The 131,646-nt window shown below is 59.7% G+C and overlaps 2 protein-coding genes across 5 annotated transcripts; one reads left to right on the forward strand and one right to left on the reverse strand.

Moving 5' to 3' along the window:
- Positions 1–2,476: 2,476 nt before the first annotated feature.
- On the forward strand, positions 2,477–70,325 carry AP2A2 (adaptor related protein complex 2 subunit alpha 2). 4 transcript variants are annotated; one of them, XM_068978599.1, is made up of 22 exons: positions 2,477–2,652; positions 33,335–33,403; positions 41,452–41,594; positions 43,310–43,503; positions 44,142–44,271; positions 46,156–46,257; positions 52,700–52,808; positions 54,012–54,162; positions 54,911–55,079; positions 55,998–56,135; positions 57,038–57,220; positions 57,738–57,835; positions 58,209–58,440; positions 58,706–58,879; positions 62,905–63,065; positions 65,607–65,689; positions 67,077–67,166; positions 67,952–68,075; positions 68,732–68,848; positions 68,934–69,003; positions 69,137–69,271; positions 69,964–70,325. In XM_068978599.1, exons 1-22 carry the CDS (start codon positions 2,586–2,588, stop codon positions 70,039–70,041), a joined length of 2,817 nt encoding a protein of 938 aa, XP_068834700.1. In that variant the 5' UTR covers positions 2,477–2,585; the 3' UTR covers positions 70,042–70,325. The 4 variants fall into 4 exon arrangements, with proteins under 4 accessions (XP_068834700.1, XP_068834701.1, XP_068834703.1 ...); XM_068978600.1 differs by having other exon boundaries at positions 54,015–54,162; XM_068978601.1 differs by lacking the exon at positions 2,477–2,652 and adding an exon at positions 8,417–8,480.
- Positions 70,326–86,556: 16,231 nt separating this feature from the next.
- On the reverse strand, positions 86,557–95,829 carry LOC138082808 (mucin-6). The gene is made up of 27 exons (XM_068976187.1): positions 95,748–95,829; positions 95,060–95,303; positions 94,867–94,993; positions 94,551–94,641; positions 94,373–94,482; positions 93,987–94,194; positions 93,767–93,889; positions 93,340–93,460; positions 93,120–93,258; positions 92,928–93,032; positions 92,719–92,791; positions 92,495–92,632; positions 92,116–92,277; positions 91,944–92,038; positions 91,727–91,859; positions 91,288–91,537; positions 91,157–91,209; positions 90,958–91,067; positions 90,351–90,502; positions 90,054–90,195; positions 89,865–89,975; positions 89,355–89,540; positions 89,042–89,281; positions 88,545–88,701; positions 87,839–87,976; positions 87,576–87,662; positions 86,557–86,609 (listed from the first exon to the last, which is right to left on the reverse strand). Exons 1-27 carry the CDS (start codon positions 95,827–95,829, stop codon positions 86,557–86,559), a joined length of 3,630 nt encoding a protein of 1,209 aa, XP_068832288.1.
- Between the last annotated feature and the right edge of the window lie 35,817 nt (positions 95,830–131,646).

Consider the following 131,646-nt stretch of genomic DNA (forward strand, 5'->3'; position numbering starts at 1 on the left):
GCATCTCAACCCCGTTTAAACACGGGGCCACCGCGTCCAGCCTCCAGACTGTCAACTGCCCAGGCAGACTCAGGTGACCCAGATTGCCGAGTGCCCCTTGGGGTTGATCTGCTCTCTCAGAATCCATCCTGCACACATTCTACAGAGTTCTACTGACAGACACTCAGCTTCCTGCAGTTCTCCTGGCGGCCAAGCCTTCACATCCGGGTATGACTGGGTGTTGGGACCTCCCTGTCCCAGGTCTCGGTGGATGGGGTTGGGCCAGGAGGTTTGGGGGGGAACTGACTTTTCCCCTACAAAGTAACCTCTCCGAGGATGTCATGACTGGATCTTCAAGTATGGGGACAACGTTGTCTAATGAGGGCTGTGGAGGGTGACGGGGCTCCTGGAGAGTAGGGCTTGGCGACGCCCTTGCTGCCCCACCGCCCACTCACCTCTCTGGGCCCCAGCCGGGGAGGCCACAGGTTCACCTCCTGTGTCTCTTTCACAACAACCCGAATCTGCCGTGTGTGACTCTGGGCTCAGTTTAATGGCTACAAGAGAGGAGACGGGCCTCCACAGGCAGGTTCCCACCTCCCCAAGGTGAGCAGTCAGGGGCTTGAGCTCATCTCTGTCTTCCAGGTGGTCTGGCTTCCTTCAAAGGCCCCACCCATTACAGAGTTCTTGAATTCCTCATGCCCTGCCTGCTGGCCAAGACAGGGGATATGCTCAGTCCCTGGAGCCTGGCTGAGCACATCATTCCTGGTGAGCACAGGGGGCCACGGGGGCCCAGGACACCACATCCTGTCCCCGAACACACACGGCTGCTTGGACCTCCAGCCCCATCTGGGCCAGGATGCCAACCCCAATTTTCTGGAAGGTTATTGTCAACAACCCCCTCCAGACAATATGGGAAGGAAACTGGGTCACTCGTAAAGCTGACGGGCCCAGACACAAGCAGGACCACTCTGGGCACCATGGCCCCTGGTTCTGGGCACCATGGCCCCTGGTTCTGGGCTGCCCCGCCTTTGTTTCTTCTTCAGAATGCAAGTGTTGGGCCTTCCCTCCCATTGGCCACGGAAGGAGGAGGGCCTGGGAACCAGCACGGGCTGGTCCAGTTCACACAGTCCAAGAAAGGGAGCACTGCATGCTGCCGAAAGGTTGAGTGGCCTGAAGGGCAGATGAAGGCACGGCAGGGGGCAGGGGGCAGGGGGCAGGGGGCAGGGGTCTTTCTCACGGCCAGTGGCATGTCCCAGCAGTCTCTGGACACCAACTCCCCCACCCTGACCCCCCACCAACATACACACATATGTACAGGGATCCCAGGAGGTGTAGGAAGCCCAGGGTCAGCACTGAGACAGGTGTGATGGCTGTCCATCTCTAAGCCTGTCCTCCAAGAAGCCCCTCCACTGTGGGCTGAGTTTGCCATCTGTCCACGCCACGCATGAACCCCTGCACCCTCTTGGCACTGCCCTGCCCAGTGAGTGGCAGCCGGGGGTGGGTCATGGTCTCCTCACCTGAGTCCCCAGGCCTGGCTACGGTAGGGTTATCTCCTCCCCTGGGGAAACAGGCCCTAGCGGGTATCTCCTTCAGGAAGCCCTCGGCAGCCCGGCCCTTTGAAAGCTTTGGAAGGTGGTGAAATTGCTGCCTTATATGGATTCCACAGGTCTCCACAGGTTCTGGCTTCCCCCAGGGGTCCCAAAGGACCAGAGCTTGGGTCCTTGGTCCATGGAAGGGGACCTGTCCCTTTTTTCTCCTAGCCAGGGTCCATCAGGGGCCCAGCCTCTTACTGAGAAGGGAGCCGGGGTGGGTCTGGGCTGTGGCACTGGAACTTCTCTGGAGAGAGAGGCCATCCCACTTCGTGAAGGACAGCTTGGTGGGGCCACCTGCTCTCCAGACAAACTCCTGGGGTGTCTGCCTGCTAAGGCCCCTGCAGTGCACTGCGGGTGGGCCCCGGTCCTGCCTCCACCTCCCCAGGCTGCGGAGGTGGGTGGCGGCAACAGCGGCAAAGGGTGCGGTTGGTCACCACGGAGCTGGATTCAAGACTGAGCCCGGTCCCCCGGTGCTGTCAAGGGGTGGGGGGACGCTGTCTCTTCAGGGCTGTCTCCCCCTGGTAAAGAGACGGGCCGGCTCTGGACGGCCGGGTGATGGGCAGCTGGCCCCAGAGCTCTGGATGGGGACGGGTCCCCCGCGGGAGGCCGACGGCAGGCGGCCCCAGAGCCGGCCGGGGAGGGCGGTGGGAGGGTGGGCGGAGGCGCGGCTGGCGGTGCGGGTTCCCGCGTCGGGGGGGCCGGGCGCGGAGGATCCTGCGCGGCGCAGCCCGGCGCCCCCTCGCCTCCGCCGGGCCCCTCCCGCGGCGCGCGCCCCCCGGGGCCGCCGCCCGGCCGTGCGCGCCCGCCGCCGACGTGCTCGCCCCCGCGCCCCGGCCGCCGTCGGTCGCCGCGCGAGCGAGCGTGCGTGCGTGCGCGCGCGCGCGGCGGCCCCGAGAGCGGCGCTGGAGCCTGAGGCGACTGGGCTGAGGCGGCTCCTCCCGGCTCCCGCTCCTGCGGCCCGCTGCCCTCTCCTTCCCGGGGCCCGCCGGCCCAGGCCGCTCCCCAGGCCCGAAGATGCCGGCCGTGTCGAAGGGGGACGGGATGCGGGGCCTGGCGGTGTTCATCTCGGATATCCGCAACTGTGAGTGGCTGGGCGCCGGGCCGGCCTGCGGGGGGCGGGGGCGCCCGCCGGGGTGAGGGGCTGGCCGGCGCTGGCCTTCGGGGGCTGGGCTCCGGGCGCGGGCCTGGCGGGCGGGGGTCCGGGGCGCGGGCCTGGGGGCGGGGGTCCTGCGGCTGGGGGCGGGGGTCCGGGCGCGGACCTGGCGGGCGGGGGTCCTGGGGCTGGGGGCGGGGGTCCGGGCGCGGACTTGGAGGACAGGGGTCCTGGGGTTTGGGGCTGGGGTCCCGGGCGAGGACTTGGAGGGCGGGGGTCCTGAGGTTGGGGCTGGGCTCCCGGGCGCAGACCTGGCGGGCGGGGGTCCTCGGGTTGGGGCTGCAGTACGGGGCGCGGACTTGGAGGGCAGGGGACCTGGGGTTGGGGCTGGGTCCGGGGTGCGGGCAGCGTTCAGCACCCGCGCAGGGGGCCTGGCTCTGCTGAGGGGCTTCTAGCGAAGCCGCCCCTCCCCAGCATGATGTCACCCTGAGCAGTCGGCCGGTCTTTCTAGTAACGGAGCATCTAACCCAGCGTTTTCCAGAATAGCGTGCCTTTTCACTGGGAGTGGGAGTAGCGAAACCCGCGTCTTGCGGGGAAGCAGCTGCTTGACCCGGGTCCTGGCGGCCTGTTAGGCCCTGATTAAAGTGGTTTGCTCCCAGGGAATCGGCCCCAGGCGGTGGCGCGGGATGGCCTCCGGGAAATGCTGCTCTGCCCGCTGTCTTTGGTCAGGGACCGAGTTTTCAGCGACATGTGCCCCTCACAGAGTGGGAAACTCCATACGGACAGGTGGGCCCGGCTGGAGGCGGGGGCCACACCCTTCCCCCGCCGATACATTTGACTTTGGTGCGCAGAAACTCCTGTTGACTTTCAGGTAATGTTCCCTCTGGGCTTCCCCTGGTGGCTCAGGCGGTAAAGAGTCTGCTTGCAGGAGACCTGGGTTTGATCCCTTGGTCAGGAAGGTCCCCTGGAGAAGGAAATGGCAGCCCACTCCACTATTCTTGCCTGGAAAATCCCATGGGTGGAGGAGCCTGGGAGGCTATACAGTCCATGGGGGTCGCAAAGATTCGGACACGACTGAGCGACTTCACTTTTCCCTTTATTTAATTAAAAAAATAAAATACACAAAACCAGTTTCTTGTCTGGCTTTAATTCTCATTTTCTACCCACTAGACATCTGTGGGTCTCCGGGGCTGAGGTTCACTGTATGCTTTAAAGAATGCGTGGTATCACCTGCTGGTGCGTGCTGTTGTCCGGAGCCCTCCTGTGATCTCCTCACTTCCTTAGACTGGGGTGGAGGACCTCGACTGTGGAAGGTTCTAGCTTCTGTTCCTTCCCCTTTTCTGCAAGAAATCCATGTGGAAACACACCCTGAGGTCTGCACTTCTACACGTAGGGCAGTATCTTTTTGTCCTCTGCTGTGTAATGTGACTTTCTAGCTAATAAGATGCATAGTCGTAATGCTAAAGTGTGGGTGTGTTGCTGCTTCAGGAGACCCTTGGGCTAGGGCTCAGGTGCCTTAAATTAACCTTGACATCTGTCCTTTCCTTTTGGAAGAAAATTGCTTTGGGCAGGTCACTGAGCTTGAAATCCCTTTCCTCAGTTTTGTAGACTAGCTCTGCTAACCAAATGTGCTCTCTGCTGGGTCTGCCACAGCGTGCGGATTTGGCCTGTCGACTGGGTATCGACAGACTTCCTCCACGTCTGCCCTGTGGCATTTGGGGCTGATCACTTGTGTGACTCTCTGCTGTGGCCTCTACCTTCTAAATGCTTCAGTTGTGACAACCAGAAATGTTTCCAGCTGTTGCCTTGGTGGGCACCCCCACTCTGGGCCTTGAGTAGCTGGTGTGTAACAGTGAATTAGACAGTGTCTTCAGTGAAGGAGCTGCTGTAAGAAGAAGTGCCTAATCCTTCGGAGGGCCGGGGGTGCGCTCAGGCCTCTGTTTAACGTCGCCCCCTCCTCAAAACCAGCTTTCCCAACACACCTTCTTGCTACCCGGCAGCAGCCGTGAGGCTGTCCTCTCCTGTCAGGACAGCGTGGGCAGTTCGCGGCGCTCTGTCCCCTCCCCGCCCCACTCTGAAGCCCCACAGGGTGGGGGCCACACGCGGCGTGAGTTGCTCACCCTGTAGCTGAGTAGGCGAGTGCAGAGAAGCTCTACCCTGGGAGTGATCTGGGGCCTGTTCTGGCCAGGCCTGGCAGGTGGTGGGCACAGCAGGGAGGAGGAGGAGGTCTGACCTGAGAGCCTGCCGCCTGGTCAGAGCTTCTCTGAGCTTGAGCCCTCGGTGGCGGGTGGGGGTCCCCACTTCCTCTGCTCACGGCTCTGCTTTGCTGTCGTGGGAGTGACCCCTGTGCAGACAGGGCGCCTGGGCCCATGGCCACAGAGCTCCGTCTGCCCCACTGACACCGACGGAGTGTGGAGCTGAAGTATCACTGAAGTGTTTCAGCTCTAAAATTGTGGCTTCCTTTGCCTTTCCGCGTGATGTGGCCTCTTAAGTGTCCCCCTTAGCACCAGCCCTGCCTCAGGTGGCGGCTGGCTGCAAGCTACTGCCGGGCCTGAGAGGTGCCCGTGTCCTGGCGCTCCATGTAGCTTTGAGGCTCAGGGAGCAAGCCAGCTCCGTGCCTCGTACATTAACTTGGTCCTGTCTTACTGACTTCAGCCCGCTAAATTTGACTCAGTGAATTGGGTGTGTGGGAGTTCATGAACTGTTTCTCTCGATCGTTTTTAAATATGTTGTTAAAAACATTCTACTCCTTTTATTTAGTTCTAGTTGTAAAATAATTTTTTTATTCAGAAATAAATATGGAGTCATAGGAAGTTGCAAAGAAAAGGACAGGGAGGCCCCGGCATTCCTCAGCTGTCTCCTCTCTCTCATGACAGTGTAGCTCCAACACCAGGAAGCTGACACTGGTACAGTCGGCCAGGTGTAGTCACATTTCTCAAGTGTTGTACGCAGGATGTATGTGCGTGTGCATGAGTGTGTGTGTGTGCAGGTCTGTGAACTTTTTCTGGGCCGCACCACAAGGCTTGCGGAATCCTAGTCCCGACCAGGGCCTCTGCAGCGACAGCGAGGAGTCCTAACCGCTGGACTACGGAGAAGCCCCGAGGCCTTTGTGCTTCCCCAGGCGCAGCTTCACGCGACCCCACCGCAGAGAAGATGCAGGGCTGTTTCACCATCACACAGCCCTCTTGTGCCACCTCATGTAGTCAGCCTCTGCCCCGGCCACTCACGTGCGTTCTCCGTCTCTGTCGCCTCTCAAGGATGTCGTGTGAGTGAAACTGCGCAGTGCGTGACCTGCTGAGGGTGGCTTTTCTCACTGGCACAGTCCCTGGAGGGCCATCCATTCAAGCACTGAAGTCAAAATGAAGCATCTGGGCCTTCGTTGGTGGTCCAGTGGCTAAGACTCTGCCCTCCCAGTCCAAGGGGCACGAGTTCCATCCCTGGTCAGGGACTGAGATCCCGCACGCTGCATGGAGTGGCCAGAACAACAAACAGACAGAAAGCCAACAAAAGGGAAGAACTGCTGCAACTGGTAAAGTGATGGCGACTTGCTGTTTATTTGGTGGTTTGGGAAATTTGTTTGCTTTGCACATATTATAGTACCGGCAGAGGAGCTTTGCGTATTGACTTGCTGATGCTGGAACGTTGCTGCAGATGTGGAACCTGCTGAAAACGTCAGAACTGACTACAGAGCAGCGAGGGTCGCGCTGAGGGAGAGAAGTGACACGACTTCATTCTTGTGGAGCCCGTCTTGTTGCCAGTGGGCAGGAAAATGCCATTTGTTCCCTGCATGCACGCGGTGGTGGGAGCTGGGGCTGCACGGATGAGTCGAGACACTTCCATGGTGCTTGGAGGCTTTTTTTTTAATCCCTCCAGGCACTCACGCAAATGAAGGGATTCAAGTGGACAGATGTAATTAGCCCTTTGGCCAAAAACAATTTCCATGTTCTTGGAGAAAGCATGTGGTTTTGCTGCAGGCGCAGTGATTTAACTAGAGGATGCCTGGCAGTGCCCTGTCCTGTGGTCACCACGGAGCTCGATTGCCCCCCATTTCTGTTGTTAATAACTTCGCTGAAACTGGGCACTCCTTTGAATTGTATTTTAGCATGACTAAAGTGTAAAAAATTTTACTTGTTTGTAAAATTCCATTTGTTATGAGTCATAAATTGGACATGAAAATTTAAATTCGGCGTAAAACTTCAATGTTGAAATGAAATGTAGTTTGGCACTTGATTTTCCTGGGTAGCAGTAAAGATCAGAATCAGGGGTGGTCAGCCTGCATCTTAACTTTTTAAAGTTTTTTCTTAAGTAAGGTTCAGTTTAGTCTTGTCTGTACATTTAAAAAATGCTGACTTTTTGAAAAAAGTGCTCTGGTTGCATATTTCCTTTTGCACTCTTACGCATAATTTATATTCCTTAGAAACTGATTTAGGAAGTTCGTGCCGAGGCTCGGGGAAGGGCCGGATCTCCAGGCTGGAAGAGGAAGGAAGTCTTTGGTCTGACTGCACGTTGCGGCTTCCAGGGAGTCCCCATGTCCCCGCCGTGTCCTGGCTCCTCTCTGTGTCCTCTGTGAGATGTCTAGGTGCCCTGGTGAAGAGTGTATTCTCAGGCCAGATACTCAGCATTACCTCTCTTTCCTCTTAAAATGATTTTGACTCCATTTATTTATTTATTTATTTTTTGGCAGCAACACGTGTCAGGATTTTAGAGTTGTGAAGTTATTGGGAAGACCATCTTTTGGGGATTAAGTGGCGTTTCTTGGCTTTACAGAAGTCAGAGAGGGTCAGACCCGAGGGTAGGGTTCAGGAGTGCCGTGGGAAAAGACACTTCGCGTTGCTGTGCGCAGCCCGGGGGGCTCTGCCGGGAGCTCTGAGCAGCAGGGCTCTCGTTGCCCGAACGTCACTTGCAGATCTTGGGTGCGAGGTTGGCCTCCCTGAGTTCGGATTTCAAAGCTTCGGAGGCTCCAAGGAGGGAAAGTCCTGGTGAGTCTGTCGCAGACATGTCTGGTGCGGTGCTGCCGTGAAGCTCTAGGTGGTCCCCTCCCGGTGAACAGGGTGCGCGGGGGCCGTGGCCCCGGTCACATGCTGGGCTTCCTCCGAGAGGCTGAGCGGTTCTGAGTTCTGGACGGTGTGGGCCTCAGGTTTCGGATAAAGGGTAGTCTCTGGGCCTGTCGTGTGAAACACCGCTGGGGTTCTGAGCACCTGAGGATGAAGCTCCCGGCCCCAGAGGTGCTTGGAGACTGACACACGGGACGTGAGTTCCCGCTCTGCGTCCTCAGAGTAGGTTGACAGGGTGGCGGAGGCGGGTCCTTGCCCTGAGAGCGCCCCAGGTTGGAGAGCGCAGGCCCGGGGAGGGGGCAGAGCGAGGGGCAGAGGGGCACCGGCGCTGGGCGCCCGGGGGCGGGGGGGGGGGTGCGAGCCCGCCTGGGGGCCTCCGGGTTTGCTGAGGCCCTGTCCAGCCTCTTTCCCTCGAGGCCTGTCTGCTCCTCGCTCCCCACCCTGCTCCGTGTGAGGAAATGAAGGGGGGTGTGCAGGGACGCGTCCCTCCCTGTGGTCAGTGCTGGGCTTGGCGGACCCCACAGCGGGCGTTAGAGAGCCCCTGGCTTCTGTCAGCTCCCGGGGGTGCAGCGTGGAGTAAAGGGAAGTCACTTCACCATCAGCTTACCAAACGAATTGAGAGATACTCATTAGAAGACAAAACTGAGCGGTTTTCACTAGGTCACAAGATGTCTGAGGGGTCAGACCACAAAACGGAACTCACTGACTCTGGCCTTGGCCTTCTTCAGAGTCTTCTGGACTTTGGGATGAAAATCGACACAGGTGAGATGTCACGGAAAGCAACGCGCGTCGCTTGCCTAGGAGGAGAGTTTCAGGCTGGGTTGTGGAGGGTGTTCGCTCGTGCTGGGGAGCTGGGGTTGTGTGCTGAGGTCAGCCCTTGCCCTCTGTGGAGGGAGGCTTGTGAGGGACGCCAGGATGCGTAGAATGGAGAGCACGTCGGGAGGAAGCGCCCGACTTAAAGCAGTGCCTCGGAGGCAGGCGTGGGAAGAGGACCAGGAAGGGTGTGGGGCTGTGACGTGCGGTGCCAGAAAGCGAAGAGGCAGGCCCGGCCTTGCCCAGTGCATCGCGTGCCCTTGGGGTGCCGTCTCTGCGCTGCGAAGAGGAGGACGGCCGGGTGCACGGCGCCTGCCCGCGCACTCGAGGGCAGGGGGTTGGGGGCTGCCGGGGAGCCGCCCAGTGGGACCAGGGGAGGCGCGCAGGTGTGGGGCGGGCCAGTGGCCTGCCCCTCGGCGTCTGTGTGAGTGGGGGTGCTCCAGGTTTCAGGAGGGCAGTGCAGTGCCCGCACCAGCCTGTGTCCTGGAAAGAGAGGACGGTTTCTGCGGGGAGGCCAGCCCCTCTTCCTGGCTCACTCCTGGCCCTGGGCAGGGGGAGTGGCTGGCTGAGGGTTGGACGTGCTCGTTAAGGCAGGGGCGTCTGGCTAGTGCTTGGAGTCGGATCCTGATTCTGTCCCTTTTTCTTTCTCACTTTTGCAAATTGTGGCCCAAGACAGCTGGGAGCCTTCCTGTTTCCCCAAATTTGAACCGCATGAGGGCGTTCCCCAGCGGTCCCGCGGGTAGAGCTTGGTGCTTTCATGACCAGTGGCCTGTGTTGTGTCCCTGGTCCGGGAACTAAGACCCTCGAAGTCACACAGCATGGGCAAAACATTAAGAAAGGAAAACAGCTGCGCCTCCCTAACTCTGTGAGACTTGAAGCCGTGTTGTGTTGCCCTCCTTGCATTTGAGGGGTTTCCCTTGTGTGGTCCTTTCCACCTGCCCTCATCTGCAGGATTGCTTAAAAGTGTGAAGACCAAACCCAGATTGGGTTGCTTGGCTTCTGTTTTGCACTGCAGTGCCTGTTTTTCCCCTTTAAAAATCCCTTCTGATGGCAGCAGAAGGGTGTCGTGAGGATTAGGTGTTCAGTGTACTTAGAGCACCTTGAGCTCCTTAGGGTGGGATCAGGCGCTGTGTGGGGACCCCGCTTTGCTTTTCCTAAGGCCAGCCTTCCCTTGTGTGCTGGGGTTGGGAGGGCAATTATGTTTCTGTTGCAATTTAAACAGCACTGAAAAAGGGCACTACATTGATACTGAATAGTGTTTTAAAATAAAGCACAGTGGGAAAAATAGAGCAAGAAAATGAATATTTTGGAATACTTTTGGATTGTATTTGTTGCTATTGAAAACTAGCTTTTTCTGGCCAGTTACTGTGAGGGGTGTGTGTCTTGCACGGTACTACCAGAACAGAACCTTCTTCTGACCCTCGCTGTGCCTGCGAGAGCAGAGTCTCCGGTGATGAGGCGGGAGCGCGGGAGCTCGGGCGCTCCGGGGCCTGTGGGGATGGAGGCTCGTCTGCACCTGCTGGCACCTTCCGCGGGCCTCCTGCCCTGGACTGGCTCCGCACAGCCTCAGGGGCTCCTCTCAGGCAGCACGCGGCTCCCGTTCAGTCAGTTCCCCGTTCAGACTTCGCCTCTCATTGCTCACCTGCGGCCTGAGTCCTCGCCTGAGCAGCGCGCCAGCCTCCCCGGCACGGAGGGCGGCGCAGGGGTGGCGGGCTGTGGGTCTGTGGCGCGGAGTCGCCCAGTTCCCGAGGCCTGGCCTTTCTCAGGCTGCCTTCCATGGATGGGCTGTGGGTCCTCGTGCCCACAGCCTCCCAGACCGTCTCACGGGGAAGCTGGCCGCAGAGGGGCCGGAGGCGCTGTTCTGTTGGGGCTGATGTGTGTCTGCTGCGTGCTCTCCGACGCAGCATTTACTGTAGGTCTGACGTGAATCTGCTGAATAAGTAGCCCAGAAAATATGGTTTTTCATTTTCCGTTCTTGTTGTTTTGTAATAGTTTTGATACAACTCCAAGAGTGAAGGGTGTTTTGAAGATGTGTATTTAAAAATTTCTTTGTTTTTCTGGACTCTTTATTTTTTGACATAATTGTTCAATTCATTCGTTCATTTGAGAAACCCTTTGGTGCCCGTTGCGTGCCGGGCATTATCCTAGGCATCGGGCATTCAGTGCGTAACCGAAGGGACCCAGTCCCTGTTCTTTCAGAGACCTAGACTCTGTGAGAGTAGAGGGATCTCCGCGTTACTCGGCGTGCCCGCCCTCACAGGGCCTCGGGGCTCTGGGTCCCCCGGGAAGTGGTGCGGCCCCTCGCGTTGCTTTCTGCCTCTCAGTGACCGCTCTCTTCCACAGTCTGTGCTCCAGTGTCTGAAAACTGTTGTTTCCTATATTTCGCTCAGGTTTGTACTGCCTGAGGTGGGAGGGTAATCCTGACCCTGTTTAGTAGGTTTGGGAGCGATGCTGAGCGTGCGTTTGGACCCCAAGGCTGGAATTCGGAGGTGAGCAGACGGCGTTGCGTGTAGGTGGCGTGTGAGACTGCGAGACTGGAGTCCGAGCTGGAAGCTGACGGGGTGGCGATCGTCACAGAAGCTCTATCTCTGTCTACACAGCTGATACTTCACACCGGGTACTGAGGTGCTCCCTGTTTTATGGAGAAAGGGGTGGAGGCCAAGGAGGCCGAGGCAGTGCTCCTGAGATGGTCCACTGAGGACCCAGGCCCAGGCAACTGGGGCTCCAGACCTCTCCTCTGAAGCATGTTGCTGAGCCAGCTCTCCGGGAGGATGGCCAGAGCTCCAGATGTGCCTAAGGTGTCAGGCAGCCTGGGCCAGGGAGGAGGGCTGGCCAGGGGGTCGCAGGAGGGGACTGGGCGGGGGCCTGACGGGCGGCTCCCAGGAGAAGAACCGGGAAACGGGAGGGAGGAGCTGGAGACCCCAGGGCCGCTCTGACACGGGAGCGCCCTTTTCCCAGCACACAGCCGCGCTCCTGGGATCAGAGCGGGCACAGCCTGGCAGCAGGCGCTCGGCCTGCGCCTCCCAGAGCCTCAGTCCTCCTGGAGACCTCCCGCCTTTTTCTCCCGCTCCCCTGCCTGCGCCCCCAGCCAGTCCGTCTCCAGGCCTGCGTCTCCCTGACCGCTCCCTCAGGGCTCCCGGGGCCCCCCAGGTTCAGTGACATCTGCACACTCACGGGGCCCTGGGACTGGGCTGTAAGTGTCTGGGGGGCACGCTGCCTGTCACGATTGGGTCAAGAGTGCTTTTTTAAGGTTAATCCATTTGTTCAGCGAATTCCTGGGTCCCTACTTAACACATTGAACAGAAAACCCAACCAAGAGTGCCCTCATGTGGCTTATATCCCAGTGAGGCAGACACAAAATAAGTAAGGGTAACGTACACTGCATTGTATACAGTGCTGGGGCCTCCCAGGTGGCTCAGTGGTAAAGAATCCTCCCGCCAGAGCAGGAGACACAGGAGTTTCATCCCTGGGTCGGCAAGATCCCCTGGAGAGGGAAATGTCCGTCCACTCCACTGTTCTTGCCTGGGAAATCCCATGGACAGAGGAGCCTGGCGGGCCACAGTCCACGGGGCCGCAGAGTCAGACCCGATTCAGTGACTGAACACACCGCACATACGCTGTGTGGAGGGGAGCCTAAGGGGAAGGATAAAGGGGCTTGCGGTGTGGGTAGGGAGCTGGAGGTCAGGTGTCCTTGGGATGCTGGGGGTGGGCGGGTGGGGAGGCCACTGTGCCTGCTCTGCAGAGCCGGAGGAGGGTAGGGTGCGTGGCGGGCTCTGAGCTGAGCCAGGGCAGGTGAGCAGAGAAAGGACTTGGCTTTGGGGAGATAGGAGGGAAGCCGGTTAGGAGCCCCTGGACCAGGTGAGAAAGGTGAGGACCCCTGGGGGGTGGGGAGGTAGGCCGGCGTGCCAGGGCCAGGGCGGAAGGGGAGGGGTTTTGCCAGCGAGCGCCGCGATGGAGGAGGCGGGCCAGGCGGGGTTTTCGTGGTGGGGGGAGACTGGCTGGGCTGGGGTGAGGGCCGAGAGCGGCAGAGAGAGTGGGTCGTAGTGCTTGGGCGGGGCGGTGGGCTCAGAATTTGCTTGCCTGGTCTAGTGGCTCGCTAGAGCTGCAAGGATGGGGCCCTGGGGTCCCTGCTGTGGAGCGCGGGGACCGTGACCGTTGGCGCGGCGGCGGCTCTGGGGACCAGATCTTCTGAGGCGCCACGGTTAGGGCCAGCGGGTCTGGGGTCACCCATCCTGTATGGCGGGGAGGGAGCAGTGTCACAGTAAGTGGACAGGTCTTCCCAATTATGTGAATCCTTGCCACTTACTTGTTCCTAAATAAAGAAAGAAATGGAAACAGAGTCAGGAACATAGTTAAGAGAGGGTTAGACGCTCCTTTGTGTCTGACTCTGACTGACCCCAAGGACTGCAGCCCGCCAGGCTCCTCTGACCATGGAATTCTCCAGGCGCGCATACTGGAGTGGGCTGCCATCCCCCTAATTACAACACAGTTGGCCCTCACCCCATTCTCTCATTCCTAAACTTAAGTCAACTGTTTTCAGTTTGTATCCATCTCGTCTCATGTTTACTTTGAAATGTGGTTACTTATCTAAACTACATGTCAAGCTGCCTGTCAGTCGTGGGTGTCTTTCTCCATTTAACCGTTATTTACTGGCTTCTTACTGTGGAAGATGAGGACGTAACCTGCCTAAGCTCCCCTTTTCCCATGTTCTGATGTGCCAGTTTTTAATTTAATTGAACTGTAGCATTTAATTGCTGTCTGAAAATATTATTCTTAGCTGAGAATGACATGGTTTGACTTTTATTTGTTTGTTTTTGGCTCTGCGGGGCCTTTGTCGCTGCGCGCGGCGCTCTCGTCACAGGGGCGTCTCCTGCTGGGGACACAGGCTCGCGGTGCGGGCTCAGTAGTTGGGCTCGCAGACTGCAGCGCGGGCTCAGCAGCTTCGTAGCATCTGGAATCTTCCTGGACCAGGGACTGAACTCTTGTCCCCTGCTTTGGCAGGCAGGTTCTTACCCAGTGTGCCCCCAGAGAAGTTCTGGTTTTGTTTTAGCACTAAGCTCGTCTGTGTTACTTTAGATTCCCGTGTGAGTGATGCCCTGTGACAGTTCCTTTTCCTGTTTGACTTCACTCAGTGTGATGGTCTCTCAGTCTGTTCATGTCGCTGCAGATGGCGTTAGTTCACCCTTTCTCATGGCTGAGTGCCGTGTGTACATGTGTAAGTACTTACATAGCACCTCGTAAAGAATGCACCATGCGTGTGTGTGTACATGTGCATGGATGACAATAGACCGTGTTCGGGGCTTCCCCGGTAGCTCAGCGGGTGAAGATCCGCCTGCGACGCGGGAGACCTGGGTTCGATCTCTGGGTTGGGAAGATCCCCTGGAGGAGGGAAAGGCTCCCCACTCCAGTACTCTGGCCTGGAGAATTCCATGGACTGTGTAGTCCATGGGGTCACAAAGAGTCGACACGACTGAGCGACGTTCGCTTTGCTTCGCTTCCGTACCGTGTTTGTGAAGGGCATGTGCATTCTGCATCTCGCCGTCTGCCAGTGAACGCGTAGGCCGCTCCCATGCCTTGGCTGCTGTGAATGACGCTGCTGTGGACACGGGTGCCTGGACCTTTCTGAATTAGGGTTTTTTCTGGGTGTGCGTCCAGGAGTGGGATTGCCAGCTCATGTAGTAACTGCTTTCCATAGGAGCTGCCCCAGTTTCCTCTCCATCAACAGTGGACAAGAGTTCCCTTTTCTGCACGTTTTGAGGGCTTTCTCTCTCTCTCTCTTAAGTTGGAGTGTAGCTGACTTACAATATTGTGTTAGTTTCCGGTGTACAGCAAAGCGATCCCATCACACGGTGCATGCATGTCTGTCTTTTAAAGATTCTTTTTCCTTGCTGGCCGTTACAGAATACTGAGTCGAGTTTGCTGGGCTATCCAGTAGGTCCGCATCAGCTGTCCGCTTCATATATCGCAGTGCGCACGCATTGGCCCCAGACTCCCGGTGTCCCCTCCCCACCCCTCAAGGGCGTCGTCCTGTCAGCGTGCTCCTCTGTTGCTGGCCTCTGGTTCCTGAAGGTGCAACACTTCTATTTGTGTGAGGATGTCTGCTGTTCTGGGTTTCCTCCTCTGCGTTGCCCCTTTGGCCTGAATTCTTTTCCTGCAGGTCTGTGTCCGTCTCTGGCTTGTGCTGTGAGCTGGTCCGGGATGTCTTGTGGTGAGTGTCTGGCCATCCCATGGACCAGTGATGGCCAGCGTGGGTAGGGCTTCGGCAGAGGTCTCGCCGAGGGCCGAGGGGTGAGGGGTGAGGGTCTCTCTCTCATGAGGGAAGCCGTGTGTCAGCCATCTTCTCCGTCGTCTTCAGAGAAGCTGCAGGCTCCCTTCTTGCCGGGTGGGGAGGCGGGTGTGGGGAGCCTGGCTGCGGTTGCTCTGGGCGGGGGTCTCACTGCTCAGGGAGTCTGTCTCTCGGCTCTGCTTTCCTGAGCCTCCCTCCAGCACGTGGTGGCGTCACCAGGCCTGGAGCTGGGTGTTCCTGCTTTGTGGAGGGCAGCCTGTGGTCTTCTGCTGGGATTTAGGGCTGTGGCCAGGCTGGGGGAGTGGCTGCTGCTCCTTTTGAATCTTCCAGCCCGGCCCCGGGCCCCTCCTGAGGCACCTTCAGGTCCTCAGCCAGTCAGACTCTGACAAGACTTGCTTCTCACTGGCCCTTCCTCCTGTGGGCAGCTGGAGTCCAGCTTGCTCTGTTAGACTGAGTCCATGACCGTGGTCTCTTTCCAGTGTCCAGAGTTGTGGTGGTGTCCACTCTCATCATAGTTTCCTCCTTTTGAGTAAGTTTTGGGCCAATTTTGTATATTACACACATACCATGCAGACCTTCATCACCTTAATGGCCATTATTTCTGCCATGGATTAATTGCTCTCTGAGGGAAGGTCCTGGGAAAGAATAATGTGACTTTTTGTACTTTTACCTTCTGACTCGTGAGTGGAGTGATAGACCTCTTATTGTGAACTCAGTTTGCGTGGGTGGTTCTCACTAGACACGATTGACGTGAGTTTCTAGTAGAACGTCTGAGAGAACCTGGGATTCGGCGGCTCTTACTTCACTTCTTACTCGAGGCAGCAGGCGGTGGGCTTGTTCTCTGTTCACAGAACACCTGCTTCCTAGGGCCCAGTTCACAGTGCTCCAGGCCCCAGAGGTCAGGGCAGGGAGGCAGGCGTCTTGGGAGGGTTCATCTCACAGGTGTGACCTGTGGTAACCAGGCAGTTTCTTGCTGGTGATGGAATGTGGTAAATGGAAGTCTGTCTTTGTGGGGACGCCAGTGAATTCCATAATCGCTGATGATGAATCAGTCAGGAGAGTTTGAATTCCTAACTTTTCAAAGAGTTACTTTTAACCCTGAGCTCAAACTTTTAAACTGGCAATATTTTTAGAATATATGTCAACGTGGTGGAGCACGGAAGGGAGCCTGCGTCAAGTAGGGTGTTCACAGAGGGCCTCTCTGAGGACACAGCATGCGGGCTGGTCTGGAGCAAGCAGGGCTGGGCGGAGTCGCCGATGTGGCCCCTCTCCAGGGCCCGAGAGCCCTGGGCGCCGGAGCGTAGAGGGCGCGGCCCTTGCCTGCGGGCAGTCTGAGTTCTCTGAGGTGTCGTGGGGGAGGCTGCTGAAGAGTTGGGTGAGTGACAGGTCCACCTGTACGAGAAGGTCTCTGGGCCTCAGAGAAGTGGGTCAGAGGAGGCCTGCGTGGGAGCTGAGAGGTGTTGTAGCCGCGATCAGGCGTGCTGACGGCAGTGGAGAAGGTGAGAGTGTCCTGGAGGAGAGTGGGCCAGACCCCCGATAGGGTGGGCTCAGGGGCAGGGAACCTTGCGCAGAGCTCTGCGCTGGAGACGAGCGTGCCACCTGCTCTGGTGGCCCTTCCGGGCCCAGTGACGCTTGCTGTTCCCTGGCGCGGTCGCTTGAAAGCCCTGGGGACTGTTGCTAGTGCCGGACATCCGCTGCTCTCATGGGGCACACTCTGCTGGGTGTGCATTCCTCACCGGGCACCTGCTGGGCACCCGCTGAGTGCCAGGGGATATAGTGTGACTGAAACACACAGAACTGCCCACCCCTGTGGAGCTCACATTCTGGTGGGTGGAAATAGAAACTAAACAGTTGCATCATATGTCAGAAGACAGGACGTACAGGAGGGAAACATGCAGGTGAGGAGGTGGCAGGGACACGGGGCTGAGTTCTCCACTTCAGGCCAGGTGGCTGGGGCTGGTCTTGCTCGGAAGGTGGCAGTTGTGCAGACTGGAGGGCACTGGGTCATGCACTCGCTGGAGGGGACAGCAGGCCTGAAGGCCTTTGTGGGGGGCAATAGTCCACGTGTGGAAGAGACAGCAGGAGGCTGCGCGGCTGCCACGGAGCGAGCCCAGAGGAAGGCAGGTTGGAGGTGCGGTCGGGGTGCTGGACGTAGGTCACAGGGAGGGGGCCTCGTGCGGAGCCTGTTCCCCCTCGTGTGCCGGACGCTGAGGGACGAGACGTGGCGTCTCCCCAGAGGGGCCCAGCCCTCGTAGCCAGAGTGCTGAATGTGAGGCGAGCAGTGAAAACCAGGGCACTCAGCTCCTCAGGCAGGGCTGGCGATGGTCAGGAGAGGGTGGCCAGCTGTGGTGGTGCGGGCCACTCTCGGGTGGCCTTTCTGAGCTGCAGGTGCAGGAGGCGGGAGTGCACAGATGGGCGTGAGTGGCGGCGGGACACAGCGGGGGTTGTGGGGGTCCCGGAGACCGTGCCTGCAGGCGGGGGATGCGGCAGGAGCGCTCGGCGTGGCAGCTGGCTGTGCGCGCCTCCTCTGTGGCGTGGGGGCCGTTGGCTTGTCTTAAACAGCACAGTGATGCTTCACAGTTCATCTTCTGTTAGTAGGATAGTCATTTTGAACGCAGAGGATGATTTTAGATGAAGTTTGAGGCAGGGAAGCCAGTTAGGACAAGGTAGATTGCTCTGGTCTGGAGGAGATGGCTGGCATCTGAGTCCAGGCAGGAGGAGTGGAAAGGCAGGGTGGGTGTGGGGATCTGGGAGTCCGAGCTGCCAGGGCCATGGCTGGGAAAGCACTCTATGCATAGTGGCTGTGACTGCGCAGCAGAAATGCCACTCAGTGAGGATGGCAGAGTGAGGCCCTCATAAGCCCACTCCTCTGTAAAACCAGGGAAAACACTGGCAGAAATGGTCAAACTCAACTGTGCTGGAGCTCTGGAAATAAACTAAAAGTTGACATAGTCTCAGGGAGATTTATGCAAGAAAAACTGCTGAACCTCCAGCTTGACCTCTTGCCATTCTCCTCTGCTGTGACCTGGGTAGCTGAGAGCCTTGTCTTTCAGCCCTCACAGCGGCCTTGCAGCGCTTGGGAGGCCCGGATCAGATCTGGGGTCCCTCAGGAGTCCTCTGCTCAGAGCAGTGTTACTGACGGGCCTCGGCTCTCTGGAGAAGCCCATTTGCAGAGCTGACGGGGAGGAGCCCACCCTTGTGTCTGTTACTGTCACAGCTTGGGGTTGAAATAGTGGGAGTGTCTGTGGCCTGGGGCCCTGAGCAACTCTGACAGACTCCTGCGGATCTTGAAGGGCGTGCGGCAGGGCTGTGTGTGTGCCCAGGGGGACCTGAGAGGAGCCTGGCCTCACGCCGTCTAGACCTGAGTCTGCACAGAGGAGAAGTGAAGGCAGAGGATAACTGCCTGACGGCTGAAAGTGGGCCTCAGCGTGTCCACAGATCCTGGCGGCATCCAGGACACTCACTAGTCGACACATGTAAGGAAATCCCTGACTAGTCATTCACTGATGACTCAGCTAACTGAGCGGAGACTCACAGTAGCTGCAAACTATGGGGTCTTAAAGGCTTCCCAGCAAAGTCCCTGAGCAGCAGCAGCAGCAGCAGCGACAGCCCCTGAACAGGGAACAGCGGCAGCAGCAGCTCCCGAGCAGCAGCAGCAGCAGCGACAGTCTCTGGGGAAGGGGATAGTCTGAATTCCAGGGCTGCCACAGTGTGTTGTCTGAAATGCCAGCTTTCAGTAAGAACTGGTAAGATGTGCAAAGAAAGAGGAAAATATGGTCTTTACACAGGAAAACTGTAGTCAGTAGAAACTGTCCTTGAAAGGGCCCAGACATTAGGCTTAATAATACTCGATAAGGACTTTAAATTGGCTATTTAAAGAATTTTAAACTATGCCCAAGTAATTAATATATGAAAGTGATATCTCACCAAATAGAAGCTATCGGTAAAAAGGTAGATGCTATTTAAAAAAACATAAACTAGAAATTCTGGAGTTGAAAATACAATAACTGTGAAAAATGAAAAATTCACTAGAGGGGCTCGAGCAGATTTGGACTGGCGGAAGAAAGAAAGCAGTGAATTTGGGAATAGGATTTTTACTCTAATTAAATTAAGATCTAAATTAAGGTAGGCTCAGATCCAGTCGAGGAACAGAAAGCAAAAAGGAAGAAGAAGCGCGGACAGAGCCTTGGAGACCCGCGGGGCACCGTCAGGCGCACGGCTGTTCAGTCGCCAAGGCCTGTCTGACTCTGTGACCCACGGACTGCAGCACACCAGGCTCCTCCGTGCTTGCCGTCTCCTGGAGCTTGCTCAGGTTCATGTCTGCTGAGCCAGTGGTGCCATCCCGCCGGCTCGCCCTCTGCCCTCCCCTTCTCCTTTTGCTTTCAATCTTTCCCAGCGTCAGTCTTTCCCAGTGAGATGGTTCTTTGCATCAGGCGACCAGAGTATTGGAGCTTCAGCTTCAGCATCAGTCCTTCCAGTGAATATTCAGGGTTGATTCCCTTTAGGATGGACTGGTCTGATCTCCTTGCTCTCCGAAGGACTCTTAAGATCCAGCACCACAGTGTGAAGTCATCCATTCTGTTCTGAGCCTTCTTTATAGTCCAACTCTCATACTCATACGTGACTGCTGGAAAAACCATTGCTTTGACTATACGGACCTTTGTCGGCAAAGTGACATCTCTTTTGTGCTTTTTAACACAAAAAACCATTTTTCATAAATGAAGAAATTAAGATATTGCTAAATAAGAATGAGGAAATTTCTTGCAAGCAGACCTGTGCTGCAATAAGTATTCAAGGGAAAACTTCCTTGGTGGTCCAGTGGCTAAGAATCCACCTGCCACTGCAGGGGACACAGGCGTGATCCCTGGTCTGGGAGGATCCCACTTGCTGTGAAGCAGTTAAGCCCGTGCACCACTGCTGAGCTGGCGTGTCCCGCACTGCAACAAGAGAACCCGCAGCAAGAGACGCCTGCCCAGCGCAGCTGGAGAGCAGCCCCTGCTTGCTGCAGCTGGAGAAAGCGTGCGTGCAGCAGGAAGGACCCAGCACAGCCAAAAATAAGTAATCAATTGAGAAAACGCTGAAGCAAATGGTCGGGCAACGATGAAGGGACACTCGATGGTAGAATACACGCAGAAGTAGCAGTGGCGAAGGCGGCCGCCGGGCAGACCTGGACGGCAGTGTATTTTTGTAATGTTTGGTCTCCGACCTGATTTAAAAGAAAACTGCATAAAACAGTAGTTTTAAACTAATTTTAATATAGTTTAAATAAAATTCTCAGGTGCACAGGGGACATTCTTCACAATAGACTGTATGTTAAGCTATTAAAAAAAAAAGCCTCAAATTTTAAAGGATCAAAACCATACAAAGTGTGTTCACCAACCACAGTGGAGTGAAATTAGAAATCCATGGAATTCTCTAGGCGAAAACACGGGGTGGGGAGCCGTTCCCTCCTCCAGGGGATCCTCCCAACCCGGGATGGAACACAGGTCTCCCACATTGCAGGCGGATTTTTTACCAGCTGAGCCACAAGGGAAGCCCAATTAAATTATACTGACCATCTTGTAACGTTTACATGTAAAATTTGAATGACGAAACTGCCGCACAGGAGAGGGGGGCAGCACCACGTTGGAGCAAGGTCTCTCTCTCCTGTTGGAATGTTTCCTCTGGCTGCGCCGCATGGCTTGTGGGATCTTAGTTCCTTAACCAGGGCTTGAACCTGGGCCTTGGCAGTGAAAGTGCCAAGTCCTAGCCATGGGCTGCCAGGGAATTCCCTAAAATTAAAGTTATATTAATCAAACTAGATTGTTTTAGGTGTTAATTATGTTCCCCAGGCAGCTACTAGGAAAGGAAAGTAGCTAAAAAATAAATAGTGAAAAGAAACGGAATTGCACTGGTCTACTGAAAAGCACTTCTGCTTCCCAGATGGCACTGGTGGTGAAGAGCTTGCCTGCCAGGAGACATGGGCTCCATCCCTGCCTGGGGAAGACGCCCTGGGGGAGGCATGGCAGCCCACTCCAGTCTTCTTGCCTGGAGAACCCTATGGACAGAGGAGCCTGGAGGGCTGCAGTCCGCAGTGTTGCAAAGCTGGACGTGACTGAAGTGGCTCAGCGCGCGCGGAGTGAAAGGCAGGCAGTGGCGGGATGCCGGAACGCGGCACACGCTACAAACCGTAGCAGAGCCGCAGACGTGAGTCCCGCCTGATTAGTGACTGTCCTAGGTGGAAGTGACTTGAGCCCTTGAGTTAAAAGGCAGATTGGCAGAATGGGTTAAAAGAAACATGATCCAACTAACTGCTTTGTTCAAAAGACGCTGTAGATTAAAAGGTACAAACAAAAGATGCCAGTGACAGGAAGAAAGATGATATGCTTTGCAGACAGCAGCCAGAAGAGAGCTGGAGTGGGAAGACTGATTTCAGACGGAACAGACTTTCTAACAAAAAGTGTTATTAGAGACGTAGAAGAACATCTTGTGATGGTAGAGGGTCCGTGTGTCGACCGCGCCTCATGGGCTGCGGAACCTAAGTTCCCTGACCAGGGACTGGACCTGGGCCACGACAGGGAAAGTGCTGAGTCCTAACCACTGGATAGCCAGGGCATTTCCGGTTCCAAACCCAGTGCCAGAACCTCAAGATACACGAAGTAAAATGCACGAAGAAATGAAGGGAGAGATAGACACTTCAACAACAGTGTCGACAGTCGGGACTGTGGTACCCGGCGTTCAGTAACAGACACAGTGGGCGCGAGAGCAGCAGTGGATGGAAGACCCCTGCAAGGCGGCCGGGCCTCAGACCCCTGTAGCCTGTGCCGCCCGCAAGAGCAGGGCATGCGCGTCATTCTCGGGGGCGGGGACATTCCTCAGGATATGCTGTGTGTTAAGCCGTTTAAAAAAAGCCTCAAAGGATCGGAATCGTACAAAGTGTGTTCCCCAACCACAGTGGAGTGAGATTAGAAATCAGTAACTACTGTGGGCAGGAATCCCTCAGAAGTGTTGGAGTAGCCCTCATCAGCAACAGGAGAGTCTGAGATGCAGTGCTTGAGTGCAGTCTCAGAAATGACAGAATGATCTCTGTTTCCAGGGCAAATCATTCACTATCACAGTAATCCAAGTCTCTGCCCCAACCACTAATGCCGAAGAAGCTGAATTTGAACGGTTCTATGATGACCTACAAGACCTTCTAGAACTAACACCAGAAAAGATGACCTTTTCATCACAGGGGACTAGAATGCAAAAGTAGGAAGCCAAGAGATGCTTGGAGTAGCAGGCACGTTGGCCTTGGAGTACGAGATGAAGCAGGGCAAAGCTGACAGAGTTTTGCCAAGAGGACACACTGGTCATAGAAAACACCCTCTTCCAACACCACAAGAGATGACTACATCTGGACATCACCAGATGGTCAATAAAAATCATATTGATTATATTCTTTGCAGCTGAAGATGGAGAAGCTCTGTACAGTCAGCAAAAACAAGACCAGGAGCTGACTGTGGCTCAGATTATGAACTCCTTGTTGGAAAATTCAGACTTAAATTGAAAAAAGTAGGGAAAACCACTGGACCCATTCAGATATGACCTAAATCAAATCCCTTACGATTCTACAGTGAAAGTGACAAATAGATTCATGAGGTTAGATCTGATAGGCAGAGTGCCTGAAGATCTACGCACAGAGGTTTGTGACATTGTACAGGAGGCGGTGATCAAGACCATCCACAAGAAAAAGAAATGCAAAAAGGCCATATGGTTGTCTGAGGAGGCCTTACAGATAGCTGAGAAAAGAAGCGAAAGGCAAAGGAGAAAAGGAAAGAAATACCATCTGAGTGCAGAGTTCCAGAGAATAGCAAGGAGAGATAAGAAAGCCTTCCTCAGTGATCAATGAAAAGAAATAGAGGATAGTAATAGAATGGGAAAGACTAGTGATCTCTTCAAGAAAATTAGAGATACCAAGGGAACATTTCATGCAAAGATGGGCAGAATAAAGGACAGAAGCGGTATGGACCTAACAGAAGCAGAAGATATTAAGAAGAATTGTCAAGAATACAGAGAAAACCTTTACGAAAAGGAGCTTAATGACCCAGATAACCCATGATGATGTGATCACTCACCTAGAGCCAGACATCCTGGAATGTGAAGTCAAGTGAGCCTTAGGAAGCATCACTATGAACAAAGCTAGTGGAGGTGACGGAATTCCAGCTCAGCTGTTTCAAATCCTGAAAGATGATGCTGTGAAAGTGCTGCACTCAATATGCCAGCAAATTTGGAAAACTCAGCAGTGGCCACAGGACTGGAAAAGGTCAGTTGTCATTCCAATCCCAAAGAAAGGCAATGCCAAAGAATGCTCAAACTACTGCACAATTGCACTCATCTCACACGCCAGCAAAGTAATGCTCAAAATTCTCCAAGCCAGGCTTCAGCAATACATGAACCGTGAACTCCCTGATGTTCAAACTGGATTTGGAAAAGGCAGAGGAACCAGAGATTAAATTGTCAACACCTGTTAGATCATAGAAAAAGCAAGAGAGTTCCAGAAAAACATCTATTTCTGCTTCATTGGCTATGCTAAAACCTTTGACTGTGTGGATTACAACGAACTTTGGAAAATCCTTAAAGAGATGGGAGTGCCAGACCTCCTTACCAGCCTCCTGCGAAACCTGTATGCAGGTCAGGAAGCAACACTTAGAACTGGACATGGAACAGTGGACTGGTTCAAATTGGGAAAGGAATACATCAAGGCTGTATATTGTCACCCTGCTTATTAACTTCTATGCAGAGTACATCATGCGAAATGCTGGGCTGGACAAAGCACAAGCTGGAATCAAGATTGCCGGGAGAAATATCAGTAACCTCAGATATGCAGATGACACTACCCTTATGGCGGAAAGCGAAGAAGAACTGAAGAACCTCCTGGTGAAGGTGAAAGAGGAGAGCGAAAAAGCGGCTCAAAGCTCAACACTCAGAAAACTAGGGTCATGGCGTCTGGCCCCATCACTCCATGGCAGATAGATGGGCAACAATGCAAACAGGGAGAGACTCTGATTTTTGGCTCCAAAATCACTGCAGGTGGGGACCGCAGCCACGAAATCAAAAGACACTCCTTGGAAGAAAAGCTATGACAAGCCTAGACAGCATGTTGAAAAGCAGAGAGATTACTTTGCTGACAAAGGTCCATCTAGTCAAGGCTACGGTTCTTCCTGTGGTCATGTATGGATGTGAGAGTTGGACTGTGAAGAAAGCTGAGTGCCGAAGAGTTGATGCTTTTGAACTGTGGTGTTGGAGGAGACTCTTGAGAGTCCCTTGGACTGCAAGGAGATCCAACCAGTCCATTCTGAAGGAGATCGACCCTGGGATTTCTTTGGAAGGACTGATGCTGAAGCCGAAACTCCAGTACTTTGGCCACGTGATGTGAAGAACTGACTCATTGGAAAAGACCCTGATGTTTGGAAGGATTGAAGGCATGAGGAGAAGGGGACAACAGAGGATGAGATGGTTGGATGGCATCACCGACTTGGTGGACATGAATCTGAGCAAGCTCTAGGAGCTGGTGATGGACAGGGAGGCGTGCTGCCAGTCCATGGGATTGCAAAGAGTCCGACACTACTGAGCGACTGAACTGAACGGGAGGAAATTTGGGAAATTCACCAATCTGTGGAAATCAAACACCCTCCTAAATAGTGAGACAAAAGGACACAAGGGAGATTTAAAAAGTACTCTGAGATAAATGAAGATAAAATCACAGCACAGCAGGGCCTTCCCTGGCAGTTCAGGGGTTAGCACTCTGTATTGTCACTGCAGAGTGCCTGCCTTCAGTCTGTGGCATCCGGGGAACTAAGATCCCACAAGCTGTGTGGTGTGGCCCCCAAAAGAGAAAAGACAGATAGCCTAAGCAAAGATGGGTAAAGTAGATATGCAGACGTCCAGTTGATAACATAAGCCATTAGGGAACTGCAAATCAAAAACAGTGACAACCGCTTCTCACACACGAGGATGGCGAGAGTGAAAAGGATGGACAGTAACCGGTGTTGGCAAAATGGGGGGGAAATTGGAAGCCTGGCTCTTTTATAGTGGTGAGTGAGATGAGCTTTCCTGGTGGCCAGTGGTAAAGAATCCACCTGCCAGTGCAGGAGATGGGGTTTGATTCCTGGGTCGGGAAGATCCCTTGGAGAAGAAAATGGCAACCCACTCCAGCATTCTTGCCTGGGAACTCCCACGGACGAGGAGCTGGCGGGCTCCAGGCCATGAAGTCTGAAAGAGTGGGACAGGACCGAGTGCCTAAAGAGCAACAGCAACAGAGATGCTGCCTTTTGGGAAGACATCTTGTCAGTTCCGCCAAGTGTTAAAACGTGGAATTGTCATATGACCCAGCAGTTATAGAAATGTGTATTCACACAAAAACTTGTTCATAAATGTTCATAGCAACATATTTCCTAGTAACCAAAAAGTGGTGACAAGCCCTAAATCCATCGAGCGATGGACAGATGACCCGCTGTGGTGCAGCTGTGTAATGCAGGATCAGTCCGCAGTGAGGAGGGCTGAGGCCCTGACCCAGGCCGCCTTGACACGGTCGTGGCGGCTTTGGTAAGCGCTGAAGGAATCTGGCTGCAGAAGAGCGTGTACAGGCTGTGTGTGTGAAGCGCTTAGAGGCGAAGCCGGAGATGAAGAGTCTGGCCGAGGAGGGGGTGGGGGTGACTGCTAGAGGGTGTGGTGTTTCTTTTTGTGGCGATGAACGTTTTCCAGAATTAGACAGTAGTGACGGACGCACGCCTCTGAGTGTGCTCGAAGCCGTTGAGTTGTGTGCTTCAGGTGAGCGCCTGTGGGACGCGTGAGTTACGTCTCACTCCGTTGTTAAAGTAAGAAGCACTGTTAGCGTTTGTCTGGACCAAGCCGGTTTTATCTTCTGTGGCCCAGCAGCTCTCAGTGCTCCCTGAAATCTTTGGCTCCCGCCCACTGTTTGCAGGATTTCTGCTCTGAGGCCCAGCCTTCCTGTGCACTAGAGGCGACACGAAGAGAGAAGTCCAAGAATGGTCCTGACGGCCTGCGTGCGCTCAGGCGGTCCGTCGTGTGGCCCGAGCTCGAGCTCCCGCGCGAGGCTGGAGAGGCAGGGCCCGGCCGGAGGGGCGGTCCGCCCGCAGCACAGCCCGCTCTCTTGAGAAGCAGGCTTTTCTGTGGTCAGTTTTGGGCTTTGGGCTTCCTCAGTGGAGTCATTTTACACAGACTAAACTCCTTTGTTTTGATCAAATTTCATTGTAAATTTCAGACTTGCTGTTGTGAGATTTGTGCGCTTTGCTGTTTGAGTTCTCATGAGCTGTGAGAGGCCCCTGTGCTTTTTGTTTGAAATTAGGCTCTTCTGACAACACTGGCACTGTAAGCTGATGAGCTCAGCTAGCAGACAAGAAGGAGCAGTTACCCAGCACGTTGTTAAGCAGCGTGTAATTCCGGGAGAAAGACCCAGGCGGTGATCGTAGAACTCCAGGCTGTTTTTCAAAGCCCTGGCGTGCACTCTTTGCTCCTGACTGGGTGCACACTGTAGCTGGCTTAGGGGTGGTGGTTGTGGGCTGGTCTGGGCTTCTCATTAGTTCCCAGAGCCCCAACATCCACTGTGGGAACTGCCTGTTAGAAGCGTGGTGTTTTCCGTGGCCGACAGGCCTGCTGCGTTCTGCTGGGCTCTGCACGGGGGTCTTGCTGCAGGCCTTTGAGGCTCAGCCCCACATCCGGGTGCTCTGGCTGCGGCCAGCCCGTCAGGATGGGCTTCTGAGTCAGGGTGGGCAGCCACCTCTCCTTCTCCAGGGCTGCTGCTTTTTCTGGAGAAAGCAGACTCTGCTGCAGCTGCTCCCAGCAGTGTGGGCCGGCGGGGCTTGGTGGCGAGGCGCCCGGGCGTGAGGGCTGTTCACTCTCATGAGCCTGCGGGGTGCGCCGGGCTCGTGTGTCTCCCCGGCGGCCTCACCCCGTGAAGGAGGGTGGCAGTGTGGTGACTCTGGGACATAAGTGTGGATTTGGACGCGTTGTTCTGTCTGTGGTGTGTCTCCCTCGTGGCCTGTTCAGGAGAGTCAGAACCTGAGCAGTTCCTGGGTAGTGGGGGTGGGGAGGGGTGTCCCCAGGCCTGTGGGGTCCCCGGGGCCGTGGGTGTACTTTGGGCCTGTGGGGGTCCTCTGGGCCTGTGGGTGTCCCCTGGGCCTGTGGGGGTCCTTTGGGCCTGTGGGTATCCCTGGGCCTGTGGGGGTCCCCGGGGCTGTGGGGGTCCCCAGTGTTGTGGGGGTCCCCAGGGCCGTGGGTGTCCTCTAGGCCTGTGGGCATCCTCGGGCCTGTGGGGATCCCCGGGCCTGTGGGGGTCCCCGGGCCTGTGGGTGTCCTCTGGGCCTGTGGGGGTCCCTGGGGCCATGGGGGTCCCTGGGGCCGTGGGTGTCCTCTGGGCCTGTGGGGGTCCCCGGGGCCGTGGGTGTCCTCTGGGCCTGTGGGGATCCCCGGGGCCGTGGGGGTCCTCTGGGCCTGTGGGGGTCCCCGGGGCCATGGGGATCCTCTGGGCCTGTGGGGGTCCCCGGGGCCGTGAGGGTCCTCTGGGCCTGTGGGGGTCCCTGGGCCTGTGGGGGTCCCCGGGGCCGTGAGGGTCCTCTGGGCCTGTGGGAGTCCCCGGGCCTGTGGGGGTCCCTGGGCCTGTGGGGGTCCTCTGGGCCTGTGGGGGTCCCCGGGCCTGTGGGGGTCCTCTGGGCCTGTGGAGGTCCCCGGGCCTGTGGGGGTCCCCGGGGCCGTGGCTCAGGCACAGCCTCCCTCTGTGGAGCGGGAGCACTGCCAGCCCCCGAGGGCCACTCTTTGTGTCCTCGGTCCCCGAGGTGTCGTCTTCCCCGGGTGATGAGGGCGCCCAGGCACAGTCCAGCCAGTGGACCCGGCGGTGCAGTCCAGACCCGAGCCCCCTAGGGTCAGAGACATGAGGAAGTCTCATTTTCTTCCTTGTATCAGCTGCTTTTTTTCCCCCAGATGTTCAAAGGATTTTATTTTTTTTTCTTCTTTGGCCGTGCCTTGAGGCTTGCGGATGTTGCGTGGCCGGGGACGGGCCCTCAGCTGTCGGCCATGAGGGCTTGCGCGCTGTGGCTTGCGGGCCTGGAGCGCAGGCTCAGTGGCTGCGGCGCGCGGGCGTAGTCTCTCCGCGGCCTGCCGGGCCTCCTGAGCCAGGGACTGACGCACGCATCCTGCGTGAGCAGCTGCATTTTTGATCTCGGAGCCTCGGGGAGACGCTCCTGCTTCCCGTTTGCTCTGCAGGGTCCTGTCTCTCCACTCTTTGCATCTGCCCCTCTTCCGGCCTCTGTGTGTGTCCCCTGCTCTTTCTCTTCCTGGCGGTGCTGCACAGCTTACGGGATCTTAGTTCCCCGGGCAGGGATTGAACCCAGGTCCTTGGCAGTGAGCACACAGGGTCTTAACAGTTGGACTGCCAGAGAATTCCCTCTTTTTATCCGTTTTTGAAATGTTTTTTAAATGTCTATTTTACCTGATTTCTCTTACCTAGCATCTGAGCTGTTCTGTGAATTTCTTAGTCCCTTCTCCATTTTTCTTGCTGTTCACTAGCTTGTCTGGGGCTGGAGGTTCCAGTGCTGCTCTGTCTGTGGGGCCGTCTGCCTGCGGCGCGGCGTCACTGTGTGGGGTGTGACTCGGTCCCCTGTGGTGTTGCTTTAGGTGAGGTTAGTCCGTCAAGGCTGTATATTGTCACCCTGCTTATGTAACTTATATGCAGAGTACATCATGAGAAACGCTGGGCTGGAGGAAGCACAAGCTGGAATCAAGATTGCCAGGAGAAATACCAATAACCTCAGATATGCAGATGACACCACCCTTATGGCAGAAAGTGAAGAGGAGCTAAAAAGCCTCTTGATGAGAGTGAAAGAGGAGAGTGAAAAAGTTGGCTTAAAGCTCAACATTCAGAAAATGAGGATCATGGCATCTGGTCCCATCACTTCATGGGAAATAGATGGGGAAACAGTGTCAGATTTTATCTTTTTGGGCTCCAAAATCACTGCAGATGGTGACTGCAGCCATGAAATTAAAAGATGCTTACTCCTTGGAAGGAAAGTTATGACCAACCTAGATAGCATATTCAAAAGCAGAGACATTACTTTGCCGACTAAGGTCCATCTAGTCAAGGCTATGGTTTTTCCTGTGGTCATGTATGGATATGAGAGTTGGACTGTGAAGAAGGCTGAGCACCGAAGAATTGATGCTTTTGAACTGTGGTGTTGGAGAAGACTCTTGAGAGTGCCTTGGACTGCAAGGAGATCCAACCAGTCCATTCTGAAGATCAACCCTGGGATTTCTTTGGAAGGAACGATGCTAAAGCTGAAGCTCCAGTACTTTGGCCACCTCATGCGAAGAGTTGACTCGTTGGAAAAGACTCTGATGCTGGGAGGGATTGGGGGCAGGAGGAGAAGGGGACGACCGAGGATGAGATGGCTGGATGGCATCACGGACTCGATGGACGTGAGTTTGGGTGAACTCTGGGAGTTGGTGACGGACGGGGAGGCCTGGAGTGCTGCGATTCATGGGGTCGCAAAGAGTCGGACACGACTGAGCGACTGAACTGAACTGAGCTGAGTCCTCTGGACTGTGGGGGGGGTGGGGGCATGGCCCAGGGTGGCTCTCCTGTCGCACATACGCCCTCCTCTGCTGTCTCCGCCAGGCATTGCTCTTGGCATCTCTGAGCCAGGAGCGTTGCCCATGCTCTGCCCCGGTCCCCACACTCTGCCCTGTGGGGTCCCCTGGGTCTGTTTGGGGCTGTCCCTTCTGCCTTTTCATGCTGCTCATGGGCTTCTCAAGGCAAGAGTGCTGAAGTGGTTTGCCATTCGCTTCTCCAGTGGACCATGTTTTGTCGGAACTCTCCACTGTGACCATCCGTCTTGGGTGGCCCTGTATGGCATGGCTCCTAGTTTCACTGAGTTAGGCAAGGCTGTGGTCCGTGAGATCAGATTGGTTAGTTTTCTGTGATTGTGGTTTTCATTCTGTTGCCCTCTGATGGAGAAGGATAAGAGGCTTATGGAAGCTTCCTGATGGGAGAGACTGACAGAGGGAACCTGGGTCTTGTTCTGATGGGCGGGGCCGAGCTCAGTAAAGCTTTAATCCAATTTTCTGCTGATGGGCGGGGCTGTGGTCCCTCCCTGTTGTTTGACCTGAGACCAAACCATGGTGGAGGCGATGAGGATAACGGTGGCCTCCTTCAGAAGGTCCCATGATGCACCGCTGCACTCAGCGCCCCCAGCCCTGCAGCAGGCCCCCGCCGACCCACGCCTCCCCAGAGACCCCTGGGCACTCCCAGGAAAGTCTGGGTCAGTCTCCTGTGGGGTCAGTGCCCCTTTCCCTTGGGCCCTGGTGCCCACAAGGCTCTGTCTGTGCCCTCCAAGAGTCGGTTTCCCCAGTCCGGTGTAAGATCTGTAATCAAATCCCACTGGCCTCCAAAGTCAGACTCTGGGAGTTCTCAGCGCCCTTGCCAGATCTCCAGGTTGGGAAATCTGTTACGGCTCCTGGTGGTGGATTAGTTGCTGAGTCTTGTGACCCCAGGGACTGTCGCCTGCCAGGCTCCTCTGTCCGTGGGATTCTCCAGGCAAGGGTACTGGAGTGGGTTTGCCATTTCCTCCTCCAGGGGACCGTCCCGACTCCAGAATTGAACTTGGGTCTCCTGCACTCCAGGCAGATTCTTCACCAACGAAGCTACGGGGGAAACCCTGTGGGGTTTTGGGTCCTAGAACTTTCTTAATAGCCAGACTTTCTTTGGTATAATTGTTCTGCAGTTTGTGGGTCGTCTGCTCGGTGGCGCTGTGGTGGGGTTAATGGCGACCTCCTCCACAAGAGTTTAGGTCATAGGCTGTGTGACCCAGGGAGCCGCACCCGGAGCCTCTGCCCTGCGGCAGGCCGCTGCTGAGCCGTCCCTCGCAGGAGGCTCAGAGGTCTGGCTCAGTCTCTGGGCCCTGGTGCTCACAAGGTGTTTGTTTGAGCCCTCTGAGTGTCTCTGGTGGGTATGGGGTTTGATTCTGAACGTGATTTTACCCCTGCTGCCGTTTTGGTGGAGCTTCTTTGCCCTTGGGCGTGTGGCACCTTTTTTCGGTGGGATACGACGCCCTCCTGTCGATGGTTGCTCAGCAGCGAGTTGTCATTTTGGAGTTCTTGGAGAAGAAGATGAGTGTGGGTCCAGGTGGGCACAACTGAGCGTCGCTGAAGGCACGCAGCTTGGAGTCTACGGGGAAGCACAGGAGCAGGAGGAACCGCGGGGACCCAGCCGTGTTGGCCTTTGGCCACCTGGAGGGAAGGGCTGACTCGTTGGAAAAGACCCTGATGCTGGGAAAGGTTGGAGGCGGGAGGAGAAGGGGATGACAGAGATGGTTGGATGGCATCACCGACTCGGTGGACATGAGTTTAAGCAAGCTCCGGGAGTTGGTGATGGCCAAGCCAGCCTACGTGCTGCAGTCCACGGGTCGCAAAGAGTCGGACACGACCGAGCGACTGAACTGAAGTGAACTTCAGCCTCCCCGCCGTGATGTGTTGCCGTGAGGCCTTGTGACTCTCAGTGGTTTCCTTGTCGAGGGAGCTGTGCTCAGAGATGCGAAGTCATTGCCCCTTGGTTGCAGAGCAAACCAGAGGCAGTGCCTGGACCCATCCTTAGTGTCCCGCTCCAGGGCCTGCCCTTGTCCTTGGGAGATCCTGCCCGCCGCTCATTAAAATGAATGTGTGTGTGTGCGTTGCGAATCGGCCAGGCTTTGGCTAAGAGGCCCCAGCTTCGTGCCCCTGCCGCAGAGGCAGGGCAGCGCCCCGTGGCCCCCACGCCCCTGTGCTTCCTCCCCCTGAGCGCCAGGCCTCGTGCCTTCGGTTGTGTGGTGTGCCCTCCCTGCCGCGGGCAGCAGCTGGCGACCCCCCGTCCTTCATGTGCCCTCTGCGCTCCTAGCCCTGTGTCATTTCTGCTCAGCTATGTTCCTGCCACGTGGGCCCGGTTCCCTCGGGCGGTGGATAGAGCAGAGTCCACCCACTGGGAGCAGCACGGACCAGTTCCTGCACCCTTGCGAGCAGCGCACGCACACAGGTGCACGCTAGCGTGGGCACACGCGGGCACGTGGAGTGGCGCGTGCCCGCGGCCTCCTGCCCATGCTCAGGCTGGGCTGTGTGGCGCCCCTGCAGGTCCTGTGGGTGGAAGGTGCCACGGCCTTGTTCCGTAGCCCTTTCACCCAGTCGGTAAAGCCTGCTCCTGCAGGCAGTACTTTCTCAGGAAAACTTCAAAAAGGTTTGTGCTTGACCCACCGCCCCATCTGCAGCTTTGTAGGGTGCCCTTGGGTCCTGGGCGGCTCTTCCGGAGGAAGTAGCCGGCACTCGGGGCTGGGAAGGAGAGTCTAGTCCCCTTGGCCTGCCCCTTGCTCACCAGAGCTGACCACTGCTCGTGTTAAAGACCCTCAGCCTCTACTCACCCCTCAACTGCCACGTGGAGCATCATCTCCCTGAGGGCAGAAGTGTTGTTTTAACCTGAGTCTGGGCACTTTGAGCAGTGCCTGGTTGGGGAGCTTGCCTCTCCGCCCGGCCGGGGCCTTGCTAGAGTAGAAGGGGCTCGAAGGAGGGTTCTTCTGTTTCGGAGACGTGCAGCCCTGTTTGTTAGCAAGTTAGTGGTGAAAGGTAGCTGGTGCTGGGAGTGCCCTGGGAGGGGGTTGCCTCTTCAGCAGCGGTGGAAGCTGGGCGGTGGGCGACGTGTCTTCCGGGCATCTGTGAGCGCCCGTGAACGCCCAGCCTGTCGGTGGTCCCAGGGCAGTTGCTGTGGAAACCTCTCCTCCCTCTGGGGTAGGGGCTGACTTGCCTGCATCCCTGCTTTGAAGAGGCAGTGGGCCCTTGCAGAGGGAGCGCGGCCCCGCCTGCCCGTGTGAGGCGCAGCTTCCCCTGTGCAGTGTTGTTGAGGCCTGCGGCCCTGGGAACGGCGTCTGCTCCTCAGGCCTGTGTGCACAGCTGTCGGTGGACTGAGATGAGCACACAGGCAGACGTGGGGAGGAGGGTGGGGGCGCAGAGCAGGAGGGGGCTGACTCTTGTGCAGTTAATATGTCTTCCTTCCTTATGTAATAGACGGTTCCCAGACTTCACTGCTTACTATAGAAGGGCACCTATCAGATTTTGTGGGTTGGTGAATTTCATAAAGAAAATTAGAAGCCTACAGTAGTTAAAACTTGACACTTTAAAAAATGATCTCGAAGTAAAAGTCCCCTTTTGGAGCAATCGCGTAGCTGACAGTGGTGTATTATGGAGCATGCTCAGCAGCGCTGTGAGCACGCCCAGGTCCAGGACCGTGGCGAGAAGGCGAACAGAGCTAACCGTGCGCCGTTGGCGGGCTCCCCTCCACCGACTCGCTGGCCCTGACGAGGGGCCTCACCCGACTGACGGCCTCAGGCGGAGGCTGGTGCCCTCTCCTCTCGGGCGCCTGTGAGCCTGATTCTGCCCTTAGCTCTGATGTGCCACTGTTGTCAGGGAATAGGTGTTTGTTTAGAAATCAGTTAAAGTAAGATGCCTTTGTGTTTTCTCTTTTCAGGCAAAAGTAAAGAAGCAGAAATAAAGAGAATAAACAAAGAGCTGGCAAACATTAGATCCAAATTTAAAGGTAAGGCTCACCCGCTGGCCACACACACAGCATTCTTTCGTAAATTTTGCAAGAGGGACTTAATCTCTTAATCTCAGCTTTATTTTTTTCATTTCAAATCAGAGTGAAGGTCTCAGCACAGACGCTGTCCTGGCTCTGTTGATGTTTAAAGTAAAGCCGGTGGTTATTCTGGAGTAGTTTGATGGTTTGTGTAGAGTTGATCCTGGATAACAGGGCTCCTCCCGGGTCCAGCCTCTTCGTGGAGCTGGGAGGACACTGGCCTGGAGCAGTCCCCGCCCCCGACTCTGCCCCACAGGGTGCAGGAGCTCCAGCCAGCTCCCTGACAGTGTGGGCCTGCTCTGCGTGGGGCCCGCTCACCAAGCGCTTCCCGCTGCCGGCCCCTCCAGCTGTGTCTTCGCTGCGACCTCGCCGGCCAGCTGGGGGATGGGCGCTCCCTGAGCCGCCTCATTTGGAAGAATCGTCAGGTGTAGATTTTCATTCTTGGGACATATTTATGAGTCCCGTAGACTTTAAATTTTCGGTTAATTTTTACAAATTTGAGACCTGGTTCAAATCTCTGAGCAGACGTTAGCCGGAAGAGTGGCTGAAGCTGCCTAGAAAAAGTGCGTAGAGGAGAGCACGGGGCGAGCCCACAGAGCCGGAGGGACCGTGGGCGGCGGGGCTGCGCGGGCGAGCGCGGGCATCCGGTGCGGGCAGGACGCAGGCCCTCGAGGGGCCAGGACTGCTCCAGCCGGACTCGGGGTGGTGTTCCATCTTGCTGTTGACCAGTCCAAGGATCCTCTGGGAGGCCTGAGAAAGTCTTGGAATTTTGTGTGGAGTGCTTTACTTATATAAATGTTTCTTGTGTGTGTCTGTGTGTGTATGGGCGGATGTCTATAACTTTCATTGCTTAAATTTTTTAAAAATTGACTGTTTTGTAGAGCAGGTTTATTTATTTTTAAATTTTTATTGGAGTGTAGTTGCTTTACAATGCAGTTTTTCTTTTTTTAAGCTTAGTTACTTTCGGCTGCTGCTGGCCTCCTCACTGTGGCGGGCTTTTCCTGTTGAGCGCTGCCGCAGGCCGGGCGCCTCTCTGGTGGCGCACAGGCCCCGGTGTGCTGGCTGCGGAGGCCGTGGCGCGGGGCTGAGTTGCTCTGCAGCACGTGGGCTCTTCCTGCACAAGGGTCGAGCCCGCCTCCCCTGCACCGGCCCGCGGGCTCTTGCCCCTGTACCATCGGGGGGTCAGTGTGGGTCTCGTACACTAGAGTGAGTCAGCGCTGCGTGCTCACGCGTCCCCTTCCTCCTGGATGTCCTTCGTGTCGCCACAGGTCCCTGAGAGTCCCCGGACTGTGCAGTGGGTCTTCACCAGTTACCTGGCTTCTACATGGGTGCTCACTCACTTCAGAAGTGTCTTGACTTTTTGTGACCTTGTGGACTGTAGCCGGCCAGGCTCCTCGGTCCATGGGGCTCTTCCCCAGGCTTGAGTACTGGAGTGGGCTGCCATGCTCTCCTCCAGGGGCCCGTGGGGCCCGTGACCCCAGGAGCCGGCCCTCCCGCATTGGCCCGTGACCACTAGCGCCACTTGGAGGCCTCCGTGTGTACACGGCGACTGCAGTCTACCCGGTGTTCTTGTCTAGCAGGTTTACCTTCCCAGCACGAGGGGAGGTGCGGAGATGCCTCCGGCCCCCGCTGTCCCCACGCGTCCCGGCGCACGCCTTTCGTCACAGCTGCACACCACGTGGCTCCCGTCGGGGACGCCCTCGCTGTGTGCTCCCTCACCCCTCCCGCCGCAGCCCCGTGCCCGCTGACCTCTGCACCCTCTCCATGGCTCCGCCTTTTCTGGAACGTCGCAGCGCTGGGCCGCACGGCGCGTGCTTCTCTCGTGGGCTCCGCTCACTGGGCTTGTGCATCTGAGGGTCCCTTGTGTTTCACTGTGGCCCGACAGCTCATTTCCTTTCACACGGCTGATGCTCCGTGGTTCGGTGTGCCTTAGTTCAGTCATCCGTTCACCTACTGAAGGGCGTCTTGGTTGTTTCCAGGTGTGGGCACTTATGAATGAAGCTGCTATAAACATCACTGTGCAGCTTTCACTGTGGTGGTGTTTTCAAGGAGCGTGACTGCTGATCACGTGGTGAGAGAGTGTGCACGTTTGTGAGAAGCTGCCCAGCTGTCTCCACGGTGGCTGCACGTTCGCACCCCATGCCATGGACCGCGGCACACCAGGCCTCCCTGCCCTTCACCATCTCCCAGAGCTTGCTCAGACTCCTGTCTATCAAGTCAGTGATGCCATCCAACCATCTCATCCTGCCTTCAGTCTTTCCCAGCATTAGCGTCTTTTCCAATGAGTCAGTTCTTTGCATCAGGTGGCTGAAGTATTGGAGCTTCAGAATCAGCATCAGTCCTTCCAATGGATATTCAGGACTGATTTCCTTTAGGATGGACTGGTTTGATCTCCTTGCAGTCCAAGGGACTCTCGAGAGTCTTCTCCAGAATCACAGTTCAAAAGCATCAATTCTTCGGGACTCAGCCTTCTTTATAGTCCAACTCTCACATTTGTACATGACTGCTGGAAAAACCATAGCTTTGACTAGACAAACCTTTGTTGGCAAAGTGATGTCTCTGCTTTTTAATACACTGTCTAGGTTTGTCTTAGCTTTCCTTCCAAACAAGTATCTTTTAATTTCATGGCTGCAGTCACCATCTGCAGTGATGTTGGAGTCTAAGGAAAGGAAGTCTCTCACTGTTTTTCTTTCTTCCCACGTCTGTTTGCCGTGGAGTGGTGGGACCAGACGCCATGATCTGAGTTTTGTGTTTTTTATGTTGAGTGTCAGGCCAGCTTTCTCACTCTCCTCTTTCACCCTCATCAAGAGGCTCTTTAGTTCCTCTTCACTTTCTGCCATTAGAGTCGTATCATCTACATATTTGAGGTTGTTGATAGCTCCCAGAAATCTTGATTCCAGCGTGTGATTCATCCATCCCAGCATTTCTCATGATGTACTCTGCATATAAGTTAAATAAGCAGGGTGACAATATACAGCCTTGTTGTACTGCTTTCCCAATTTTGAACCATTCCATTGTTCCACGTCTGGTTCTAACTGTTGCTTCTTTCCTGCATACAGGTTTCTCTGGAGACAGGTAAGGTAGTCTGGTATTCTGGTCTCTTAAGAATTTTCCACAATTCGTTGTGATCCACACAGTCAAAGGCTTTAGTGTAGTCACTGAAGCAGAAGTAGGTGTTTATCTGGGTTTCCCTTGCTTTCTCTATGATCCAATGGATGTTGGCAATTTGACCTCTGATGCCTTTTCTAAGTCCAGCTTGTACATCTGGAAGTTCTCAGTTCACGTACTGCTGAAGCCTGGCTTGAAGGATTTTGAACATAACCTTACTAGCATGCAAAATGAGCAAAAATATGTGGTAGTGTGAATATTCTTTGGCTTTGCTTTTCTTTGGGATTGGAACGAAAACTGACCTTTTCCAGTCCTGTGGCCACTGCTGAGTTTTCCAAATTTGCTGGCATATTGAGAACAGTACGTTTGTAGCATCATCTTTCAGGATCTGAAATAGTTTCACTTGGAATTCGGTCACCTCCACTAGCTTTGTTCCTAGCAACGCTTCCTGATAAGGCGCACTTGACTTCACACTCTGATGCCTGGTTGCAGGTGGGTGAGCACACTGCCTCGGTTTTCTGGGTCATTAAGACCTTTTGCATCCAGTTCTGTGTGTTGTTGCCACCTCTTCCTAATCTTCTGCTCTGCTCGGTCCTTGACATTTGTCCTTTATTGTGCTCATCGTTGCATGAAATGTTCCTTTGATATCTCTGATATTCTTGAAGAGGTTTCTAGTCTTTTCCATTCTTCAAAGTCTTTGGGGGTGGTTATATGGCAACCCACTCCAGTACTCTTGCCTGGAAAATCCCATGGATGGAGGAACCTGGTAGGCTATAGTTCATGGGGTCGCAAAGAGTCGGACATGACTGAGCGACTTCACTACTATCAGTCAGGATGACTTTTGTCCCCAGGGACAGAGGCTGGCCCAGCAGGGTTTGGTGAGCTGCTGCCACCTACTGGGTGGAGGCCAGGCAGGCCACCAGAGACCCCAGCACCACCGGGCCCGAGGAGGCCCAGTGCCGAGGCTGAGCAGCTGGGGTCTAGGAGGAAGTCAGCCCAGAGCTCACCATGGAGAGGCCTCTTTCCACTTGAAGCTGAGCCCTGAGAGGCAGTGCCCTTGGGGTGGGAGTGGCCGGGGAGCCAGCCGCCCCGTCCCAGTCCTCTGGAGGAGGAGGTGGCTGTCGCAGATGGAGCCCCGTGCTAGGCGTCACCTACCAGCTGCAGCTGACTTTTCAAGGGTGTCGTCCCAGCACCGTCGCAGAGGAGCCCGATGGCTCGGCAGGAGCCAGAGGGGCGACCGCAGGGGACTCGCAGGGGCCGCCGAGACTGGACGCGGGTGGCAGGGAGCTGGGCCGCTGTCTGTAAAGCAGTAAAAGACAGACCAGAACATTGCAGTGGGGACCTTAGGCAGCATAAAAAGAGTCACCTGGCAGATTCTGAAATGAGACCAGATGGAAGTTCTAGGAGCAAAGCATGGAGTAACGGAAGTAAAGAGCTTGTGTGGATGTAACGACAGGCTTATTAAAGAGAGGCAGTGTCCTGGAAGGCGGGTGGGGGGGCAGCCTGTCCTGGGTGTGGTAGTGGGCGAGAGACGGGGGTGGGGGGCGAAGTCTGGACGGCTGGCTGGCCTCCTGGGAGGAGAGAGAGCTGGTGTGACAGAGGCCGCGTGAAGATCCGTGACGCTCAAACCTCAGATGCCGTGTCCACAGTTACAGTGAATAATGAACTCTACACCTAGAGACACCGACGTGGAAACGCCGAGCCCGAGACGGGAGACGTTCGGTCTCCAGAGAGGAGGAGACGGGCCGTCCGCACAGGAGCCGTCCCTGCCAGCTCGTCCCAGGGCCGAGGGGCGGGGGCTGCGGTCAGCACGCTGCAAGGGGCGGCCCCAGCGGTCTGCATCCAGCTGCCGGCTCCACGAGAACGGCGCTAAAAGAGGCCTCTCCAGACGCAAACGGAGTTTCCCACCAGGGAGCCTGTGCTAACGGACAGTCTAAATGGCCTCCTTCAGGCAGAAGCAGACAGTCCTGGACGCCAACGAGGACCGACGGAGGACGCCCGTGGTGGGCGTGTGGGCGGCACACGGGCCGCTGGGGGTGAGACGTGCACGGGGCGTGGGGTCCTGGGCGACAGACAGCTGGAGTGGGAGGCGTGGACGGGGCCTGGCGCCAGGGCAGCGTCCATGTGAGACCTGGCCCACGACGGAAGCGGTGGGCACAGCCTCGTGTGCAGTCTCCCCGTCGAAGCCTGAAGGCGGCCGCTGGTCTTCCCTGGGCCGCCCTGCACCCCTGCCCTGGCTGCCTGGCTGGCCTGGAAACTCAAGAGTGAGGCTCGGGCTGCTTGTGGACGCTGCGGGCCTGCCCTCAGTCTTGGGGCCTCCAGAGACGGCCGCTGTGCTGTCCGGTCGGGGGGCAGGCGTGTCGTCTTGGTGCTGGGCTTCAGGGCATGTCTTCACGAGCTCACTCACTGTTGGGTGCTCCCGTGTCCCAGGTGCTGGGGCAGAAAGACGAATGACGGGAGTTTCTGTAAGGAATGTACGTTCTTACAGCTATAGGAAGACTTGGAAAACACTTCTCCTCGGGGCGTGAGTGCGTGCGTCGCGGGCTCACTCGCCTGTCCTCCCTCCTGGCGGCCTTCACGGCTTCAGTGCTGGCCATCGCTTTGCCTGTGTGCTTTAATCTTTCGCTTTTTTTCCTGGGAGATTCTGACAGTAATTTGTTTTAAACTGGCTTTCTGAGATATGAGGGCGCTGTGGGTTTAGCAAGTGCAGGCGTTCATGCAGCCACCCCTGCAGCCAACCAAGGCGGAGCGCAGCCCCGCGAGCGGCCCCCGCGTCCCCAGCAGCACGTCCTGCTGCCTGTCTCGTGGCCGCCGTGTCTGCTGTCTGACTTCAAGTGTGCCTTCGCGGCCGCCCGCATCTGGGTGGGCCGCGTGTGGTGCTGGCTCCCCGTGGGCGGCGTGGAGCTGCTGCGAGTCCCGCGTGCGCGGCTGGTGTAGGCGCGTGGTGTCCTTCCCTTCAGGAAGGCGCCTGAGGGTGGAGCCACTGGCTCGCTTGACGGGTGCATGTTTGACCTTTTAAGAACCTGTCCCGTATTTTCCAGAGTGGCTGCCCCGTTTTGTGCCTGCTCAGCTGAGTGTGAGTTCCCAGCTCCTCCACGTTCTTGCCCGCATGTGGTACGGCTAACGGTTAGGCCTTGGTTTTCCCAGTGGGTGTGCGGTGGTCCTTACGTGGGGGAACAGTTGAGTGCAGTTGGGCCTGTGGGGTCCTGGGTGGACGCGCTGGTACCACAGCCCCGCAGCAGCTCACAGCCCAGGCCACGCAGACTGGGCTCAGGGGCCGTGGGGCTCCCTCTTGGTCCACGCTCGGCCTATTGCTGCCCTCCGCCTGAACGTAGGCAGGTGCTCGCTGAGGGCCAGGGCCAGGGTGGACGGGTCTCTGTGAGAGAAGGCGAGCAGGCAGCCCAGGTGGGAGTCACGCAGCAGCATGTGGTCGCCGGGCTCAGACGCCTCGCCCTGGAGACACTGGCTCTTGCCCTGCATCACGGCAGCACCAGGGCCAAGACTCCTGACTGCTGTGGCCGTGATTGCCCTTTCGGGGTGCTCGGCGTCTAGTGCGTCTGTGAGTCTCTGTGTCCCGCTCGCAGCCTGGCGCTGTTCCTGCGGCCGGGGCCGCTCTCCAGGGGTGAGGGGCGGGCAGCACTTTGGGCTGCTCATCGGAGGCTTCCAGAGGTGGTGGCGAGCGGGCTCGTGCTTGAGGGGCAGCCATGTGGGGTGAGGCGCGGTCGCCTGGGCCCCGTGCCCTCAGCTCAGATGCTCTCCTGCGGGGACGGGGCGGGGGTCCCGTCGGGAAGCAGTGAGCTGGCTTCCCGCAGTGGGAGGCCAGGGAGCCAGGTCCGCTCTGACTTGATGTTGCTCGATCATTAAGTAGCATGCAGCTTGCTGCTGAGAAGGACGGGGGTCTCAGAGCTCCCCAGGGAAGGTGTCCCGCTGGCTGGCTGAAAGGACGGGGGTCTCAGAGCCCCCCAAGGCCGGCGTCCCACTGGCTGGCTGGAAGGACAGGGGTCTCAGAGCTCCCCAGGGAAGGTGTCCCGCTGGCTGGCTGAAAGGACGGGGGTCTCAGAGCCCCCCAAGGCCGGCGTCCCGCTGGCTGGCTGGAAGGACGGGGGTCTCAGAGCTCCCCAGGGAAGGTGTCCCGCTGGCTGGCTGGCTGGCTGGCCTGTGGTCTACTGTCCCTCAGGAGTCCTGGGGTCCTTCTTCTTAGTGCCCTTGGAGGTCAGCCGGAGCTCGTCCCGGGACACAGGTGACTCGCCCTCGCAGTGAGGGCTGTGGCTGCTCTCACCTTCCCGGCTCCCACGTGCTGCTTGGCCCTCGACCCTGCAGTCAGGGTCACTGTAGTGCCTCGCTCGAGGTGGGCGTTCTTCCTGCGCTCACCTCTGCAGGCTGCACAGGGATGCTGTGCAGTTCTCGGGTGAAATGAGAACCTCTGCTTTTAAAACGGCACTGTCTGGTGGTCCTTTTTAAAGCAGCACTTTCTGTGCTGACAGAGACCTGTTGTGAACCTGCCTTGCCGTGGTCTCCCAGGAGAGGCCGAGTCGCGCTGCCATCAGGGTGGGGAAACAAGCCCTTCTGGTGGTTTGTGTGACTTTTCGGGTGGGTGATTTGTCCTGCCACTGGGTGAAATGAGAGATTATTTAGAGTGTGTTGTCCTGCCTAAATGATAAACATCTCTGAAAGGTTAAGTTGCTGGTGAGGTCAGGGTGGCGCCGCAGGGCTGTGCTGGCGGGGTTGTGCTTCTGCTGCTGGCCGGCAGGCTGCTTTGGGGTCTGCGAGGGACCCAGACACTCGGCTCTCACGTGCCGACCAGCTCAGCAGCGCTGGGTGCGAGCCTGACAGTGTGGCGGTCTGGCCGGCTTCCTGGAGGTGGGCCCAGCGCCCTATTCCTGTGCTGCCCCTTCCCGCAGGCGACAAAGCCCTGGACGGCTACAGCAAGAAGAAGTACGTGTGCAAGCTGCTGTTCATCTTCCTGCTGGGCCATGACATCGACTTCGGGCACATGGAGGCCGTGAACCTGCTCAGCTCCAACAGATACACCGAGAAGCAGATCGTGAGTGTGCGGCGGGGCGCCTGGCGCCTGGCTCTTGCTCTGCACCTCCGTCTGTCTGGGGATTTCCCCAGGTTTAGGTGGGAGCTGACGCGAGGGCACCGTGTCCCGGGGGCCCATCCCAGAGGGCGGGGAGGCACGCTCCCTCCCCTCAGTGCCCACGCACGTGTGCCCCCCCGCCCCCCACTGTTCCTAATCTGGGCGCAGGTGCGCTGGTTTAAGAGCAGAGGGCGGGTGTCTGCGCCTCGCCCAGCCCCAGTGTCTGCCTCAGTGTCTGCCGGGGTGAGTGCCCGTGTCTAGGCCCTGAGGGCCCCCAGCTTGACGCCTCCAGCCCTGCGCCCGCCTGGAGCAACATGAGTTACAAAAATTTAACTTCCAGAAAGTGAAAAAACACACTTGATGCCCCAGGGACTTTGTTAAGTTTTGGTGTTTACTCACCAAGCAATGGGCTTCCCAAGTGCTAGTGGTGAAGAATGGGCGCTCGTGGCAAAGCCTCTGCCTGCCAATGCAGGAGACGCGGGCTCGATCCCTGGGTTGGGGAGACCCTCTGCAGTAGGGAATGGCAGCCAGTTCTAGCATTCTTGCCTGGGAAATCCCATGGACAGAGGAGCCTGCCAGTCTGCTGTCTGTGGGGTTGCTGAATCAGACACGACTGAGCAACTAAGTGCATGTGTGGGTACGCGCACACACATACACTCACACTCACACAGACACACACACGGGCACACACACAAACACGTGCACACACACACTCATGTACACACACGTGCGCACACACACAACGCACACACACACACACAAACTCGCACACGTACACATTCAGACATGCACGCATGCACACGCACGCACTCACGCACACACACAAACTCGCGCGCACACACGCACACACACACACATACTCACACACTCACTTACACAGTCAAACTCACTCCCACCAAGAAATTGCCGAGCGCCTTCCATAGGCCCGGCAGTGTGCTGGGGGCCCTGGGGACACAGTGACCGTAAGCAGGGGTGGACCCGGCTCTTCTCCAGGGGTGAGGCCGTCAGACAGCTCCCTACAGAGAGCGAGCAGAGCTGTGGCTGACGCCAGGAACCGTGGCGGGTGGGGCCCTCTGGACTCTGAGCAGTGGGCAGCTAGTAGGCAGGGCTCTGAGGGGCAGGAAGACCTGAGCTGAGGCTGAGGCTGAGGCCAAGAAGTGGATGGGGCGGTAGGGGCAGACAGGGCACCCGTCAAGGCCCATGTCTGGGAGGGCAGGGTGGCCAGAGCCCAGAGCAGAAGGCGAGCTCCTCCTGAGACGGACAGGGCTGAGAGGTGCTGCTTCTGAGTGGGGAGGGCGTGGACAGTGGGGACAGCAGGAGGCTGAAGTTGGCCCGGCGGTGAGGGGACTCTGGGACCTTGAGACGGCTGAGAGAGGGAAGGTGGTCCGCAGTGTTCCCATCACAGCCGAGGCAGGCCCTTCATCCTGTTCAGGTCCCCGTGGACCAGTGACTGGGTTGGGGAATGGGGCTCCAAGGTGTCTAATGCCCGTGGGGACAGTGCCTCAGGTTTGTCCTGCAGAACTGTCCGAGGAGGGATCTGGGGACAAGACTCGTGTTCTCAGGAGAAGGCAGGTGGGCCCTCTGTGGCCTGACCGCAGCAGTGTGCCGAGCACACTGGGGTGGGGCTGGGGGCCGGCCTAGTGTGTCCAGCGGGGGTCTCTCTGCTCTCTGGAACCCAGGGCTATCTCTTCATCTCCGTGCTGGTGAACTCCAACAGTGAGCTCATCCGCCTGATCAACAACGCCATCAAGAACGACCTGGCCAGCCGCAACCCCACCTTCATGGGCCTGGCCCTGCACTGCATTGCCAACGTGGGCAGCCGGGAGATGGCCGAGGCGTTCGCGGGGGAGATTCCCAGAATCCTCGTCGCCGGGTACGTGTCTGGTGGCCTGCTGAGGGCACGGTCACCTCCCGCATGCATAAGTCAAGTGTGTGAGTCCTGCAGGCGCTATGGGTCTCTTAGCCTCCCATCTCGGTCACAGCCGTGGGGAGGAGGCGGGTCGGGATTGCCGAGTTAGTCGTCAGGAGGTCCGTACAGGCCTCTGTCCTGGGCCAGAGCCTCACCCGCCTCTTCTTGGTCCCCGTGGGCTGTGGCGGCCCGAGCTTGATTGCGTGGAGAACCCGAAGCAACCTTTTCCCGTGTGTCCCTCCAGGCCCCTCATGGGTGCAACTCTGTCCCCTGGGGGCCGCGGGGTGTCGTCCGTGGGCTCCGGTCCCCTGGGGGCCGCGGGGTGTCGTCCGTGGGCTCCGGTCCCCTGGGGGCCGCGGGGTGTCGTCCGTGGGCTCCGGTCCCCTGGGGGCCGCGGGGTGTCGTCCGTGGGCTCCGGTCCCCTGGGGGCCGCGGGGTGTTGTCTGTGGGCTCTGGTTCCTTTAGGACTGTGGGGTGTCGTCCGTGGGCTCTGTCCCCTGGGGGCCGCGGGGTGTCGTCCGTGGGCTCTGGTTCCTTTAGGACCGCGGGGTGTCGTCTGTGGGCTCTGGGCTGTGCTGGCCTCACTCTTGCTTGTCTTTCAGAGACACCATGGACAGCGTGAAGCAGAGCGCCGCCCTGTGCCTGCTGCGCTTGTACAGGACGTCCCCGGACCTGGTCCCCATGGGCGACTGGACGTCCCGTGTGGTGCACCTCCTCAACGACCAGCATCTGGTGGGTGCCTCTGGGTCACGCCCACCCTCCCCTGTGGGGCAGCCTCTTCCCGGCCAGGGCCACGTGAACAGCCTCGTGTGACTTCCAGGATGGTGAGGAGGACACCCCTGGCCCGGCCGTCGAGCTGGGAGGGCCTGCAGGGGGAGGCTGGGAGCCCCTCCCTGGGGTCAGGGCAGGGGAGCCAGGGCCTCTGACGCACCCTGTCCAGGTGTGGAGGGGCTCCTGCTGGTGGGGCAGAGGCAGCACAGCCCAGCACGTTGCAGGGGCGCTACGTCCACTGGGGGCCTGCAGAGACGTGTCTTTCTGCACTCCGTTCAGGGCTGCCGTGGGGCTGTCCTATGGCCCCGGGGGCTCTGACACACAGGCCGCCTAATCCACACGGCCGGACGTGAGCCAGGCCCGAGCCTGCTCTGTGTCGTCGGCCAGAGCAGCGGGATGTGCAGTGAGGTAGTGTCTGGGTTGGCCATGAGTCACAGGCCCTTGTCCACGCTGGCGCTGGGAGGTGGGGTCAGGTAGGAGCTGATGCCAGACAGGTGGCCTTGTCTTGCTGGAATCCTGTCTACAAATGGGAGAGTCAAGTTTCCACATGGAGTTTCCCATTGAGCACAGAGGCGTTAGCATGTTAGCTGGCTACCGTGTGTTTTCCCAGAAGAGACATCTGCCTTAAAGATGAAGTGAGGACTGAACGGTCCACACAGGGGGACCCACGGGGCGAGGGCGGGTGGCCGTGCGGGCTCGCCTGCCGTGGGGCAGCCTGCAGCATCCCTCCATGTCCCCACACTCATGGGGGACGTGGGGTCCGCGCAGGCGACCTCTCCTTGGGGCGGGTGTCTCGGCCAGGAGGCCCCGCTCCTGGGCCGTCCGTGTGCCCGGCTGTCTCTCCTCCCTGTGTTCTCATGTGCGTGGCTCTGCAGCTGGTGGACGCATTGGTGCCTGCGTGGGTCCAGGCCGCAGGAGCCCAGTGGTGGTGGGCAGGGTGGGGTGCGTCGCAGCCCAGGGTGGACTGGCGTCTGTCTGCTGTGGGCTCTGTGTCGCGCATCTCCCAGCTTTGCCACCAGAGGCCTGGGGTCGGCTTCTTTGGTCTCAAGGTCGGGGATCCCCCGGAAGAGGACCCCTTGTCCACCCAGAAGAAGCAAGCAGGCCCTTCTGGGAGCAGTAGGATAAGTGGGGGGCCGTGAGGCGCAGAAATCTCCGCGTGCATCCGGCCCCTCCTGAGTCCGGCATGGCCCAGGCATCGCCCAGGAGGAGGAGGAGGAGGAGGAGGCAGCCTGGGCGTGGGGGCCCCTGGCCCTCTCTCCTCACAGCTTCTTTCTGCACAGACCACTGCAAGCGTGCAGGGAACATGGGGCACCGCGCTGGGGAGCTGACCAGCTCCCTTGACCTCACTGAGGGGATCAGGTCTCATCCAGGCCCAGTGGAGCTCCCCAGTCAGGGGGCAGAGACATGGCTTGGACCACATTTGAAAATGGGGAAGAATGGGCTTTCCTGTTTTCCACTATCTCAAATTTGGGTTGGAAAGATTCCTGTGAGTCTGAACGTAATGTGTCCATCCCTTTGCAGTCCACACGGAGTGACCTAGGTCAGGGGCACCGAGGGGGTGGGGGGGCGGACACGGGGCCTGGGGCTGCTGCCCCGTGCAACCTCCCTGAGGCAGGGCTCCAGGCTGAAGCATGCCGAGTCTCCACGTTTTCAGAGAGAAGGGTAAGCAAGGCAACAAGCGACGTGTGCATCTCGCTTTCTTGAAGCATCGAGGACTGATGGGGGTGGCCTCGGGGTGGCCAGCTGTTGCTGAGTTTAACATTTTGTTTAGAAGACTAGTTTCAGATGAGAGGCCATCTGCAGGTCCTCTGGCGGGCGTCTGAACGTGTGTGTGTGTCTTCTCAGGGTGTGGTAACTGCCGCCACCAGCCTCATCACCACCTTGGCGCAGAAGAACCCGGAAGAGTTCAAGACCTCTGTGTCTCTGGCTGTCTCCAGGCTAAGCAGGGTGAGTCTGCTGACGGGGCGGAGCTCGGGGTGGGCTTGTTGCTTGTCACGTCATCTTGCTGGCGCGTCCCTCTCGGAAGCAAGGCCTCTGGGCGGTCTGCGGTTCGCGGGTGGACGTGTGTCTTGGTCAGTGACTGGCAGGCTTTCCTCTGACCCCGTATCAGGGGTGTCCTGCGGGCGCAGGAAGCGTGCCGGGCAGAGCCCCGCCCCCGGCGGCCGCTGCGCGCTGTGCGGCGCCTCCTGCTGACGAGGGCTCGCGGCCCCTGTCGCTCTGTGACCGGCTCGCTCTGATCATCAGGGTCGTGAAGTCATGGAGTTGTTTCTCCTGCTGATGGTTGAGGCGTGTTGCCGGGCAGCGTGTTCACCTCTCTGTGCCCTGTCTTGCCCACCTCTTGGCTGTCCCCTCTGAAGGCCACTGTGAGGAGCCTGCGGCCCCCTCCCCGGCCTGCGGCCTCTTGGCCTTAACCCTTCTGGGCACTTTATCCTGTTGCTTTCTCACCTACATTTTCTTGATCACCCATGAGCTAGGGCAGCTCAGTGTGTTTGCTTGCTTTAAAAAACTTTTTCTCAAGATAATGTCCCTTTGTTTTATCTGTTTTGGCCACACCATACAGTAAGTGGGATCTTAGTTCCCCGACCAGGGGTTGAACCTGTGTCCCCTTCTCTAGGACCATGTCCTCTGAACTACGGGACCACCAGCGAAATTCCTTTATTGGCATCTTGAATCCCTTCTTTTGTGAAGAGCCTCATCAGTCTTTCACTCCTTTTTCCACGATGTGTCTTTTTTGTTGTTTTGTGAAAACTCTTGTTTACTTTTTTGGCAGTACCTCTCGGCATGGAGAAGGGAATGGCAGCCCACTGCAGTGTTCTTGCCTGGGAAGCACAGTGGAGCCTGGCGGGCTGTAGTCCATCGGGCCCCGAAGTCAGACACGACTGAGCAGCTAAACCACCTCCCGGCGAGTGGGGCCTCGGTTCCCGACCAAGGCGGAACCCCCTCGCCCTGCAGTGGAAGTGTGGGCTGCCACGGAAACCTCCTCTTTGTGTTTTTCAGATACGAACACTTTGTTGGTTAGACTGGGTTAAACCAGACAAAATTTCCAACATTTAACCATTCAGTTCAGTTCAGTTCAGTCGCTCAGTCGTGTCTGACTCTTTGTGACCCCATGAATCAAAGCACGCCAGGCCTCCCTGTCCATCACCAACTCCCGGAGTTTACTCAAACTCATGTCCATCGAGTTGGTGATGCCATCCAGCCATCTCATCCTCTGTCGTCCCCTTCTCCTCCTGCCCCCAATCCCTCTCAGGATCAGGGTCTTTCCCAATGAGTTAGCTGTTCGCATGAGGTGGCCAAAGTATTGGAGTTTCAGCTTCAGCATCTGTCCTTCCAGTGAACACCCAGGACTGATCTCCTTTAGAATGGGCTGGTTGGATCTCCTTGCAGTCCAAGGCACTCTCAAGAGTCTTCTCCAACACCACAGTTCAAAAGCATCAATTCTTTGGCACTCAGCTTTCTTCACAGTCCAGCTCTCACGTCCATACATGACCACAGGAAAAACCATAGCCTTGACTAGACGGACCTTTGCTGGCAAAGTAACGTCTCTGCTTTTTAATATGCTCTCTAGGTTGGTCATAACTTTTCTTCCAAGGAATAAGTGTCTTTTAATTTCATGGCTGCAGTCACCATTTGCAGTGATTTTGGAGCCCAAAAAATAAAGTCTGACACTGTTTCCACTGTTTCCCCATCTATTTCCCATGAAGTGATGGGACTGGATGCCATGATCTTCGTTTTCTTGCCAGTATTCTTGCCTGGAGAATCCCATGGACGGAGGAGCCTGGTGGGCTATGTCCATGGGGTCGCAAAGAGTCGGACACGACTGAGCAACTTCACTCACTTAGTTTTCTGAATATTGAGCTTTAAGTCAACCTTTTTACTCTCCTCTTTCACTTTCATCAAGAGGCTCTTTAGCTCCTCTTCCCTTTCTGCCATAAGGGTGGTGTCAATCTGCATATCTGAGGTGATTGATATTTCTCCCGGCAATCTTGATTCCAGCTTGTGCTTCTTCCAGCCCAGCGTTTCTCATGATGTACTCTGCATATAAGTTAAATAACCAGGTTGACAATATACAGCCTTGACGTACTCCTTTTCCTATTTGGAACCAGTTTGTTGTTCCATGTCCAGTTCTAACTGGGGGACTGGAATGCAAAAGTAGGAAGTCAAGAAACACCTGGAGTAACAGGCAAATTTGGCCTTGGAATACAGAATGAAGCAGGGCAAAGGCTAATAGAGTTTTGTCAAGAGAACACACTGGTCATAGCAAACACCCTCTTCCAACAACACAAGAGAAGACTGTACACATGGACATCACCAGATGGTCATACCGAAATCAGATTGATTACATTCTTTACAGCCAAAGATGGAGAAGCTCTATACAGTCAGCAAAAACAAGACCAGCAGCTGACTGTTGAAGAAAATAGGGAAAACCGCTATACCATTCAAGTATGACCTAAATCAAATCCCTTATGATTATACAGTGGAAGTGAGAAATGGATTTAAGGGCCTAGATCTGATAGATAGAGTGCCTGATGAACTATGGAATGAGGTTCATGACATTGTACAGGAGACAGGGATCAAGACCATCCCCATGGAAAAGAAATGCAAAAAAGCAAAATGGCTGTCTGGGGAGGCCTTACAAATAGCTGTGAAAAGAAGAGAGGCAAAAAGCAAAGGAGAAAGGGAAAGATATAAGCATCTGAATGCAGAGTTCCAAAGAATAGCAAGGAGAGATAAGAAAGCCTTCAGCGATCAATGCAAAGAAATAGAGGAAAACAACAGAATGGGAAAGACTTAAGATCTCTTCAAGAAAATTAGAGATACCAAGGGAACATTTCATGCAAAGATCGGCTTGATAAAGGACAGAAATAGTATGGACCTAACAGAAGCAGAAGATATTAAGAAGAGGTGATAAGAATACACAGAAGAACTGTACCAAAAATATCTTCACGACCCAGGTAATCATAATGGTTTGATCACTCACCTAGAGTCAGACATCCTGTAATGTGAAGTCAAGTGGGCCTTAGGAAGCATCACTACAAACAAAGCTAGTGGAGGTGATGGAATTCCAGTTGAGCTATTTCAGATCCTGAAAGATGATGCTGTGAAAGTGCTGCACTCAATATGCCAGCAAATTTGGAAAACTCAGCAGTGGCCGCAGGACTGGAAAAGGTCAGTTTTCATTCCAATCCCAAAGAAAGGCAATGCCAAAGAGTGCTCAAACTACCGCACAGTTGCACTCATCTCACATGCTAGTAAAGTAATGCTCAAAATTCTCCAGGCCAAGCTTCAGCAATACGTGAACCGTGAACTCCCTGATGTTCAACCTGGTTTTAGAAAAGGCAGAAGAACCAGAGATCAAATTGCCAACATCCGCTGGATCATGGAAAAAGCAAGAGAGTTCTAGAAAAACATCTATTTCTGCTTTATTGACTATGCCAAAGCCTTTGACTGTGTGGGTCACAATAAACTGTGGAAAATTTAACCATTCAGTTCAGTTCAGTCGCTCAGTCGTGTCCAACTCTTTGAGACCCCATGAATCGCAGCACGCCAGGCCTCCCTGTTCATCACCATCTCCCGGAGTTCACTCAGACTCACGTCCATCGAGTCTGTGATGCCATCCAGCCATCTCATCCTCGGTCGTCCCCTTCTCCTCCTGCCCCCAATCCCTTCCCAGCATCAGAGTCTTTTCCAATGAGTCAACTCTTCGCATCAGGTGGCCAAAGTACTGGAGCTTCAGCTTTAGCATCATTCCTTCCAAAGAACACCCAGGGCTGATCTCCTTCAGAATGGACTGGTTGGATCTCCTTGCAGTCCAAGGCACTCTCAAGAGTCTTCTCCAACACCACAGTTCAAAAGCATCAATTCTTCGGCGCTCAGCCTTCTTCACAGTCCAACTCTCACATCCATACATGACCACGGGAAAAACCATAGCCTTGACTAGACGGACCTTAGTCGGCAAAGTAACGTCTCTGCTTTTGAATATACTATCTAGGTTGGTCATAACTTTTCTTTCAAGGAGTAAGCGTCTTTTAATTTCATGGCTGCAGTCACAATCTGCAGTGATTTTGGAGCCCCCCAAAATAAAGTCTGACACTGTTTCCACTGTTTCCCCATCTATTTCCCATGAAGTGATGGGACCGGATGCCATGATCTTTGTTTTCTGAATGTTGAGCTTTAGGCCAACTTTTTCGCTGTCCTCTTTCACTTTCATCAAGAGGCTTTTTAGCTCCTCTTCACTGTAACCGTTACTGATCTACAAATATGACAGCAACTTTATGTGGCTCAGCCTGCTCTGCGTTTAAACATCTCGTCGTGCTCTGTACCTTGCCATCTCACTCTGGTGAAGTCTTCTCTGATCAGAAGCCCCATGTGTTAATATATTCAGGCTTCCTGATCCTTTCCCCTGGGGTTAACGCCTTTGTGTCCCCAGACGTGTGGTCTGTCCCTATTCTGAGGGCTCACTGTAGGTCGCCAGTCCAGCTGACCCGGCATCACTGTGTGGTGAGGCTTTTTCTTGAGTCCTGTCGTCCCAGCACCGCTGCGAAGGCCCCTCCCTCCACGCAGACCCTGGTTTCACTGTGAAGTAACCTGCCGTTGCGCAGACACCGCTGTCTGTGCTGAGCGTCTCTGGTTCTCTGTGTGTCTTGGCGCCAGTGACTTGACTTTGGGTTAATTTGATGTCCAGTGACACCAGTGACCCCCGCCCCCAGAGTCCCATGGGGGCCAGCTGTGCCTGTAGGTCGGTTTCGGGAGAATCCACGTCTTCGCAGCCTTAAGGTGCTGGCGCCTGTGGCCGTGGTGGGTCTCTCCAGTCACTTAGTCTTTAATTCCTGTCAAATACGCGTCATAGCTTTTCAAGGAGAGGTTCTGTTATTTTTGTTTAACTTATCTTTATATACTTTATTTTAAAAATGCTCAGTGATACCTTAAAAATGTTCTCATAAAATTCTGTGCTGGTTTGTGCTGGTGGACTTTGTATACTGATCTTGATGTTGGCAACTTTGCCAGACTCACCCGTGAGAGCTGGCAGTGTGTCTGTAGACTGCTTTGCGTCTTTCTGTTCCGTCGCGTGTTCCGTGGACAAGGGCAGTTCTTTTCCTTTCTGCTTTATTGCTCCAACTCAGACCTTCCCTGCAGTGTTGAAGTGAAAGGTGATTGGTGTGTTTTTCTACTTTGAAGGGAAAGCCTTTGATGTTTCGCTGTTAAGTATGACATTGGCAGGTTTTAACCATGTCCATGTCCTTTGCCACATTAAGGAAATTCCTTTTTATATCTTTGCTAACAATTTTATTAATTAACTGGTGAAGCCATGTGAACTTAGGGTTTTCTTTGTGGGGCAACCTCTAATTATGGATTCAATTTATTTAGTAAGTAACAAGGCTTCAGATTTTCTTTTATCAGCTTTGTCAAGTGGCACTTTCTTAACCGTTTGCTGACGTAGGTAAACGCTCAGGGGTGTGGGCAGAAGCCCCTCTCTTGGCCCGTCTTCAGTTTGCTGTTGGATGTTTGCCCTTTCGTTTTGCTTGGTTTATCTTGTCAAGTATCTAAGAATTTCTTTGACTTTGTTGGTCCTGTTTTGATTTTTGTACCTTATCACTTTCTGCTTCTATCTTTATTGTTTTCTTTTCTCCACTATCTTTGGGCTACTTTGCTAGTCTCTTCCAAACCCTTGAGAGTAATTCTTCAATACTTCTGTTTTTGTATTTGTTTCAAATATGTGCATTTAATGCTCTGAGTTTAACTCTGAGCCTGGTTCAGCTGCCTGAGGGACATTGGAAAGGCGGCCCTGGGTGGCGGCTGTGTCCCCGTGGTGGCGTGGTCTGGCGTGGCCGGGTTCGCTCCATGTGCCTGCACCCCGGCTGCTCTGCCCGGCCTGGAGCTGCTCTGCCCGGCCTGGAGCTCACCTGTTTCAGGTGATCTGGCGTCACGGCTGAGCTCTGTGAGGGGAGCCGCTCCGAGCCCCTGCCGTGGGGTGTGGGGAGGCGTGTGCAGCGGGTTTGCGGGTGTGCGGGTGTGTGCCGTCCCCGTGTGCGCGGGGGCGCCGTGTGTCATGTGCCCTGACCCTGTGGTGCAGGTGGTGGGGGTGAGAGTGGAGGCCCTGTGCCCGCGGGGCCTGCCCTGAGGGCGGCGGGGCGTGGGGCCAGGCGGGAAGGGTGGGGCTCCCACCCAGGTTCTGGGGGCCTGGGTCCTGAGGGCGGGGTTGCTGGCGGGCTGGGTGCCGCAGGCCCGTGTCCCTGGGGGCGGGGCTGTCCTTGTGTGGCGGCTCCTCTGGGGCTGGGGGCTGTGCTCCTGCCCCTCAGACCGGGCCGAGCGTGTCTGTCCTTAGCGCGCGGCGCGGGGCTCTCGGGGACGCCAGCCCCGAGTCCCCCCTCGCTGTGCTTCCTCGCAGATCGTGACATCGGCCTCCACGGACCTCCAGGACTACACCTACTACTTTGTCCCGGCCCCCTGGCTGTCGGTCAAGCTCCTGCGGCTCCTGCAGTGCTACCCGCCCCCAGGTAACAGCCGCGCAGAGCCTGGCGAGGGCTTGCTGCGGCCTGTTAACACGCCACCCTCCGCTCTCCCGGCGCCGGCTCTCTGGGCCTCTGATGCTCTCACAGCCCTTGGCCTTCCCGGAGCAGCTGGTCGAGGACGCTCACTCCAGTGCGACTGGGCTGAGCTCTGCTTCTGTGCATTCTGCACGTGCGGGGTCAGTTCCCTGTGGGTTTTTGAAACAGTCTTTTAAAATAATTCTTGAAACCGGTTGAAACTTCACATCCAAAACTGTGTGTGTTACTTTAAAGTGCATGTCATGGATATTGTTATGTTTGCTTTATTTTAAACGATGGCAAGTAACTAGAATCACTGGTTTGAGAACGCTCATGAGTTCCTGTTCCATACTTCCAGATTGCCTCCTACCAAGATGGCTTTCTTGTTGTAACCTCCGCACTTTAGCTTTCATTTGTTTTTGTACAGGGTATGTCTGTTAAATTCAAGTCACTCTGTGTCCTGAGTGTTTTTTATACTAAGTGTGAGGTGCTCGCCCTGCAGCAGAGCTGAGCAGGTGTGGGGCTCCATGAGGCCTCACCCCTCCTGCTGGCGGGCTTCCACCCCGCAGCAGGGCAGTGGTTCTCTTGGTGGAACTGGCCGCTGCCTTCTTCCTCCCAGGCTGGGGCGGCTCGGAGCCCCTGGGGGTGAGTCTCACTGTCGCCTCCTCCTTTCAGCCCCGCCCCGCCCCGGGCGGCCTCAGGGACCCTGCCGGCCCCCTGCCCAGGCGCCTGGGGGCCGCCCCGCCTTGAGTGGCGCTGAACAGCTGCTCTGGAGGCAGGCGGTGGTTGTTCCTGGAGTTCTCGTGTTTTTATTACTTTCTTAGTCCTTCTTGGTCTGCTTTGACTAGAAGCTAAACTTCCTTCTGTTCTCGCTGCTCTTTGCGTGTCTCTGCTTCTCCTGGTGGCAGGCAGTGGGAGGCCCTTCGTCCCTCCCCGCCCCCGCCAGGCTGTCATGCCGGGCGTTCTGTCACTGGGATTTTATTTTCCTCAGCTTATATGATCTGTATTTCAGCAAAGACTTGGGTCTCTGGCCGTCAAAGCCTCTTGACTTAGGCAGCCTAAGGGTTTGAGTCGGGATCCTCGCCTTCTGTCGACAGGCGGGAGGCAAGGGTTACCGGGGCTGGGGCAGGGCGGGCTGCGGGGAGTTGGCCAACGGCTGTCTGTTTTGCCCAGAAGACCCTGCCGTGCGCGGCCGCCTGACCGAGTGCCTGGAGGCGATTCTCAACAAAGCCCAGGAGCCGCCCAAGTCCAAGAAGGTGCAGCACTCCAACGCCAAGAACGCCGTGCTCTTCGAGGCCATCAGCCTGGTCATCCACCACGACAGGTGGGCCTGCGCGCGCTCTGCCCCTGCCCTCCACACGCAGCTGGGCGCCACGCTCTCGCCTCTCCTGGGGGCTCCCCTTCTCCTGGGCGTCCCACCGGGCCATCCGCTCCCCGGGCCACCCAGGCACCAGCGTGTGTGTCCTGCGGGCTGCGTGGGTCGAGGTTGTGGCAGGGAGGTGTGTGGAGGCCACGCAGGGTGGGGTGGAGGTGTTTCCAGGTCCCAGCAGGTGCACCCACCAGAGTGCCGTGGTTCCACGGACTGGGCACTGTTAGCAAGCTCCCCCGCCGGGGGGTGTGCCAGTCTTGGCCGTGTCTGAAGGGCACAGATGTCACGAGGACAGAGTGAAAAGCGAGCAAAGACCCCCCCCTCCAAATCCCCGTGGTGCATGGAGCTGGCGCTTGACACCAGTGACCTCTGTGCACCGTCCCCACCTGCGCTCGCCTTCTCCACGTTGGGGCTTTCATCCCGTCGGCCAGGCGGGCTCTCTGGCTGAGCGTGTCACCTCTGGTTGAGGCATGATGAAAACTCGGGTCTCTTGGCCAGTTTGGTGTGGGGGCTCAGGCTCCTGGCCGCCCTTGGCCCTTTGGAGGCGGGTCCCGTGGATGCACTCGGAAGCGCTCTGGGGGTCCTCATGTGGTATTGGCCAAAGTGAGCATCAGGCCTCGCGTCCTGGGAGGCCGTGGTGGCTCAGACGGCAGCCCTGGCCAAGCGGGGACTCCCTGCCCACCCGCCTCTCCCGTCTGTGCAGCGAGCCGAACCTGCTGGTGCGGGCCTGCAACCAGCTGGGCCAGTTCCTGCAGCACCGGGAGACGAACCTGCGCTACCTGGCCCTGGAGAGCATGTGCACGCTGGCCAGCTCCGAGTTCTCCCACGAGGCGGTCAAGACGCACATCGAGACGGTCATCAACGCCCTGAAGGCAAGCGCCCTCTTTCCCCTGTCTCTCAGGCCGGGTAGGAGCTACCGGTGGGCTCCGGGATCCTACACGCTCGGCCCCTGGGTGGTTCTGCACTCTGCCCCGGAGAGGCTGTGCGCACGTGGGCACCTCCCACTGGGTCTGGCACGTGAGCAGACCTGAGATCGGCGAGTCTGGTCTTCCTGGTGGAAGGATAAGATACTTTGTCCGTGTCTGCAAGAAAACTCACTCTTAGCGAAAGGATATTTGCTTTCCCAGGGAATTCAGATTCCAGAGCAGGAGCTCCTGCTTCGTGAGGTTTGTTCCTCAGGGTCAGACACAGCTGGTCGTGCACGTCAGAAAGCTGAAGGCGGGCAGGGGAGTTACAAGCTGCCGCCCGGCTCCTGCGCTAGAGCTGAGAACAGGTCTGACCCTGTTCCTTTGGGTTTACGTGTATTTAATAGACATTTTTGGTGTGAGTTTTGAACGCAAGGGCTTACAAGCGTTTGGAATTTGCTTTCTGGTGTTTTGAATTACGCCTAGGTGGTTGTGGTGTTTCTTCTAGTCGCTGCCTGGGTCAGAAAGACGCCCGTGTGGGCTGTGGCGGCTCCTGGCAGCACCTCTCCTGCTCTCCAGAGCCGCGGAGCGGCTGCGCCCTCACTTCTCAGGGTCTGGGGTGGGGTCGGGAGTTGGCACAGGTGACGCAGAAGGGTCCGGTCTGTGACCACACAGTGGGTGGCCTTTGACCCGCGCCCCCCCCCCCCCCACTCTGGGGACAGAGCAGGAGCCGGGGCAGTGGTTAGCGCGTGGCGGTTAGGGCTCCGCAGGACGCTGGACTGGGATGGTGAGGGGGCCGAGCTCCAAGGGGGGCACTGGGACGGAGGGAGCCCCCCCGCACCCGCCCAGCAGCCCTCATGCTGCTGCTCCTGTGCTCACCCCCAGACGGAGCGGGATGTGAGCGTGCGGCAGCGGGCCGTGGACCTCCTCTACGCCATGTGCGACCGCAGCAACGCCCAGCAGATCGTGGCTGAGATGCTGAGCTACCTGGAGACGGCGGACTACTCCATCCGAGAAGAGATTGTGAGTCTTGCGGCCTCTGTCGTTGTGGCCTCCGCGCTCGCATCTGGGCTGAGGCGCTTCTTCACGGGGTCTGCTGCGGGCTGGAGGAGAGTGCTGTGCTGTGTTCAGCGTTTTTGTCAGCGTTCTCAGTAGAGCTCCAGTTTCTTGGAGTCACTCTGCGGAGGCCCTGATCCTCACTCTCCACCTCCCCTGCAGAGGCCCCGGAGGCAGGGGGCTCAGCCCCAAGGGAGCGGGCGTGTGGGCACTGGGGCCAGCGTGCGGTGAGGGGCCTCCAGTGTCCAGCTTTTAGGGGCAGCTCTGGGCTTGGAGGACTTGAAGCCGAGGGCACTGACAAGGCGGGTGCTCCAGGATGGCCTCGGGGCTCGTTATGCAGGGTCGATGTGGAGGCCAGAGGAGGCGCACAGCGGGTAGACCGGGCTCTGGGGCGTGGTCAGGAGGTCAGGCCAGGGGCAAGGTGGGTGTGAGGGCCTCCGCCGCCAGAGGGCTGGGCTCTGGGTCCGCCGTCGATGCTGCCCAGGGCGGCTCCGTGCAAGCGGAGGCTGTGCCTGGGGAGGCGAGGGGCCTGCTTCCCACAGCCTGGAGCAGGCACCCCCGGGCAGCAGAGAATAGGCAGCAAGTGAGAAGGGCTGGTTGGAGCACAAGGCCGGCGAGGTACCTGTTCCAGCGGGGCTCACTGGCGTGGGTGTGGGCGTGGCTTCCTGGGCGGCTAAGTGCGGGTGGGGTGGGACGGGCCCACTGTGCCTCTTGCAGAATCCATTTCACTTACTCTCTGTTCTGCTTTGCGTGTCCTCTGCATCTGTCCTGGAACCTTAAACTTTCGGGATTCCTTGGAGAAACCGGGGGGCGCTCTGGTGCGGGTTCAGATCCTCCTGAGTCCCTTCCTGGGTGGCCATACCCTGCAGGTGCTGAAGGTGGCCATTCTGGCAGAGAAGTACGCGGTGGACTACACGTGGTACGTGGACACCATCCTGAACCTGATCCGCATTGCCGGCGACTACGTGAGTGAAGAGGTGTGGTACCGCGTTATACAGATCGTCATCAACCGGGACGACGTGCAGGGTTACGCCGCCAAGACTGTGTTCGAGGTGCGCCGGCCCTCCCTGCTTCCCTGCCAGCTCTGGGCCCGCGTCCACCTCCACGGGCGTCTCAGTGCCACGTCTCCCTGATTTCCACATGGCTGCCCCGGGTGAGGTGCTCTTGGTCGGCCAGAGGCTGCCTGAGCAAGCTGCCCAGGGCAGGGGGCTCCCACTGGCCTCCATGTGCCCCTGCCCCTGTCCAGGGTCTGAACCGTAATTTTTGGGAGCAGCTCCTGTTGAAGGGGTGGGATCAACCACGGACCTGTCCCCGGGCTCCCTTGCTACTGACTCTTCTGCTGAAGTGGCCGGGAGCAGGGAACGGGGTGGGCAGTGTGGTTGGAGGGGGGGCAGAGGGCTCAGGAGGCTCTGGGGACTGTGGCCACGTGCGCAGGCTCCCTGGGAAGGCCCCTGGGCCGCCCTCCTGGTTCCTCACGCAGCTCGGCCGCTTTCTCCGGAGGCCGAGCCCGTGCCGCCTCCACCTGTGCGTGAGCTCTGGGCGCTGGGTTCACGGCGTGCTCCTCCACAGGCGCTGCAGGCCTCGGCCTGCCACGAGAACCTGGTCAAAGTTGGCGGCTACATCCTCGGGGAGTTCGGGAACCTGATAGCAGGGGACCCGAGGTCCAGGTGAGGCTCTCGCCTGATGCCTGGTCGAGGCCAGCTGATGTCTGGAAGTCCTCGGACAGCCCGGAGCGAGGGCATGTCCGTTGAGGACGACTGTGCGGAACATGGGGATTCTGGGGGAAAGGAGGTGTGGCCAGTGGCCGACGCTGTTTCGGGGGAGCCTGTACTCGGCCTGGAGCTGGAAACGTGCAGGTCCTGGCGAGGGTGGGGCTCCTCTTCACTCCCGGCCCCCCCGTCCCGGGGGCTCAGGCAGGGTGGGCGTGGCGCGGCATGAGACCGAGAGGCGGTGACTCTGTGCCCGTGTGCCCCCCGCCCCGCAGCCCCCTGACCCAGGGAGAGGCGGTGACTCTGTGCCCGTGTGCCCCCCGCCCCGCAGCCCCCTGACCCAGTTCCACCTGCTGCATTCCAAGTTCCACCTGTGCAGCGTGCCCACCAGGGCGCTCCTCCTGTCCACCTACATCAAGTTTGTGAACCTCTTCCCGGAGGTGAAGGGCACCATCCAGGACGTGCTGCGCAGCGACAGCCAGCTGAAGAACGCCGACGTGGAGCTGCAGCAGCGTGCGGTCGAGTACCTGCGGCTCAGCACCGTCGCCAGCACCGATATCCTGGTGCGACCCCCCTGTCCCCCCATCCCCTCATCCCTGGGCCGCCCTCTTCCCCCCATCCCCCCTCATTATCCCCGTCCCCCCGCCCCCGTCCCCCCGCCCCCCCCATTCCACCCCATCCCCGGGCCACCTGGTCCCTGTCGTCCCCCACCGTTTCCCCCTGTCCCCCCACCCCTGCCGTCCCGCTGCCCCGTCCCCAGGCCGCCCTGGGTGGGGGCTGGAGGCCATGGGGCTTTGTGCCCTGCCGACCTGGGCTCCTTTCCCCCAGGCGACTGTCTTGGAGGAGATGCCCCCCTTTCCAGAGCGTGAGTCCTCCATCCTGGCCAAGCTCAAGAAAAAGAAGGGCCCGGGCACTGTGACCGACCTGGAGGAGGCCAAGCGGGAGAGGAGCGCCGATGTCAACGGGGGCCCCGAGCCTGCCCCGGCCAGCACCAGCGCTGTGGTGGGTCCCTCCCGAGGGCCCTGCCTGCACAAGCTCCGGGGCGCCTGGTGCCCGAGGTTCAGGACTCCGGATGGTGTCCTGGGTGGGCTGACCCAGACGCAGTCTTTGTTGTTAGACTGTCAGACGGTCATCTGGGGTCCTCTCTGCTTTGGATTTGGAAAATGTGGTCATTCTTGCGTGACGGCTGCATGGGGGCCTCTCCTGCCACTCCGGGCTGGTTTCTAGGACTTCCACCTCCTGGGGTCCAGTAGTGGGTTAGAGCAAGCTCCCTGTTCACACAAGTGCCCTGAGAACGTGCCCTCTGATGTCTGTCAAGGAAGACGCCGTTTTCAGAGTTGTGTTTCCTCTCTCGTCCCCGCTTGGGGGGCTTCCAACCACCGCGGGCTTTGTGGCTGCCGCGTTGGGAGGCAGTCTGGAGAGCAGGCCCCACCCTGGATGCTGGTCTGGCGATGTGGCCAGCTGCTCACACTGTCCGGCAGCCCCAGTGAGGATGCGCCCGAGATAGAGGTGCCACGTGCCTGTGCGTGGACAGCCTGGGGCCAGGATGGTTTGCTTATGTATGGTGCCAGGATGCTTGTGTGTGAGCCCTGGCGCTCTACATGTGGGGGCACTCGCCTGACCCCAGGCCCGCCGTGAAGCCTGTGCTCACGCCTGGCCCTGGGCTTGGGGCCTGTCACAGTCAGGACCTCCCACCCAAGCCCTGGCGCCAGCTCTGCAGAGGAGCCTGGGGTGGTGCTGGGGATGGAGTTCTTGTGTGTCCCCAGGGTTCAGGTGGTCTGATGGGGGCGGGGTAGATGAGGCAGGAGGGCAGAGAAGGGCCAGGGTCCCTCCTGCGTGGGAGTCTCGTCCTAGGGCTTCTGCCTCCAAACTCAGAGGGGAGGCTCCACCTTGAAGTGGCGCTGAGATATCTGGGCTTTATTGGGGAACCTGTTACGCCTTTCACTTCTGTGTAGCATCAGCTGGAACCCCTTTTGCTTAGGGTTGCACATCCCCCCGGAGGTGGTTTTGTTTGGGACTGTCGGGGGGGCTCAGCCCCTGTGGCTCCAGGATGCTTGTCCGTGCATCTGTGGGGTGTCTGCAGGCTGCCTGTGCCCTGGGCTTTGGGCTGGAGGGGGAGGGGGGCCCGGAGCTGCCCCCCACCCCATGGGCTGCAGCCCCCTGGGCAGGCGTAACCTGTGCAGACCGTGCACCAGGCCAGCTCCGTGGGGAGGGTCTCCCCGCGTCCTGAGAAGAGGGCCAGGTGGTTAGAGGGGTGACTTCCAGCGTTGCCAGGCAGAGGTCCTGCAAGGAGTCTGGGGAGGGAGCTGGCGGCCTGGGGGATCTCCCAAGGAACCGCCTAGCGTTTGTGTGTTCACATTTGACTTAGTGGGACAAAAGGGTTTTTCTACCTTAGAAAGCATTTGAACTGTTCTTCAGGAACCAGTGATAGACGTCTTGCAGCAGGTGGCGGGGTCCTGAGCCGGTGGGCAGGCTCCCAGCAACCACAGAGACCTGGCTGGTGGGCGGGGCTGCCTGTGACTTGTCCCCCAGACTCCCCAGCCGCACCAAAGCTTCTGCTGATCCTTCCCCACCGGCCCTCTGGCTCTGGGCCCTCCCTTCTCCTGGGGATTCCAGCCTGGCCTGTTCTGTGTCTGGCGCCACCCTGCCTGCCCACCAGCCCGCTTCCTGCCATGGCTGGGCCTTAGTGCATTGCTGCCCTCGAGTCCTCAGGCCTCCCAGACCCACAGCCTCTCTGCACACGTGTGTTCTGTGACGCTTCCTTGTCTTCATGTGGAATCCATGTGTGAGGTCATCTGCCTACACATGGAGTTGTTTAAGAAATGCGGTGCAGCCCCAGATATTAAAGGGAGAGGGGCAGTCACTCGTGCCGAGGCCGTGGTTCCATCCAGGATGTCACCTAGAGCGGGACATCCTGGGGTGTGAAGTCAAGTGGGCTTCAGGAAGCGCTTCTGTGAACAAAGCTAGTGGAGGTCATGGAGTTGCTGCTGAGCTGTTTTGAATCCTGAAAGATGATGCTATTAAAGCACTGTACTCAGTACGCCAGCAAGCGTGGAAAATTCAGCAGTGGCCGTAGGACTGGAAAAGGTGAGTTTTTATTCCAGTCTCTAAGAAGGTCTATGCCAAAGAATGTCCAAACTGCCTCACAATTGTCCTCATTTCACATGCTAGCAAGGTAATGCTCAGAATCCTTCAAGCTTGGATTCAGCAGAACGTGAACCGAGAACTTCGAGATGTTGAAGCTGGATTTAGAAAAGGCAGAGGAACCAGAGATCAGATTGCCAACATTTGATCATGGAGGAAGCAAGGGGGTTCCAGGAAAACATTTGCTGCTGCACCGTCGACCGCACTGAAGCTTCTGTGTGGATCACAGCAAACTGGAAAGCTTCTTACGGAGACGGGCCTACCAGACCACCGAACCTGTCTTCTGAGAAACCTGTACACAGGTCAAGAAGCAGTGGTTAGAACTGGACATGGAACAGCTAAGTGGGTCCGAATTGGGAAAGGCTGTATATTGTCCCCTTGCTTATTTAACTTCTACGCAGAGTACATCATGTGAAATGCTGGGCTGGTTGAATCGCAAACTAGAATCAAGGTTGCTGAGAGAAATATCAACCACCTCAGATAAGCAGATGGCACCACTCTAATGGCAGAAAGTGAAGGGGACTAAAGAGCGAGCCTCTTGAGGAGGGTTACGGAGGAGAGAGGAGCGTGCCGGCTCACGGCTCCACAGCCGTAAGCTCAGCGGCGCCGGCCCCGCCCTGGGCGCCGGGCTGCCCCTGCTGCACCCAGCTCTGTGGCCCTGTGGCCTGTCGCCCGTCAGGTTCCTCTGTCGACAGCAGTCTCTGGTCCCATCACTTGTCAGCAAGGAGAAGGGGAGAGAGTGGAGGCACTGGCCGATTTTATTTTCTTGGGCTCTCAGATCACTGCGGATGGTGACTGCAGCCATGAAATTAAGACACTTGCTCCTTGGAAGAAAAGCTCTGACAAACCTAGACAGTATATTAAAAAACAGAGACATTAGTTTGCCAACAAAGTTCTGTACAGTCAAGGCTATGGTTTTTCCAGCAGTCATGTACAGATGTGAGAGTTGGACCATAAAGAAAGAAGGCTGAGCTTCGAAGAATTGATGCTTTTGAACTGTGGTTCTGGAGAAGACTCTTGAGCATCCCTTGGACTGCAAGGAGATCCAACCAGTCCATCCTAAAGGAAATCAGTCCTGAATATTCATTGGAAGGACTGATGCTGAAGCTGAAGCTCCAATACTTTGGCCACCTGATGGGAAGAACTCACTCGTTGGAAAAGACCCTGATGCTGGGAAAGATTGAAGGCAGGAGGAGAAGGGGATGGCAGGAGGAGAAGGGGATGGCAGGAGGAGGTGGCTGGATGGCATCACCGACTCGATGGACAAGAGTCTGAGTGAACTCCGGGAGCTGGTGACGGACGGGGAGGCCTGGTGTGCCGCGGTCTGTGCGGTCTTACAGTCAGACACGACTGAGCGACTGAACACCTACTGCGAGTGGCCCCCGGGTTCTTGCTTCGACGTGATCCGCAGGATCATAAGAACCCTGCGGGCTTCTGGAACTTGTGTGCCTGGGCGGGGGCAGTGCCACCTCTATGCAGCCGGCGAGGGGACATGTGAGTGACTGATGAGCTGCACGTTGCGTCTCCTGTGGTTTGAGAGGGGTGTTGGAAGGACTTTGTTCTTTGTCATCTGCCTCGTGTCAAAACTTAAAAAAAAACAACAAAGCAGTTAGAAAAAATCTGTTCTGCAGAACTTTGATCCACTTTTTCTCTGTAACACAGTAGGACTTAGAGATGTCTGCGGGTGCATGCTCGTATGGTACCCGCTTAGTCATTTCGCCTCTTCCGACATTTTTAGATGCTTGACAGTAACGTGCACAGCTGTGTCTCTGAAACCAGACATTTCTTTTCAGTGCTGTGGGCGGTGAGGGTGCAGGCACTTGTGTTGCGTGAAGCCATGCCTGGCAGCGTCTGCACTGACCTGCTCTTTCCCTGTTTTCCAGTCCACGCCGTCTCCATCGGCAGACCTCCTGGGTTTGGGGGCTGCGCCCCCTGTCCCCGCAGGCCCCCCGCCCTCTTCCGGCGGGCTGCTCGTGGATGTCTTCTCAGACTCGCCCTCCGCGGCTGCGCCCCTGGCTCCCGGCTCCGAGGACAACTTCGCCAGGTAGCCTACCTCCCGACCCGAGGGGGGCCTCCCTCTCTCCTGAGTGTGTCCCAGCCCGGCGGCAGGCGGCACCCGGCGTCCATCCCCGTAGCCCCTCACCCTGCCGGGCCTGCGCCCTGGACTCCGCGTCTCCAGTTATTGAGGGAACTGGGACTCCAGGCGGGCAAGGGAGCGGGCCGCCCCAGGGCTCTCGCCGCAGCTCATGCCGTCCTCTGCACTGTGCCCCTGGGCCTCCAGTTGTGCCTGCGGCTGCCCTCCAGGGGCCCAGCTGGTGTTTCAGAAGCGCTCTGCAGTTGCACAGTCGCTGCTTTGGCCTGGGGGGGGGTCTGTAACAGACCCCCAGGCCCTTCCTGCGCCGCCTCTGGCCGCTCCCCCCTCGTCGCCTGCGTGACCGCTGTCCCGCGTTGGTGTGCCCGCTGTGGGCTGGCGGAGTGCTGCCTGGGCTTGCCTTCGCTGTGTCCCCTGAGGCTTCCCTCCCTCCCTGCCTTCAGTGCTTGGTGGGTCCTGTCCCTTCTCGGCTTGCTCTTTGTGCTTCTGTCTCTTGAATCTTACGTCTGGATGAGAGGTGGGCACCCCCCACCAAGAGCAGAGCGGCTGCCCGGCCTCGGTCCTGGGCCGTGGCGGCTGTGGTCTGCAGCCTCCGCCCTCTGCCCGCCCCGCACGCCGACCGGCTTCCTATGCTGCGGGAGTGACTGGGCGGGCAGCTGGGCAGGGCTCCTCCTTGTCTGGCTGTGGCTGAAAACAGACTTTGTTTAGATTGAGATGTAGTTGGTTGATATCAGTGACTCGCGGCTTCTGTAGACACCAGAACAGCGGCTGTCTTTGCCTGAGCGTGGGGCGCGTCCGTGTCGCTTCCTGTGTGGCGCACGGCCGGCTGCGCCTCCCCATCCCCGCCCCGGCTTCCCTCTCCCGCTTCCTTCTCCCCGCTGGTCACCGCTGGTTTGCCCTCTGTCTGTGAGTCTGCTTCTGTTTTGATATATGCGTTTAGTTCGAGTCCATGTGTGAATGGTGACACACAGTCTCTGTCTTTCTCTGATTCATTTCCTTAGCATAACGCCCTCCGGCCCGTCCATGTGTCACACCTGACAGAATTTCACTCTTTTCTATGGCTGAGTAGTATTGTGTCATACATATGTGTGTGCGTGTGTATGTATGTGTGTGTGTATACACACCCCCCGCGTCGTTATCCACTCATCTGCTGCTGGACATCTGGGTGGTGTCCGCATCTTGCTGCTGTAAACAGCTCTGCGCTGAACGTGGGGGCACATGTATCTTTCTGAACGGTGTCTCTGCCCTTTCTGGATATATACCCTGCACTGGAATTGCTGAGTCAGGTGGTTGCCCTGGGTGGGGAAGATCCTCTGGAGAAGGGAATGGCAACCCACTCCAGTGTTCTTGCTGGAGAATCCCATGGACACAGGAGCCTGGCGGGCTAGAGCCCATGGGGTCACAGAGAGTCAGGCACGACTCAGCGACTGGCCTTTCCCCTTTCACGGCAGCTCTAGTGTTCTCTGAGGACCCTGGGTGCCCTGCCCGCGTCTGCAGCAGCTCACCCGCCAGCAGCGTGCGCGCCCCCCCCACCCGCCAGCAGCGTGCGCAGGCCCTCCCCCGCCGTGTGCTCACTGACACGTGTCTCTGTCCGTGGTGGCGGCTGTTCTGGCCTGGGTGAGGTGACATCTCACCGTTGTCGTGGCCCCCGTCTCCCTGCTGGTGCGTGATGTGGAGCACCTCCTCACCTCCCTGTGGCCATCTGGGTGTCTTTTTTGGGAAACTGGCCGCGCAGGCCTTCCGCCCGGTGTCTGATTGGGCGGCTCGGTTCCTGGGACCGGAGCTGCGTGAGCGTCTGTGTGTTTGGAGGTTGGCCCCGCGCTGGCTCTGCCGTTCGGAGGCGTGTTCTCCCGCTCAGGGGGTTTTTGCTGGTGGTGTCTTCTATCGTGCGGAAGCTTCTAATTAGACCCCGCTTGCTTTTGCATTTGTTCCGTTTGCCTTAGGAGCTGATCCAGGAAAATGTTTCCTGTGGTTTATGTGAAAGAGTGTTCCGCCCATGTTCTCTTCTAGGAGTTCAGTGGTTTCAGGTCTCATGTTTAGGTCTTTAATCCACTTTGGGTTTATTTTTGTGTATGGCGTGAGAAGGTGTTCTGGTTTCATTGTTTTCCACGGAGCTGTCCAGCTTTCCCAGCGCCAGGGGCCGGGGGAGCAGGGGAGGGGCCGGGCGGGCGTGTGTGCGCGCGCACGTGTGTGTGTGTGTGTGTGCGCGTGTGTGTTGGGGGGGGTGCCTGTGTTCTGCCTGTGTCAGTGGGAAGCCAGGGGCAGGTGAGCAGCGCTTTCACGGACAGCAGGCTGACCCGCCCCGGGGGCCGCGCTCGGCTCACCTGTCTCCGGGGGCGCTTGCAGCGGAGCTCACTGGAATGTCCCCTGCCTTTCCCATTCTGTCCCGGAGAAGGCTTCCAGCCTTCGTGCCCCTTAAGCCCCTTTTCAGAACTGGTCTTGTATTTTCAGTGGGTGACTCTGAGTGACTCACACGCTGTCCCTTGTCCCCAGGTTTGTCTGTAAAAATAACGGTGTGTTGTTTGAAAACCAGCTGCTTCAGATTGGACTGAAGTCTGAGTTTCGGCAGAATTTAGGTATGTGTTTTACTTCTTGAGTGAAAACGTCTCTCATAAGGGTCTGGTTTCCAGAATATATAAAGGACTCCAAGTCAGAAACAGAAAGAACCCAAGTGGGAAAATGGGCAGAAGTCTTGAATAGACATTTCTTTGAGGAAGACATTCAGGTGTCCAGAAGCGCTAGACAAGGTGCCTAGCATCACTAACAACCTGGGAAGTGCGGTGAGGCCACACTGAGGCGCGTTCACATCCGCAGTGTCTACTGTGAGCAAGGAGCCAGCGCCGGAGGACAGGAGGGACCAGAGCCCCGTGCGCTGCTGGTGGGCCTGTCAGTGAGGCGGCTGTTGTGGAAACACTGGAGGTTTCTTACGAGATTAAAAGTAGGGCCATCATGTACATGACCTAGCCGTTCCGCTTCTGGGTGTTTACCCAATTACGTGACAAGAGGGAAGGGCTGAGCAGACACCCGCACACCCACGTTGGCAGCAGCATCAGGCACAGCCGCCAAAAGGCGGAGACAGCCCCAGTGCCCACCCCTGAGGAGTGCACGCACCGGGCGTGGTGTGAACCCACCGCGGTGCGGCTCAGCCTTAAAGGGGAGGAAACCCTGACACAGGCTGCAGCGTGGATGCCCCTCGAGGATGCGACGCTCAGGGAAGCAAGCCAGCTGCAGAGGAGGTCCCTGGAGGGGTCTCACCCGCAGACACAGGGAGTGGGCGGGGCCGGGGCTGGGGCCGTGGGGGGAGGGCAGTGAGCGTCCAGTGGGGACGGAGTGTCCGTTGGGGAAGATGGACAGATTTCTGGGGATGATGGTGGGGAAGGTAACACGGCCAGGGGAATGTTCTAGTGTCCCGAGCTGTGCGCCTGGAAATGGTTAGATGGTAAATTGCAGATTATATATATTTTACCACACTTTTTAAAAAAGCTGTTTTTGCTCCCGCCATATCCCCCGCAAATTATGCACGCTGACTGTTGGGACTGCCCCCTCCCTGTACCCTCGTGGAGCCTGTCCTGGAAGCGAGTGGGGAGTAAGCAGGGAGGAGGCAGTGTGTCTGCCCTGCAGGGACCCTGACCCTTCTCAGTGAAACTCAGAACTTTGCATTGAGTTTAGGAATTAACTCCGGGCTATCGTGGAGTCAGCCAGGCGCTCGGTGTTTCTTACACTGTAGGGGAGCCATGCATGCCTGTGTGTGCTTTCTAGGAGCGATGAGGTCCCGTTCCATCCGGGACTCCACGGGTGCAGACGTCCACGGAGGCCTGCGCCTTCTCCTCTGATGGCACAGGGCTCCCCGTGCTGCGCCCGAGGGGTCGGGGTGCGGTCGGGGTGGGGCGGGGGCTCTGTTCTACCCCTGCCGCTCAGGGGCTGCGATGTGCGCTGTGAACAGGCTGCTCTGCTCACTTCCAGGCCGCATGTTCATATTTTATGGCAACAAGACCTCCACACAGTTCCTGAATTTTACCCCGACACTTATCTGTTCGGACGACCTCCAGGCCAATATCCTTGGTCCTGTTGCCACTCGGGCCACAGGCAGAGTGGGTGGGAGGATGGACTGGGAGGACGCTCCCGGGGCTGGTCCTGCAGCTTCAGGGTCTCTGACTGCTCTCAGGCTGCGTGTCCATAACCCTGAAAACTGCCTGCAGGCGCGCTCTAGCCTCCCGTCACTAGAGAAGTCCCCAGGCAGGGCCAGGGCCGGGGCACCGGGACCAACTGCAGCCGCAGACAGCCCTGGCGGACAGCAGGGCTGGATGTGAGCGCCTCCCGTCCGTCAGCCTCACCATCCGGGGGCCTGTCAGGGAGGATGGACTCCCAGATAGTGAGGGGCGGACAGCCGAACTTGACCGCCCAGGGCGCCACCTTTTTTGGAGAAACTGTGAAGTAGGAACCTCCTCACCTCAGACCAGATCTGTTTTTCAGTGAGTTCATTCGTTCAGTTGTGTCTGACTCTCTGCGACCCCGTGGACTGCAGCACGCCAGGCTTCCTTGTCCAGCACCACTCCCAGAGCTTGTTCAGACTCATGTCCCTTGAGTTGGTGATGCCACCCAACTATCTCGTTTTCTGTTGTGCCCTTCTTCTCCTAAGATCTGTCTTTATTTAAGATAAACACCTTTCAAATGTAGACTGTTGACGCTCAGTTTCTGTGGCTACCCATTAAAGACAGCTTGCAGGTTTTTTCTGTGGGCAGGATGAGTGCTCTGCCCTGCTGAGCCCTCCTGGCCCCCCTTGGCCGCGGGGCTCAGCTGCGTTCCCCTCATTGCCTCGGCCTCCTTGACTCCCGCACATCTGAGCCTGCAGACGAAGCCCGTGGACCCAGCCGTGGATGGGGGCGCACAGGTGCAGCAGGCGGTCAACATTGAGTGCGTGTCTGACTTCACGGAGGCGCCGGTCCTCAACATCCAGTTCAGGTGGGTGCGTGGGCGTAGCCGTCACTGCCGTGGCGCGGGGCCTGCTGCTCGGAGGCCGGCTGCGCAGGAGCGCCTGGTGAGGGTCCTCCCCAGGTGCATGCTCGGTGTCACGCCCCACACGCAGGCTGGCTATCTCTGGCATGTCTATGTTGCTGCCTTGCTCGTTCCTGCTGTTTTTCAGCAGCCAGTAGAGTGAGTGAGCAGGCTGCCCTGTTGGGTGTCTGTAAGGTTAGATTCTGGAAAAGCATGCTCTGAAACGTGAACTGCATAGGGACTTGGAGACAGTGTACCGTGTAGAATCGAGGGAAATAGACGTGCAGAATTTTGTTTCATTCTGTAGGCGCTCTTTTCTTTAGTCGTTTTATGGAAGGAAGGAATGACCTGCACAATTTAAACTCACTTGGACTGCTGGGGAACGGGAAGAGGTGGCAACTGTCCCTGCTCGTTGTGACCAACCTGGCAGCGTTGGCTGAGGGTGTGTTTCCCAGCATCCCCGGCTCTCGATGACTGTGTGCTGGAGATGGACAGTCTTCCTGGGGCCCCGGGCCGCCCTTCTGTGCCTCAGGGGTCTCGCACTCAGGACCTGGTCCTGGCTGAGTCTCGGGTTTTCTGCGCATTCGTGGACTCCTCCCAGGGGACCTCTGTGTTGCTCACAGGTATGGGGGAACCTTTCAGAACGTGTCTGTGAAGCTGCCTATCACACTCAACAAGTTTTTCCAGCCCACGGAAATGGCTTCTCAGGATTTCTTCCAGCGCTGGAAACAGCTGAGCAAGTGAGTGGCAACTTGTCCATAGGTGGACAGGTGGGCGGGGGCCGGGCTGCAGCCAGCTGACAGGGCGGCTGCTCTGTCCCCACAGCCCTCAGCAGGAGGTGCAGAGCATCTTCAAGGCCAAGCACCCGATGGACACAGAGGTCACCAAGGCCAAGGTACTGGTCTTGCGATGGACGTTCCCAGGGTCGGGGCGTGGCCTGGCGCTCTGAGGAGACTGCTGGGCTCTCCTCTCGGAGGACTCCCCTCTGCCCGGCGCCACGGGCTCCTGCTTCTCCCCTTTCTCCCCAGATTATCGGCTTTGGCTCTGCGCTCCTGGAGGAAGTCGACCCTAACCCTGCCAACTTTGTGGGCGCTGGCATCATACACACCAGGACCGCCCAGATTGGGTGCTTGCTGCGCCTGGAGCCCAACCTGCAAGCCCAGGTGCAGCCCTTGGTGTCGCTGAGCACGCTTGGGTGGCGGTCACCGCAGTGGAGTGTGTGCACAGGGAGGTGGCGGGTCCCACGGGTGGCCATCTGGTGCGCTGCACAGAGGCGCACACCTGCCTCACCACCACCACCGCCCACTGGTGCCCGCGACATTCCCATCACCCCATGGAGCTCCTGGGCACCCCCCGGGAGGCCGCGCTCTGCGGCGTGGGGCCCCCAGCTTCAGCAGGCGCTTGTTGCTGCTGCGCCCGTGGCAGGCCCTGGTGGAACATGTGGGGAGGTGCACTGTTGGCTCGTCCGGCACGCCTGTCCGTGGACGTGGGGCTGCTGCAAACATCGGGTGTCCTTTGTGTGCACGTGACTTCATTTCTTGTGGGTGCCACCCGGGTGGGCTGGCAGGCTCACGGCATCCAGGCACCGTCAGCGCTGCTGCCCCGCCGCAGTGCAGTCCTGCTGCCCAGCAGCTGTGCTTGAAGGCTCCAGTTGGTCCCCATGTACACAAGCGCTTGTTATGTCAAGCTTTTATTTTAGCTGAAAGCGCCTTTGATGCTTGAGTCTGTCAAACTGGCTGCCTCAGGGAAGGGCTGAGCAGGGCCTTTGGGGGCTGCTGGGCGGGGCCTGGCCCCAGGGTGGCTGCTGCCCGGAGTGCCCCCGCCCCACCACTACCTGCTGTGTCCTCTGTTCCAGATGTACCGACTGACACTGCGGACCAGCAGGGAGACCGTCTCTCAGAGGTTGTGTGAATTGCTGTCAGAACAGTTTTAAAGCAGCAAGGGCGGAGCGTCACGCTCCCGCCTGTGCATCTCTCCTGTCTCCACCGCTCTTTGTTGCTGAGCTGCAGGTCCTCGCCCTGCCCGGTGTCACAGCCCCCAGCGCCTCCCAGCCCCGCCTCTCGGCCTCGTCCCTCCTGGGGATGGATGGGGAGCCTGTGTGCCCTTGAGGAAGGGGAGGCTCAGCCTGGACCCAGCCAGCCTGCCGAGTCAGGTGGAAGGGCATGGCTCCCGGGATCAGTTCTTACAGAAATCAAGACAGTTCTGTGGTTAAGTCTGCACATTAAAGGGAAATTAGAAGTTCAAATGAACGTGGAGTTTTTTTTTGAAACTCTCGCAGGATGCCGTGTTCTCTTACTGGTGGTTCAGCTCTGACGCCCTCAGAGGAGAGGCCGTGTTCTGTCTGCAGAACTAGGTCTCGGCTGCTTGGATGGGCGATGGGGAGGCTGTGGGTGTATTTGCTGGGGGCCTGGGGGCCTGTGGGCACTGAGTTCTGCATCTGCAAGTTAGACGGGGCTGTGTTCTCAGTGGCTGTCAGGGAAAACTTGTCCTGCCCAGACTGAGTTCGGCTCCCTTCCCCAGGGCTGTGCTGTTAAAGGGGGGCTTGTAAGGCCCTCCCACTGAGTCCTGGTGTGCACAGGGGAGGAGGGTCCCTGGTGGCCCTGGAGAGTGTGTTCCTGGCCTCACGCGTCTTTGAATTCATTTGGGTCACGGGGCCCAGGGCTGGGTCCCGGTTGTGATCGCAGGGTGTGGCATGGTTTCTAGAGAAGATTCTGGAAGGTGGGCCATCTCTTCCCTGTGCAGTGGTCCTAACCTGTTGGGGTCACGACTGCAGGCTGAGGTGTCATGGACCCTGGCCTGTGGGTGGGAGCAGGGAGGCCTGCGTGTGGCCGGGGAGCGGGGAGCCGGGCGGGGCTGAGGTGGCAACAGCCCCCCCCGTGCGTGGCTCTCCGCGCTTCACCTGTACCTTGAGATGCCCAGGCGGGGCCTGTGTCATTCCCTGGGTTTCCAGGGGAGACCAGGCTCCTTGCCACCCCATGGGGGGCACCACATGGGTCAGGGGAACGTGGTGGCCCTCTGCCAGGTGCAGGTCCTTGGGGAGGCGACTTCTGGGAGTTGCCCTGTGGGTGCTGGGGTCCCACCATGCTGCTGATGCCCCACTAGAGGTTCCCACACCTGGCACCCTGCACAGTCCTCCACGTGCGGCCTGGGGGCCTGAGGCTACGTGGGAGAGGCAGCTGGCGGCGCCGCTTGGCACTGCAGGTGGGTGGTGCGGCCGTCCTGCTTTTCCTTCAGGCCCCAGTGTGTGGGCTGCCCAGCTCTGGGCTGGTTTCCTGTTAGCCGATGCCCTCCCACCACCCACCATTCTAGCTGAGCGTCCCATCTGCAAACCAAAAGCAATGCCGGGGTAGTTATGGGAACGTGTGGTTTCTAGAGAGAAAGGCCCTGTGGGGCCGTAAGCGCCGATGACCCGGGCTGTCGTCTGGCCCCAGTTCCCAGTCGCAGGGCAGAAGCCTCGGTGCGTCCAGGTGACGTCCCTTCTGCTCTGCAGTTGGGCTCAGAACATGCGTGGAGCCTGCAGGACTCACCGTACATGTTGGGGGCCCGCCTTCTAGAGGCCGGGGGTCTAGGGGACGCGGGGGCCCACGAGTTCCTTTCTGGAGAGTAAGCCTGCTGAGCTCAGGCGGGGTGACTCCAGCCACCGGTGGGGTGCAGGGCCCCTCAAGACGGAGGGTGTCACGGGAGAGTAGTCCTGAGCTAGGAGGGGGGCAAGGGCCTGCAGGGGAGGGGAGGGGAGGGCCTGGGGCCACAGCAGTGTCCCTTCTGGGCCCAGACTGGTGTTGGGCCAGTGCCGTGGACCTGGAGTGGGTCTGGGAACTTAGGAGTGCACGGGCGCGGGAGCCAACAGGAGTCTGCGAGCCTTTGTGCTTTGACCAGGGCCAGTTTATTGCCGTCTGTTCGCCAGGGTGTGGCGCCTGGGTGCCCCCTCGCCAGGGTGAGCCCTGTCGGCAGGCCGGTGGGGTGCCCCCGCCTCGCTTCCCTCTGCGTGCTGTGACCTGTGTCTCTCCCCGACCCTCTGCCCGGGGGCCCGGCTCCCCAGGAGCCCCTTCTGGACAGCCTTCCGTGCTGCTCCCCCCCCGGTCTTGGTCCCAGCGGGACTGGAGGCTGTGCACGAGCACTGGGCATGGCAGGCAGCGCCCTGTGTGGCCCCGGAGGCCAGCCAGTCCCGTGCAGCCCGCTGGGGCCAGTCGGGGTCTGCAGGCCCCCCACCCGCACCCCCTTTCTCTCCGGGAGCCCGGATGAGCCACCTCCGAGGGCTCTCGGAGGCCACGGCTGTGCCTCGGAAGGGGCTGCGGGGCCCAGCGTGTCGGGCGGTTTTGTGGATGGAGCTCTAGTCTCCGCAGCGCCGGCGGCAGCACGCACAGCTGCTGAACACTTGCACTGTGAGTACCAGCTGCTGCCCCCACGCCGCAGGGTCCATGCAGGGCAGCACGAGCTCCGCTTCGTAGGAGCTGACAGGGTGGCAGCAGCTGCAGGTGGTGGCTACTTGCATGGTGTCCGTGTCGAAGCTGCAGAGGAGCGGTGGGGGGAGCATGCGTCAGGGCAGCCACCTCAGCGTGCCCCTCCCCGGCCTGTGGGGAGGTGGGCGCCAGGGTCCCAGCCTGGGCCTGCAGGGAGGGGCTGGCTCCCGTTTCGGAGCTCCCCCACTCCAGCAGGTGTGGCGCAGACAGGTGTGTGTTGGGGGGCCGGGGTGCCGGCAGCACACTGCTGGGGCTGGGAGCTCTCGGCGGGTCTTCCCTAGCTTCTGTGAGAAGAGTCTCTGTCAGGCAGGGTGGGCTCCCAGCCCAGGACCCGGACAGACACTGCCCGGGGCCGATGGCTCACCTGGCCGAGGAGGTGCACACACCCTCGCAGCGGGTCACCGTGATGTTGGCCGTGCACCCCTGGAAAGTGACTTCTTCCTCCGACTCCTTCACGCTGCAGGCCCCTGGGCGTGGAGAGGCGGGCGTCAGGCAGCGGCCCCGGGGCGTGGCCTCTGGGGGCTCCGCACCTGCCCCCTCGAGAGCAGGAGCTGACATACCTGGCCCTAGGGCGTGGGTTTTGAACCCCTTGTTGTGCGGCACAGTGGGTGGTGCTGGCTCCGCCGAGGGAAGGCTGCCAGCTGCCCGACTGCTTAGATGATCTGAACGGGGCCACGTGGGCACCTGCCCACAGTGGTGTCTCCCCTGGGCCCCCACCCTGGGTCCCGGACCTTCTCCCCTTGTCTGAGCCCCACCGAGGTCAGACCTCACAGCTTTGCGTAGAAACAAAGCCTGACGTTAAGTCTCTCGTTGTGTGTTTTCTTACTGAAAACTGGCTGCGTTGGGAGTCCCTCAAGGTCGAGGGTTTCTCAGAGGGTGAGGCAGATTGCAGCCCTGGCCCTGGTGGAGCCCTGCTCAGCCCCGGCCTCCCTCGCCACCTTCCTCCCCGGCCCAGCACCAACCTGTGGACGGAGGTGTCTCTGGTCTGCCTGTCTCAGTACCTGTGAGAGGGATGGGGTAGGTGTCAGTGTACCCACGGGGGCAGATGGTGTCGCGTGAGCTCCCTGCAGCGGTCTGTGCTACTGGGGCCGGGCGGGGTGTGGACCCGGCTGTGAGCTCTGCCCTGCATCCATCCCAGTGGACAGGCTTGGGTGCCCGTCAGAGAACTGGCAGTGTGGCACTCGAGTGAAAAGGGAAGACTGGACGGCGTCTCTCGCCTGCCCACCTGCCCCCTCGCGAGGCCTCCCTGTGGCTTCAAGCCCTGCCTGCCTTGCTTTTCCACCGGAGGTGAGGTGAGAGGCTTGGTGGGGACGGAGCTCGGGATGCGTCCTGTGGCTCCCAGTGCCCCAGCCCTCTTCCACTTGACCTGCTCCTGCTCCCGCCCCACATTCTGGCCTCCTCCTCGACAGGCAGCCTCTCCGCAGTGCTCGTCCCGCAAGAGCGCAGGCTGCCTTTCAGTGCCACCCACAGTGGTGGGAGTCCCCGCTGCGGGAGGCCAGGGACGCATGCCATGCCAGGGGGAGGCACCCTGGAGGGCAGGGGGCTCGGGCAGGGCTCGGGCAGGAAGGCAGAGCAGAGCTGGAGGCACCTGCAGCACTGAGGCCTGGGCGGCGCTGACCCTGCAGCACGGGCACCCCAGCCCCTAGCTCCAGTCCAGCCCCTGGCAGGCACCTGAAGTGAGGGGTGTGTGTGCTTTCTGTAACCTGGGCGAGGCTGGCCAGGCTGGAGCTCACTGACCTAGCCGAGAAAGGCTGAGGAGAGGCCCAGAGGACGTGTGAGCAGCAGACAGCAAAGGCCAGGGTGGAGAGGCAGGGGAGGTGTGGCCCTGTCCTCCTAGACACCCCCAGGACACGGCTGAGGCCCCAGAGCCCGGAGACCTGGGGTGGCATGCCAGGGGCTGGCCCGGGGCTGCAGCTGCGGCTCCAGCTGGTTGAGCGTGACCCCAAGTCTGCTCGTTGTCCTGCGCTGCCTGACCATCCCTAGGGCAGGGCGAGCGAGAGCTTCAGGGGGAAGAGAGACACACTTGCTGTGAGAGCTGGACCAGCCTCTGTGGGTGTGGGCAAGGCGTGATGGGGCGCAGCAGAGGTTAGGGGAGAGGCAGCACCCACAGGGTCATCAGGAGGTGTGAGGGGAAAAGAAAACGTGGGGGTCCAGTGGGAGTGACCCAGAGTGTTGTCCAGAGCGCAGAGAAGAGGCTGGGAAGTGTGCCCGTGGGTCATGAGGTGGCTGCAGGGATGTCACTCACCTGCAGAGCTGGGAAGAGATGTAGCAGAGGAGGAGAGGGACTGGCTCTCTGCGGACACAGGCCCGGCGGTGGGGAGGAAGGAGCTTCCATGTGCAGTGATGGAGCTGGCCAGGAACACGGTAGTCTGCAGCCTGGTGGTACTCGGCTGTCTGGTGGTGAGGTTGGTGGCTGGAGAACTTGGGACGGCTGTCACGCCCAGCGTAGAAGGCAGGAGGCCGTGGGTGGGGGTTTGGGTGGTGAGAGAGGTGGCCTGTGCGGTGGTGGACTGAGAGGACGGGACGGAGGAGGTGGGGCTGCTGACTGTGGTCCGGGGTGTAGACAGGATGGCGGCACTAACGGTGGGGGCAGGGGACAGCGTGGGAGCGGATGGAGGTGAGAGGGAGGGCCTGCTGGGTGTGGAGGCGGCGGGGGACGGGGGGCTGGTCGGCAGGGATGCTGTCTGTGACTCGGTCAGAGGCGCGGAGGGCGAGGGACGGTGTGGAGCTGAGCTGACACTTGGGATGCTGTGTGAAGTGGAGGCTGCAGAAGGGGAGGCGGAAGATGATGGAGGAGGGGCGTTCGAGGACCCGTGAGGAGGAGGAGAGGAAGCAGTGAGCGAGAAGGAGGGGGTCGAGACAGTGGAAGAAGGGGGGTGATGGGGCGGAGTCGGCACGGAAACAGGAGTGGTTAGAGGACTTCGGCTTGGGTTCAGGGAGGCCGGAGAAGATGATGGAGAGGGGAAGCTAGAGCTTTGTGCTGGTGCCGTGCTGACCGGGCTCTGGGCTTGAGTGGCCCCTGTGGTGGTCTTTGTGAGTGGCAGGGTTGTGGATGTGGTGCTCTCTGTTGTTGTTGTCAACAGTGAGGACATGGATGTGGGTGCCGTGGATGTGACCAGGATGTGTGTCAGTGGCGTTGGGGTGCCAGTAGGCTTTGTGGTGGAGGAGGTAGTGTGGGACTCAGTTGGGGTGATGACTGGGTGAGAGGTGGAAGTCACAGATGTTGACACGTGGACGGGAAGGGTCTCTGGATGTGATGGGGTGGAATGGGTGGTGGTGGTCCGGAAGGATGTTCCTGCTGGCAGAGCTGTTGGGTGAGAGGTGGTATGGACAGAAACGGTGGCACTGGAGTAAGTGGTGAATGGCGTGTGTGGCCCAGTGGGGGAGGCTGTTGTAGTGCGTGTCACAGGTGTCCAAGCGCCTCTACTGGTGGAGGTACGGGAGACAGTGCTGAGTGCTGGAGAAGTGGTCACAGGGAGGATGGCGGAAGTAGAGTGTGATATTGGGGCTGTGAAGGTTACTGTGCTGACCGAGTTTCGGGCTTGAGTGGTCCCTGTGGTGGTCTTTGTCAGTGGTGGGACTGTGGGTGTGGTGGTCTCTGTCAGTGGTATGACTGTGGGTGTAGTGGTTTTTCTGGTGGTCTCTGTCAGTATTGGGGCTGTGGATATGGTAGTCTCTCTGGTTGTTTCTGTCAGTGGAGTGGCTGTGACTGTGGTGGTTTCTCTTGTAGTCTTTGTCAGTGGTGTGACTGTGCGTGTGGCGGTTTCTGTGGTGGTCTCTGTCAGTGGTGTGACTGTGGGTGTGGTGGTCTCTGTCAGTGGTATGACTGTGGGTGTAGTGGTTTTTCTGGTGGTCTCTGTCAGTGGTGTGGCTCTGGGTGTGGTGGTCCCTGTGGTGGTGGTTGTCAGTAGTGTGGGTGTGGTGGTCTCTGTCAGTGGTGGGGCTGTGGGTGTGGTGGTCTCTGTCAGTGGTATGACTGTGGGTGTAGTGGTTTTTCTGGTGGTCTCTGTCAGTGGCGTGGCTCTGGGTGTGGTGGTCCCTGTGGTGGTGGTTGTCAGTAGTATGGGTGTGGTGGTCTCTGTCAGTGGTGGGGCTGTGGGTGTGGTGGTCTCTGTCAGTATTGGGGCTGTGGATATGGTAGTCTCTCTGGTTGTCTCTGTCAGTGGAGTGACTGTGACTGTGGTGGTTTCTGTTGTGGTCTTTGTCAGTGGTGAGACTGTGCGTGTGGCGGTTTCTGTGGTGGTCTCTGTCAGTGGTATGACTGTGGGTGTAGTGGTTTTCCTGGTGGTCTCTGTCAGTGGTGTGGCTCTGGGTGTGGTGGTCCCTGTGGTGGTGGTTGTCAGTAGTGTGGGTGTGGTGGTCTCTGTCAGTGGTGGGGCTGTGGCTGTGGTGGTCTCTGTCAGTGGTATGACTGTGGGTGTAGTGGTTTTTCTGGTGGTCTCTGTCAGTGGCGTGGCTCTGGGTGTGGTGGTCCCTGTGGTGGTGGTTGTCAGTAGTGTGGGTGTGGTGGTCTGTGTCAGTGGTGGGGCTGTGGGTGTGGTGGTCTCTGTCAGTGGTATGACTGAGGGTGTAGTGGTTTTTCTGGTGGTCTCTGTCAGTGGCGTGGCTCTGGGTGTGGTGGTCCCTGTGGTGGTGGTTGTCAGTAGTGTGGGTGTGGTGGTCTCTGTCAGTGGCGGGGCTGTAGGAGTGGTGGTCTCTGTCAGTGGTGGGGCTGTGGGTGTGGTGGTCTCTGTCAGTATTGGGGCTGTGGATATGGTAGTCTCTCTGGTTGTCTCTGTCAGTGGAGTGGCTGTGACTGTGGTGGTTTCTGTTGTGGTCTTTGTCAGTGGTGAGACTGTGCGTGTGGCGGTTTCTGTGGTGGTCTCTGTCAGTGGTATGACTGTGGGTGTAGTGGTTTTCCTGGTGGTCTCTGTCAGTGGTGTGGCTCTGGGTGTGGTGGTCCCTGTGGTGGTGGTTGTCAGTAGTGTGGGTGTGGTGGTCTCTGTCAGTGGTGGGGCTGTGGGTGTGGTGGTCTCTGTGGTGGTGGTTGTCAGTGGTGTGGCTGTGGTGGTCTCTTTCAGTGGTGGGGCTGTGCGTGTGGTGGTCTCTGTCAGTATTGGGGCTGTGGATATGGTAGTCTCTCTGGTTGTCTCTGTCAGTGGAGTGGCTGTGACTGTGGTGGTTTCTGTGGTCTCTGTCAGTGGTGTGACTGTGCGTGTGGCGGTTTCTGTGGTGGTCTCTGTCAGTGGTGTGACTGTGGGTGTGGTGGTCTCTGTAGGTGGTATGACTGTGGGTGTAGTGGTTTTCCTGGTGGTCTCTGTCAGTGGCGTGGCTCTGGGTGTGGTGGTCCCTGTGGTGGTGGTTGTCAGTGGTGGGGCTGTGGGTGTGGTGGTCTCTGTCAGTGGCGGGGCTGTAGGAGTGGTGGTCTCTGTCAGTGGTGGGGCTGTGGGTGTGGTGGTCTCTGTCAGTATTGGGGCTGTGGATATGGTAGTCTCTCTGGTTGTCTCTGTCAGTGGAGTGGCTGTGACTGTGGTGCTTTCTGTTGTAGTCTTTGTCAGTGGTGTGACTGTGCGTGTGGCGGTTTCTGTGCTGGTCTCTGTCAGTGGTATGACTGTGGATGTGGTGGTTTTTCTGGTGGTCTCTGTCAGTGGTGGGGCTGTGGGTGTGGTGGTCTCTGTCAGTGGCGGGGCTGTGGTTGTGGTAGTCTCTGTCAGTGGTGTGGCTGTGGATATGGTAGTCTCTATGGTTGTCTCTGTCAGTGGAGTGGCTGTGACTGTGGTGGTTTCTGTTGTAGTCTTTGTCAGTGGTGTGACTGTGCGTGTGGCGGTTTCTGTGCTGGTCTCTGTCAGTGGTATGACTGTGGGTGTGGTGGTTTTTCTGGTTGTCTCTGTCAGTGGTGGGGCTGTGGGTGTGGTGGTCTCTGTGATAGTGGTTGTCAGTGGTGTGACTGTGCGTGTGGCAGTTTCTGTGGTGGTCTCTGTCAGGGGTGTGACTGTGGGTGTGGTGGTCTCTGTCAGTGGTATGACTGTGGGTGTAGTGGGTTTTCTGGTGGTCTCTGTCAGTGGCATGGCTCTGGGTGTGGTGGTCCCTGTGGTGTTGGTTGTCAGTAGTGTGGGTGTGGTGGTCTCTGTCAGTGGTGGGGCTGTGGGTGTGGTGGTCTCTGTGGTGGTGGTTGTCAATGGTGTGGCTGTGGTGGTCTCTGTCAGTGGTGGGGCTGTGGGTGTGGTGGTCTCTGTCAGTGGTGGGGCTGTGGGTGTGGTGGTCTCTGTGGTGGTGGTTGTCAGTGGTGTGGCTGTGGTGGTCTCTGTCAGTGGTGGGGCTGTGGGTGTGGTGGTCTCTGTCAGTGATGGGGCTGTGGGTGTGGTGGTCTCTGTCAGTGGTGGGGCTGTGGGTGTGGTGGTCTTTGTCAGTGGTGTGGCTGTGGATATGGTAGTCTCTCTGGTTGTCTCCGTCAGTGGAGTGGCTGTGACTGTGGTGGTTTCTCTTGTAGTCTTTGTCAGTGGTGAGACTGTGCGTGTGGCGGTTTCTGTGGTGGTCTCTGTCAGTGGTGTGATTGTGGGTGTGGTGGTCTCTGTAGGTGGTATGACTGTGGGTGTAGTGGTTTTTCTGGTGGTCTCTGTCAGTGGCGTGGCTCTGGGTGTGGTGGTCCCTGTGGTGTTGGTTGTCAGTAGTGTGGGTGTGGTGGTCTCTGTCAGTGGTGGGGCAGTGAGTGTGGTGGTCTCTGTGGTGGTGGTTGTCAATGGTGTGGCTGTGGTGGTCTCTGTCAGTGGTGGGGCTGTGGGTGTGGTGGTCTCTGTCAGTGGTGGGGCTGTGGGTGTGGTGGTCTCTGTGGTGGTGGTTGTCAGTGGTGTGGCTGTGGTGGTCTCTGTCAGTGGTGGGGCTGTGGGTGTGGTGGTCTCTGTCAGTGATGGCGCTGTGGGTGTGGAGGTCTCTGTCAGTGGTGGGGCTGTGGGTGTGGTGGTCTTTGTCAGTGGTGTGGCTGTGGATATGGTAGTCTCTCTGGTTGTCTCCGTCAGTGGAGTGGCTGTGACTGTGGTGGTTTCTCTTGTAGTCTTTGTCAGTGGTGTGAATGTGCGTGTGGTGGTTTCTGTGGTGGTCTCTGTCAGTGGTATTACTGTGGGTGTGGTAGTTTTTCTGGTGGTCTCTGTCAGTGGTGGGGCTGTGGTGGTGGTTGTCAGTGGTGTGGCTGTGGTGGTCTCTGTCAGTGGTGGGGCTGTGGGTGTGGTGGTCTCTGTGATAGTGGTTGTCAGTGGTGTGACTGTGCGTGTGGCAGTTTCTGTGGTGGTCTCTGTCAGTGGTATGACTGTGGGTGTGGTGGTTTTTCTGGTGGTCTCTGTCAGTGGTGGGGCTGTGGGTGTGGTGGTCTCTGTCAGTGGCGGGGATGTGGGTGTGGTGGTCCCTGTGGTGGTAGTTGTCAGTGGTGGGGCTGTGGGTATAGTGGTCTTTGTCAGTGGTGTGGCTGTGGGTATAGTGGTTTTTGTAGTGGTCTCTGTCAGTGATGGGGCTGTGGGTATTGTGGTCTCTGTCAGTGGCGTGGCTATGGGTGTGGTGGTTCCTGTGGTGGTAGTGGTCAGTGGTGTGGCTGTGGGTGTGGTGGTGGTTGTCAGTGGTGTGACTGTGGGTGTGGTGGTCTCTGTCAGTGGTGGGGCTGTGCGTGTGGTGGTCTCTGTCAGTATTGGGGCTGTGGGTATGGTGGTCTCTGTCAGTGGTGGGGCTGTGGGTGTGGTGGTCTCTGTCAGTGGCGGGGCTGTGAGAATGGTGGTCTCTGTCAGTAGTGTGGCTGTGCGTGTGGTGGTCTCTGTCAGTACTGGGGCTGTGGATATGGTAGTCTCTCTGGTTTCTGTCAGTGGAGTGGCTGTGACTGTGGTGGTTTCTCTTGTAGTCTTTGTCAGTGGTGTGACTGTGTGTGTGGCGGTTTCTGTGGTGGTCTCTGTCAGTGGTGTGATTGTGGGTGTGGTGGTCTCTGTCAGTGGTATGACTGTGGGTGTAGTGGTTTTTCTGGTGGTCTCTGTCAGTGGCGTGGCTCTGGGTGTGGTGGTCCCTGTGGTGGTGGTTGTCAGTAGTGTGGGGGTGGTGGTCTCTGTCAGTGGTGGGGCTGTGGGTGTGGTGATCTCTGTCAGTGGTGTGGCTGTGGTGGTCTCTGTCAGTGGTGGGGCTGTGGGTGTGGTGGTCTCTGTGGTGGTGGTTGTCAGTGGTGTGGCTGTGGTGGTCTCTGTCAGTGGTGGGGCTGTGGGTGTGGTGGTCTCTGTCAGTATTGGGGCTGTGGATATGGTAGTCTCTCTGGTTGTCTCTGTCAGTGGAGTGGCTGTGACTGTGGTGGTTTCTGTTGTAGTCTTTATCAGTGGTGTGACTGTGCGTGTGGCGGTTTCTGTGGTGGTCTCTGTCAGTGGTATGACCGTGGGTTTGGTGGTTTTTCTGGTTGTCTCTGTCAGTGGTGGGGCTGTGGGTGTGGTGGTCTCTGTGATAGTAGTTGTCAGTGGTGTGACTGTGCGTGTGGCGGTTTCTGTGGTGGTCTCTGTCAGTGGTGTGACTGTGGGTGTGGTGGTCTCTGTCAGTGGTATGACTGTTGGTGTAGTGGTTTTTCTGGTGGTCACTGTCAGTGGCGTGGCTCTCGGTGTGGTGGTCTCTCTGGTGGTGGTTGTCAGTGGTGTGGCTGTGGGTGTGGTAGTCTCTGTCAGTGGTATGACTGTGGGTGTAGTGGTTTTTCTGGTGGTCTCTGTCAGTGGTGGGGCTGTGGGTGTGGTGGTTTCTGTGGTGGTGGTTGTCAGTGGTGTGGCTGTGGGTGTGGTGGTCTCTGTCAGTGGTATGACTGTGGGTGTAGTGGTTTTTCTGGTGGTCTCTGTCAGTGGTGGGGCTGTGGGTGTGGTGGTCGTTGTCAGTGGTCGGGCTGTGCGTGTGGTGGTCTCTGTCAGTATTGGGGCTGTGGGTATGGTGGTCTCTGTCGGTGGGGCTGTGGGTATGGTGGTCTCTGTCAGAGGTGGGGCTGTGCGTGTGGTGGTCTCTGTCAGTGGTGGGGCTGTGGGTGGGGTGGTCTCTGTCAGTGGTGGGGCTGTGGGTGTGGTGGTGGTTTTCAGTGGTGGGGCTGTGCGTGTGGTGATCTTTGTCAGTGATGGCACTGTGGGTGTGGTGATCTCTGTCAGTGGTGGAGCTGTGGGTGTGGTGGTCCCTGTGGTGCTTGTTGTCAGTGGTGTGGCTGTGGGTGTGGTGGTCTCTGTCAGTGGTATGACTGTGGGTGTAGTGGTTTTTCTGGTGGTCTCTGTCAGTGGTGGGGCTGTGGGTGTGGTGGTCTCTGTCAGTGGTGGGGCTGTGCGTGTGGTGGTCGTTGTCAGTGGTGGGGCTGTGCGTGTGGTGGTCTCTGTCAGTGGTGGGGCTCTGGGTGTGGTGGTTTCTGTGGTGGTGGTTGTCAATGGTGTGGCTGTGGTGGTCTCTGTCAGTGGTGGGGCTGTGGGTGTGGTGGTTTCTGTGGTGGTGGTTGTCAATGGTGTGGCTGTGGTGGTCTCTGTCAGTGGTGGGGCTGTGGGTGTGGTGGTTTCTGTGGTGGTGGTTGTCAGTGGTGGGGCTGTGGGTGTGGTGGTCTCTGTGGTGGTGGTCAGTGGTGTGGCTGTGGGTGTGGTGGTCTCTGTCAGTGGTGGGGCTGTGGGTGTGGTGGTTTCTGTGGTGGTGGTTGTCAATGGTGTGGCTGTGGGTGTGGTGGTCCCTGTCAGTGGTGGTGCTGTGGGTGTGGTGGTCTCTGTCAGTGGTGGGGCTGTGGGTGTGGTGGTTTCTGTGGTGGTGGTTGTCAGTGGTGTGGCTGTGGTGGTCTCTGTCAGTGGTGGGGGTGTGGGTGTGGTGGTTTCTGTGGTGGTGGTTGTCAGTGGTGTCGCTGTGCTTGTGGTGGTCTCTGTCAGTGGTGGGGCTCTGGGTGTGGTGGTTTCTGTGGTGGTGGTTGTCAGTGGTGTGGCTGGGGGTGTGGTGGTCTCTGTCAGTGGTGGGGCTGTGGGTGTGGTGGTCTCTGTGGTGGTGGTCTCTGTCAGTGGTGGGGCTGTGGGTGTGGTGGTTTCTGTGGTGGTGGTTGTCAATGGTGTGGCTGTGGTGGTCTCTGTCAGTGGTGGGGCTGTGGGTTTGGTGGTTTCTGTGGTGGTGGTTGTCAGTGGTGTGGCTGGGGGTGTGGTGGTCTGTGTCAGTGGTGGGGCTCTGGGTGTAGTGGTTTCTGTGATGGTGGTTGTCAGTGGTGTGGCTGTGGTGGTGTCTGTCAGTGGTGGGGCTGTGGGTGTGGTGGTTTCTGTGGTGGTGGTTGTCAGTGGTGGGCCTGTGGGTGTGGTGGTCCCTGTCAGTGGTGGTGCTGTGGGTGTGGTGGTCTCTGTCAGTGGTGGGGCTCTGGGTGTGGTGGTTTCTGTGGTGGTGGTTGTCAGTGGTGTGGCTGTGGTGGTCTCTGTCAGTGGTGGGGGTGTGGGTGTGGTGGTTTCTGTGGTGGTGGTTGTCAGTGGTGTGGCTGTGGTGGTCTCTGTCAGTGGTGGGGGTGTGGGTGTGGTGGTTTCTGTGGTGGTGGTTGTCAGTGGTGTGGCTGTGCTTGTGGTGGTCTCTGTCAGTGGTGGGGCTCTGGGTGTGGTGGTTTCTGTGGTGGTGGTTGTCAGTGGTGTGGCTGGGGGTGTGGTGGTCTCTGTCAGTGGTGGGGCTCTGGGTGTGGTGGTTTCTGTGGTGGTGGTTGTCAGTGGTGTGGCTGGGGGTGTGGTGGTCTCTGTCAGTGGTGGGGCTGTCGGTGTGGTGGTCTCTGTGGTGGTGGTCTCTGTCAGTGGTGGGGCTGTGGGTGTGGTGGTTTCTGTGGTGGTGGTTGTCAATGGTGTGGCTGTGGTGGTCTCTGTCAGTGGTGGGGCTGTGGGTGTGGTGGTTTCTGTGGTGGTGGTTGTCAATGGTGTGGCTGGGGGTGTGGTGGTCTGTGTCAGTGGTGGGGCTCTGGGTGTAGTGGTTTCTGTGATGGTGGTTGTCAGTGGTGTGGCTGTGGTGGTGTCTGTCAGTGGTGGGGCTGTGGGTGTGGTGGTTTCTGTGGTGGTGGTTGTCAGTGGTGGGGCTGTGGGTGTGGTGGTCTCTGTGGTAGTGGTCAGTGGTGTGGCTGTGGGTGTGGTGGTCTCTGTCAGTGGTGGGGCTGTGGATGTGGTGGTTTCTGTGGTGGTGGCTGTCAATGGTGTGGCTGTGGGTGTGGTGGTCCTTGTCAGTGGTGGTGCTGTGGGTGTGGTGGTCTCTGTCAGTGGTGGGGGTGTGGGTGTGGTGGTTTCTGTGGTGGTGGTTGTCAGTGGTGTGGCTGTGCTTGTGGTGGTCTCTGTCAGTGGTGGGGCTCTGGGTGTGGTGGTTTCTGTGGTGATGGTTGTCAGTGGTGTGGCTGGGGGTGTGGTGGTCTCTGTCAGTGGTTGGGCTGTGGGTGTGGTGTTGGTTGTCAGTGGTGTGGCTGTGGGTGTGGTGGTCTCTGTCAGTGGTGGGGCTGTGGGTGTGGTGGTTTCTGTGGTGGTGGTTGTCAGTGGTGTGGCTGTGGTGGTGTCTGTCAGTGGTGGGGCTGTGGGTGTGGTGGTTTCTGTGGTGGTGGTTGTCAATGGTGTGGCTGTGGGTGTGGTGGTCCCTGTCAGTGGTGGTGCTGTGGGTGTGGTGGTCTCTGTCAGTGGTGGGGCTGTGGGTGTGGTGGTTTCTGTGGTGGTGGTTGTCAATGGTGTGGCTGTGGGTGTGGTGGTCCCTGTCAGTGGTGGTGCTGTGGGTGTGGTGGTCTCTGTCAGTGGTGGGGCTCTGGGTGTGGTGGTTTCTGTGGTGGTGGTTGTCAGTGGTGTGGCTGTGGGTGTGGTGGTCTCTGTCAGTGGTGGGGGTGTGGGTGTGGTGGTTTCTGTGGTGGTGGTTGTCAGTGGTGTGGCTGTGGGTGTGGTGGTCTCTGTCAGTGGTGGGGCTCTGGGTGTAGTGGTTTCTGTCGTGGTGGTTGTCAGTGGTGTGGCTGGGGGTGTGGTGGTCTCTGTCAGTGGTGGGGCTGTGGGTGTGGTGGTCTCTGTGGTGGTGGTCTCTGTCAGTGGTGGGGCTGTGGGTGTGGTGGTTTCTGTGGTGGTGGTTGTCAATGGTGTGGCTGTGGTGGTCTCTGTCAGTGGTGGGGCTGTGGGTGTGGTGGTTTCTGTGGTGGTGGTTGTCAGTGGTGTGGCTCGGGGTGTGGTGGTCTGTGTCAGTGGTGGGGCTCTGGGTGTAGTGGTTTCTGTGATGGTGGTTGTCAGTGGTGTGGCTGTGGTGGTGTCTGTCAGTGGTGGGGCTGTGGGTGTGGTGGTTTCTGTGGTGGTGGTTGTCAGTGGTGGGCCTGTGGGTGTGGTGGTCTCTGTGGTGGTGGTCAGTGGTGTGGCTGTGGGTGTGGTGGTCTCTGTCAGTGGTGGGGCTGTGGGTGTGGTGGTTTCTGTGGTGGTGGTTGTCAATGGTGTGGCTGTGGGTGTGGTGGTCCTTGTCAGTGGTGGTGCTGTGGGTGTGGTGGTCTCTGTCAGTGGTGGGGCTCTGGGTGTGGTGGTTTCTGTGGTGGTGGTTGTCTGTGGTGTGGCTGTGGTGGTCTCTGTCAGTGGTGGGGGTGTGGGTGTGGTGGTTTCTGTGGTGGTGGTTGTCAGTGGTGTGGCTGTGCTTGTGGTGGTCTCTGTCAGTGGTGGGGCTCTGGGTGTGGTGGTTTCTGTGGTGGTGGTTGTCAGTGGTGTGGCTGGGGGTGTGGTGGTCTCTGTCAGTCGTGGGGCTGTGGGTCTGGTGGTTTCTGTGGTGGTGGTTGTCAGTGGTGGGGCTGTGGGTGGGGCTGTGGGTGGGGCTGTGGTGGGTGTGGCAGGGGCTGTGGGTGGGGCTGTGCTGGGCGTGGCTGGAGCTGCTGTCTGGGCTGTGGTGTTGACAGAGAGGGGAAGGGTGGTGCTGGAGTGGGTGGTGGGTGTGGCAGTGGAGGGGGCCGCCTGCGTGCTCGGGCTGGCGCTGCCCTGGGCCCCGGCGGTGGGCTCGGTTGGCCGCAGGCCAGTGTGTCCCGTGCTGGGCCCTGTGGTGCCCGCTGGCGGTTGTGAGGGCTCCGTGCGCACTGTCTCCTCGCTGGCGGGGGTTTCGGGGCTCCATCGGTGTGTTGAGGATGCTGTTGGAAGCAGGGGCGTCATTTCACACCCGCCCCCTCGCTGCCCTGCTCTGGGGTCGCCCATGCCTTCCACACTGGCCTCCGCACCTGTGACTCTGGTGTACCTGCCAGCAGCTTTCTGGGTGACTCTGGTTCCTCTCCCAGCCCCCTGTCCCGGCATTGTCTGTGGGCCCTTGTTGCCTCCTGAATGCCTGCGGTGGGTTTTGGGGTCCCTTCCTAGCAGTCCTACTCTCAGGGTGGGCTCCTCTGCCCTCGTCTCAGGCAAGTGCTTCCTCTTCCCCCTTGCTCTCAGGGAAATGGGAAGTTGGTGGCCCTGCCCCCAAGCTGGGGCCTGTGGTTGGCTCAGGGGCCTTTTGGATCTGTGGCACCGAGGCCTGTGGATCCCTCGGTGAAGGTGGCCGTGGGGGAAGGCTGCTTGGGTCCAGTGGTCTGGGAGATGTGCGGAGAGGAGCGTAATGAGCTGGGCGGGCTGCCCCCACCTGAGGCCCATGGTCACAGGGGCCGCCCAAGGCCACTCTCTTCCCTGTGGCCCAGAGGCTCAGGCTGGGTGCTGGGGCTGCCCCGTGGAGGCCCCTCTGCAGGGACAGGCTGTGGTGGCATGCTTACTTGTGGGGTGCTCTGTGGAGGTCCCTGGCGTTGCCAGGCTTGGCGAGGCTGCTGTCGTGTGCGCCGTGGCCCGAGCTGTGGACTGCGTGGCGGTGCTGAAGGAGGGCCCCGTGGGCCACGTGGTGGCCCAGGTCACGGGAGGGCCTGTGGCTGTGGACCTCTGAGTGGCCGTGGGGGCCAGTGCGGATGTGGCCCGGGTGGTGACAGCAGAGGTGCTCTGAGGTGACCCTGCAGGGACGGTGCCTGGTGTCCCCTTCAGCCCCACCCACACGCCCCTGGGTGCTTCCTTGCCCACCGCCGGGCCCCTGCCTGGGCCTTACCCTCCGAGGAGACCGCTGGTTGTGTCCGGGTGGTTGGGGCTGTCCCTGCCTGTGTGGATGAAGAGGCTGTGGCTGAGAGGCTAGGCATCTGCGTGGGGGCCGTGGGTGTCGTTGGGGAGCCGAGCCCAGTGCTGGGGGTCAGTGTGGTGCTGGCCGTGGCCGGCGTGGTTTCTGTGGCAGGCGAGCCTGTGGGGGACACGCGTGCTGCTGTTGTGGGGTCAGCAGCTGCCCCCGCATGCCCTTGGGGAGGAACTCTCTTCCCTGCTGGGCCCCTGAGCCCCCTGGGCTGGGGAGGAGGCCCCGCGGTGCTCAGTGGCCGGGCGTCGGGGCCTGCCTGCCCTTCCGTCTGACTCCTTCCCCCAGAGCCGGCCCAGGTGCACCTGCCCCCCACACCTGCATGCCCGGCTGCTGCCCCGGAGGACAGACACAGGCCAGCCGCCTGGGCCGTCCCACGGAGTAGAGCCGGGAGAGCCCGGGGAAGAGCCTGCATCACCGCAACCCCTCGTGTGTGTGCAATCACCTGTTGGAGCCGGCGTGGTGGGCAGCAGCCCTGCAAGAGGGGAGCCAGTCAGGAGCGCTGCCCCCTGCCCCCCCACTCCCCACCCAGGGAGGCCCTGCAAAGCCTTCGGCTGTGTCCCTAGGGCCTGAGTCAGGAACCCGGGGGTTGGAGCTGCCGCGGAAGTGTTGGGACCCCTGCTCCCCATCCTTCCCGCACCCCCCACGTCGGCATGGATGGGCCTGGCGGGAACTGGTGCGGCCGGCCGGATGCTGCCCCAGGGTCACTGCAGCTGATGGTCAGTACCCCCCAGCTGCCTGTTGCTGAACCCAGAGGAGGTCCCTGCCCTGCACCCACACTCCTCAGCAGGCCTGGGTATGCCCTGCGACCAGAGGCTGGGAGAGTGGATGTTTGGTGCAGGGAGGCAAGGGCTGACCCTTTTCCCTGTGTGTCTGGCTGTGTCCCAGGGAGCAGCAGGGGGCACAGGGGCTCGCCGGGAGCTCTGTGAGGGGTGGGGGCTTGCGGGCAGTGGGCTGGGCTTACTGCATGGCACGCACGTCCCCTTGTCGTGATCGAAGTACTCATCCTGGGAGCAGTTGTAGCAGCCTGAGAGGAGCACACAGAATGACCAGACCTCAGTGCCTGAGCCGGAAGCCCCTCTTCCCCTGGCCTCGGCCCTCCCGGAAGGCCTGTCAGGCTCCCCGCCATTCGGCTCCCCGTCCCGCCTGTCAGTGGTCCTGATGCTGCAGGCTGCCCTCCTCCCGTCTCTCCCACGCCCCGACCTTCGATGTTGTCCGGGACGCTCTGTGGCCACGCGGGGCAGAGGCACGGCTGGTAGTGCCATGTGCAGTTGGCCTGCTGGGTGTACTGGAACTCGCTGCCCAGCTGCATGTGCGTGTTGTAGAAGTCACAGTACACGGCTGGGGGGAGGGGCTCCATCAGTGTCAGAGCCGGGCTCAGGGTCCCCCGGGCTCACGGTCCCCCCAACCCTGGGCTCAGGGTCCCTCAGGGCTCAGGGTCCCCTGGGCTCAGGGTCCCCCGGGCTCAGGGCCCCCCCCCGGGCTCAGGGTTCCCCCACCCCGGGCTCAGGGTCCCTCAGGGCTCAGGGTCCCCCGGGCTCAGGGTCCCCCCGACCCTGGGCTCAGGGTCCCTCAGGGCTCAGGGTCCCCCGGGCTCAGCATCCCCTGGGCTCAGGGTCCCCCCCCGGGCTCAGGGTCCCCCCCGGGCTCAGGGTTCCCCCACCCCGGGCTCAGGGTCCCTCAGGCTCAGGGTCCCCCCCGGGCTCAGCGTACCCCCAACCCCGGGCTCAGGGTCCCTCAGGGCTCAGCATCCCCCCACCCCCACCCCCCGGCTCAGGGTCCCTCAGGGTTCAGGGTCCCTCCGCAAGGCCTCCCTGGGCATGGCCTGCTGCCCATCCTGGAGAAGCGCCAGCAGCCTGGCAGCTCAGCCACGGCCCCGCAGAGGCTGGAGGGTGGGAGCAGGACTTACGGCAGAAGTCGGGGGACCGCCAGTCCACACACACGCCCTTGTCCACGCAGGCCTTGGCGTAGGCGGCCACAGCGTCACATAGGCACTCGCAGTCCCCCCCAGTGTCGCACGCACACGTGTCCTGCACGCAGGCCTCGTAGTAGGGCAGGCGGTAGACCTGTGGGCACCTCTCAGGGTCAGGCGAGGGCTGGGCTTGCCCCGCTGACCCACCTCGACCGCCTGGCGCTGGCGGGGCGGGGCAGGGCACGGTGGGGCAAGTTGGGGCGGGGCAGGGCCCACCTGGCCTTCGCTGGCGGGGCGGGGCGGGGCGGGGCGGGAAGGGGCGGGGCCCACTTGGCAGGGGGCGGGGAGGGGCGGGGGCGGGGCCCACTTGGCGGGGGGTGGGGTGGGGCGGGGGCGGGGCCCACTTGGCGGGGGGTGGGGATGGGGTGGGGCGGGGGCGGGGCCCGGCGGGGGGGCGGGGCCTGGCGGGGGGGGCGGGACCCGGCCCGGCCCACCTGGCCGTGGCAGGCGGCGAAGGTCTGGCTGTTGATGATGCTGCACTTGCGCTCGGCCCAGGAGCGGCGGAAGGCGTTGAGGCTACAAGGGTCCAGCGCGAAGGTGGTGTCGCCGCACAGCGGGCTCTCCTTCCAGGAGTTCACGAACTCCAGCTCGCTGGACGCCAAGTACTTGCTGCGTGTCTGGAAGTCGTCCTTCATATTCCCATTGTAGTTGCCACACAGGCCGCAGAGGGGATCCTGCGGGGGCTGGTGTCAGGTGCCGGCGGGCCGGGCTCCCCACGACCCCGGGCCGCAGGGCGGGCAGCGGTACCTGGGAGGCGCGGGCGACCTTGATGAAGACGGCCATGTGCTTGTTCCAGGTGAGAGTCAGGTTGTACGCGCTGCCGATGGTGACGTCCAGCACCAGGTGCAGGGAGCCAGCCTTGACCCGGAAGTGCACGCCAGGGTCCTCCCCGCTCACCGTGTAGTTGGCGTCTGCCAGCACGATGGACAGGCCCTGGGGGGGCGCAGCTGTCACCGGCTGCCTGGCCCTGGGCAGCAGCTTAGTGCTGTGGGGCTCCCCCTCCCGGCCCGAGCTCTCCTGGCCTGGGGGCTTGCTGTCTAGAGCCTTCTTGGGAGAAGGTCCCAGGGCACCCTGGAATCTGCTGAGGGCTAAGGATCAGGCTAGGGGGAGACCCCTCCCCGCTGCACTGTTGTCCAGTTCTGGGGGACACTGCTGGCATGGTGTGGACGTGGAGGTCAGGGGCAGAGGGCGGCAAGGATCCTGAGTGGCTAGGCTTTGGGGCTCCGGGGCAGTTGGGGAGGCCACCCGCTTGCTCACCCCCAGGAGGATCTTTATGGCCCGCGAGCAGGTGGCGCCTGACTTCGCACACATGACGTTCTCTGTCAGGATCTTGAAGGTGGGCTGCGAGTCACTGGCATTGCAGCCGTCCTGTGGGGACGGGGTGTTGAGGAGCCGGCCCCGTGGGCCCCAGCCCCACGTTGACCCTGTGGCCTGGCGCACACTCACCGTGACCAGGATGTACTCGCAGTTGCCGTCGAACACGAAGCGCTGCCCGTCAAAGGTGACCACGTGGCCCTCCCCATAGAGGCTGCAGGTGGACGGGCAGTGGGCGCTCTGCTGGCAGGACCACGTCCCGTTCGAGCAGGTGCTGTGGGAGGAGCAGGGTGTCCTGGAGTTCGAGGGACGACCTGGGCACATGCGCCCCACAGGACCCTTGACCCTTTCGGGGGGGGGGCTCCTGCCCGCCCCAAGCACTTGAGGACAGTTGGGCCCCCAGGGTCTGCGGGTGGGGCTGCAGCTCACCAGCTCTTGCAGTCAGTGTGGAGCTCAGCGCCCCGGGGGTAGGAGATGCCCGCAAACTCGCATGGGCACTCCTCGGGGGGCACGCACTGCCCGCTGGCGTTCTCGTAGAGCCCCTTGGCACAGACACAGCCGGGCTCACACTTCGTGGGCACCTGTGGGAGGAGGGTCAGTGGCCCGTGGAGGGTGGCCCCGCTTGCTGCTGCTACAGCCCTGGGCCCTTCTGAGACCCCCCACTGCGTTCTTCCCAGACCCCTCCCTGCGTGCACCCTGCTCTGGGCCTTTCTCTTATCAAAGCTGCCCCAGCCCGCCCCTAGGGGCGTCACAGCTGGGCTGCTCTGGCCCCTTCCCAAGTACCAGGGCCCTCAGTCCTCAGGGAGCCCACAGAGGAGCACGCTCGGCGGCCAGGCTGTTGGTCACTCATCATGGGATGGGTGGGATGGAGCATGGCCTGCCGTCCCTGAAGGGCCTGTGGGAATCCTCTCATGGACCAAGAAGCTGTGGGACGTCCACTGTGGGCACATCCACCCCAGGGCATCCCTGGCTTCCTTAGGCAGTGGGGTCTGCTCTACCAAGGAGCGCCCTTGCCCCTCGTTCCCCCCAGCCTTACGCAGGGGGTGCCAGTGGCCAGCATCTGACAGGTGGGGGCGCAGGCTGCCCCAAACTTGTCCTCCGAGGACTGACTGCAGGACTGGAAGGTCTTCGGCGCGGAGCAGGTCGCTGCAGAGACAAGGGGCCCGGGGTGAGGTGGGCACAGAGGAGCCGAGGCAGCCAGCCCAGCTCCACCAGCCTTGGCCACAGCCACGTACCCAGAAGCATCTGAGGCCGCGCCCGACAGCTCAGCCGCCCGTTGACGCAGTGGCTGTGGGAGAGAGGCCGGGTGAGCACTGCCTTGGCAGGGCTGCAGGCTGGGCAGCTGCCCTCCGGAGCCCTTGCTCACCAGACGACCCCGTTGACCATGGTGGACTGGTCGGCCAGGATGAACCCGTGGCTGTCCAGGAGGCAGGGGCACTGGGCCTTGCGCACACACTCGCTCTTGTGGTTCAGGTAGGTGCCCTCAGGGCAGTTGCAGCCGTCCACTGGCACAGCGCTGGGGTGGCACTCGGCCTCGCGGTCCGTCAGCGACAGGCACGTGTGGTCACAGGCCTGGCTGTTGTAGCTGAACGTCTGGTTGCCTGTGCAGGGAATGCCTACGGGGGCCCGGGGGACAGGAGTCAGATCCTGGGGAGGCGCCCTCTGTATCTGCCCCGCAGGCCCCGCCCACCCGCTGTGTCCGCCCCCATAGGCCTCGCCCACCCGCCAGCCCCGCAGACTCCGCCAGCCCCACTGTGCCCGCCGCCACAAGCCCCGCCCACCACAAGGCCCCGCCCCCCACGCACTGCAGTTGTCCACGCTGTTCCTCCAGCCCTGCAGCAGGACGCCCCGGGAGGCGCACGCGAGCGCGTAGTCGCCGAGGGCGGCGCAGATGTGCGGGAATGTCTCCTCGTAGTTGCAAGCCTGGTACACGCACCTCTGCGGGCAGACAGTGGCCATGAGCGTCCGCTCGAACCCCGAGAGTCTCCCCTGAGGCCCTTCCATGCCCGCGCCCCCACCCACCTTGTAGAAGGGCTTGGGGTCCACGGTGGCATGGCAGTTCTCGAACACCGTGCCCTTCTGCACCAGCACCGCGCAGTGGGTCTCCGCACACACCTCTGGGGGGGCAGGCCGGCGTGGATGAGCTGCCCGCTGCGGTCTCCCGCCCACCCCACCCCTCCTGGGCAGCACTCACTGTTGAGCTGGCTCATGGAGCAGGGGTCGGTCTCTCGCTCCAGCGCAGCGGGGCAGTTCCCCGCCCGCCAGGAGTCCACAAAGAGCGAGGCAGTGCCCTCGGCGATGCCCATGCTCGTGGTGAAATCGTCCGTCGTGTCCCCGTTGAAGTTGCCGCAGAGCCCTGGGCCAGTGGTGAGGGTGGGTGGCCTGTGCTGCTCCGGTCCTGCCCTGTGCTCCCTGAGGCCCTCTCCTCCCCTAACCACACTGGGAGGGCCAGCTGTGGTGCTGCACGGGCCGGGTCAGCGCCAGGCTCTGCGGGGCACTCCTCCTCTGGGGTGGTCAGGCCGGGCAGGGAGGGGCATCTGGGCCAGCCCTGGGCAGACTGGGGTGGGACTCACCTCTGGTCTGGCCTCTGAACTGGGGCCCGACGGTGATGTACAGCTGGAACACGGGCCAGAGCTGGATCACGAGCTCCAGCCCGAAGGTGGTGACCATCTGAAGGTGGGTGGATGTCTGCCTGAAGACCGTGATGTTTCCTGAGGGGACAGGAGCCTTAGCGAGTGGCCTGCTTTGGGACTCAGCTCGGTGAGGCCCCGGGTGCTAGGTAGGGCTGGGGACATACGAGTCTTGTACGGCAGCCATTTGGTGTCGCCGTTGTTGGTGACCACCTCATCCTGAGAAATCACGATTTTGTCCTGGGGGAAGGAGGCCGGAGTTACAGGGGGCCGGGAGCAGGGGAAACCCCCACCTCGTGTGGGCCAGGCAGGGTGAAGCGGGAGCTGGGGTGCGTCTGCCTGGGGCCCCGGGTGGGCACAGGTGGGGTGGCCTCACCTGGCTGGACTTGTAGATGACAGCAACCAGGGAGGTCTCCGAGTGTGAATACCCAGACTTGTCGAACGCAGCCATGAGCGAGCCGCCGCCAGGGAGCTGGGGGCTCTGGGGGAGGGTGGCTCGGGTCAGGCCCCAGGGCACTCACGGTGTCCCCCCGCCTGTGGCGGGGCCCCTGGCGGAGGTGTGTCCTACCTGGACAAGGACGTAGGTGCAGGTGCCATGGAAGCGGTAGGGCCTGGCGTCGAACGTGGTGACGAAGGAGCCGCCCTCCAGGGCGCAGCGCCGCGGGCAGGGCCGCTCCTCACACTCCCAGTGGCCCCCCGAGCACCGGCTGGGGGTGACAGGCGTGACCCAGCGTCCCCCCGCGTCCCCCCGCTGGCCTGCACGCCCTTTCCCACGGCCCGGCACTCACCAGGTCTGGCAGGCGGCTGTTGTGACCTCCCCGGGGGCGTAGACCACCCCACTGAGCATGCAGGGGCACTGCGGCTCGGGAACACAGCTGTGGTTTTTCGAGATGTCGTCCAGAACCGTCCCTGCAGGAGAGGGGCTTCCTGGGGCTGCGGCTGGGGGGCCCCTCCCCCGCCTGTGGGGGCCTGGGAGAGCCCTGCTCTCGGCTCTCCCCCTTCCCTGGGTGCTGCCCCATGGGCGGCAGGCCCTGCCCGCCACCGCCCTGCTCCCTGCAGGAGGGGACCGGCGCGTGCACAGGGCAGGGAGAGCCTTCGCTGCGGCAAGTCCCAGTGGAGCGTCTGGAGCCGCGGGTCCCGGCTCCCACCCTGGGGTGGGGGGGCGGAGGCCCGGCTCTGCTCTGCTAGGGCGTCCTGGGAGGGTGATGCCCTCACCTTCTGGGCAGAAGCAGCCGAAGGTGCAGAAGCTGGAGCAGCTGTGCCGCGGGTTGGAGCAGGTCCGCACGCAGGTCTCGCCGCACTCCCAGTACACCTGGTTGGCCGGGCACTGGCCCACAGCTGCAGGTCGAGCTGCCCTGTGAGAGGGGCCTGCGGCCCCCGGCCTGACCACCCCTCCACCCGCCCTGGTCCTCTCTCCTCGCTCCCCGGGACTCACAGCAGAGGTCGGGGCCCCGCCAGCTGCTGACGGGCTGGCCGGCCACGCTGCACTGGCGTGAGTACTCGGACAGCGTGGCGCAGCTGCAGTTGGGCCGGCCGGGCTCCGCGCATGCGGCCATGTCCGCCTGGCAGCTCAGCTGGAAGGGCTCCTGGGGCACGGTGCACTCGGGCGCCACCAGGGTCAGCAGCCGCAGGCAGGCCTGGGCCTGGGTACAGGGCCACGCAGGGTCACGGGGGCCAAGGCATGTCCCCCACCACACACGTGCCCTGCAAGGCTGGGGTGTTGCTGGCCTGGGTCCCAGTAAGACCCCGTGGGCCGGCCCCACCCTGGCGATAGGACCCCCACCTCCGACCCTGGGAGCCCAGCCCCGCCGCCTCACACACGTGCTCTGCCTGCAGGAGCCGGGGGCTGGGGATGGCCTCGTAGGCGCAGATCTCGTTGGGGTCGTCCAGCTTCTGGAGGGCGGCATACTTGTGGGGCTCCAGCAGTTGGCCTGAGGGGGCAGGGTGGGGTCAGCACCCCGGTTGCCGGGCCACATGGGGGGCACCAGCCCTCACCTACCGTCCTCGCTCAGAAACTCGTTGGTCTTCTCGCCGTCAAAGTTCCCACACAGCCCGCACATCTTGCCCATGTACTTCCTCTCCACCAGTACCTGCAGGGGTGGGCACTGCTGTTGGGTGGGCAGGGAGGGGCACAGGGCCCCGGGGCCCCCCCAGGAGCTACTCACACCCGCTCCAGGGGCGCAGAGCCCCATCACAGGGCAGGACCCAGGCCTGCTGGCTTCTCACTGGGGACCCCCGTTCTCATTGGCTTGTCCTCAAGCCTCTTGAAAGCCCAGGCTCCCCGCCCGGCCCCCAACCCCTGCTGACGCCCTCACCATGAGATGGGCACCAGGACCCCACATGACCACCAGCTCCATCTCCAGCTGCTTGGCCAGCAGGCGCACGCTCTGTCCGAAGGGTGTGATCTGGAGCCCGTTGCTGGTGTGGGGCAGGCTGACCACCCTGCAAGGCAACTGTGGTCAGCGCCGAGCCCGGGCCCCCAGCGGCCCCTCCCAGCTCTCGGCCTACCCCACATCCTTGACGGTGATGACTGCGTCCTGCACGGTGACTACAGAGGCCCCCAGCTCCACGATGATCCGGGACATGTTCCCACCAGGCCCTCGCCGTAGCTGGACGCTGAAGGTGGATGGGGCATCCTTGCAGACGGCCGCAAAGACGTAGTTGCAGGTCCCCGAGAAGTCGTATGTGTGGCCATCAAAGGTGGAGAAGTGGCCGGCCCCCCATGTGGAGCACCGGCCCCTGTTGTCTGGAGCTGCAGAGAGGGTGGGGTCTTGGAGTCCTGCGTCCTCCCAGCCGGCAGAGGGGGTCTGGGGCCCCTCCCAGTCTCCAGGCGCCCCCGGGGGTGGGTGGGGAAAGAGGCCCACGTCTCCATGCCCACCCAGCTCTGGGCTGGGGTCTGCCTCACGGGAGTGTGGGCCTCTGTCGGGGCTGGGCTCTGGGACGTGAAGCGGCAGCTTAGCCCACGTTCAGCAGGACCCCTGCCCCCTCTGCAGGACGAGGTCATCTCCCCCGGGGAAGGGGTGGGCTGGGGTCTCCCCTCGCAGAGACTCCAGGCCACACTCGCCCTATAGCCAGGCCGTGGCCCTGTGCCCTGGGCAGTTCCTCAGAACGGGGGGCTGCCCGTGAGCCTCATCTGGCTGTGGGGGGTCCTTCGCCCTGTGGAGCCGTGGGGGCACCGAGGAGCTGTCCTCCAGACCTGCGAGGACAGGGCCCCCCGTCAGCGTGCGGCCGCCCACGTCTGGGGCTGAGGTCCCAGTGCTGGTGGGTGGCAGGGTCATCTGAGTGCGCCCCGGCGTCCCATCCCTGCCCCCGCCCGCTGTGCCCCCTGCCTCGGGGTGCGTGGGTTGCTGGCTACGCCGACTCCTGAGTCCCAGCGTGGTGGCTGCCCACGTCGTCCCTCTGGGTGGCACCAGGAAGGGGCCCGCCTGACATGGCCGTGGGGTCCCCAGCCGGCCGAAGGGGTGGTGACCCGGCCTCCTCCCCTACAGCCCCCACCACGCGGGTGTGCCCCGGCACCTCTTCTCGGCTCACCACCAGCCCCCACAACGCCTGGAGTCACGTCGGCTGTGCCACCCTGGACGGGCCCTGTGGGGCTGGCACACACGCTGTTCCTTCTGCACGCTTGGCGGCCCTTCCTGCACTGCCCGTTCTGGTCGGCCCAGGCCCTGCTCGGAGGCCTCCATCCCGGAGTCCCCAGCCCCCAGCCCCCGAGGTCGGAGCCTCTGGTCCAGGAAGGCAGGGCTGGCCTCTCGCCTCCCCCGGGGCCAGCGAGGGGCCAGCACTTAGAGACCCTGTCTTGCCCCCAACCCCACCGCGTCTGCAGTCCGAACCCCCACAGCTCCAAAGCCACGCCCCTTGCCACCCCTGCGTCCTACACCCACCCTGGCTGGCTCCTGGCGTCTCCCCCGCCCTGGTTCTGGGACCAGGTCTGAGGGTCCCCAGGGCCTGGAATGGGCCCAGGGAGGTGGTGTTGGCTGGGCAGGGGTCCTGGGTGCTCGGAGCCACCCCTGGTGAGAAAGCTGGTGCCTGGGGGGTGGGGAAGGGTCTTCGTGGGAGGTAAGGGGTGGAATGGGCCCAGGGCTGCCCACTGGCCTTGAGGCCTGCCCCCGGGCCGGGCACCTCTCCTTGGCCCCACGCTGAGGTTAGAGGGGCCCTGGGGCTGCCAAGGGGCACAGTGGGGCAGGAGCTACGGAGGTAGGCTTCCTCCTGGCTCGAGACCGGGCTCTGGGTCAGGCCTGGGGCCTGCGGTCAGCCAGCAGGAAGGGCTGCCCCTGGCCATGGGGTGACCCCTCTTGGCTGGCCCCTTCTGAGGGGTGCTTGGCCGAGGGGCCTGGGGGAGGAGGAGGGGGACCTGTGTCCCCATGGCCTGATGGGTGAGGCTGGGTGGGGTGGCCCTTCCAGCCCGTTTCTTTGATCCTCACATCGTCACACAGGGGAGTGTCGCCCCACTTTACAGACCGGGAAACTGAGGCCCAGAACCAACCTCGGGCTTGCTGTTAGTAGCCAGGACTCCCCGGAGTCAGCTCTCTCCCTGAGTCTTTGGACTTCAGTGCCCACAAGGCCCCCTGCACGCCCTCTGTCTGCCCCTGGGGACCCCAGAGGCCTCTCAGGACCCAGGGCCCGGTGGGGGCTGCCAGTGTCAGGCTTCAGGCACTGAGGCCCGACCTCTGTGCCCCGCCCAGCACGCTTGCGTCCCGAGGGACCCCGTCCCCCTGCTCGCGTGCGCGCGTGGGCCTTTGCCAGCGGGGCGGCCGTGGAACAGGGACAGGCCGCCCTGGCCCGTCGTCCATCTCCTCGTCATCAGCGTCCACATGGCCCGCCTGCCTCTCGCCAAGTCTCTGAGGCGAGAAGGCCTGGAGACGTTCGCACGCGGAGGGGCCCTGAGGGGCCTGGCACCCCGGTGCCCGCGGCTCCCCACTCACCGGCGCCGAGCAGGGCCCCCCCGCAGGAGAGCAGCAGCAGCAAAGGCCCGAGCATGGTGCGAGGCGGGGGCGGCCGCTGCTGGACCCGTGCCTCCATGGGGCGCACCGCGGCCGGCTGCACCTGTGCGGCCCAAGCCGGCGCCCGGCGCCTTATGTAGGGTGAGGCTTGCCCGCCACGCCCGCCGAGCCCCGCGCTCCGTCCCCCAACACCACGGCCGGCCGGGCGCCGCGGCAGCCAAACAGGATCTCCGGCGCTGCTTTATCAGGACGTGGCCTTTAGAAAATTCTAGAGCAGGCAGCAGCCCCATAGCTGCTCCCCTCTGGGCAGGGGGCTGGCACACGCCCTCTGGGGCCCCGCAAGCATCTCCGGTGTTTACTCGAGCTGCGGTTGCCAGGAGTCTCCCGGGATCACTGCAGGGAGTCAGTCCGGCACCTTCAGCCACACTGAGAGGGGCGTGTCTGGGGCATGCTGGGGGAGATGCTGGGCTCCCCACTGGGGTGCTGCTGTGGGGAGGGCTCCTGGGGGGCTTCATTCTCACCTGGACCCTTGTCCCTGAAATGGCGCCAGCCTGCCAGGCCCACCCCAACCTGGGAGGATTGACTGCTCTTGGAGGGACCTCCAGAGGTCAACCCCCGCCCTTGGGGGTCCCGTGTGGGGGGTTATCATGCAGCCAGCCTGGGGCTCAGATAAACGCCTCCCTGGAGGTCCCAGGAACTTGTGGGGCCACCTCAGCTCCCCAGTGTGGGGACCCTGGTTGACCAGCTCACCCCTGGAAACTGCCTTCTTGGCTGGCCTCCCAGGACCCTGGTTGTGCAGTGCGCACACGCTCTGAGCTGCTGACCTCAGGCGCAGCGGGGGTGAGGTGGGCTCAGGGCTGCCCATCTGGGCGCATCTCTGAGGGGCGCCCAAGGCCAGCCCCGGGTGCTTGGCCCCTTCAGGCAAAGGAGCAGAGGCTCTGCCCACACCCCCTGTGTGGGGCGAAGGACGTGGCTCCTGGGGCAGCATCTGGAGGAGCAGGAAGCGGGGCGGGGAGTTGCTGGTAGGCCCTTGTCCACGGGCAGTTGGCACGCCAGCCCTGCAAGGGCTCAGGGCAAGGGTCAGCTGAGGGTCATGATCAGGCGAGGGGAGGGTTGGGGCACAGGTGTTCAGAATCCTCCAGCTTCTCCAGGGTACCTGGCTCTGAGCAGTGGCTGGCATGGAGGGGGCGCCCCGCTTCCTAAGGGGGTTCTGCCTGCAGAGACTTGGGGTGCTGAGGCCTGGCTCCTTCCACAGAGGATCTGTGTCTGGGGCCTCCTCACACCTCACAGACCACAGCCTGGCCGCCTGTTCCCGGCTCACAAGTACAGAAGCTGCTGTGTGCTCGCCTAAAGAAGTTCCAGCTTTGTGGAACGGTGTTTGAAGGCCGGGGGGCGGGCAGGCGGGGCGTTCTCTATCGTCTCTCCCCACTGCTCTCCGCACCCCGTCGGGGGTCCTGGGACTAGGGGTGCGTGGGCACAGGTGGGCGGGGGCCTCCTGCCCTGGAAACTCCATGGCTGTCCCTGCAGGCGGGGTGGTGCTGAGAGCCGCCTTTGTTCTGGGGGTGACTGGCCTTTGGCCATCGGTCACGCTTTGCCGGGGGCCTCGGTAGGGGGCTGCCCCAGGGCTCCTCCGATTGAAGGCTTAGGGCAGGCTGACAGGTGGGGGCTGGGGTCCCTCAGGGGCCGGGGAGTGGGCCTGCGCTCAGGCCTCCGCCTAGCAGGGGCTCCAGGAGGGCCCGTGCACCCGGATGAGGGGCTGCAGGGAAGCAGGGCTCTGACGGCCACCGGACCACCTCCCACCAGTTGGCCTGGGGCCTGGGTGCCGCCCAGGTGGGCAGCGTGATGCTCCAGAAGGGGCTGGGGGTGCTGCGGTGGAATCGAGCCCCAAGCCCTTCTCTCTCCCAGCCCGTGTTCCCTCCCCCTGCCTGGACCCTCCTGGGGCCCCCGAACTCCTCCATCGGGGCATGTGCCCACCTGCCGCTCCACCCCAGCAGGCGCCCAGCCACAGGGCCTTGGCACTGGCTGCCTGAGCTTCCCACGCGTGGCCCCGGGCGCCCCTCCCCATCCAGTCCCCCCAGTCCAGACTGCGCCCTGCGTGTTGGGTGCAGCTGCGTCTCCCGTGGACCCCTCGCCCCGGGCCATCGCACGTTCTGTGTGTCCCAGTGCCTGGGGGGGTGGCCCGCACCTCGGGACACCTCGGGTAGACCGTGGTCTCGGGCCGGGGACGGGGCGGTGCTCGTGGCAGGCAAGGGGTCCACTTGTTGGGGTCCGGGGTCACCTCCCAGCAGCCCGAGGGGGCAGACGTCGCCAGCCGGATGTCCGGTTGGATGTCAGCGGGTTGCAGTCGGCTGCGCCCGGCCTGGACCACAGAGGCCTGTGTGTGTGCGCTTGTGACTCGGCCTGAGTTTCCTGGAAAAGTCGCGCGTGTGGTCCAGGCCCTGAGTGAGTGAGCGGTTCTGGCCTTTCAGCACGGCTGGCGCCCAGGTCCTGCTTCATCCCAGAGAGGCGGGAGTGGTGGGCTTGGGAGGGGTTTCCCTCTCTACGCACGGGAAACCACAAAGCAGGACATTGTTGTCGCTGCTCTGGGGCCGCGGGAATGTGCTGAGCAAACAGCGCGGAGATAAGCCTGTGTGTGGCCGTCTCGCTACTGTCCCGTCGGCCGGCCAGCCAGCCTCGGGGACAGAGCTCCAGACAAGCGGGCGATTGTCCGCTGTGGAGCCCTGCCTCACAGCTGCCACCCCAGCCTCCCGGCTCAGTTGGGAGGGTGGGCACCGACCCCTAGGCCGCGGCTCCCCGGGGCTGGGGCTGAGGGCCGGGGTGAGGACTCTGCACTCACGGCCCGTGGCGAGGCCACAGGTGGCTATGGGACCAGGACCCTCCGTGGCCTGAGAGCAGACGCTGGGGAGACGTGCTGACCTGGAGACCCTGGGCCCAGAGTGGCGCGAGCAGAGGCTCCCTGAGGGACCTCTGCTGGGGCGGAGTGCCTGCCCGCCACTGCCCACCGCACCCCGGCGTCCTGTGTGTGGCCAGCCGGGCAGGCGCCCCCACTGTGGCTCTTTCCTGGAGACCCCCACCTGCAGCGAGCAGGGAGCGGCCATGTGAGGCTTGGGAGGGGCCCGGCCCTCCGTGTCACTCTCGGCCGCCTCACCCGTGGCTTCTGGCCTCCTGTCCACTCCCCGGCCAGCCTGCTTCGAGACCCCCACCCTCAGCTACTGGGGTTGGCCCTGCATCCGGCAGCGGTGGGGCCAGTGAGCCAGGACGGGCTGGGAGGGGCCCCCAGAGAGGCTGCAAGGGCCCAGGGCCTCCCTGCCTGCCCCCAGCAGTGCCTTTGGGCCCCAGTTCTTCCTGCGGATCCCTGGGCCCAGATTTGGGGTGGGGGCTGTCTCTGCAGAGCAGCCCCAGGGCTGCCTGTGGTCCCCAGCTCCTTCACGGCGCTGTCAGATGGACAGAACTTCGTATCCATGGAGGAGGTTAGGTGTAGAACTGGCCTTGGCACAGGGTAGGGGCCCTGGGGAGGGGGCGCCACTGCCCGAGCCCACGGCTGCTGCGGGCCGGGTGGACCCGTCTCCCTGAACAGGCTCACTGCCCATCCCTGCCGGCTGGGCCTGGGCTCTTCAGTGTCCGTTTTAGCCCCTGGCCTGGCTGGGGCCTCACCAGGGACCAGGGAGGCTTAGGGGCACATTGAGCTGAGGTGGGCTGGGAAAGAAGGCCTGGGGCTGGGTGCCCGCCCGCTGCCCAGGCAGCCCTGCGGGAGGGGCCCTGACCGCCTGGCCCTCCTGCTGGGGAGGAGGGAGCTGGGTCCCAGAGGCCGGCTCCCAGGAGGCGTTGCTCACCCGCCTCTCCGTGACCCCTGGGGGCCCTCCAATCCCCCTGGGGGGCCAGCACCGCCCCATCAGCACCCCCTCCCTGCTGCTGGGGACCTGGGGCACCCCCTCAGTTTCCTGGCTCCAACCCCCACTCCTGTCCTCCGTTTGAGGGTCCTGAAGCCTCCACTCAGAGATGCTGGGGTCCAGCTCAGAGGCCCCCCAACAGCTGATCACGCCCCCAAACCTTCCACCCCCCTGCCCCACCCCTCCCCCAACCCCCTCCTATTCCGCCCCTCAACGCTGGCTTCGCTGTGCTGAGAGCTGGCAGATGTTGGTGAAAAGCAAACAGATAAGGCTGGCCGGAGGGACCCGCAGGGGTCCTGCATCAGGGTTGGGGGGTTATCGGGCTGCTGGGACCTCCAGACATGGCACTGACTGGGCAGTGCCGAGTGTTTGCTCTGCTGGTGGCTGTGAGGGGGCTTCGGGGAGGGTGGGAGGTTGTCGGCTGCTGCGGGTGTGACCCGGGGTGCACACGAGCCTAACACTAGGGGATGGGAAGGAGGGGGGAAGGAGGGGGGAAGGAGGGGGGAGGGGGGAGGGGGAGGATGGGGAGGGGGAAGGGGGGAGGGGGAGGATGGGGAGGGGGGAGGATGGGGAGGGGGGAGGATGGGCCGGGGGGCGGTGGTGGGGGGAGTGCCTTTTTAGCAGAGGGTCTAGGTCGGGCTTCTCTACAGAGCTGGCCTGGTGGCTCCGAGCCCGGGCTGCCAAGGTCTGGGTCAGGTCCCGGGCCGGCTCTGGGGAGAGCCCCGCCTGTGCCTGGTGGAGAGGGGAGGGCAGTTCTGGCATCTGCTCTTCAAGGGGCACTGAGCCCGCCAGAGGGCCCCATGGTCACGACCTCGGTGTGAGTTTTGGGGAGACGCAAATATGCTGCCCGAAGTAAGGGGTCCAGAGCTGTGGGGACCGTCAGCTTGGAGGACCCTGCGGGACCCCCAGAAACAGACAGCAAGTGGTCTCTGAGGGCAGACATAGCGGGGAGAGCCCTGAGTAGCCCAGGAAGGCTTCCTGAAGAAGGTGGAAGGCCAGCCAGACCTTCAAGGCCAAGAGTCGGGGTTGGAGTGGGGAGAGGCCTTGGCCAGACGGGAAGTGCCGCCTGTGTGGCCGAGGGGACATTGCTGAGGGGCGGGATCTGGCCAGAGGAGAAGGGGGTGAACTAAGGATGAAGGTGGGGGCCGTGACGCGGGTACCAGCAGGAGGCAGGGAGGGTGGGCAGACCAGGGCCGGGCTCCCGGGCTTACAGGGGCTGGTCTGCCGGGCTGGTCATGGAGACTCAGCATGTGCCACACGGGGCCAGGCCCTGACCCTGGAGAGCCTTGGGGCCAGGCTTGCTGACCGTGGGGCCATGGGTCCCTCTGGCCGCCTGGGGGTGGAGGTGTCAGGTGGGTCCCTGCAGGCCCAGGACAGCGAGTGGCTGCTGGGCTTGGGGCACAGAGGCAGCTGCTCGGGGCTCCAGAGCTTATGGTACTGGAGGGCCTGGCCTGGGCTGCAGGACAGGGGCCTGGGGGCTGGGGGAGGCAGGTGGACGGGGCTCGGGCTGCAGAGGTCCGGGCGGATGGCGCTGGGCATTCCAGATCCAGCCCTCCGCAGAGGCCCAACTCCTGGCCCCCCGCTGCTGCCCACTGGGGGCTGGGGGCTGGGGGCTGGGCACTGGAGGCTGTGACCCGTGATCTTAGCGCTCAGGGGCAGTTCTGAGCAGGGGGGACAGGGCGCAAGGCTCAGGACGGGTCTTTCCTCTTCCTTCCCTTCCTGCTTCTCTGGCTGACGTTGCTGCTGCTGCTAAGTCGCCTCAGTCCTGTCTGACTCTCTGCGACCCCATGGACTGCAGCCCGCCAGGCTCCTCTGTCCATAGGGTTCTCAGGGAAGAATGCTGGAGTGGGTTGCCATGCCCTGCTCCAGGGGATCTTCCCGACCCAGGGACCAAACCTGCGTCTCCTACGTTCTCTGCATCAGCAGGCAGGTTCTTTACCACTGGTGCCACCTGGGAAGTCCCCTGCTTCTCCTCCAGAGGTTAAAAGCGTAATTGGGGGGTGGGTCTTGTTTTTAACAGCTCTGCGGGTACGTGACAAACACACACACAAAATGCACAAACAGGCAGGCCTGGGAGATGCTGCAGGGCAGTTCCAGACACAGCTGTCGTAGCCACGCGTTCCGGGAAACAAACTCCCTCAGAGGGACAGTGCGGACAGTGGAGAGCAGCTTACTGCACCGGCGGGCCCGAGGCGCAGTCTCCTCTTAGTCAAGGACCCTGACCAGCATTTGTGAAAGTCTTTTATACCCATGTGTATGTGTCTGAACCCACCACTCCAAATTCCTTGAGACTTACATAATGCAAGGAAAATACAATCCCGATAACCCCATCATTCACGTGCTGCGTGCTCATGTGCTCAAACAGTCAAACAATTAGCCAATAATCAATAAACCCGAGGTCACTCCGATAGATACAGAAAAATTTATGGCCTGTCTGGAGGAAGGGGCGATTAGTGTGTGTTTTCTCTTAGGCGATGAGTAACCTAGATAGGATCTTCAGGGCTCCCCTGTCTGGAGGGGGTCTTACCCTTCTGTCGATGTTTTCATAGGCACTGAACACAGAGTTCAGAGTCCATTGGAAAGGTGGCCGAGCACGATCAGCATGAACAGGCCTGAGATGGAGTCCCGGCCCTGTGAATTCCTTCCTCATTCCCCCCTCTTGATGCTCTTAACTCATAATATGAGCATCATTCATAGGGATACATTGCACCCTGGCTCTCTGACCGCCAATTCGGGAGAATGACATCAACCTTCGGGTTACAGAGTTCATAATACATTGTAAAATGCAGGGTCCACAAAGCGGAACTATCGAGGCAACTGTAACAGTGGTTAATATAATTTTCCACCCATCGCCCTTCACCCAAGAGAGGACCGCAGTCCGGAAAGGGATGTTTCCATTTGACATTGCTTTTACCTGGTTCTCATGTCGCCTAGAGCAGTCGATACATCGCCAGATAAGTCAGGAACGTATGCGCAACATTCAACCTTAATTTTGGCACAGGTCCCTCCTTGAGCAGCTGTGAGTGTGTCCAAAGCCATTCTGTCGTGAAGTCCCGCTTTTCTCATCTGGATCTGCTCTTCACTTAAGGCTTGGGTGGCTTTCGTTCTATCCAGGAGGGGCTGTCGTGTGAAATTAGTCAAGGCCTCTGCTTTAACCATGACACCTGTTTCCCTATGCAGGGTATGAATGAGGCAGAATATACTCATACCATCGAAACACGATCTTGTCCACCTGGCATGTAACTGGGGTAGGTTTACCGGGGCTTGTTGTAGGTTAGGCTTTTGTTACACCGGCGTTTATATCAAGTGTAACCCCATGACCCGAGTCTATTGACTGCAGGCCTTACACCAAGCAAGCAAGGAGAGGTTATGATTGGCAAGCGAGAGGAAAGTCTCTTTTTGTCATCCCAGAAAAGAGCAGAGTGGTCTAAAATCTCCTTGGCAGAGCGGTGACACCCACCAAGGATGTCCCTCCATCCGTCACAGAGGCACAGCCCCACATACCAGCAGCTGGAAGTGCTGTGGAAGTCTGCGTAGGAAGGGGCCCACGAGATGAACACATTGTCCTGAGTTGAAATGGAAGTTAAATTCAAAATCACATTCATGAGGCCAAGCAGCAGGAGTTGATTGTGCGGCTTTATCCTGAAGGGGCCCATCCAGGATCTTCTTTCCCTTCTTCTTAAGGATGGTCTTAGTCTCTCGAGGGTCAGCGGGGTCCCTCTGTGCGGCCCACTCAGCGTTTTTTGGGTCTGCGTGGTATGTTCTCTTCACCCTCGTATGATGGATCCAAGGGGCAATACCTGCAACTTTAACTGCAGTAGGGGTAGTTAGAATAACATGAGGGCCTTTTCACCAAGGGGCTAGCAAATCATGTGTCCAACCTTTGACCCATACTTGGTCACCAAGCGTAAACTCACGTATCTGCTCCCCAAGGGGCAATGGCACCCCTTCTTGTACAAACTTAGTCACCTGATTCATTACCTTACCCAGTTCCATGTGCTGTGAAATCCTATCCCCCCTTACCTGAGGCAAATTTGTTGACCCCTGTTTTATTATGGGAGGGGGCCTCCCATACAGTTTCGTATGGAGAATAGCCTTGGGACTGTGGAGTCATCCTGAGTCTGAGCAGAGCTGTCAGAAGCAAGTCCACCCAGGAGCAGTCAGTCTCTCTGCTCCACTTGGAGAGTCCCTTTAATGTCCGGTTGGTTCACTCCACCATCCCAGAACTCTGGGCCTATATGCAGTGTGCAGCTTCCATTCGATGTTTAAAGTTTTGCTTACTTGCTGTACTAAATCAGCTACAAAAGCCGGGCCATTGTCTGAGTCAATGCTGCCAGGAAGTCCAAATCTGGGAACTATTTCCCTGAGCAGGCACCGGGCTGCTTCTGATGCTCCTTCAGTCCAGGCAGGAAAAGCTTCTACCCATTGCGAGAACGTCCATACCATGACCAGCAGGTAACGGTAGCGTCGGTGAGGTTTCATTTCAGTGAAGTCCACTCCCAGGTGTTCAAAGGCAGCGTGCCTTTCCGCTGAATACCCGGAGGTTTCTGTCTGAATACCCGAGAGGCAGCATTAACCTGTGGGCAGGCAGCATGGCCCAGGTGGGTCGCTTGGTGTGCTTGGCTTACCAGAGTGTGTGCCAGCTCCTCTGGTGCCAATAATTTGCCCCTTGGCAATTCCCACCGTCCCTTTTCAGTCTTGATGGCCCCTTCCGCTTTGGCTAACCTGACAGCCGCTGACCTTGTTTTATCAGGCTGGTGCCATCAGTGTATAGGACCCAACTAGGCTCTGGACCCCTGTGTCCTTTAAAACAAACCCCAGACAACTTACCTCCTCCTTGCAGATCTGTGCCTCCTTCTTCGACCCCCGGTGACCTGCTTCCCTCCACAGCTGGAGCAGTGCTGCTGTCCCTTCCCAGCACTTTTCCTTGGTCTCGGTGGCCAGCAGCAGGCCATCCCCATAGTGTAGGAGCCAACATCCAGACTCTTCCGGATGGAATGAGTTCAGGTCAGAAGCCACGGCTTCCCCAAAGATGGCTGGGGGGTTCTTAAACCCTTGTGGGGGAGGCCAGGTGAGCTGTTGCTTGGTGCCCCCGACTGGATCTTTCCATTCAAAGGCAAAGATGGGCTGTGACGCTGGGGCGAGGTGTACGCAGAAGGAGGCATCCTTGAGAGTCCTCGGTGGGAGGAGGCTAGGTAAGGTAGAGGGGTTTGCAACAGTGGGGTGTGAAGTCACAGTAGCCTGGCTGACTAGCCTGAGATCCTGTACAGGCCTAGAGTCCTGTCCTCCTTCCTTTTTGACTGGCAGGATCGGCATTTTCCAAGCCGACTGGCACTCTACTAGAATGCCCGCTTGTTTCAATCTCCTGATGTGGGGCAGTATGCCGGCCCAGGCCTCTATCGGTAGCGGGTATTGGTGCTTCCTAACCAGGATGGTGCCTGGTTTGGGTTCTGTTATCACTGCGGCTTGATGTTTAGCCAGCCTGCGGGGAGGAGGGGTTGTCTTCCGCCCGGACCTCAGGGGATCATTGAGTTAGCTCTCTCTCATGCTCTTCCGGCCCACCCTGTTCCGCCTTCGGAGGCTCATGCAGCCTCCACTCATCTTGGGGCGGTATTGAGAGAGCGCAAATAAGTCCCAGTGTCCATCCAAGGTGGGCCTGTCCTCAGGGAGAAAGCCACTTGTGCTCCTAGTTTGGAGAGCAAGTCTCTTCCCAACAGGGGTACTGGGCACTCAGGAATGGAGAGGAATTCATGAGTCACTTGGTGCCCCCATCTGACATTTTCTGAGCTGGCAAACGATTTAATCACGTCTTCTCCCGACACCCCAGTTACAGCGGCGTCTTTTTGGACAGCGGTGCCACCGGCTTTGTTCCGACCGACAGCTCTGCTCCGGTGCCCACCGTGAAGTCAGTGTTTTGGTCCCCCACTTTTACGGTTACCGTGGGCTCTCGGGGACCTGATATCTCTGAGCCCCGGCAGCCCTATTTAATTTCCATGTCAGCAAGCCCCACAACTGCGGGAGCTTCCTCTTCCTTCCTTGCCTTAGGGCATTCATTTTTCCAGTGGCCAAAAGCTTGGCACGAGGCACACTGGTTTGGCTGTAACGGGGCCGGGGCCTCCGTTGGGACTGTCCTGTCCCTGGGGCAGAGGTGGTTTTCTGGAGGGCCCGAGATAGACTTTCCCAGGGCAGCAGCTAGCATTGCAAATCTCTTGTCTGTCCTCTTTCGTTCCCTCCGGCTCTCTGGCAGAGCGCAGTCTCTGCTTAATTCACAACGTCTCCCTCCCCTTCTTGTCAGTACTCACCAGGAGAGGCGGGTATAGCTTGGGCGGTTCGGCTGGAGCAGGATCCTGGAAGTGGTGGCCAGGCCTCTGTCACCGGGATCGGAGCCTGCCGAGCTGGCGGCTCTAGGACCTCGGGGAGAGCTGGTGGAGGGGCAGCGGCTGCGGCAGGGCTTCACCAGGCCCTGGATGGGGCATCAGGGCGGCCTCGGTCCTGGTGGAGCCCTGAGGCAGGAGCATCACTATCCAGTATGGGGGAGGGGTCAGATCGACCCGTCCAAGTCCTGTAGAATTTCCATTTTTATCATCAGTCAATTTTTGTGCCATTACTATTTTTCCCTTTCCCTTCTGGACACAGAAGCTTGTCCAGGTAGGAGGGTCTTGGGCTCACCCGAGCCGTGAGTCAGTATGCGGACATTGACCCGGGTGTCCCGGCCCTCCTGTGACTGCTGCATAGGCTGTTCCCACAGTGTTTAGGTTCAGGGTGTTCTCTGGGGGCCACCCTACCCCACAGGGGGCCGTTCGACCTCAGCGTATGTGGAGGCGGTTAGGCTTCATCTTCACCCCATTGTCTCCTCCTAATCCCGTCTTAAAATTTTTAATCCTGCGCTCCAATACGGTTGCCTCGGATTCACCTCCCCGCATCTTGCCTACCTTCTCGGACCTTCTTCTGCTTTCCCTTTTCGTTCTGTCTACGAAGTTCTCAGCACCCTCTGTACTTCTGATACTTCCACTCAATGACACTTAAATTGCCATTCTGCCTCCTTCCTATTGGGGTGAGAAGAGCCTTACCTGCCAGATCCCAGAGGGAGAAGGGGGATCGGCGTGCCTTCAGCTGCCGGTCAGCACAGCCGAACCAGAAACCACGTGGTCCAAGACTGTTTCTCCCTTAAAGTCCGTTCTGCCTTGGTGGGCTTGATCAGGTGCGGATGAAAACACAGATGGGTTAAATATCTCACGCCCCAGGCCGTCTCCGGGAAAGCCAATTCATACTCACTTATGTATCCCCCTCGTTGTAGCCTGACTGTTCCAAGGGGGTCAAGAATTTCACAGCAGATGGGACACCTCCTGGGGGAGGGCAGAATACGAGCATACAAGGACCAGTTTCCTATCCTAAAAATCCCCTGGCGATCGCTGGTGATAATTTTCCCTGAGACGGCGTGCACACATCTCCTAAATGACCTTCGCAAATTTCCTTCCTAAGCCCTAGCACGCTCGTCGACCTGTGTGCCAAGCAATCGCTGCTGCCTGCCTATTCCAGGCCCCTGCGGGTCCGTGCCCCTTCTAGCCCCTCCCAGGGGGGTGATCAGCCCCCTCTTCCACCCTGCCGGGTGGGCTCCTCCCCACCTGAGCGCTCAGTTCCCTTGCTGCTGTTCACTACCTGCCAAAGCGAAGAAACCAGGCATTGAAAGGCTGAATTCTTCCAGAGGGGCGAGGCGCCTGGAGACACGCGTGTGAGAAGAGGAGGCCGTGTGTGAGAGGAGGCCGCGCTGGAGACGTGGGTGTGAGAGGAGGCCGCGCTGCAGACGCACGTGTGAGGGGAAGCCACGCTGGAGACGCGAATGTGAGAGGAGGCCACGCTGCAGACACGCGTGTGAGAAGAGGAGGCCGTGTGTGAGAGGAGGCCACGGTGGAGACACGCGTGTGAGAGGAGGCCGCGCTGCAGACGCGCCTGTGAGGGGAAGCCACGCTGGAGACCCGAATGTGAGAGGAGGCCACGCTGCAGACACACGTGTGAGAAGAGGAGGCCGTGTGTGAGAGGAGGCCGCGCTGGAGACGCGCGTGTGAGAGGAGGCCACGCTGGAGACGCGCGTGTGAGAAGAGGAGGCCGTGTGTGAGAGGAGGCTGCGCTGCAGACACGCATGTGAGAGGAAGCCGAGCTGGAGACGCGCGTGTGAGAAAAGTAGGCCGTGTGTGAGAGGAGGCCGCGCTGCAGACGCGCGTGTGAGGGGAGGCCGCGCTGCAGACGCGTGTGTGAGAGGAGGCCGTGCTGGAGACGGGCGTGTGAGGGGAGGCCGCGCTGCAGACGCGCGTGTGAGGGGAAGCCACACTGGAGACGCGCGTGTGAGGGGAGGCCGCGTGTGAGAGGAGGCCGTGCTGGAGACGGGCGTGTGAGGGGAGGCCGTGCTGCAGACGCGCGTGTGAGGGGAGGCCGCGCTGCAGACGCGTGTGTGAGAGGAGGCCGTGCTGGAGACGGGCGTGTGAGGGGAGGCCGCGCTGCAGACGCGCGTGTGAGGGGAAGCCACACTGGAGACGCGCGTGTGAGGGGAGGCCGCGCTGCAGACGCACGTGAGGGGAGGCCGCGCTGCAGACGCGTGTGTGAGAGGAGGCCGTGCTGGAGACGGGCGTGTGAGGGGAGGCCGTGCTGCAGACGCGCGTGTGAGGGGAGGCCGCGCTGCAGACGCGCGTGTGAGGGGAGGCCGCGCTGGCCTCCTGTCCCCTCACCCCGGACTCTGTGTGTGCTGCCTTCACACCTTACAGACCCTCACTAACTACAGGGTTATTATTGTTCTCTAGTTATCTTTTAAAGAGACTTAAATAAAATGAGCAAAAAATCCTAAAAAGCCTGCATGTATCCGCGTGACCGCCATCCCAGCCGCCTCCGTCTGTGTGGCCCATGCTACCAGCGGGGATGGTCTCCTTCTGCCCCGAGGACCGGCGTGAACCTGCCCGCGCGATGGCGGTCTGAGGACACGCTCACTGCCTCTGTGTCTGGGCAGGGCTTTGTGGGGCGGCCGCTCTCTCGGTTCTGATGCTTCTTCATCTTCTGTGCGCTGCCCTGCTCCCTCACCCTGGCTTTTTATTTTGGCCGCATCACGTGACGTGTGGGATGTTGGTTCCCTGAGCAGGGATCAAACCCATGGCCCTGCATTGGAAGTGTGAAGTCTTAGCCACTGGACTGCCAGGGAAGTCTTTTTCTTTAAAAAGTGATTTATGTGGCGGTAGCAGGGCTTGGTTATGGTGCGTGAGATCCCCTTTTTAATGAATTGACCAGCCGGGCATGGTGTGGCGTGTGGGACCCTGTCCCCGAGCGGGGGCGAGGCCAGCCCCCTGCATCAGGAGCGCAGAGGCCTCTGGACTGCCAGGGAAGCCTTCCTGAAGAGCCTCTTTCCGTCACTGGTTTTGAGCGACGTGATGGCTTGTCTCATGCAGTTCTCTCCATGTTTCTTGAACTCGGGGCTATTGAGTTCGCGTATCTGTGGGCTTCTGGTTTCCCTCATTCTGAGCAAGTTCTGGCCCGTACTTCTCCATTCTGTCTCCTGTCCCTCTCGCCTTTTAGAGGCAGCTGCACACACACGGCACTGATAGCGTCTCCCCACTGCTCGCGCGCGAGCTGCTCAGTGTTGGTGTCTTCTCTCTTTCTGTGTCTCGTCTTGGATAGTTCTCATCGCTGTTCCTCAGGCTCACTCATCTTTTCTTTTGTAGGGTCTAAGTGGATGTTAATCCCTCCGGTGCACTTTTCATCTCGTATGTGGCCATCGTTTTCATCCCTAGAATCGTAATTTGGATTATATATATATGTATATGTGTAATATATATATATTTACCTTCCTTGTCTCCGCTTAACATGGGCAATCAATGCTTATTTTCTATGCTTTATGAATTGAACAGAGGGAATATAATTTTTTAATTTAATGTATTTTAATTCAGGCGACTATAGTTATAATACAGAGAAGGCAATGGTACCCCACTCCGGTACTCTTGCCTGGAAAATCCCATGGACGGAGAAGCCTGGTAGGCTGCAGTCCGTGGGGTCGCTAAGAGTTGGACACGACTGAGTGACTTCACTTTCACTTTTCACTTTCATGCACTGGAGAAGGAAATGGCAACCCACTCCAGTGTTCTTGCCTGGAGAGTCCCAGGGACGGCGGAGCGTGGTGGGCTGCCATCTGTGGGGTCGCACAGAGTCGGACACGACCGAGGTGCCTTAGCAGCGGCAGTGGCAGAGCTGTAATAACCGACTTACATCCTTGTCTGCTCACTCTAACATCCGCGTCAGATTTGGGCTGGTTCCGAATGACTGATTTTTCTCCTGATTATGGGTTGAACGGTCCCTTTTCTCTGCCCTGCTGGGATACATCTTGATTGGGTGCCAGGCGCCGGGACTTTTGCCCTGTGGGCAGGTGCTCTCGGCCTCCTCTGTGTCCTGGGCTCTGTGTGGGACACGGTCGAGGCTCGTGGGTGCCGTCTGGTCCGGCAGGGCTTACCCTGGTGGGCCGCCGGTGGGGCCGGCATAGTGCTCTGTGGGCAGGGCCGGGGCCGTCTGCCTGCTGCACTGTGATCCTGGGGTTTGCCCGCATGGCCTGGGGGGCCTGCCCCCTGCCCGTGGGGGCCCTGGCTGCTGCTCTCCCGTCCTTGCAGGTGGCTCCTCCCAGCCTGGGCACATCCCTCACTTGCGTGCCCTGCCCCATGGGGCTCGGGGTTCTGCCCGCCCAGGGCTTGCTCTGTGCAGCCCCGTCTTCTCCAGCATCCCCTGAACTCCATCTACCCTGTCCCCAGGAGTCTCAGTCCCCTCCCCACACCTCGTCCTGGTAGCAGTTTCAGGGCAGTGACCAGGAAATTGTAGCTGGCACCCACCTCGTGGGTGCCCATCTCCTCTGCGTTCCGTGTACTTCGCTGCATGACGTCCAGTGTCTTGACCACAGTCAACCTCACGTCTTTTTTCCCATCCTTTAGTTGTTGAACCTTGTCACGTGGGGAATGCAGGGAAGGGCGGGGAGGAAGGCTCTGCCCCCGGAGCCCCCGCCCACAGCCACGCTGCCAGCTCGGGCTCTTCGGGCGCCTCCCCCGCCTGGGGCGTCGGGCAGCACCACGGGGACTTCCGTTTCACTTTTCCAAGGCGGCCTGAGCGCCTGGCGTGTATCAGCTCCCGGCTCTAGACGCTGGAGTCTGAGGGCCAGGCCTCAGCAGAGTTGGCTCCCAGAGGCTGGGAGGAGCATCTGGTCCACGACCTGCCCCTCACCGCAGCGCTTCCTGGCCACCCTTGGGGTTCCGTGCGCTGTGGACGCACCATCCCTATCTCTGCCTGCATCCTCAGGTGGCGTTCTCCCTGTGTGTGTCTGACTCAAATGCCCCCTCTTTTTATGAGGACACCGCCACGTGGGCGAGGGCCCACCTGTTTCGGTGTGAACTCACCGGAAGCAGTTGTGTCTGTAAGGACCCTACTTGCATGTCCGGCCCCAGCTGGGGCTGGGGTCAGCGCCTCCCCCCGTGCGTGGATCTTCAGAGGGGCCGCCTTCCCTTTGGAGACTCCGCTTTGGGGGCTACTTTGTGTGCTTTCCTCATCTTCTGGGGTGTCGGGGGCAGACCCATTCCTCCCGAAGATCTGCCTGCACGCTCCATCCCGCAGACCCCCTGGGCCCCTGTCGCACAGGAGAGGCCCATCTCAGGGGTCCTGCCTGCTGTTGCTGGGGGCCTCCAGAGGCTGTGGGTTCACCCTCTGAGCTGGAGCACTGTCCCGCCCCTGCTGGGGGACCACCCCTGGGGAGGAGTCTCCTCGCACCTCCTTCTGAGCATCACTGAGATGAATGGCACCCCCAGGCCTGGGCCTTGCAGGCCTGAGCCGGCCCCCCGCCCTCTGGGTACAGCCTCACCAAGCACTCATGACTTGTGGATCAAGGGTCCTTTCAGCCACAGTAATGGATGTGGCGGTAGCCACTGCCGCAGCCCACGCTTGCAGGCCCTGCCCCTCGCATGTCTGTGGTTGGTGGGGTTGCCTGGAGTCCAGCGCTGCCCACCGGGCCCCATCCCTGTGTGGCTGCCCCTGGGGTGACGCTGACCCATGGGTGACAGGCAGGGCAGGTCCCTCGGCTGCTCCTTGAGAGCTTTCTGTTGACTTTCCTGCTCACCTGGCTCAGTAATCTGCTGGTGCAAAGGCCACATCCGCTTCCTTGAGGCCCGCTCCCACCACACCGCGTCGCCTAGACTTGGCTCTGGCTCCAGCCCTGGCCTCCCGGGGGGTCACCCCTCCTTGGAGGCCACCACTGAAGGCTGCGCTCCCCACCATGGGAAGGCAGGGCATCAGGGGCTCTCTGTACGGTCTCTGTGCCAAGGACACGTGGCCACGCCTAGGAGGACAGGCTCCTCTCTGGGGGAAGCAGGGACAGATTCTAGTCGTCCAGGAGGGGGCGGTGTTGTGGCCAACTCCAGGCAGGGTCCCACCTCCTCCCAGCCCCAGAGCTGGGGCGGTCATTCTGGGCACTTCTGAACCCTCACACAGCCCCTGCCCTGAGGACCAGCCGGCAGTGCGGGCCCTGCTGCCTCCGTCCTGCCCCCTGGCTCCCCTGGGGGTTTAGGCCAGGTGGGTTCCAGGCAGTCTGTTTGCAAAGGGCCCTCTAAGGGTGGGGACTGAGGCTGTAGGCAGAACCCCAGGACCACCGGGTGGGGGCTCTTCTCTGGAGGGCGGAGGCCATCGGGTTGTCCATTTCCCCCGCACTTGCAGGCTGCCACCTGGTTCCCTGCGCAGGCGCAGAGGTGGGCGGCCCTCTGTGGGGCAGGGCCAGGCAGGGAGGGCCCAGGGCCAGACCAGCAGGGCGGGCTGGTCAGCTGGGGAAGGGTCCCCAGCAGGTGTGATGCTTAGAGCGACTGATGATTCCCAGCCCCCACTGCGCGGACGCCAGTGACCTGCCCAAGGTCAGGCAGAGCTCCCTGCAGTCCAGCCTGTGAGCCCCGCAAGCTGGATGCTGACTCCGCAGCACGCGCTGCTCACCTGGCACAGGGCCGCGATGCGGAGACAGGCGGGGTCAGGGGACGGCGAGACGCCTTCGGACTGCCCCCCGGGCCCTGAGGCCGGCGCAGACCCCGCGGATCTGCGGGTGGGCGAGGTCCACTCGAGCCACGCCCACGCGGGGGGGGGGGTCCGAGGGGGCGTGACCCACTCGCTGAGCCACGCCCCCGATCAGGTCCGCCCACGCCCCGGCGCAGGAGTGCACATGCGCAGACTTCCCTCTGGGCGGCTGTGCGGGCGACGCGCGCCACCTGCTGGCCAACGTCTGCATCCCCGGTGCCTCCCGCGCCTGCGACCTTCCTCGGTCCGGTCGCGCTGATCAAGGCGCGCGCTTGCCTGGGATGCTGGGACGGGCTGCGGCGGGGGGCGGTGAGCTCCCTGCACGTCTGGCTGCGGGAGCGCCCAGAGGAATCACTGCAGTGGGCAACGACGAGGTGGCTCTGGGGGGCCCTGGGGCCTCTGGCTCCTGGGACCTCGGGGCCTGGCAGGGCCTGCGCGGGGCTCCGGGGTGGGAGGTGGCGCTCCGCTGGACCTGATCCGAGGGACCTGGTGGTCGCCAGTTCTCCACGGCTGTGCCAGGCCCCCCGCCCACTCCCGGCCCGTCCCTGTGAACGTGCAGAAGGGGCAGCTGCTGCCAAGATCCCAGACCCCAGATACAGGAGGCTTGTTCCAACCCCCTAGGCTGCTCACGGCCCTCCACGGTGATGTGCGGTTTCAGAGCGGACCCCCATTTGCTGCCAGGTCCCTGCAGGCCCCAAGGGGACAGCACCCCTTGCCCCTGCACCCCAGCCTAACGTTCTGCCTGAGTCTGGGGGGACCACCCCCAGGACCCCGCCCCTCCCAAGGCCACCCTCTGGCAGGAGGGTGCAGGTGGGGGCAGGAGGTGGCAGCCCACACAGGGCCCTGAAGTGCCACAGTATGCAATGGAACTGCCCTCCACCACAGAAAAACTGCAAGCTTTTACTGAGTGCCAGCTGCATGCAGAGCGCATTGGGTGGGGGCGGGGCCCGGGAAGCAAAGAGTGGGCTGGCTCAGAGATCCTGGGAGGACCTGGGGAGGACCTGGAACCCCAGGAGGGCCCGGTTCCAGACGCCTCTTCCCACACATTCACCAGCATCAGGGGCGCTAGGATGGAGCTCTCCATGGCTGAGAGAACTCTCCAAGTTCACCATGGCTATGCCAAGCTCCCGCTCCCTGCCCTGTCCCCCCCACCCTGCCCCGTCCCCCCCTTACCCTAGCTGTTAGGAGTCCTGCAGGCTGCCTGGGGGAGCTACTTGCAGGGGCCTGGGGGGGTGCTACAGGGTAGGTGCGAACGTTGCTCCCTTCTCCCGCCCCCCACCCCCCCGCCCATAGACGAGCTTGGAGGAAGTAATTTCCCAGTGATCTTACCTGTGGCTGGAGAGGGAGGCCCCAGTGTCTGCATCTCAGCGCCCCACCCCCCAAGGCAGAGCCAGGTGGGCGGCCTGGGCACCGGCCCATCAGCTGTAAGGGGCGCCTGGGGGCCCCACCTGGCGACTCTGGGCCTGAGGGCAGTGGGTCCCCCTGGTGGTCCCCTGGGCCCTGACCAGAGGGAGTGGTCAGTGGCTGTGGCCGTGAGTCCCTGACCTGGGAAAGGGTGCAGGGACGAGGAGGCCCCCAGAGGCTCCTGGAGGCTCTGCTGCACGGGGTGGGCGCCCTTGCTGCCTCCCAGGGCAGTGTGCCCGGCCGCTGGGTGGCTGACGGGGGTCTTGGGCTCTTGATCCTAAGTACTGCCCCCCCCAAGGCCCCTTGGTTCTGGCACTCTAGTCCTCAGACCCAGCCCTGTGCCCAAGCTGTACCCTGACCCCACCCCTGCCCTAACCTGCCTCTTAGAAGCCCCCTGGGCCTCTGGGCTGACCCTGTCCCCCCTTCCTTAGCAGGTTTAACACATGAGGCTCAGGGGAAGCAGGTGGGTCCCCGTCAAGGCTGCACCCTGAGTGTGTGGCCCTGTGCCTGGTCGGGGCACACAGGGCAGAGGGCAGCCTGGGCCGCGGGGACGCCTGTCCTCCACTCGGCCTGACCCCACCCCCGACTCTGCATTGGACCAGGGAGCAGCTGCCTGCGTCTTGCTCTCTGGGGAGCTCCCTCCTGGCCTGCACCCTTGATGGGCCCCCAGAAGCCGCTGGAGGAGGAAGGGCGGGGGTGCTGGAACGGTGCCCCAACAGGACCTGGCCATAAACTGGGGCGGGGCGGGGCTGCGGTCTGGACCGCTGACCCTCCCTGCTGGACTTTCCCCCCAGCCTGGCCCCCAGCTGTCAGCCCTTCCTGGGAATGGGCACCTTTGTTTGTTCCTTGAGAGCTCAGGTGTCACTGACTGCCTGCCCAGGTCCCTGCGGGCCACTCTGCAGGCCTGGGGAGGGGCCGGTGGGGGCTGGGCTCTCCAGGGGGCCTGGGGCTGCAGTGAGGCCCGCCCACCCACCCAGCAGAGGGGCTCAGGCCTGGAGAGGCCACCAGTGGATCAAAGGCCGGGCCTGCGTGCATCCACTCAGCCATCGCCCAGCCCTGAGCTGGGAGCGCGGCCGGGCGTCGAGGAAGGTGGTGGTCATCTGAGGCAGAAACAACCACTTTTGCCTAGTTTTGAAAGCAGAGAGGTCATAGGGTTTCCCCAGCTCCTTGCTGGCTGCCCTGCGCAGTTGCAACCAGGCGTCAGCCTTCAGCGGGCGGTTGTAACAGAGCCCTCGGGAGGGTGCGCTGTCCCACTCCCAGCATGGCCCCGAATCACCCCTGGGGGGAGGCCGGAGCGCTGAGCTAGTTTCATAACAAGATTGAGAAGTCGTTCGCCTCTCTCACGGGGCTCCCGTGGGCACGGATGGTGCAGAAGCCCCGGTGGGTGAAGCCGTTGGCTCCTCGGCGAGGATCCCGGCGTGGCATGGCAGGACCCCCTCACACACGCCCCCCGGAGGAAGCGCCCGAGCGAGCCCGGGGCCTCGGGGAGAGCCGGCAAACACCCCCGACGCAGCGGGCTCCAGTCTGGGCCCTCGGCGAGAGCCCTCGGGTGCCAGCCTCCCCCAGCGCTCGCTCGGGTGACGGGCGAGCCCCGACCCACACTGGGCCGGCCGCGCTGTTCACACCTGGGGTCTTGGCAGGCGTTTGCCCCCGAACGAGAGGCAGCAGGCAGTCTTTGCTGCCGCGGCAAATGCGCGCTTTCTACTGGAAGTTAGAGTGTTGGAGTCTGGCAGCATCAGTGAGCCAGCTCCCCGACCTGCAGGCCCTTCTCCGAGCGTGTGATGCTGGAAAGGGAGGCTCTGAGTCTGCATTTTCCAACAACCGACGCGCGGTGTTACAGAATCATGGGGCCCAGAGACCCGTCCTTGGAGCGGGAGGGACCAGGAGTCCCCGGGGCCCCAGTGAGCCGCGCCCGGGGTGGGCTCCCCGTCCAGACGGCGGCTGCCCGGAGAGACGCCCTGAGCTGGGGTTCAGTGTCAATCGGGGGAGAATGTCCCCAATGACCTGAAAAGGCCGCTCACCTGCTCCTGGTTTCTAGCTGCGAGTCCGGGCGAGGCCGGGTTTTCTCTGGATGCTTCGACCAGGATGGTGTCCCCAACAGAACGAAGGTGGGCATGGGGATGAGGTCCACCTGCTGCTGGGAAGCCCGCCGTCAGGGAGATCCGTAAAGACATGCATTCATGCCACCATTATCACTGCATTTTTGTTTTGGAAAACGGTGTTTTTGGTAAAGAGGTTATTTATGTCAGCATGTAGTATATTTCATTTTTTAATGAAATAACAAACATTAAAAATTTTTCTCATTTTTATTGCCTAACATGGCGAATACTGAGAGATATCACTCTCATAAGCCGAGGCTCTTTGTGGAGGGGTCTTCAGCTGGGGCAGCCTGTCTGGTCGTCAGGGAGGAGGGAGACTTTGTCCTCGTCCTCCTCGGGGACTCTGACCCTGAGCAGGGTGGGTGGCCCCGTGCAGAGGTGCTACTGCTCGGGGGCCCCACTCCACAGACCCGCCCCTCTCTTCCCCCTCCCCGAGGGGCTCACTTGGGGGCTGCTTCCCTGACCTGCTTTTATTTACTTATTACTTCAAGTAAATTTTCTCTTAAAAATATTTATTTTGTTTTGGTAAAGTACACCCAGCACAGAACTTCTGGGGGTGCAGCTTGGGGCGCCGGAACATTCCCCTGGCTGTGCCTTCCCCACCGCCACCCCCAGGGCCTGATCATCTTCCCCAGCCCCTGGGCCCCCCGCTGCTTCCTGTGTCTGGATGGGACCCCTCCAGGGACCTCCCGTGGGGCAGTCAGACAGCATCCGTCCTTCTGTGCCTGGATTATTTCTCCCAGCATCACGACCTCAAGGGGCAGCCACGCTCACAGTGTGTCAGAACGTCCTCCTCTGTGTGAGCATCGTCCGCAGACGGACGCTGGGCTCTCCCCTTCTTAGCCGTTGTGATCACTGCTGCTGTGAACACGTGCAGGCACCAGGGAGGCCCGCCTGCTCGTCTCTGGGGGTGCGGGAGGCAGGACTGCCCGCTCAGGCTGCGGGCGGGTGGGAAAGGTTCTGAGGCCCCTCCGTGCCGTTTCCCACGTGCTGCCCTGGGGGTCACACCCACCAGCAGTGCAGAGGGGGGTCGGGTTCTGTGCCTCCCCGAGCACGACTGTCCGGTTCTTGGACAACAGGCAGCCTGGAGGCTGCGCCGTCCTGGCCTCTGGCTCGGGTCCGTTCTCAGCGGGCCCCGGGGCTCAGACACCCCTTTGTTGTGGGGCCAGCCCCCTGCCCAGCTCCTGCCCCGCGCTCGAGGTCCCCTCCTGCCCCCAGCAGCCCCTGGCCGTGGCGCCTGTCTGGTAAGAGGCCAGGGATGCTATCGGGACGGGTGTCCTGGGGTCTCTGAACATGGAGCCTCCCCCGGGGCCCAGGTGTCGTGTCTGGGGTCTCAGAACTGAGGCCGGGACAGCAGCTGGAGTCCAGGCCTGGGCCTCCCTGCCCCGCCAGTGGTGGGCACCGGATGTGGGCCCTGGGCTGACGTCTGGGCTTTACTGGGCTGAGCGCTTGCGTCAGGAGGTGCCTGCGGCCGGAAGCGGGCGTTTATAGCCCCGGGCAGGCCGGCGGTGGCTCTGAGGGCCGTGATGTCACCGTGCCCAGGCCGGCGGGCGGGCAGGGCTGGAGGGACGCCAGGCACCTGCCCCTCCCTGCCCCTGGGCCGCTCTCAGCTCAGAGCAGCGGACGTGCAGACCGCCTCCCTCCCCGCTCTGCCGCTCCGGGCAGCTGCTCTGCCTGAACGTGGTGGCGACAATTTGCACCTGGTTCTCTTTGCTCAACAGCATTGACTTCCCTGAACCGTCAGTGACCTGGGGACCCTGGTGAAGCCCCCGTAGAGGGGCCATGACCCTGCTCACCCCCCAGCCCTGCCTCTGAGCCCCCAGGTCCCGTGCCCACCTGCGTTCTCCTCGTGATGAGTGAGCAGTGATGTGGGCGGTGGGTGAAGAGAGGCTGCTCGCCGCCCACGGGCACCCGCCAGCTGGGGGCCGCGGGGCTTCTCAGAACGGGTCACCCACCCTCCAGCTGAGGGGCTGTGGGCCAGGGTCGCACGCTGGCCGGGGACAGCTGGAGGGCAGGGTGATGCGGCCTGCTTCCTGGAGGCAGGAGGCTGGTCTGCGGGGGACTGGGGAGCCCTTTGTGGGTCTGCTGAGGCTTGCAGGGTATTGGTGGGGGCCTGCTGGACCCCCTGCCCTGGCCGTTGCCTTGGCTCGTTTTGTGGACTCCCTGACGCGCCCGTGTGGGTACTTTGCGTGACGCCCCCCGATTTGAGTTTGCTGCACGCTTCCTCACAGTTGGGAGGGGTTTGTGCAGGAGGAGGGCCCCCGAGCGCTGTGTGGGAGAGCGTGGCCGCACTGCCCTGCCCTTGGGGTGATGAGAATCCCCCCTTCTCGCCTAGTGAGCCCCGCAGGACATTCTCACCCAGAAGCTCACCTGCTTCCCCAAGGAGCCCCCTTCCTTTTATTGTTTGCAGGCCCCCTAGGCGGACAACGTTAGAAAGACGGCAACTGCGCACACATCTGTCACCCGTCCCTCCACCAACCATCACCCACCTATGTCTGTTGTTACTATCTGGCACCCACCTGTCACCTGCGCACGCGTTCACCACCCGCATATCCATGATCGATGTGTCCTCTGTCCGTTCAGTTCAGTTCAGTCGCTCAGCCGTGTCCGACTCTTGTGACCCCGTGGGCTGCAGCACGCCAGGCCTCCCTGTCCATCACCAACTCCCAGAGGTCACTCAGACTCACGTCCATCGAGTCCATGGTGCCATCCAAGCATCTCATCCTCTGTCATCCCCTTCTCCTCCTGCCTCCAATCTTTCCCAGCATCCGGGTCTTTTCCAAGGAGTCAGTTCTTTGCATCAGGTGCCCAAAATATTGGAGTTTCAGCTTCAACATCATCCTTCCAAAGAATAGTCAGGACTGATTTCCTTTAAGATGGGCTGGTTGGATCTCCTTGCAGTCCCAGGGACTCTCAAGAGTCTTTTCCAACACCATGGTTCAAAAGCATCAATTCTTCAGTGCTCAGATTTCTTTATGGTCAAACTCTCACATCCATACATGACTACTGGAAAAACCATAGCTTAGACTAGACGGATCTTTGTCACAAAGTAATGCTCCTGCTTTTTTATATGCCGTCTAGGTCAGTTACAGCTTTTTTTCCAGGAACAGGGCTGTCCATCCGCTGTCTACCACCTGGGCATCAGCTATGTGTCTGTGTATCTCTCTTTCTGCATGTTTATCTGTCATCTATGAATCCATCATCTATCTTGGGCTCATGGTTTGAACCCACTGGGTCTAAGGTGCTGTGTTGTGAGCGACAGCTGATTCACACTTGCTGGGACCTTGGAAACTGTGTTTCCAGCCTCCCTGGCAGCTGGCTCCCTGGAAAGGGCTTTTGGTTGAGGGGAAGGGGAAGCCGTGCCGTCACCGTCAGGGCGGCTCTTGGGCAGGCAGTTCCAGCACCGGCTGTGCCCCCCAGGAGGCCTTCCTCTCTGCCCCTCAGCCCTGCAGCCCCCAGGGCCTCCTGTCCTCGCAGCCTCCAGCTCCTGCGTGACTGGCTCTGAATCACCTTATGCGGTTTCCTTTCTCTGACGGGACAGTAAGGTGGGTTTCTGAGGTTAGTCCTGGGTCCAAAGGCAGGAAAGAGACTAGGGCAGGTGGGGCCCAGAGACAGAGCCCCGGGTGGGGTGGGGATGCCAAGAAGGCAGTTTTCGGGGGACCCGTGTCGGCACGAAGCAGCTACAACAGAAAGAGGATAGAAAGGTGAGGGCCTCAGATGCCTCCCGGAGCCGCGGGAGGGGAGGGAGGCCACCGTCAGAGGCCACTGGTCGGACCCGGAGCCGCGGGAGGGGAGGGAGGCCACCGTCAGAGGCCACAGGTCGGACCCGGAGCCGCGGGAGGGGAGGGAGGCCACTGAGAAGGTGAAGCCGAGAACAGAGCGCTAGACGGAGAGCGAGGAGCCCGGAAGCTGGGCCCTGAGAAGACCAGTGACACGGATCAGCCTCCGGCCGGACCGACAGCAAAAAGAAGACCTGAGTTACCAGCCTTAGGAAGGAGAGAGGTGACGTCACCACAGATTCTGCAGGTATTAAAGGGGTGATGAGGGGATGTTGTGAACAGTTTCCTGCCAATAAATATAGCAGCTTGAGGGAAAAGGACATTCCCTGAAAGGCATGATTCCCTCGAGGAGAGCAGGACTTCCGGGCCCGGGCCGTGGCGAGGGCTCCAGGCTTCCTCCGCGAAGGTTCCTTGCTTTTCCCTCTGTGCTCCGTGCTCTGTGCTCCGGTTCACCTTCCCGATGGCCTTCCTTTCTTCCCTTTAATTCTGACAAAAAGAAAAAAAAGAATAGCTCCAAATATTAAAAACTAGAAAACCAGACCAAAACCCTCCCCCCAGAGAAAGCTCCAGGCCCAGATGACTTTAGTGGTGAATTCCATCAAGCATTTAAGAAAGAAATAATACCAACTCTGTTCAGACTCTTCCAGAAAGACTGAAAAGGAAGGGATATTTTCAGCTTTCTCTATGAGGCTAGAGTTACCCTGATGCCAAAATCACATAATTACAAAAATAGATCTTCACAACCCAGATAATCACGATGGTGGGATCACTCCCCTAGAGCCAGACATCCTGTGATGTGAAGTCAAGTGGGCCTTAGGAAGCATCACTACGAACAAAGCTAGTGGAGGTGATGGAATTCCAGCTGAGCTGTTTCAAATCCTGAAAGATGATGCTGTGAAAGTGCTGCACTCAATATGCCAGCAAATTTGGAAAACTCAGCAGCGGCCACAGGATTGGAAAAGGTCAGTTTTCATTCCAATCCCAAAGAAAGGCAATGCCAAAGAATGCTCAAAATACCATACAATTGCACTCATCTCACACGCTAGTAAAGTAATGCTCAAAATTCTCCAAGCCAGGCTTCAGCAGTACGTGTGTGAACCGTGAACTTCCTGATGTTCAAGGTGGTTTTAGAAAAGGCAGAGGAACCAGAGATCAAATTGCCGACATCCGCTGGATCATGGAAAAAGCAAGAGAGTTCCAGAAAAACATCTATTTCTGCTTTATTGACTATGCCAAAGCCTTTCACTGTGTGGATCACAATAAACTGTGGAAAATCCTGAAAGAGATGGGAATACCAGACCACCTGACCTGCCTCTTGAGAAATCTGTATGCAGGTCAGGAAGCAACAGTTAGAACTGGACATGGAACAACAGACTGGTTCCAAACAGGAAATGGAGTAGGTCAAGGCTGTATACTGTCACCCTGCTTATTTAACTTATAGGCAGAGTACATCATGAGAAACGCTGGGCTGGAAGAAGCACAAGTTGGAATCAAGATTGCCGGGAGAAATATCAATAACCTCAGATATGCAGATGACACCACCCTTATGGCAGAAAGTGAAGAGGAGCTAAAAAGCCTCTTGATGAAAGTGAAAGAGGAGAGTGAAAAAGTTGGCTTAAAGCTCAACATTCAGAAAACGAAGATGATGGCATCCGGTCCCATCACTTCATGGGAAATAGATGGGGAAACAGTGGAAACAGTGTCAGACTTTATTTTTTTGGGCTCCAAACTCACTGAAGATGGTGACTGCAGCCATGAAATTAAAAGACGCTTACTTCTTGGAAGAAAAGTTATGACCAACCTAGACAGCATATTCAAAAGCAGAGACATTACTTTGCCGACTAAGGTCCGTCTAGTCAAGGCTATGGTTTTTCCAGTGGTCACGTATGGATGTGAGAGTTGGACTGTGAAGAAGGCTGAGCGCCGAAGAATTGATGCTTTTGAACTGTGGTGTTGGAGAAGACTCTTGAGAGTCCCTTGGACTGCAAGGAGACCCAACCAGTCCATTCTGAAGGAGATCAGCCCTGGGTGTTCTTTGGAAGGAATGATGCTAAAGCTGAAGCTCCAGTACTTTGGCCACCTCATGCGAAGAGTTGACTCATTGGAAAAGACTCTGATGCTGGGAGGGATTGGGGGCAGGAGGAGAAGGGGACGACCGAGGATGAGATGGCTGGATGGCATCACGGACTCGATGGACGTGAGTCTGAGTGAACTCCGGGAGGTTGTGATGGGCAGGGAGGCCTGGCGTGCTGAGATTCATTGGGTCGCAGAGTCGGACACGACTGAGCGACTGAACTGAACTGAAGGGGGGAAATCTGTAGACCCACCTCCCTCACGAACATAGATGCAAAAAGTCTAAACAAAATTTTAGCAAATTGAATCCAGGAACAAATGAAGATCATGACTATTTTTTTTGTCCTGGATACAGGATAGGTTTGACGTTCATGAGTCAATATAATTCACAATATTACCAGACTAAAGAGGAAAACCTATAGAATCATCTCAATAGATGCAGAAAAGACAGGTAACGAATTTCAACATCCCTGCCTGATAAGATCTGTCAGCAAAGTAAAACTAGAAGAGAACTTCCTCAGCCTGGGGAAGGGCGTCTTAAAAGCCTGCAGCTGGCGTCACACTTGCAGCCCGAGCGCTCTTCTCTGCAAGCGGAAACAAGATCAAGATACGTGTTCGTACCACTTCTAATCAGTTGCTGGGGGTCATTGCCAGTGCAACCAGGAACAATGAGGAAAATAGTTAGACTAGAAGGGAAGAAGCAAAGCTGCCTTCATTCACAGGGAACACGATCCTCTACGTAGAGAACCTGGAATATAACAAAACAGCTACTGTAATTAGTGGGTGAGTTTACCAAGGCTGTTGGTACTACAAGATCAGTTACAAAAATCAATTTTATTTTTATATACTAGGAACAATCAGAGATAAACAGCATAAAAAACCTGAAACCCTCAGACACAAGTCTGACAAAGAAATGAAAGACCTGTACACCGGAAACTGTAAAACATCGCTGAGAGAAGCCAAAGGGCTGGAGAAATGGAGAGACACGCCTCGTTCGTGGGACGGAGGACTCAGTATTGCTAAGACTTAATTCTTCCAATGCACCTTATTGGTCCAGATAGTCAATGCAATCCCAGTCAAAATACTATCAGGATTTTTCTTGGTGGAAATCAATAGATTCTAAAATTCAGATGGAAGTGCAGAGGACAGAAAGTAGCCAAACAAAACGAAAGAAAACAAATACCACAACTTTGGAAAAGAAAAACACAATTGGAACACGAACCTCAGGGGATGTCACAGTTATTACAAAGCTCCAGTGACCAGAGCAGTGTGGCATTAGCATAAAGACGGACAAACAGATCAGTGCGACAGAAGAGAGAGTCCAGAAATACACACACACACATATAAAGACCTAGCTTTTTACGGGAACAGCGCAAGCAGGCAAGGGCGGCCTTGTCCAGAAGGAGCTGGAACAGCTGGGTTAAGAAAGGAAAGGGAACTTCAGTTCATGCCTCACACTGTAGGAAAAAATAATCTCAACTCATTGTGTAAATCCTAAAGGCATAGGGCTTCCCTGGGGGTCCAGCAGTAAAGAATCCGCCTGCCTAGGCAAGGGACACGGGTTCGGGCCCTGGCTCTGGGAAGATCCCGTGTGCCTTGGGGCAACTAAGCCCACGCCGCAACTGCTGACCTCTCGCGCTAGGCCTCACGCTGTACAACTAGAGGAGCCCCGCCCTGAGGGGCCGCGGTGAAGAGCGGCTCCCGCCTGCTGCAGCCAGGGAAAGCCCACCAAGAGCACAGACCCAGCGCAGACAATGAAAAACGGAGAAGGCAAGCAGACCCCCTCGAAACCTGAAGGTGTGATGCTTCTAGAGGGGAACTCAGGAGGAAGCATTCCTGACCTGGGGCCGGGCCAAGCTTCCTTGCTACGCCACCTTAGTCCTGTCCGACTCTGTGCGACTCCGTGGCCTGCAGCTCACCAGGCTCCTCCGTCCAAGGGACTCACCAGGCGAGAATCCGGGAGAGGGCTGCCCTGCCGTACTCCATCATCCCAAGGTACCATCCACGGACGCACTGGGCCGCATCAGAATGGAAAGCTCCCACTCTTCCAAAGACGCTGTTATGGCACTGAGCAAAACGAGCCGCGGAGGGGAAGAAAAATACTCGCGAAGGGTGACTCTCGTGCCGGATGGTGTCGTGAGTAGATAAGCCAAACTTGGAGCTGAATAACAAAAATCCACCCAAATAACCCAATAAATTGGCAAGAGATCTGAGCAGACACTTCCCCAGAGAAGACAGGTAGTTGCCAGGTAGTCTTTCTGGCACGGAAAGGTCCTCAGCTTCGGCAGTGATTAGGAATGCAGCTCCAACCAGGGTGAGGCCTCAGCACAAGCGTGGCTGGGGCGGGGCGCGTGGGGGAGTGGGGCTCGCCCGCCGCTGGGGGGACGTGATGCATGGCCCCTGTGGAGAACAGCCCGCTGTTGCTGAGACTTCGGAACAGTGTGGCCCAGACGCCCGACTCTCAGGAACGCAGGTCCGGCACAAGCTCCTGGTGGTGTGGCCTGTGATGCTGTCAAGCTGGGAGCAGCCCGAGGCCACCAGCAGCGGGAGAAACGGGCGCTTCTGTGTGTGCTCAGCAGCTCAGTGAGGTCCGACTCTTTGCGACCCTGCGGACGGGAGCCAGCCGGGCTCTTCTGCCCGTGGGGTTTTCCAGGAAAGAATACTGGAGCAGGGTGCCACTTCTTCCTCCAGGGTGCCCTCCCGGCCTGGGGATCGAATCTCTTGCCTCTCCTGCGTTGGGAGGCAGATTCTTTACCACTCGCGCGACCTGAGATGCCCCGAACACACTTTTATTTCCACAAAAGAAAGCCACTTGGTCATAAAAAAGAATGGACGGTGCACGCAAGTGACATTGTGGATGGGTCTCAAAATAATTATGCTGACTCTGCGAGGAGCCAGCAGCGATGATGGCAGCAGAGGAAGTAGCCAGAGGTCAGGACCCAGGAAATCAGGATGACCAGCCGTGGGGGCCTCCCTGGAGGCCCAGTGGTCAGGGTGCCGCGCTTCCACTGCAGGGCACGTGGGTGCCACCCCTGGTCCGGGACCTGAGACTCTGCACGCCGCATGGTGCGGCCAAAAGGTGGGAAACAAACAGAAGCCGTTGGTGACCCCCCGAGAAACTGGCCACCCGCGTCCAGAAGCCGGTCCTCCCACGTGAGCTCTCTTCCCCTCTACCGTGCGTGAGGAGTACAGATGGAATGCCTCCATTCCAACGAACGCAGGTAGCGGGGAAATTAGTTCAAAGTTTAGACACAAGTGCAGAAGGGCTCTCAGAATGAATAATGGCCGAAAGGTAGGGATATACCCAGAAAAGCAGCCGTTTTCATGATTCGGGAGAGGTGCTTCCCGAGGGTGCTTGCTTCCATAATCTTTCCCACAGAGAGGCCTCTCTTTTGGGAGAAAAACTATCCTGAGTGAAAGAAATCGAACCAACAAATAGTACCAGTGTATGGGGCTGTTTGCATAAGATTCCAGAAACACAAACTAACCCGAGGGGCCAGGAAGCAGACCGAGGGCAAGGGGTGTGAGACTTCCTGGGCGGCAGCTGCGCACACAGGCCCCGTTTCGATTCAGGTGGCAAAGGTTTCAGGTGTGTATTGTGCCAAAACTGGTCAGATACACACTCAAACACATGCTGTTTATCGTATATCAGTTACACTTCCGTCGAACTGAAAACATATTTCAGATTAGCACTTAGACAAAACTCTAAGTTTTCCAGACCAGTGAATCGTGTTTTCCTTCTAGCAACAGAAAACCACGGCCATAAATTATGGCACAACAAAGAGGCGGCCAGGACTGAGTGGCTGAGCGCAGCGCAGCCCACAGCACGGCGTTCTAGAATTATTTTAGCAGTTAGAGATTTAGGATTAATCATAAAAATATACTCAAGCCAAGACCATGGTGACGGTGGAAAAGACTGTTGGTCTCTGGGGTTTGGTGGGGAGGGTTGAAGAGGTGGAAAAGGGGCTCCACACTGTACTGGGGCGCGTGACACTGTGTTTGTTGAAACTCATAGAGCGCGGCAGCTCCAAGAGTGAGCCTTCGGATGCGCAAGGTTCAAGAGTTAGCTAGGAGGCTGGGGGACCCCAGGATGGCGTGCAGATGTGTGAGAAAGCAATCTAACTGTTCTGTAAACGCGTGACACGCCCCACTGGGGCTGGAAAAGAGGGGGCTCTGTCCCGGGGCGCCACTCCAGGAAGGAAGGGGAAGAAACCCCTCCCTGGGGCCATGAGCGCGCAGGAGTCGGCTTTTCTGCTACTCACCCTGGGCTTCCACAAAGAGCGACAGTCACCCTCCTGCGAAGAATGGCCACACCATTGCCAAGTGGTGGACCGCGTGGGCTGAGGGCCGAGGGGACCACTGTGAGCAGTCTCAGGCTGGGCGAGTGCAGGGGGCTCTTCACACTCTCTGATCACTGGTTTCCTCGCGTCCAGAATGAAGCAATGTCAGCGCCCGCCTCTCAAGGTTGTGGAGGGCTCTAATGAGGTGGGCTGGCTGAGCTCCTGGCCACTGCCTGCCGTGCACTCGTGAGGTGGTAGCCCTGTGGGGCTGCTGCAGAAGGCACAACCCATCCCTCCTAGAGACTGTCCATCCATCCATCCATTCCCCCCGCAACCCAGCCACCCCTCACCCAGCCCCCCACCCATCCATCCACCCATCCACCCAGCCATCCCCTCACCCAGCCCCCCACCCATCCACCCCCAGCCCCCCACCCAGCCCCCCACCCATCCACCCCCTAGCCCCCACCCAGCCACCCCCCCACCCAGCCACCCATCCATCCACCCATCCACCCATCCATCCATCCATCCACCCATCCATCCACTCCCCCCACCCAGCCACCCACCCCCCAACCCAGCCACCCACCCATCCATCCATCCACCCACACATCCATCCACCCTCCCCACCCAGCCACCCACCCAGCCATCCCCTCACCCATCCATCCACCCATCCACCCAGCCACCCACCCCCCAACCCAGCCACCCACCCATCCATCCATCCACCCACCCATCCATCCATCTACCCCCCCACCCAGAAATGAAGTTTGTAAGCGTCTACTGTGACGCTAGTCCGTGGAGGCGCCCACACAGGTGAGCCCTCAAGCGCTCAGGCTGAAGGCAGCAGTGGTCCCACAGTGCAGTCGGGGCGGTGAGGACGATGCCCAGGGTGAATGCTGGGTCTCACAGTGGGAAACGTGTGAACTGGTCTCTTGAACTGCAGAGGCCCTGTACCCCCAGGGAGGCCATGCCTGTGCCCACCTGCTCCCAGGAGCCCGGGTGAGGAGCCCAGCCCCCTGCCCCGGCCCTGCCCCACTCACACCTGAACAAGCACCTGTGTGCGAACCCGGCCACCCTTCCCATGGTGCAGGGCGGGGGCGGCAGGGGTGGAGAGGTGGTGCCCTCTCGTAAACCCTCGCAGGCTCACGCCTGTGCACCAGGCCTTTCGGATCCTGGGGGGTGTCACCAGGCCTGAGACTCCCCTTCCGACGTCTCGGGGAGGGGTGGGCACAGCTGACGCTTTGTCAGCCCCTCACCAAGTTTTCAGACACGACTGCCAGGGGCTCCGTCTGGGCCTGGCTGGGGCTGGGGTCTCCCTGGGGTGTTCAGAGGGCTTCCCTGGGTGCACCCTCCAACTGCCCATGGAGGCCGGGCCAGAGCCGAGGGCCTGGGGTGGGGCCCAGGGTCTGAGCAGGGTCCACACATACGGAGCCCCTGGCCTCCCCCTCCCTTCCCCTCCCTTGCAGTCCCTCCCCTCCGCTCCCCCCTCCCCTCTCCCCTCCGCCCCCTTCCTGGTGAGCCAGGGTCTCTGGACCTGACTCATCCGTCTTGGGCTGCGTTTTGTGACGTCTCTGGGCCCCTCCCTCGGTCAGCGGTGACCTGTGCGGTCCTCGGGAACAGTGTCTTGTCAGGGTAAACACTGCTGGGTGTGGGGCCTGGCAGGAGGAAGGCTGTGCCTCCCTAGGCTGCTGGTGTGTCTGCGCCCTGCAGAGGTCCGCCCGGCGGGCAGGCACTCAGGCCCCCCGCAGCCCCGGCTGGGCAGAGCGCTGTCCTGGTGGCCTGGGGTGTCACAGCTTCATGAGACAGGGGCACTGGGCAGTTTGCTCAGCCCTCTCCCAGCGAGGAGTGGGGGTCCCACTGGGGCTGGGACACGGCTCCAGCCACACCGAGGGAGCGTCAGGGTCTGCAGGGCCCCTTCCCGCGTCCCCGAGTTAGTGTGATGGATAGGTGGACATATCCAAGCACCCAGGGGTCCGCAGCCCTGCTCAGAGGCTGGAGCCCTCCCCATGCCCGACCCAGTCAGGGGGCTGACGCCACTGCTTGCGGGCCCGCCTGACAGCCTGCGACTGTGCCCAGAGGGGTGGGGGCAGGACACAGGGGCCTCGAGCAGCCTGTTGCCCACCCAGAGGGTCCACAGGGCTGACCTGCTCAGACGCAAGGGGGACCCCACCTCCTCAGTCCCAGGGGGCTCTTCCTTCTCAGACCAGAGGCTGTGCTGGCACCCTGTGTCTGGCCAGGAATCCCTGACCCCACCAGGGCAGATGGAGCCTGGTGGGGAAAATGACTGCCCCTGGGGCCCACGGCGGGCCCGTCCTCAGGTTTTCCCAGGGCTCGGTGCCAGCCGTGCCAGCCCCATGGGGAAGTGGCATGGCCGGCCTGCTGGCCCTGCTGCTCTGGTTCCCTAATCCCTGGGCCTTCTGCTTCCAGCCTCGCGCTGTGCAGGTCCCTGGGGCCTGTGGGGAGGCATGTCCCCAGACCTGGGGTGGGCGGGATAAGGGGATTCACCCCCAGGAGGGCTGGGTCTGGGGACTGTGGCTCCCAGTCACCCTCTCAGACCCTGGGGGGCCCGTCCCTTGATGTCCCGGCCCTGTGGGGGCCCCAGGAGCCATCACCTGTGCTGGGGGGTAGCTCGTGGCCCTGGGCGCGGCCAAGGGAGGATGGGCTGTCAGGAGAGGAAGGCCCGGGAGGGGCCTCTGTGGGGGTGCCGGGCTCAGGGACGCAGGGGGTCCCATGGCCCCCACCGGGCAGCCCCCTCATCCAGAGTAACTGCTGAGATGAGCCCCTCCCGCTCACCCTGAAACCGGGGACTGTGAGGCTGGAGCCTGCAGCTGCCCCCCATCCGAGTGGCCATCGACGCTCGTGTGGGCCAGAGTCAAAAGCTGAATTCAGGACGGGTGGACTGCCCGGAGGGGAGGCCCGGCCTCGGTTTATCCAGCAGTAACGGGGGCCGCCCAGAGGCTGCTAAGGTTTGGGGCCAGTGCAGCTCAAGCGCCCCTTTCCAAGGCATTTCCAGACATGCTGGGCTCAGCTTGGAGGGTCTGGAATGCGCCTGAGGCCACAGCTCCTCTCCGGGGCAGGACCCTCTCCTGCAGGAGGCCTGGTCTGGGAGCACCTGTGGGCCGCCTCCCCCCACCCTGGTCCTCCCCACTGTCCTGGGAGGTGGCAGGGCCAGGACCTGGCCCCTGCCGGGACCTGGCCCCTTCCCCTCCGGGATGGCCACTCTTGGCCTGGGGCCAGGTGCCCTGTGTCCCAGAGGATGCTGGGCTCCCCAAGTTCCAATTACATGTAATTCCAGAGGCGGGCTGGGCTGGGGGAGAGGAAGGGATTAGCGAGTGGGCTGGAGCCGGGCCCTCACGGAGCTCGCAGGGTCCAGGAAGGAGCTGTGCTGAAGTAGGGGATCCCTGGGCCCCCGGTAGCCCACACCTGCCCTGCCTCGGGCAGCAAGGTTCAGGGAAGGCAGGGCCCCTGGTGGGGTGGCTGTGGCCCAGATGACCTCTGGCAGGCCCCCAGATGGGAGGGGGTGCCCGCCCCGCATACTAAGCTATCTGGGCCCCTGGGGAGGCCCCCACTG

Source organism: Capricornis sumatraensis, chromosome 8, assembly GCF_032405125.1.
Source record: "Capricornis sumatraensis isolate serow.1 chromosome 8, serow.2, whole genome shotgun sequence".
NCBI classification, from domain to species: Eukaryota; Metazoa; Chordata; class Mammalia; order Artiodactyla; family Bovidae; genus Capricornis; species Capricornis sumatraensis.

Coding starts and splice junctions, on each gene's coding strand:
- AP2A2 (XM_068978599.1), top strand. CDS start 2,586: ATGCCGGCCGTGTCGAAGGGGGACGGGATGCGGGGCCTGGCGGTGTTC. Junction 44,272..46,155: donor TCCTCAACGACCAGCATCTG/GTGGGTGCCTCT, acceptor GTGTCTTCTCAG/GGTGTGGTAACTGCCGCCAC. Junction 55,080..55,997: donor CGGTCATCAACGCCCTGAAG/GCAAGCGCCCTC, acceptor GCTCACCCCCAG/ACGGAGCGGGATGTGAGCGT.
- LOC138082808 (XM_068976187.1), bottom strand. CDS start 95,829: ATGACCCTGCCACCCACCAGCACTGGGACCTCAGCCCCAGACGTGGGC. Junction 93,890..93,986: donor GCGGGGCCCCGACCTCTGCT/GTGAGTCCCGGG, acceptor CTCGACCTGCAG/CTGTGGGCCAGTGCCCGGCC. Junction 89,282..89,354: donor AGGTCGCCCGCGCCTCCCAG/GTACCGCTGCCC, acceptor CAGCCCCCGCAG/GATCCCCTCTGCGGCCTGTG.